This window comes from Ascaphus truei, chromosome 16 (assembly GCF_040206685.1).
Source record: "Ascaphus truei isolate aAscTru1 chromosome 16, aAscTru1.hap1, whole genome shotgun sequence".
Classification (NCBI taxonomy): Eukaryota; Metazoa; Chordata; class Amphibia; order Anura; family Ascaphidae; genus Ascaphus; species Ascaphus truei.
In genome coordinates, this window is record NC_134498.1 from 20,679,880 (window position 1) to 20,824,058 (window position 144,179).

At 44.4% G+C, this 144,179-nt stretch overlaps 1 protein-coding gene across 2 annotated transcripts; it reads left to right on the forward strand.

Moving 5' to 3' along the window:
- Positions 1-35,504: 35,504 nt before the first annotated feature.
- TNMD (tenomodulin) lies at positions 35,505-86,812 on the forward strand. Of its 2 annotated transcripts, none has more exons than XM_075572817.1 (7): positions 35,505-35,674; positions 35,765-35,902; positions 64,909-65,052; positions 70,091-70,192; positions 73,911-74,064; positions 75,786-75,955; positions 86,163-86,812. In XM_075572817.1, exons 1-7 carry the CDS (start codon positions 35,633-35,635, stop codon positions 86,370-86,372), a joined length of 960 nt encoding a protein of 319 aa, XP_075428932.1. In that variant the 5' UTR covers positions 35,505-35,632; the 3' UTR covers positions 86,373-86,812. The 2 variants fall into 2 exon arrangements, with proteins under 2 accessions (XP_075428932.1, XP_075428933.1); XM_075572818.1 differs by having other exon boundaries at positions 64,912-65,052.
- Positions 86,813-144,179: the final 57,367 nt, after the last annotated feature.

A 144,179-nucleotide genomic window follows, 5' to 3' on the forward strand; every position in this document is an offset into this window, starting at 1 on the left:
TTTGCCGCAGAGCCCACACCTTAGTTTGAATGGGCCCTTTATTAATAATCAAATGTATTTTCCTAGCCCACCCCTATCAGACAGAGTGAATGGGAGAGGGCTTTGCCTGTGCACATTCTTGCTGAGCACACAGTGACATCAGACAGAAAGCAGCAGCCAGAAGAAATGAAACGCATCCCAAGTCTCCGTAAACCAAGTTTACAAACTAAACTTAAACATTGATTTCAAAATACTTACAGGTGTCTAATTTTTGTTTAAATAAAAGGTACAGTTCAACCCCATTATAACGCGATCCGTTACAACTCGAATCCGCTTATAACACGATGCAAGAGTGGCTCCCAATTTCCATATTTATGAATACTTTAAAAACGATTCTTGGTGTCTTAAATACTTTATTGTACAATGCATACAATTGTACATTATTTCTAACGCGATCCACTTATAGCGCGATGTGATTCTTTGGACCCCTAGCACAGCGTTATAAGGGGGTTGAGCTGTATCAATTATACAGTTTTAAATCCCCTAAAGAAAGTGTCTAATTAGTATACTTTGGTCCTAGACAGGATTTCCTCTTGAAGACTTCCAGTGGATGTTCTCAATCTGTTGCTTATTTCTAGGGTGTACAACAAAAGACAGAACTTCCCCAATGCTACCTCCATTATGACAAATATGTTGTTAAATATTTTACTGTTTGTCTTCTCATGAGTAAGGGTCATTTAGTTCAAGTCTTTGGCCAAAGCGTTATAATCCCGCAGCCACATCACGGCATGACCAGTATGCAGGTCCTAACACTTAACTGCGAACATTTCTCATTTACCTCTGCAGTGGAGAGAGAAAGGTTCACAGTTAAGTGTTGGGACCTGCGTACTGCTCATGCCGTGATGTGGCTGTGGGATTATAACGCTTTGGCCAAAGACTTGAACTAAATGACCCTTACTCATGAGAAGACAGTTCAATATTTAACTATATTCTTTGTCATATTGGATGCAGCATTGGGAATTTGTCTTTTGTTGCATACATTTGTTCACACCCATTGGCACTCCTTTTGACACAAATATATATGATAGGCTGTGGTGGGTGTTGAGGTTCGCGCTTGCAGGGATTGTGTATGTTTATATCTAGGGTGCATTGCATCTGTAGCTCTCAGGGAGCTATGGACACAATTGGACACAGCACCTTTAGCTGTACAATATTTATGAAAACTGGTGAAAGGATGTACTGTGTTTCTCAAATGTTTTAGATTAAACAAAAATATGCTGGTTTACAAATGACAAAATATTATTGTATCTTCCTTTTTTGTTCTTTGCTTTGTCGCGGGCTAATGCCATATAATGCATTGGCTGTGTATGGAAATGTTTCAATGCACAGCCACCTGGGGGGAATTTCATACATAAGAAAGCTTGATTTCTCCCAGTGGTGTCATAAACACACACAGTGCAGGGGCATTCAAATCAGCACGTAGGGAGACGCTGAAGCCATAGTACTGTAGGCTCCCTTTTATAGTTACAATCTCAGCTTATAAGGGACGTTACTTTATCTCTTTGAGTGCCCCCATTGGGACCAGCACTCTGGAGGCCCCAAGGACGTAGTGACTACATCATCCTCGCAGGGTTACATAGTTACATAGTGGATGAGGTTGAAAATAGGCAGGGATTCTTTTTCTCCAAGTGATTCCTGAAAAAAGACGTACATCCATCAAGTTCAACCTATGCTAAATTCAGACGACAGATACTTTATCCTATATCCGTACTTACAGTATATTGATCCAGATAAAGGCAAACAAAAAACCCCAGTGACACATCATCTAATGATATCTCATAAGGGGGAAAAGAAATTCCTTCCTGACTCCAAGAATTGGCAATCGTATGACTAACTGGATCAACATTCTTCCCATGTTTACTTATTTGGTATATCCCTGTATAGATGCAACAGATTAAACAAATAGGTAGCGCTAAATCTACAGGTGATGTACAGTATATACTGTATATATCCACCCTCGTGGGTGAAGTGGTGTAAATGTGACCTAGTATTCAAACGTGAGAGAATATAAGGCGGCTGCCTAAAATATAACTCTGACCACCTGGTCAGAGAAAATAGTGAGGTGAAAAAGAATTAATCTCTGGCGCCTAAAACATATAAAATATATGAAGCATAAAGTGGATAAGTGATAAATATACAACCAGGACTGGCAGATGAATCAGATTTCAGGTGCACTGCATTTTTTAACTAATGGCGTACATATATAAATGGACACAATGAGACAATACCCATATACCCCTGATGTAGAAAGCGAGTCTTTCGAAAAAGTCCCGCTGACTCTGCTGCTTATACTCTCTTAAGCCCGTTTTTTGCCGCTCCACAGCGAATCTGCTGACGCCGTCTGTGATCCTGGAACCAACTCTGGTGTTCCATCTTGTCTCGCGAGAGTAGGAGTGACTCTCCGCCCAGCCAGCACTTGCCAGGAACTGAGACGCCATCTATACTGAAGGGATGAGCCTGGAACAACTGTGCCACGGATGAGAGGGGATACTTTCTGATATATCCACTGCCTGCTACCACTTTCCATCTGGTAAGTGGGCTTTTCTCCTATAGCAGTGGAGTCTATTGTGGGACTTACTCCATTGGGAGATTTTACACATATCAGTGTCATACCGATTGTGTAGTTTTAATAAATGTTTTTTATTTAATGCAGTTCCTCTGTTACACGTGTTAGCTTCCATTAGTCATACTGTTTGTTATGATTATTTGTTTGTCTATTGGCATCATCGTTGCAGTTTTGAGTATTACGCTATGTATTGTATTTATTTTTATATTTCATGTACATGATTTCATCACCGTGGAGCACATCCTGGAATCTGATTCATCTGCCAGTCCTGGTTATATATTTATCTCTTATCCACTTTATGCTTCATATATTTTATATGTTTTAGGCACCAGAGATTAATTCTTTTTCATATCCCTCTATACCTTTACTTTCTAAAAAAAGATGTCCAAGCTTTTTTTGAACATATCTATTGTATCTGCCATCACAGTCTCCATGGGTAATGAATTCCACATTGTAACTGCCCTTACTGTAAAGAACCCTTTCCTTTGTTGCTGGTGAAATTTCCTTTCCACCAACTTTAAGGGATGGCCCCGAGTCCTTTGTACTGCCCGTGGGATGAATAATTATTTTGAAAGCTCTGTGTACCGTCTCTAATATATTTGTATATACTTATCATATCCCCTCTTAGCCTCTTTTATAATGTAACAAAATCTTTATTTAGCTAACCACTCCTCATTATTCTGTTTTTCCTGCTTTGATCGGGTCCTGGGTTCCCATGGAGCACAGGGCGTGATCTGTCCAGTAGTGAAATGGATGAGCCCGCCTCTTCTGTTTCCCAGAAAATGGACGCCAAGGTCACATGACAGCACTGTGCCGAGGAGCCTCATCACGACCCCTCTGGCCCTCAAAGGGCTAAAGGAGACGATGCCTGGATTAAGAAAAGTGGCTAAGCTGGTTTTAAAATTAAAATGATTTATTTACAGTTGTGAAGGGTCTCTCTCTCTCTCTGTGTGTCTCTCTGTGTCTATTTGTGTCTCTCTGTGTTTCTCTCTGTGTCTCTCTGTGTCTCTCTGTGTCTCTCTCTGTCTCTCTCTCTGTCTCTCTCTGTCTCTCTCTCTGTCTCTCTCTGTCTCTCTCTGTCTCTCTCTGTCTCTCTCTGTCTCTCTCTGTCTTTCTCTGTCTTTCTCTGTCTCTCTCTCTCTGTCTCTCTCTCTGTCTCTCTCTCTGTCTCTCTCTCTGTGTCTCTCTCTGTCTCTCTCTGTCTCTCTCTGTCTCTCTCTCTGTCTCCTTTTAATATGTTTGGAATATTCTTATACTGTATCAGTTTTAGTGAAATCTTCCCTTTTTTTCTACTTTTATTGTGGGCAGATAACAATGTAACAACAGAAAAAGTGAGGCAACGACTGTCAAATATTCACCAAAAAAGTTTCGTTTGCAGATACCCGGCATATTTCGGCTTCAATACTCATTTGTATTTGATGCTCTCGGTATATCATATATCTAGTCCATTACTTTTAACAAGGAGATCTGTAGCCTTCTAGCAAGAAGTACATATTTGAACTTTGAGAGCGCGCTAATGACATATCACCAGGCATGTCCTGGGAAGGGCAGAGTAGGCTGACTGATGGAGGAAGCTGCCCAGCCACCTAGCAACAGCCCTGCTCTCTCTTTGGTCGGAGAAATACCCCCCCCCCCCCCTCCTGCAAGACGGTCAGGTCACTAGGTAATATCGTATACATACATGTGCAGTATTACCTCTCGTTTTTTACTGCATATAGTGTCCAAATACAGGACTGTCCGGTTCAATACTGGACACCCGACAACCCTAGTTTGTAATCCTCCAATCATTTGAAGCCTTGCAGAAATATATTTGTTTAGATTCTGAATATTCAGAAACAAACTTTGGCATTATTAAAGCATTCTTCTAAGCTTCCAGCGTTTTACAATACTTTGCTGGAGCTTTTTGGATTTCCTTAAATTTGAAAAAGAGATCTTGAATTGTGTAACAAACATTAAAAAAAACCTAAAGTAAATGCTGCTTTTCACTTTCCTATTATCCCTGTATAATACAGAATATGAAAAGGTTTCCATAGGGTATTATGTTAGGTAATGATCTTAGGTAATGTTGGTGCAGAAAATCATAATATTGTATATCCCACTAGAGGGAACAATGAAGCCTGCTACTATATATCTGTTACCAAGTGGGACTGTTTATTTGAACAATTGGAACAACCCTCTACAAATGTTAAGTGTTTTCAGCCTATTTATGTAAAAAGTAGAAAATGCTCCTAGACAACTTACATACAGTCTTATAAAAAAAAATCACTGAAAGGTCACATTTACTAAGCAATGCTAAACCGTGGCACCTTAAAAGCAGCCTCCCCGCCCCCCCAGAAGCCTGTATGAGTTTCGTTATAATATTATTTAATTAATTCATTATTTAATTAATTATTTTTCATTCTACTGGATATAGATCCAATGTTGGTCTTCCTCCCTCCTAATAGAGGTACAGTATATTAGTATTTTATCTGGTAGTGTTAGGACTTGCAAACAGGGTCTGCCTTGCCGTGGCTCGCAAGCTTACAATGCTTTGGCCAAAGGCTTAAACTAAATGACCCTTTTTCAAGAGACTATATAAGTATTTTACTGTGTATTTTTGTCATATTGGATGTAGCATTGGGCTTTTCTATCGCTTGTTGTGTACATTTGCCCCGCTCAATAGCTCTCCTTTTTGACACTTATATATATTTTGTGGGGGCTCAGGGGTTCCTAAAATGAGCTTGCTGGGGTTCTGTGTGTTGTTTATTAATATATTATAATTCATTCATAATGTAAATATCTTGCATGTCCTGCGGCCAGGCTGGGAGTGGGCGCGCTGACGCTCGAGCGCCGTGACATCATGCCCTCTGCTTGGCCGTGCTTTTCCTGGCCAGCTAGTTGCGCGCATATGGTCGCGTGTCGGGGGGCGCGGCCATGCCGTCACGGAGCTGGTTCGCCCCCATTGGACGAACCACTCACGTGATGCGCCAGCGAGCAGCATAAAAAAATTTGCTTGCTTCTGCAAGCAGCTGAGCGCCGTGCGCAGACGCTCGCACACACTGGCCACACGCATTGCCTCAATGTGTTTCATCGCGGCGAGCGCGAGAGCGCCCACTCAGCATTACCCTGGCCACAGCCTTAGTCTGTAGCATCTAAGGTTACTCTGGTCCCATGGCTCAGCGTACAAATAAAAACAGCATGGGAAAGGGAAAGAAGAGATATCTTAACGTAAGGTACAACATGCACAAATAACAGGTATTAGCTTGGGCTGCTGCTTTAAATCCCAATCAAGGGCTCTGCTTAGTTAATGCTGCATGGCCCAAATGATTCGCCTCCGGTCCCGAGCAACTGAGAAAGGAATTCTTCTTGGGTTCTCTAGTATTAAATATGTGCTCGCTATCTTTCATGGTAGGGAAGTGAAGTCATTAGACAGTAAATGGGTTAATTTGGGTACAACATAATGAATAAAGTGTTTGAGTTAACATTGCATGACATCTGATTCCTTGGGCCACATGAGCATTGATTCATTGTTACTTGGAATGCAAGCGTATGATAATATAACTCATAAATAACAATATTACATTGCAGCCGCGCTATTGACTAAACACTTGAAGACTGAACACTCTGTACCAGTGTGTTAATGTTGTATTTTATTGTCTTTTTTTTTTTTCCCGCACAGCCCATTTTATTGTGTTACAAAATGTGTGGGCTCGTAAGAAGTTGAAGGTAATAAGGAAGGCCAAGGTTTGGGACTCAGAGTGCTAGGATGGATCTCTGAACGTACATTACATTTATTTGCCTTTTTAGGCACATTAACATTGAGTGAATCCAGCAGAGTTGTGCTGTTGAAAACACAATTGAAGTGATTGGTATTTTCGCAAACTAAAACACTGCAGCAGGGGTAGCCAAGTCCAGTCCTCAAGGGCCACCAACATATCAGGTCTTCCGTATATCCCTGCTTCAGCACGGGTGGCTCAGTTGAAGACTGAGCCACTTGTGCTGAAGCAGGGAAATCCTGAAGACCTGATCTATTGGTGGCCCCTGAGGGCTGGAGTTGGCTATCCCGGCACTTCAGCAATGTATAGGGTGACCAGATTTTCAAAATGAAAAACCGGGACACTTTAAAACATTATTTATAAAACATTGTACGTCACGCCGCCCCCCCCGTTGCCATGACAACAAGACACTAACGTCAGGCGGTGACATGTTGCCATGACAATGTGGCATCACGTGATGCCTCGTCACCATAATGCATCCCGTTGTCATGTCAACTTGATGCCTCGTGACGTCATGGAGCGGCTCGTTGTTATGGCAATGTGTATTACGTGACATCGCGCGGCCATGTTGACGGAATTTGGAGGGGAGGATACAGCCAAAGGCAAGATAAATAAATATATAATAAAAAGATCTAAAAAATGTTATCTCCGGGTTAGCCTTCAATAGAAGGTGGCAACCCTGGCTGCAGTGTGTGTTTCTGTATACAGAGGTGGGGGCTGCAGTGTGTGTTTGTGTGTATAGAGGTGGGGGCTGCAGTGTGTGTTTGTGTGTATAGAGCAGTGATTCCCAACCTTTTTTGTTTGGAGGAACCCTTTAAGTATTTTATATAATTTCGGGGAACCCCTATCTGGATGACACATGTTCGACAGGGGTAAATCACAAAATAGACGTGTAAAGCAGTGGGGGTAATAAATAATAATTAACTCATACTTTTGAATAAACAATGTGTATATATTTTGTAATGATTTTGGTTTAAACCCCCCCCCTACATCTCACATCACCCCCCCCCTACATCTCACATCACCCCCCCACGGATCGATCGATCTCTCCCTCCCCCTTCTCTCTCCTCTCCCCCTCCTTCTTTCTCCCTCCTCTCCTCTCTCTCACCCCCTTTTCTCCTCTTCCTCCCCTCCCTCTCTCCTCCTCTCCCTCCTCCTCTCCCTCCCCCCTCTCTCTCTCCAACACTCCTCCTCCTCTCCTCCCCTCCTCCTCCTCTCCTCCTCTCTCCTCCCCTCCTCCTCCCCTCTCTCTCTCTCCTCCCCTCTCCCCCCCTCTCTCTCCCCCCTCTGTCTTCCCCCCTCTCTCTTCCTCCCTCTCCCTCCCCCCCATATCTCTCCCCCCTCTCCCTCACTCACTCTCTCCCACACTGTCAGTCGCACACACTGTCACACTCTCGCACATAACATCACACTCTCGCACACACCGTCACACTCTCGCACACACCGTCACACTCCCGCACACACCGTCACACTCTCGCACACACCGTCACACTCTCGCACACACCGTCACACTCTCGCACACACCATCACACACCGTCACACTGTCACACTCTTGCACAGACGTCAAACTGTCACACTCTTGCACACACCATCACACTCTCACACACACATACACTGTCACACTCTCACACACTGTCACACTCTCTCACACACTGTCACACTCACTCACACACACACAGTCACACTCACACTCACTCACACACACTCACTCACACACACACTCACACACACACTCACACACACACACACACACACTGTCACACTCTCACACACTCTCACGCAAGCAACGTTTACAGCAGAAGCAGCCTCTCCCCCCCCACTTCCATCTCTCCCCCCCGCATCTTCCATCTCTCCCCCCCACATCTTCCATCTCTCCCCCCTGCAACATCTCCCTCTCTCCCCCCCTGCAACATCTCCCTCTCTTTCCCCCCCTGCAGCATCTCCCTCTCTTCCCCACTCCCCCCGCATCTCCCTCTCTCCCCCCCCTGCAGCATCTCCCCCTCCCCACCCTGCAGCATCTCCCTCTCCCCCCCAGTCCCCCTATCCCCCCCATATGCCTACGTGCGGTGGAGGCGGGTTCGGCGGAGGCGGCAGGCTGTGAGCGGGCTCTGAGGGGGGAGAGAGAGAGCCGGGGTGCCAGGGGAGGGAGGGGGGGAGTGAGGGAGAGAGCCGGGGGAGTGAGGGAGAGAGCCGGGTTGCCGGGGGAGTGAGGGGGGGTGCCGGGGGATTGAAGGAGAGAGCCGGGTTGCCGGGGGGGGGAGCCGAGGGAGTGAGGGACAGAGCCGGGGTGCCGGGGGAGGGAGGGAGAGAGCCGGGGGAGTGAGGGAGAGAGCCGGGTTGCCGAGGAGCCAGAGGGAGGGCCAGAGTGCTGGGGAAGGGAAAGCCAGGGAGAGCCAAAGCCCCGCCCCCGGCATACTCCTACCTTGACCAATCCCCTGCGGCCCGGCATTCTAAAGCCCCGCCCCCCAGCATTCTCCATCCAATTCCCTGCGGCCCGGCACGTTTCTGCAGAAGCCCAACCCCTGGCAGTAAGAAAAAATACTTGCCGGACTGCAGCATCCTCTTCATCCCCGCCGCCGCGCACCGCCCACCCCCTGCGCAATAACGCCCCCCCCCCCCCCCCCCGCGCACCGCTGACACAAAAAAATGGGACATTCCCGGGACTGTCCGGCAACCGGTACAGCAAACGAAAACTGGGACTGTGGTCACCCTAGCAATGTAACCAATGAGATCACTCCAGGTTAGAATTTCGGGGGGGGGGGGGGGAGGGGGGTTCATCAAGCTCCATTACGGGTTAATGCACCGGAATAGGCCTCAACTCCCATTTAACCCTTTGGGAGTCGGAGAGCGGTCGTGGTGCCGACCACTCTGGCACCATGCGGGTCACATGACCGCGTTGGCCATTTTGATAGAAACAGAGGAGGGGGGATTGTCCTGGGTTTCCTTGCTGGTTAGATCCACTTCTGTGCTCCATGGAAACGCAGAACGCGATCTGAGCTAGAGACAAACACCCTCCCTGGACACGGCATGGTCACTGCGGCACGGGGGGCCCTGAGGGCCTGTCGCCATTATGTAGTGACTATGTCCAGAGGCATCCAAAGGGTTAACTCAGGCGTGTTAACCCTTAATGGGGCTTGATGAATCGGGGAGGGCTAAAATCTAAAAGTTCAATTTTATTAAAAGTACCATGTAGCAGTATGTAACACATTCCTGACATGTCGTATGTCTGTACATCATTTTAAATACATGCTCATTAGGTTTTGGAAGTTCAAAGTCTGCAAGACATCCGCGAACATCACACAGCATTCAGTACAGTGTATACTGTATGCATGCGGCTAACTAAGAGGAGGCTGCGTACATGGTCAGTGCGCCCGCACATGCGAGCGTTCGCGTGGCGTCACTCACGCATGTAGCAGGAGAAATTTGTGACCCTGGGGGTAGACGTGACAGGAAGGCGTGTCGGGGCATGTCGGAGGCGTGGCCGTGACATCACGGAGCTGGTTCGCCGCGTCGCTGTGAGTTCACCAACGTAGGCTCCTGTTTCGGCGCAGCTGTAGCCGGACTTACCTGGAATTTGTGGGTGAGCCCATTGGACTCTCTAAGTGCGTCGCGTGCTGAGCGGGGACTTTGCAGACCACCTATGTGCAGACTGCGGAAGTGGACTGAGGACATCCAGACCTGCTATCCCTGCGTGTTCCAGTTTCCTGGAGTGGTAACAGATACCAGTGTTATATTCTGTGCCTGTTTCCCACTTGCTTTATGTACGCAGAACCTTGAACCATTTTTATTATAAAATTGTACTTATTTCACGATGAGTGTTGTGCGCTGTTCTTTGTTTTGTTTTGTCTACAGTAGTATGAGGTTAAACCTCCCTTTTCCAAATAGTGGCAAGAGGAACGTAAATGTTGTAGAACAGCAGCAGGGAAAAGGAAGCACAGTCAGAAAATGGGCCCAGAATCAAACAGCAAATCGTCCGCTCATACAAATAAGAACAGGTACGCATTATACTCAAAAGCGAACGTGAATGGGGCTCACGGAGCTGGAGTGGTGAGACTGCAGCCCACCCGGCTCTCGGGACACCTACCTGCTAACGCTGCCTGTTTATATTTTAAACATTGTAAGCCTTGCATTTGGAGGTTCTTACTTTGATTTGGTAAAATACATTTTCTCGCTACACTCTTGTTGTCTCTCTCTTTCTCAGCACATCGGGACCCCCCACACCATCATCACTACTGAACCACAGAGTGTCCCATGATTGGGACGTGCTTACTGTATATACTTCTCCAGATTGTGAGTAAGGCCATGGAAGGTTTTCAACGGGCCGAATGACTTCTTATCAACTGTCCTGCTCTATGTAATTCTCTTTCGTCTTGTACAGCTCCCCTGATTTGTGGAGAAATCGCTTTGGGAAGATGTTTGAAACGGTCTTTAAAGGGTTGTGTGGAGGATTACATTCTACTTATTTTTTATCACATATTTCACTTATCTGTGTATTTTTCACTGTTCTATAATGATTCTTATAGTTGTGTCACCATTGTTTACACTTGCACCATTATATTTAGTTTGCACTTAGTATCTAAATTCACTGGGAGTGTTAGTGCGCCAACTTTTGTTTTTGTTAATATTTCATTTTTTTACAATACAGGACAGTCTGGTTCAATACTGGACATCTGGGAATCCTATGTGCTGCGTACTGCGTACTATACTGTAATTGTGAAGCGTTTTGCGTCCAATTGAGAGAAAAGCGCTATATGAAATAAAACATGTAAAAAGAAAAAACCTGGCGCCAAATGTTCAAATGGTTAGTCCTGTGATCCTCAGAGAATCTGCACAAGTGCTTGACAGGCCATGAAAAGAGAAAAGAGAAAACAAACACAGATCATAGCGTACAACTGCTGGGCAACTCAGTCTACCACTATATAACATACAACAAAAAGACTCCTAGTGAACAGACTAAAAATAAAATTTATTATAAAATGAACCCTGTCATAAAAGACAGCAATGGAGCAGTAGAGGGCAGCTAGTCATCCGGAGATGGTAAAATCAAAACCCTACTTACGACAAGCAAGGTGATAACAAGCGGTGAAATACCAGTGTCCTCTCGGCGCAGGGGATGTCCTGACAGAGTATGACCTCTGCTCCGCCGGTACTCTCGCCCGAAATCCCTTCCATGGTGCACAAGGAACGTGCCAGTGGTGGAAGCAGTCTCTCCGGGGTTCACAAGCCGACAGCACGTGTGGCTGGTTCCCCTTCCTTCCTTCTCCTCTCCCCCTGGCAGTAGACGCGCGCCCTCGCGCGAGTGTGCCCGTACTCTTAAAGGGATAGAGGCTGTTGTCTGAAAGCACTTGACTAGCTGCTCGAATAACAGGCTCAATGCGATCCTCAGGGTGACACCTGCCTTCTACCCCTTTTGAACATTTGGCGCCAGGTTTTTTCTTTTTTCATGTTGTATTCTGTACTAGACAGTAGGTACTAGGCAGCCTACCTTTATTTAAAGGATATTTTTTCACTGTCTTATCACCAAGTAGGTGTTTATACTTTAGCACTATAGTCACATTTCTTTTTTTCGGCTACATGAAATAAAGTTATTATTAAATGTCTACGTCGGTATTCTGATCTCATCATTGTATAATAATTCTCTGTATTGTGTTGTATGTCTTTATTTATATAGCGCCATTAATGGACATAGCGCTTCACAGTAGTAATACAGTGACAATCATATAAATAACAAATAATACAAATAACAGATCATGGGAATAAGTGCCTCAGACATAAAAGTAACATTTAGGAAGAGGAGTCCCTGCTCCGAAGAGCTTACAATCTAATTGGTAGGTAGGAAGAACATGCAGAGACAGTGGGAGCGCATTCTGGTAAGTGCGTCTGCAAGGGGCCAAGCTTGATGTATCATGTGGATAGTATTAGCCACGGTGCTATTCATATGCTTCTTTAAGCAAGTGTGTCTTAAGGTGGGTCTTAAAGGTGGATAGAGAGGGAGCTAGTCAGGTATTGAGGGGAACAGCATTCCAGAGGCGTGGGTCAGTCAGTGAGAAAGGTTTAAGGCGGGAGAGGGCTTTAGATACAAAGGGGTAGAGAGAAGACATCCTTGAGCAGAACGCAAGAGTCGGAATGGTGCATAGCGAGAAATTAGGGTTTGAGATGTAAGGAGGGGCAGAAAAGAGTAAAGCTTTAAAAGTAAGGAGGAGAATTGAGTGTGAGATGTGGGATTTGATAGGAAGCCAGGGGAGTGATTTCTGCAGGGGAGGCGCTGAGAAAGATTTAGGAGTTGAGTGATTCTGACAGCAGTGTTTAGGATAGATTGTAGGGTAGACAGGTGAGAGGCAGGAAGGCTGGACAGCAAGAGGTTACAGTAATCGAGATGGGCGAGAATGAGGGCCTGATTCAGAGTTTTAGCAATCGAGCAACAGAGGAAAGGGCGTATCTTTGTAATATTGCGCAGGAAAAAGCAACCGGTTTTAGATACCTTTTGAATGTGAGAGGAGTCAAGTGTGACCCCTAGGCAGCGTGCTTGGGCTACTGGGTGAATGATAGTACCTCCAACATTAATGTGGAAGGAGGTAATAGGGCCAGGTTTGGGAGGAAGTTGGGAGGAAGATTGAGGAGCTCTGTTTTTGCCATGTTAAGTTTTTAAGTCAGTGGAGGGCCATCCAGAATGATATCGCAGAGAGACATTCAGAAACGTTGGTCTGTACCGCAGGGGTTAAAAAGTAAATTTGTGTCGTCAGCATAGAGGTGATATTTAAACCCAAGCGATGTGATTAGGTCACCTAGAGAAAGTGTGTACAGAGAAAAGAGAAGAGGTCCCAGGACAGAGCCCTGGGGTACCCCCACAGAGAGATCGATAGAGTAGAAGGTGTTAGCAGAAGAGACACGGAAAGTACAATGGGAGAGGTAAGAAGAGATCCAGGATAGAGCTTTGTTACGAATACCAGGAGTAATGGAGAATGTGAAGAAGAAGAGGGTAATCCACGGTGTCAAATGCAGAGGTTGAGTAATATAAGCAGAGTGTAATGACCTCTGTCTTTAGCAGCATGGAGGTCATTAGTTATTTTAGTAAGGGCTTTTTCAGTTGAGTGAGCAGTGCGGAAGCTAGATTGTAGAGGGTCTAGGAGAGAATAGGTGTTGAGAAAGTGGAGCAAGCGAGAGAATACAAGACGTTCAAGGAGTTTAGAGGCAAAAGGCAGGAGGGAGACAGGTCGATAGTTAGAAAGACAGGTAGGGCCAAGCTTGCTGTTTCTGAGTAATGGTATAACTGTTGCATGTTTGAAGGAGGGGGGAAAGGTACCAGAGTAGAGGGAGGAGTTAAAAATGTGTGTGAGCATGGGGATTATAGTAGGAGCAAGAGGTTTTAGGAGATGGGTTTGAATGGGGTCAAGAGGGCAAGTGAGAAGAGATCAGCAGTGACACATTCTCCTCTGAGACAGTGGAAAAAGAGTCAAGGAAGGCAGGAGGAGAGTTAGGAAGCAGGGTAAGATGGGAGGAGGAAACAGAGGGAATGCTCTGATGTATGTATTCCACCTTTTCCTTAAAATAGTCAGAAAAGTCCTGAGGTGAGATGGAAGAAGAAGAGGGTGGTTTGAGTAGAGCCAAAGACAGAGAAGAGTTGACGTGGGTTAAACTTGTGCGTGTTGATTAGTGAAGAAAAGTAGGTTTGTTTAGCCTGAGAGACGGCAGTTTGAAATAGGATAGCATAAATTTGTAGTGAAGGAAGTCAGCGAGAGTGTGAGATTTCCTTCAGAGGCACAAGTGGAGGACCACAGAATGCACTTGTGGGAATTTAGCCATGGTCTGTGTTTAGAAGGTCGAGGATGGCAGAGAGAAAGCAGGGCATGAAGATCAAGAGAGAAGGATAAGACAGAGTTGTAGTTCCTGACCAGGTTGTCAGGGTCTGGAGCAGAACTGAGAGAGGAGAGGGAGGAGCATAAAGTGGAATCAAAATCTGGTAGGTTATTAGAGTGCAGGTTTCTGCAGAAACGAGGGGTAGATGGAGATGGAAAAGTGGAGAAGCGAGAGATAGAAAATTAGATGAGGTGACTGTCAGAGAGAGGAAAGGAGGAAATGGAGATTCAGAAAGAGAAAAGTTTAGTGAAAACCAGGTCTAGGTAGTTGCCATCCTTGTGGGTGCTGGCTGCAGTCCGCTGTCAAGGCCAAAAGAAGAGGTTAGAGAGAGAAAGCGGGAAGCCCAAGGGAGAGAGGGGTCATCAATGTGGCAGTTGAAGTCCAAGGAGAAGAACAGGGGAGTCTGAGGAGAGAAATAAAGAGAGCCAGGATTCAAAGGGAGAGAGAAAGGCAGAAGGGGGATGAGTAGGAGGTAGGTGGGTGATAGATGACAGGCACGTTGGACAGGAAGAGGAGAGAAGATCTGGACATTGTGGCCTCAAAGGAGGGAAAAGCAAGAGAGGGAGGAATAAGAAGGTATCAGTAACGGCAGAGAGAGGTGAGGAGTCTGCAAAGTGCTACATATAAATATTCATTAGAAGAAAAAATATTACCAATAAATTCTCAGTTTGCAACTATATAAATATGAGGCACTAGAGCACAATTTAATTTTTTGAAGCTATCTCGAAAAAGGAATGGGAAGTGAATCCATGCAAGATACCAACAAAGAATCAGAGATACAGAGGTTCTATTTTATTGGTGAGAAAATATATATAATACCGTGCTGACATTTTTATTAACTTACTTGTGTCTGGAACTAATGAAATATTAATGGATGATTTCCAGAGGTTGTAAAAAAAACTGCTACCCAACAAATTAAAACAAATACTACTAAATATAAAACAATTCACGTGGGAAATTCAGGGGCTGGTAAACTGAAACAAGTGCCAGCTCAGGATGACTATTAAATAGTAAAGTTGCATTGTACGTGTTGGGGGAAAGCTTATATCTTGCTCTGAGCATTACTTTGGTGAGTGTCACTGTAGCTCCTTAATATTAAAATCATAAAAATCTGCACATCTTCCGTTGGGTATGTTTTTATTGGTGTTTGGGAGGGATAAGGCATAGTCGGGTAGGAGCTGTAAATGTCAGCATTTAATAGGGACAGCAGTGTGTGTGGTTTGCTTATTGTTAGGGGGATGTGTGTGCTGGAAGCAGGGGGATGTGTGTGTTCTGGGGGAAGGGGCATATGTGTGCTAGGGACAAGGGGGAGAGGATCTGTGTGCTGGGAGCAGGGTGATTTGTGTGCTGACGGCAGGGGATCTGTGGGCAGGAGGTCTGTGTGCTGGGGGCAAGGGCAGGGCCGCCAACAGGGGGGTTCTGCCGGGGTTGGCATCCTGGGTCTCGTGGTTCAGGGGGCACTGCCACCCGGGGTCCCCTGCGTGGCCATCAGGGCCGCCAAGGGGGGGGGGGACAAAAGATGATGGCTGCTGGTCGCGACTAGGCCCCCACTCTGCATCAGATGCAGGCCTTCCTGTCCCAGCCTCTGTTATCAGCGCGCTGGACCCCTCTGACGTCAGCGCGCCTCAGCTTCCGGTGCGCGCTGACTGGAAACTGGACGTGGGACACAGAATGAGGAGGCCTGCATCTGATGGCCGGTCGCGGCCGGACCCCGACTCTCCGCCGGACCCCGCAGCCACTGCCAGACCCCGTCGCCACCGCAGTCCCTGCAGCCCCCGCCGGGCCCCGCAGCCACTGGTTCCGACAATCCCCAAGGTATGTCTACTTTTAAAATATGTATGGGGGGGTCTTTTTATATGTATGGGGGGAGTTGGGGTCTTTGTATATGTATTGGGGGAGTGGGGGTCTTTATATGTATTGGGGGGAGTGAGGGTCTTTATATGTATTGGGGGGAGTTGGGGTCTTTTTATATGTATTGGGGGGAGTGGGGGAATTTTTATATGTATTGGGGGGAGTGGGTGTCTTTTTATATGTATTGGGGGGGAGTGGGTGTCTTTTTATATGTATTGTGGGGTGTGACGAAGCGGCTTGTAGGCGAGGGCAGATAGATGCACAGACAGAGGGTTCCGCTTAACTATAGTGGTTTATTTGCCACCAAACAGCAACCAAACCATTGGGGCTACTGCCCCATTAAGGCAAAACAAAATAATGAAATCAAATCCTATTCCCGTTAGGGAAACTAAATGCACCAGCAGGTCCCTAGCTAACGGCGCTGGCCAACTAACCTGGTTCCCAGTCCAAACCATGCCCTGGTATACTGTATGGAACAAAGTAACACAGTCTCTGCACAGAACAATAAACGGTTTTTGCTTATCTGTCAGTCCTTGGGGGCTATGCACTAAGCTCAATGCTTTTGCGTTCTGATGTTCAAAAAAAGCACGTCCGTTAAAAAGTGAGGCCGGGGACGCGATTCATTAAGGCCTTGAGCCCATTTTTACATGTTGCTTTTTCACCCCTGCTAGCGTTCTTAAACTTCACGTACAGTACGCTAGCTGATAGAAAAAAAAGCTGCATGGAGATTTGCCATCTCCATGCAAGGCTGTTACAGGCGATCGCACACTAAATAAATACATTTGAATAATAGTGTACATGACCAGGGGGTCTCCGGAGCATGAAACACATGTATATTAAAAAAAGATTTAACAAACATCAATACACGAAACCCCCCCCCCGCCGCCCTCCGCCCTAGCACATACAGTACAATAATGTGCAAAATTACTATTATCCAGATATGGATAATAGATTATTTGCCCATTATTAAACACCGCATTAGCATACCTAAATAAAGTAAATAAAAACAGTAGCCAGCTAATCCAATGAATACAAGCAGTAACATCAACAATGAATTAATTAAACCATTAACCAATGAAACCAATTAATTCCTAAACCAACTCAAAATGAATAGTAACACTAATCAATCAAACCAATGAATTACTACAACATTAATGAATGTAAACATTAAAAGACAAAGAAATAAATTCAAACAATATCTGAAATTAACATAAAACGCATTAGCTAACATAATACAACATTAACTACAATTGAACACCAATCGCAAACATTATATTACCATTAAACAGGGAAAAAACAAACAATCACATCCACATAAGAAATTGAATTTAAAAAAACCAACAGCAATACCCAGTCACAAATGCCCCCCAAATATTGTCATCATAATGTATTCATCTGTACCCTAAAGTGGTACAGATTAATATATTATCAGTCAATGTGCCTCCCCCCAAAAATCAAAAAACACATCCAATGAAGAAACCTGTAAAAAGAGACATTTACCAACATTCAATATATTACTTACCATTAGAAGCGGTGGCCCTCCGACTCCCGGGGTAAGAGGAAGCTCACGTACCTTGAAGGCCTCCAACAGCATCCGATGCCATCCGCCATGAAGATCCGGATCAGGAACCCAAAACTTATTTTTTCTTTCTTTAATCACCTTCTATCTTCATCTGTCACCATTTCTTGATCTTCTTTATCTTCTATCTTCATCTGTCAATCCAAAAAACCCAATGGTAAATCCCAACCGATGTTGTCTCGTCGTCTTCTTGGGCTCAAATGAGACGTCACGGCCTTAAATAGAGCTTGTGATGTCACATTTAGCCTCAAAATGGTTAACAGCCACCTGATTGGCTGTTCAAACCATATTCCGACATTTTTTTTTTTTACTTGTCATCACTTAAAGGGAATGATGCCAGCCAATCAGAATGGCTGTGCTTCATTTGCCTTTAAGATGACTTCACTAAATCCAAGATGGCTGGCATCACATGGTATTTCAGCCAATCAGAGTGTGGAATTGGTTCCCACGATCTGATTGGCTGAAATACCATGTGACGCCGGCTTCGTCACGTCATCTTAAAGGCAAATGAAGCACAGCCTATTTCTTGTACATGTACCAGTCCTCAAGGGCCACCAACAAGTCAGGTTAAGGATATCCCTTCTTCACCACATGTAGTGCAGTCAAAGACTGAGACACTGATTGAGCCAACTGTGCGGAAGCAAATATATCCTAAAAATCTGACCTGTTTGAGAACTGGAAAAAGACAAGAGAAAAAGCGCACAACTCATGTGTAGTATACAAAATAATATACTAGTGAAGATAAAAGGTGAGTATAACACGTACAGGAATAAAGTTCTTTTAGTCATGTTTATGCATTAACCAGGTTTTTTGATTGCAATCCGTGCTCGTGCTGTCCACAGAAGTAGTTCTATACTTTTGCTGCCTTCTATAAGGAGTGCTCATTCATCTTCAAATATGGGTGAACTCCCAAAAGGGCTCACACAGCAAGACACAAAGAAAAACAGAGAGGGCGCACTAAGTATAGGCAATGTAAATTTATATCATAAAAATATTCCACAAATGGGGATAACAACAGGTACAATAATCAAACACTGTAAAGAAAAAAATAATTCACAATCTAGCTAAAAGGTTGCTGAGGTATAACCGGGAGACCCAGAGGTGGGATCCAAAGAAGTAGATGTAAAGTGGGTCCGGACCGATGCCCCGTTTATCGTGTTCTCCTGTCTCCACCGGTACACCTCTAAGCTCGGGGACGCTCCGCAGCAGCCCCTCGTGACTCTCGTAGCTGGGCTACGTCGTCAGCTACTTAGTCGGCCAAACAGGATGTGTCCTTAGTGGTAATATAAGGCTGGCATCCATAGAGCTGATACTGTAGCTCTTCTCTGGAGGAACCAACACGATCTACCGGGGAGTAACAGTCCAGATAATCGCCAAGATTGAGATTATCTGGATTGTAACTCCCCCGTCTCTGACATGTCTAAAACATGCGCTTCTCCCTTTGGGATAGCAATAAACGGGGATATATAGATATATATATATATATATAACACACATTCCCAAGTAGCTCAAACTCCTACACCCACCACATCATGAATATATATTTATGACAAAAAAGGGTGCTACTGGGCGTGGCAAATGTATACAACAAAAGACAGGGGTGCCCAATGCTACATCCAATTGACAAAACATATATGGTAATAAATACAAAGTTCAAATACTTCAATAATAATAATAATAATTACTTAGTTATTTAGCCCTGATCCATGCTTGCAAAATTATGCAGGACACCCTTTGCTCATGCTTGGAGAGTTGGTGATGTCACCGCTCTCAGGGAATGCGTGGACGCCGCCTAATTTTGCAAGCGCGAGCTGTTGAAATATGTAAGTATTTAGACATATTTGTATTTACATTGTATACCGTTTAATAAAGATTTTTTTTCCATGTGATTTTGATTACATCAGGCGGGGGGCCCGAGAAATTTCATGGATGAAAAGGGGGGCTCGGCATAAAAAGTTTGCTCACCCCTGTAGGTGATAATGGTGAAAGGCAAGGTTGCAGACATGTCTGACATGTGAATGTGATCACAAGTGATATTCTTTATTGGCTATATGCTAACGGTGGAGGTTTTTTCATCTACCATAACTTAAAATGCGTGTGTGTGTGTGTGTATATATATATATATCAACAACACAACATAAATAATGACTTTGTATCAAAAAAATGTCATATAGATTTCTTGTTAAAAGTGTGATGTACAGTGTGAGAGCTAAACAGGCGTCTATGCTTTGGCATGTGTGCAAATACAATCTTTGGAAAATGCAAATAGTTCTGCAACTCAAGCGTAAAAATACTTGCGCATCTGTTATTTAATTTTGTACTGCTTTTCCCAAAAACAACACTCTCAAAACATTGAGCACAGTTTGTGTTGAGACACATGGGTGACCATTTTGCTGGTCATGTTGAAGCAGGTGAAACGTGTCCTATTTTGAAATTTCCAAAATCCATTGGTAGGTCACATGACTCATAATTTAGGTCACATGACCTTTTACATAGTGCTATTTTTGTGAAAGTCAGACACAAATGGTTACAATTTGCAAAAACTTCAAACATTTTGAGCACTGCCACTTTTTCTGAAAATGTTAAGAAAATGTGACCAGAGAATTTCACATAAAAACTTTCCTGAAGCATATCTGATATGTTATTTCATATCTGAAGACATTTGCACATCTTTATTTACGAAGCGGTCATGCATTTCTATGGGGGTAATTCTATATACAGTTAGGTCTGGAAATAATTGGACACTGACACAATTTTCATAATTTTGGCTCTGTACGCCACCACAATGGATTTGAATTGAAACAACCAAGATGCAATAGAAGTGCAGGCTTTCAGCTTTAATTCAAGAGGTTGAACAAAAATATCATATGAAACGTTTAGGAATTGCAACCATTTATATACACAGTCCCCTTATTTCAGGGGCTCAAATGTAATTGGACAAATTAATACAATCATAAACAAAATGTTAATTTTTAATACTTTGTCGAGAATCCTTTGCATGCAATGACTGCTTGAAGTCTGGAACGCAAAGACATCACCAAATGCTAGGTTTACACCTTTGTGATGCTTTGCCAGGCCTTTACTGCAGCTGTCTTCAGTTGTTGTTTGTTTGTGGGTCTTTCTGCCTTAAGTTCTGTCTTCAGCAAGTGAAATGCATGCTCGATCAGGTTGAGATCAGGTGATTGACTCGGCCATTGCAGAATATTCCACTTATTTGCCTTAAAAAACTCCTGGGTTGCATTTGCAGTATGTTTTGGGTTATTATCCATCTGTAAAGTGAAGCTCCGTCCAATCAACTTCGCTGAATTTGGCTGAATCTGAGCAGACAATATATCCCTATACACTTCAGAATTCATCCGGCTGCTTCTGTCTTCTGTCACATCATCAATAAACACTAGTGATCCAGTGCCATTGTAAGCCATGCATGCCCATGCCATCACACTGCCTCCACCGTATTTACAGATGATGTGGTATGCTTCGGATCATGAGCCATTCCAAGCCTTCTCCATACTTTTTTCTTCCCATCATTCTGGTACAGGTTGATCTTAGTTTCATCTGTCCAAAGAATGCTGCTCCAGAACTGGGCTGGCTTTTTTAGTTATTGTTTGGCAAAGTTTAATCTGGCCTTTCTATTCTTGAGGCTTATGAATGGTTTGCGCCTTGTTGTGAACCCTCTGTATTTGTTCTCGTGAAGTCTTCTCTTTATGGTAGACTTGGATAATGATATGCCTACCTCCTGGAGAGTGTTCTTCACTTGGCTGGATGTTGTGAAGGGGGTTTTCTTTACCATGGAAAGGATCCTACGATCATCCACCACTGTTGTCTTCCGTGGACGTCCAGGCCTTTCTGTGTTGCAGAGCTCACCAGTGCGTTCTTTTTTTCTCAGAATGTACCAAACTGTTGATTTGGCCACTCCTAATGTTCCTGCTATCTCTCCGATGGATTTACTTTTTTTTGCAGCCTAAGGATGCTCTGTTTCACTTGCATTGAGAGCTCGTTTGACCGCATGTTGTGGGTTCCCAGCAACAGCTTCCAAATGTGAATGCCACACCTGGAATAAACTCCAGACCTTTTACCTGCTTAATTGATGATGAAATAACCAAGGAATAGCCCACACCTGTCCATGAAACAGCTTTTGAGTCAATTGTCCAATTACTTTTGGTCCCTTGAAAAAGAGGGGGCTACATATTAAAGAGAAGTAATTCCTAAACCCTTCCTCCAATTTGGATGTGAATACCCTCAAATTAAAGCTGATAGACTGCACTTGAAGCCCATATTCATTATTTAACTGTAACTTGAATTTATTTTGGTACACAGCCAAAATACCAAAACTTGTATCAGTGTCCAATTATTTCCGGACCTAACTGTATATTTTGGGCTGAAGGGGCGGCTCAGTGAGTGAAGACCCTGACTCGGAAAACAAAGACATGAAACTTGAAGCCAGGGGGGTCTGGTTCAAATCTTGGTGTCCGCTCCTTGTGACAATTGCCAAGGGACTTTATTTACCTGTGCCTCAGGCACCAAAAAATTTGTTTGCAAGCTCTTTGGTGACTCTGTTCGCATTATACAAGAAAAGCCCAATTATAATTATTAGTAAATACTGAAGCTCTATTGATTTCCTTACCTATGAACAAGTTTGGTAATTAGAATGGGATATTAGCTATATCAGCTCTGACTCTTTTCAATTCTTGCCTGTGAATCCAGAACTGTAAGAATGGAAATATTCATCCTCTTGGGTATTAAGGGCAATCCAAGCTCTTTATTTATCCCCAGGACTGAAGTAGGAGGTCTCCGGAGCTACATCCCATTAATTACAGCTCTGGGGACCCCCCCTGGAGATACTTACCTCCATAGTAGGTGTCGGTACCAGGGTTCACTTAATGGCCGCTTTTCAAAACTCCCGCGCCCTGCGGACCAATAGGAAGCCGTGATGTCATCCAGTTCAGCTTCCTACTGGTCCACGTGACATGGGAGCTTTAAACTTTAAAGCCCAGCTATCTCAGCCGGAGCAGCTACCGGAACCTACTATGGAGGTAAGTATCTCCGGAAGCAGGTGTCCCCGGAGCTGAAATTAATGCTAAGAACTGAAGAAAAAAAAAAGCTTAGATTGCGCCTTTTAACTCATTAGGGACAGACACCCAAACTGAACCCACATAGTAGACGTGGTATGTGACATACACAGGGACAGCTGTACAATACATTTTATGACAACATACAGTACAAATTCGGAGCTTGAAATAAGAGCAAATAGGGCAGGGGTGGAAACTCCAGTCCTCAAGGGCCACTAACAGGTCAGGTTTTCAGGATATCCCTGACTCAGCACAGGTGGCTCAATCAGTGTCTCAGTCATGACTAGGGTTGCCAGATGGCTTGTCCAAAAATACTGGACACACACGCCCCCCCGAACACATATAAAAAATACCCCCATGCTCCCCAAATACATTTTAAAAATACCCCCACGCCCCTCAAATACATTTTTAAAATACCCAACGCCCCCTGAATACATTTAAAAATAACCCCACCTCCCCCCAAATACATTTTTAAAATACCCAACGCCCCCTAAATACATTTAAAATATACCCCCACCTCCCCAATACATTTAAAATATACTCCCACCTCCACAATACATATAAAATACACCCCCACCTCCACAGTACATATAAAATATACCCCCACCTCCATAATACATTTAAAATATCCCCCATCATCATGATCTCATCTCCCCAGGCTGGCTCCCATCACCATCTCATCCCCCCCCCATTATCATCTTATTCCCCCATCATCATCTTCTCACCCCGAACCCCCCATCCTCTAACCCTGTCCCCCCATCCTGTCACCATCTCACCCTGGCTCCCCCCATCCTCTCACCATCTCACCCTGGCTCCCCCTTCCTCTCACCCTGCCTCCCCCCCCCCCCATCCTCTCACCATCTAACCCTGGCTCCCCTCATTCTCTCACCATCTCACCCTTGCTCCCCCCCATCCTCTCACCCTGGCCCCCCCATCCTCTCACATCTCACCCTGGCTCCCCCCCCCATCCTCTCACCCTGCCCCCCCCATCCTCTCACCATCTCAGCCTGGCTCCCCCCATCCTCTCACCCTGGCTCTCGCCCCCCATCCTGTCACCATCTCACCCTGCCCCCCCCCATCCTCTCTCCCTGACCCCCCCCCATCCTCTTACCATCTCACCCTGCCCCCCCCATCCTCTCTCCCTGACCCCCCCCCCATCCTCTCTCCCCGACCCCCCCCCCATCCTCTCTCCCTGACCCCCCCCCATCCTCTCTCCCTGACCCCCCCCATCCTCTCTCCCTGACCCCCCCCCCCATCCTCTCTCCCTGACCCCCCCCCCCCATCCTCTCTCCCTGACCCCCCCCCCATCCTCTCTCCCTGACCCCCCCCCCCCCATCCTCTCTCCCTGACCCCCCCCCCCCATCCTCTCTCCCTGACCCCCCCCCCCCCATCCTCTCTCCCTGACCCCCCCCCCCCCATCCTCTCTCCCTGACCCCTCCCCCATCCTCTCTCCCTGACCCCCCCCCCCCATCCTCTCTCCCTGACCCCCCCCATCCTCTTACCATCTCACCCTGGCTCCCCCATCCCCCAATCTGTGTCCTTACCTTATTGCCAGGAAGGACACAGACTTCTCTGGGCTGCAGGGTGTGGGCTCCACCCCCGCTGTCCTCTGATTGGAGGAGCGGAGAGCCAATCAGGGACAGGCTGCACAGACTGCCCACCCCCAGTCTTAGCACTGCCTGTCGCACCTGCCCTCGCGCTTCCCTCTCCGCAACAATGGTATTACCTCCGATTTTATACCGGACAGGCAACGGAATTACCGGCCTGTCTGGGTGAAAACCGGACACCTGGCAACCCCAGTCATGACTGATCCATCTGTGCTGAAGCAGGGATATCCTGCAAACCTGACCTGTTGGTGGCCCTTGAGGACTGGAGTTGGCCTCCCCTGATATGTAGAGGCACTCATTCTCATAATACAGCACTTACAGTTTCAGCACAAACTGCTGCTGCTCTCAGCTCATCAACACCAAAGTGGTTAAACGTGTCATTTTTACAGGAACAGTACATTTGCCACTGGAATATCACAGGTCCAAGCCTGCAGAGATGTCATAAAACGCATCACACATATTGAATCAATTTTTGTTTTTCTAAAGGAAGTGAAAGTGAATATTCTTTCACAGCGTGAGCTAGACAGACCCTTTGCTTAATCACGCTCACATTTCACTTACAAAGAATTTGCAGTGAACAATCCCACAGGCCCAGCACATTTATTTTTTTTGGTCGCAGAAGTGAGGTTGGGAAATATCAGCTTATCCTTTTTTTGTTCCAGTGCAGGGCTGGCATACGCGGGTTCTCAAGGGTCACAAACAGGTTTGGTTATCAGGATATAGTCAATTAGTGATATGCGGTCCAACATAAAAGTCCAATCCTGGTGTAAATCCTTTAGGTAATAATGTAGAAAAATAGGTACTGGGGCTAGTGAGGTATGTATTCATAATGTAGCATATACCATTAACAAGAACTCTAGCCCTGAAGGCTGAAGGCTGAAATATGAAGGAAATCAGACCTACAGCCTCATTGGGGGAGTCCAGAGGTAGGTAGAAAGAGGAATATTTACTCACAATTTGTATTGCCCCAGTCCTGTAGTTCTTGGTGGGCGTGCAGCCAGGAGAATGCAGAGAGATCCAAGGGAAAATACTCCAACGCACGGCCCTGAACAGAGCGGGTCCCACAAAACTAATAAAAATATATCAAATGCTTTATTCTTCCATAGTTTAAAAAAACAGAGGTAGGTACCCTCCTACGCGTTTCGGGCAATCCGCCCTCTATCAAGGAGTAATATGTCCCCCACAGTATTGGTATTTAAATACCCTTTAAGGCAGCCCCTATTCGCTCCAAAATCGCCACCAAATGGGCCCGCCCACAAACGCGATGACGTCACACGCAATGCGTGATGATGTCACGCGTCATGATGCGCCACAGCCACGCCCCCTGACACTACCACGGCAACCGCCCGGCGTCCTGCAGTACAGGGGAGGCGGGCCGTACCTCGGGCAGCTCGATCTCAGTCCCCTCCTACACTGCAAAGCAGTAAAACGGAGGAGGAACTGTGCGATCGATGCCTGACCGGGTGGCCCACTCCCCCCCCCACAGAAAAAAATGACGTTGGAACAGTGTACATGAGGCCAGGGTGCGCTGCGTGCGCATGTCAGGCACGGCACAGATGGAGAAAGAATGGCTAGATGGGGCCCCAATACATAGTCCCCAAAATGAAATACTAATACGAATACAAAATATAAACACAATACATATGCATATGTATACTGAAAGGAAAATATGCAGTAGGTATAATAAAGAATATACATCAAATAATATGTTAAACATCAAAAAATAATAAAAATAAAAAATAATAAAAAATAAAAAAACTTTAATAATAAACATTTTAATCCAAAAAGGAAATAATAGATGATAAACAAATAAAGAAAAACATGGGTTAAGAACATAACCCCAACTCCTAAGATACTGAACAATAAACTCTTCTGTATGGACAAAACATATATTTATTTGCCTTCCTTGAAAAAATGTAACGTATGTGTAGCAAAGATCTATTGGCAAAAACATTATTATAAGGTTGGCAGATTCATCATGCGATTAGATTATCACAATATCCATACAGATACACATGCAAAGGGTCCCATATTTAATAAATCTTACCCGGAGATATAATTTTTACATTTTATTAACATAGAGAGCATAACAGTGAACGCTATCCTAAAGTGGATGTATTATCAATAAGAGAGAGAGAGAGGGACATGTACACACCTCCATGTCCGAAGGTGTTATAAACCATCGAACATGGGTAAATATACATGGGACAATGGAAACAATCTGTTAATGAGAATATCTTCAATCGCACATTCCTATGGATACTTCATGTCTAAATAGAACAGAGAACGTCTTCAATCGCATAACCGTAGGATATATACACCAGACATAATATTTGAGAAATAGGAACGTCTTCAATCGTATAAGAGAAAATACTAATGTAATATACAAGGAGAAATCTTAATTCGCACATTTTTTTAAAAAAAACAAGGTAAAGAAAGGGGAAGTGGGGGGGGGGATTTCACAAATGGATAAGGAATACCAGTTTATCTAAGAAAATGTTCTAAGTTCCATTCGGTATTCAAACCGTCAGGAACCCTAGTGTTTAATAAAAAAATCCATTGTGATTCTTTACGGTCAAGGAAATTAACCATATCCCCTCCTCGTTGTCTTTTTACTATTTTGTCTATACCCAAAAAGCTGAAATTCTTGATACCTCCATCTACGCACTCAGAAAAGTGTTTTGAAACAGGGTGGGAAAGGTCACCTTTTTTAATTAATCTGACATGTTCCTGTATTCTTATTTTTAGATTTCTAGTAGTTCTTCATACGTATCTTTTCCCACATCCACACGTAAGCATATAGATACCAAAGATTGAATTACAATTTATGAAACTATTGATTCTATACCTTTTTTGTGGACTGTGGGAAAAGAAATACTGGGACGGTGTCATGTATTTGCATACACTACATGTCCCGCAACAAAAGGACCCCTTAGTCTCACGAAACATATTAGATTTATCTTTGGCTATATCGCTTTTGGAAACATACCCCGCAATTGTCTTGGCCCTGCGAAAGGCGCAATTAGGGCCTTGTTCTACATATTTCTTAAGGCCTGGTTCCATCATTAATAAATTCCAATGTTTTTTTAGGATTGATTTGACCTGATAACTCCTCCTAGTATATTGAGATATGAAAAGTGGTAAGTCAGGACAGTCCTCTCCAGTCATCCCCGTTCCTCTCACGTCTTTCTTCCTCATCCTTGACTCTTTTGTACCAATCAGTGAATTTCTATCAATATTGGTAACCTCATCGATAACTTTTTGTAGTAATTCTGGTGCATACCCCCTCTCTATAAATCTCAATTTCAGTTCCTCAGACCTATCTTGGAATCTCTCCAAAGTGGAGCAATTCCGTCTGAGCCTGAGGAACTGACCTTTCGGAATGCCTGATATAAGAGGTAGCGGGTGACAGCTGTCCCCCCTCAGGAAGGAGTTTCTAGCATTTTCCTTCCTGAAGGTATCTGTTTGTATACATAATTCTAGATCTACATAAAACAGAAGGTCCAAAAACTTTATTTGTTGCATATTGAAATCAAAAGTGAATTTTATATCAAAAGTATTAGTATTAACATATGTGAAAAAATTGTGTAATGTGTCCATATCACCTTCCCAAATAAAAATAAGGTCGTCAATATAACGCTTATAAAAAACAATATTATCCCTAAAGTGATTAGTGCTACTATAAATAAACTGTTCTTCCCACCACCCCATAAATAAATTGGCATATGAGGGGGCAAAACTTGCCGTGCCTTTCTGCTGTAAATAAAATTTGTGTTCAAACATAAAATAATTGTGAGTGAGTAAAAAATCAATAGCCTCCAAAATAAAGGTTGTGTTAAGTATAGAGTTATTTGGACCTTCTATAAAAAGTCGAACAGCTGTCAAACCTCGCTTGTGTTTTATAATTGTATAGAGGGAGGTAACATCCATAGAGACCCAAACATAAGATTGTTTCCATTTAATTTTTTGAATTTGATGTAATAGGTCGCCAGAGTCAAGGATGAAGGAAGGTAATTCTCTCACAAAATACTGTAAATATTTATCCACATATCGTGAGAGTCCATCTCCCTAATTTTGAATCTGATGTACGTGCAATACTCACCTGTTTTATCACAATATAATTTTATATACTAAACTATGAGGTTTTTTGCGCTGTTTCTTTTGTCGTTTTTTCTATAGCCTTGGTCTGTGGAACCATTCCACGAACTCAGCAGCACAACCTCACATTTAAAGTAACGGTTTTTTTATATATTTTTTTATATATATATATATATATTTTTTTTATATATTACTTAATATTCACCATTAAGCACTTTATTCACGATTATTAGAGCGCAGTTCACTATCTGTTTCTATCACTACTTCCTTGCCAGTCGCTTCCCCCTCCTGCCTCCGATATCCCTGTGGCTGCAGCCCGGGGCGGGAGGTGGGCTCGGGAGGTGCGGGAGGTGGGCGGCTAGTGGGAGGACGAGACTGGCGGGCTAATTCTGTGGCTGGAGATGGGGTAGCTGGGTTGGCAGATGTGCGGGGGAAGCTGGGTTGGCGGGGGTGGGGGAAGCTGGGTTGGCGGGCGCAGGTGGGAAGCTGGGTTGGTGGGCGCAGGTGGGTGGGGGGTTGGGTGACTGACTGCCTTGGTGGGTGACTGACTGCCTGGGTGGGTGGGTGACTGACTGACTGCCTGGGTGGGTGACTAAGTGATTGTGTGGGTGGATGACTGAGGGACTGGGTGAGTGACTTTACTGAATGGGTGACTGGGTTGATTGGGTGGGTGACTAAGTGACGGCCCGGTTGGGTGACTGCCTGGGTGGGTGAGTTTGGCGAGGTGGGTGGGTGGATCAGTGAGTGGGTGGGTGACTACCTGGGTGACTGACCTTGACTGGGTGGGTCCTTGCTTTCTGACTGGCACCGAGTTTGCAGCAGGGGAGCCTGGTTCAATTCCCTGTGTCAGCTCCTTGTGACCTTGGGCAAGTCACTTTATCTCCCTGGGGCAGGGACAGGGACCTGTACCTGCAAAATGGCTCTGTAAAGCACTACATAAAACTAGCAGCGCTATACAAGAACATGCTATTATTATTGTTATTATTATTATTATTAAAGACATAACACATAGTTCTAAGGCACTTATGTTTGTGTGTTTGTGTTTATAATTACTGCTTCTCAGAGGTCTCCACCTCTAGGTTCTCTCATAGCTTTTTCTTCCCCCCATCATGGGGTCCGCCAGTATTGGATGTCTTTTTCCGCCCCTCTGTCGTACAACGTTGCCTCCTCGGTAGTGGATAATATTGTTCAGACGGGCCCTTGTGGGGCATCAGTTCCGACCATCTCCTCGGTACCTGCAGGCTCAGTTTTACAAGGAAGTTTGTAAAGTCCTCTCCAGGTTTGAGGATTGTAGCTTTCCTCTGGTGCAGCACAATCAGTTTATTGGGAATTCCAACATGTGCCTAACGCCATCTATTGCAGGCATGCGGTAACCTGTTTAAAGCTGCAGTTCAGTCTTTTTTTTTTTTTTTTACTTCAATAGTTTTATGTGTGCAATCTCTAATTACCTAAAGAACTGTATAACTGCAGGTCAATTCGTTCTCCATGCATTGATAGGTCGAAATTTGGTGACATAATTAGTGAAGGGATCTGTTTATATTCTGCTTGTCTGTCAGTGGAAGATCATGAATATTCATGAGCAATCCTGCACTGACATGTGCTAGAGGGAGGGCAGGGCTGACAAAGGGGTGTGCCAGGGCTTTTGACAGGACATGAAGGGGCAGTGCCTTAGCAAATGGCTGTTAAAATAGAATACAAGAAAATTGGTCTTTAAAAGTTGTTGTTTTTAAAACAGAAAATGCTAAAAGTATTTTTTCTTACTACAGAACTGATTTATTTAAAAAAAACACACATGCAGGATATTGACTGAACTGCAGCTTTAAGCTCTCTGTGCCGCTGCAGGGCAAGTGAGGAGAGATCATCATAGAGTTGGATCTCAGCACCTTCAAATTCCACAGACTTTGTCTTTCTGGCCTTTTGCATTTTTATTCGTTATCTTTACAATGATGTAGTTTAATTACAGTGTCTCGTCGGTTCTGTATGCATCAGCCTTGTTCTCAGCGCCCTGTATGCCCTATCCATTTTCCACATCTTGTTAGGGGGGGGTCTTCCTGTAAAGTGGGAGAACATCTTCTGCAAGTAGGCCTTAAATTCCACCGTCTCAACCATCTTCAGTATCCCCTGTATTCCTAGCTTGGAGCGTTGCCCTCTGTTCCCCACGTCCTCGATCTATAGCAGGATATTCTGCAATCTTTGCTCTTGCTCCAGCACTTTTTCAGATAACCACTCCTGAACCTCGGACACTGCTTCCGTCTTTACTTCCAGACATATTGAGTCAGCAGAGAGCCATCCAGGATGGTATGCATGTGAGTGTGGAGAGGACACAGAGGGTTAATCTATTTTGATTATTTTGGTGTAGTAAACTTTTTTTTTTTACTGTCACGTCTGTGAGATATTGCAGTAAGTGTGTGTGTGATTTAATTACTTTCCTGACACAATTGATTGGTATTTTGCTGTGACAGAGGTTTGTGATGAACAATCAAGTGTGCAAGCACTGTTTAAGCCGAGCAGTTACATAGTGCATGAGGTTGAAAATTACATATGTCCATCAAGTTCAACCAATGCTAAATGTAGTTAACTAAGATACTCATCCTATATTTGTATTTCTATTACAGAGGAAGGCAAACAAAAAGCCCCAGTGATATTAGCCAATTATGCCTTTATAAGTGGAAAAATTAATTCCTTCCAGTAATGACAATTGGATTTCTCCCTAAATCACCATGCTCCCTATGTCTATAACTTATTTGATATATCCCTGTATACCTTTCCTTTCAAAAAGATGTCTAAACTTTTCTTAAAGATATCTATTGTATCTGCCATCACAGACTCCTTCGAAAGTAAATTCCACATTTTACCTGCTTTTAATGTAAAGAACCTTTTCCAATTGTCTGAGCAATGAGTATATATATATATTACTGTACATAAGTTACACTCATGTGAATGATTTTCTGTCTTCAAAATCAGTTTCATTAATATACTGCTGTTCGTCTATTACTCTGAAGCACTGGTCCTCGGAACTTTGTTCTCTTTGCTCCAGCCTTATGTAGCACTGTATCAAAAGCTTTTGCAAAATCTCAGTAGACCACATAAACTGGATTGCTCTGGTCTAAATTCCTACTTACCTCCTCGAAGAAACTAATAAGGTTAGTTTGGCATGACCTATCTCTCATAAATCCATGCTGACTGTTGCTAATATTTTTTTTTATCCATTACGTATTCCTGAATATTTTCCCATACAAAACCTTCAAGTAGCTTCCCCATGATTGGTGTCAGGCTTACAGGTCTGCAATTCCCTAGTTTATTTATTTATAAAAATGTTTTACCAGGACGTAATACATTGAGAGATACTTCTCATTGTCAAGTATGTCCTGGGCACAGAGTTATAAAAAATACATGGTTACAATAAAACAACAGGGTTATACAGTCACTTCACAGACATTTCATGGACAGATAAAGTAGGAAAATTGGGTACAGGGTATAAAGGGCTTGTGAGTTTCATATAGAAATAGAGCAGCTTTAACATCAACTAACATCAGCGACCGGCAGCAAACGGCTCACGCCCTTTGGCTGCCCTTCGGCTGCGCCAAAGGCTGTGCGCCTTTGGGGCAACGCAGATGTACACTGAAGTGGGTGAGGTTGAATCGGATGCATCTGTGAACAAAAAGATATTTTCTTTGTGTCCCCGTGGCTCATTAACATTCCAGTGGGTGGGGTTGCCGATTCAACAAAGAACAAGCACATGTTAACCCTCAGCACGCTGGTCCTCTACAGAGGGGAGCAGTTCTTGGGGGGGCCCCATCAGGCTGTGCACCCTTGGGGCGACGCAGATGTTGTGATCTAGCTCCCTTTTAAAATATACTGTAGACACCACTGCTTTTCTCCAGTCTTGTGGTACAGAGCCTGTGGAAATGGAGTCCTTGATTATTAAATATAATAGTCTGGCTTTTAAGAGAAGAACCTATGGATGCATGCCAGGTGCTTATTTTACCTGTATTTTAAGAAGCCACTTTTCTTTCTGCGTTGGTTAACATTGAGGTTGTGGCTTTCTCTTGTAATATTTGTGCAATTGACAAATCCTTGGTATAAACAGGAAAATAATGTGTATAATACCTCAGCCTTCTATATAACCCCAATAATTTGACTGCCTATCTCACACTGAAAGAGTCCTACATTTTATGTTCTAATCTTTTTGCTGTTAATGTCATTAAATACCTGTTTAAGGTTAATCTTACTTCCCATTGCAATGTTTTAAAGTACAGGTGCCTGCCCATTTATCTTCAGTATTGTTCCTGCAATAACTTCTGGAATATTCACTAAGTGGTATTCTGCTTTATGATGCCTTCTCTGTTTTGGTCATTTTCCTAATGCTCTGTCTTAATATGGTGGCATCTTAATATCCAATAGGTCATCTTGTCCACAGAAGCGGCATCCTTAAGGTCATGTGTATCTGTCAGATTTAAATTCTCTTACATAAGAATCAGTAGGAAGTAGATACACTGGCGACACGTTTAATTTGAGTAGGGCTAGTACCGCAAGCCGGGACATGTCCCGGCTTGCTAGCTCCACTCCCTCGGTGACGCGCGGTCACGCGTCATCGGGAGCCTGCGTCCCCTGCACGCGCGTCCAGGGCTCCCCGAGGGAGCCCTGGTGTCCCGCGATGTGGGGGACGGCGGCAGGGGGTTCCGGGGGACCCGGTGGACCCGGCGAGCGGAGGGAGAAAGCCCCGATCGGAGGGCGCTCCTCCACGGCTTCGGCGCGCGCCCGGCACCCTCCGGCGCGCGCCAGGTTACTGCTGCGGCCGAGACCAGGCAAATGCTCGAATAAACTCGGCCGCAGCAGTACAAAGAACATAATGCATTTAGCTGTACATTACTAGTAATGAGGGGTAGGTCTACAGCCTGCACCCCATTTCAATAACAAAAACTGTAAGTACATTTCCCTTTTTGTTCATTTAACATTTACTTACTTTGAAAAGTTTTATAATGCTAGTCTATAGAGAATTTTCGTTTTTCCCCTTTAATCCCTAATTTCTAGTATATTTTCTTTTTTTACCAATGTAGTTCTATGTTAATCAGCACTATCTATAATCTACTATATATTTCTTCTAAGTCCTTTGTCTGTTCGCTCTGCATTTGGACACCTTAAGATATCGTAACCACATTTTGCATGCTGGTTCCTGAGATGAAGGAGCAGGTTTTTGTCTGTTTGGATACAATTCAAAATGACATCACATATGATATCACAAATGACATGAACCCATCACACAACCCTCAAGCTGCTGTACCACTTAATCTTGGCCACTCAATCGAATCATCTGAGATGCCACCACATAATTGGATGCTTAAAGTTGGCTCACCTATCATGCTTCTGCAAATGTAGATGCTCAAAGACTATGTAATGGAACTCGACTAATAATAAAAATCTTTTGTCTAATGTCATCGAAGCCACTATTTTAACAGGCTGTGCTAAGGGAGAAGACATATTCATATCAAGAATCCCACTCATCCTTACTGACATTCCTTTCGGATTCAAACAACTTCAGTTTCCAGTGAAGCTTTGCAGTGAAGAATTTGTATGTTTTTGCACCTGATGGGAAAACTAAAAATATAGTATACCAAACAGCATTACAATAAAAGTACGTAAACATTTTTTTCATTAAGAAACGAAAAAATTAAATTATCCATTTCGAAATCTCAGTATTTTTGAGGTTTCTTAGAATGCCTGAGAAACGCTGGGCACTTTCAGATAGTCCAGAATAAAGCAGTATTGCACAAAAACTGTACATATTTTTCCATATCTAATCGATGAAAAGTGGCCCAGTAACTTGGTATAATAATGGTAACCGCCCATGGTAGCTGAGGTTTTTGGATTTTTTTGTCTAAACATTTTGCATAGAAATGGATCACTTTATGTTGAATTTGGCAGGTACTATTAACCGTTGCACCAAAGATCTGACATTTTAATTATTTTTATTTTTACCAAGATGCAGATGACTTGCCAAAGTTCACATTGGTTGTGCGTTTCAGTCAAAGTTCTCTCACTTCAATCATTACCACAAGGTCACCGATATACCACCAGACTGAAATTGAAGTAATGAGAAAGGCATCTTCTGGCAAGAATGAATAATAAGGTTTTACTGCAAGGGGTCAGGTCTAGTCATTTAAACTGTAAAAATTACAACTGCTACAGTACTGTACGTACCAGAAATGTACCTCCTTTTTTTCTATTTCTGTATTCGTTCTTATCCTCTGTGCCTTTGTTCTCTGGCTTCCTTTACTCCACTTTATTTATTGTTCCCTTTCTAAAATGAAAAATAGAACTTCCCATATGAGTAAAGACAACTGGTATTTGTGTAGCGGAAAATTCTAAAGTAAGCAATGACTGCACAATCTTCTGCAGAAAGCCAAGCCTGGCAAATGAGATCAGTCTTTGGAGCATGGAGGTCATTGCAGTGGGCAGGTCTTGAGAAGTATAGTAACGTTTTAACAGATGGACGGAATGTGGTCAAACAATTTAAGTAAGCATGGTTTCCTTACATTGGTGTGAGCAGATATTATATAGGCCAGGAGTGGCCAACTCCAGTTTTCAATGGCCACCAACCGGTCAGGTTTTAAGGATATCACTGCTTCAGCACAGGTGGCTCAATCAATGATGGAACCACTGAATAAGCCACCTGTGCTGAATCAAGGATATCCTTAAAACCTGACCTGCTGCTGGCCTTTAAGGACTGGAGTTGGCCACCCCTTGTTTAGGTCCTCACAATGCCTGTTTTGAGGACTTTAATGTCTAAGCATAATGGAACGTTGGATATAGTATTCAAGGGTCTCTTCCATGAAACGAAAACACCAAAATAAGACCCTCACTAATGGCAAATGAAGCCGATATTGTATCACATCATATTATATTAATATCGATATACTCGGAGAAAGAAAATCAGTTAAGAACTCGAAGATAAGAGTAAAAGCATGCAGTGGTAACTATGCCCAATTTTTCATTCCATAATTACTTTGAGCGATAAATTCTCTCGATTGTTTTCAATTTGCTATAACCTCCCATAGTAGCACAGGTTTTGACAGATCATGAAGTCACTGTAATCCAATTCCTCTTCTGTGGTACATTAGCAGACATCCAGCTCACTCTGAATTACACAACGGCAGCTACTGTAGTGCTTCTAATTCTCTCTCCACAGAAAAAAGTCACTTTCAGGAACTATGAAAAAAGGACACATGTTAGACGAACACGGGCTTCATGATGTAAGTTTTCTATTATTCATATTTTATTAAACACTATCATTCTGTTCTGCTATTGTTAGTTCTACAAACATTTAATTTTATCTTTTAAAGGCAGAAGCATCTAAGACGGAAAAGCGGAAATTGAAAAGATGTAAGATTTTGGCAATAACATTATCTGCGCTTATGACAACGTCTCTTATTCTGCTGTTATTTGCCGTGAAGCATTTCTGGCATCGAGCACCTGAAAAGGTAGGAAAACATATTACAGTATCTTTAAACTTTAGACAGGTTTCTGCTTACTCAATATGTAGTATTATTACATGTAATATTTTTTTAGCAATAAAGCCAAATATCACCAGAAGACAAATAGATTGAATGTTACTCCTTGTTTTCTGTCAATCGAAAAATTTACTCAAAAAACGTATTTGATATTTTTCAAGCTTTCATAATGGCAGAATACGAAACGAAAAGAAGAATAGGGGAAAATAGTGGGGTTTCCCAAATATTTAATTCTTACAATACCACTTAGAATTCCAGACAGAATTTGTCAGCTTTGTACAACAAAGACACATGGTAAAAAGAACTAACTAATTTAAATGGGGAAGTGGGTTTGAACTTAATCATGATACCGTCTCGTGAAACCGTACTGACATGCAGAACCAAAATTTATCGTAGTAATTTTAGTTTAATAAAATTATGTTTAGACGTTTTTTTTTACACATTACACCTAATAAGCCATTTGTTAAAAAGTATCATCTAATCCCCCAAAAAATAATGCCACAATAAAATAAATACCATAGTGTGTATCACAATACATTAATGTAACCATTGTATGACTGAAGATGATCAACAGCCAATTTGACAAGAAATTGGTTAAATCTTTATTGTCCATGAAAAAACCAACATGATCTATATTTCGGGTATGAAAATAAAATAAAAACACTACTCATTTTTTTAATTACTAGGTGTTTGTTTAATGGAAACCCCAAATCTCCGTTATTTGTTTGTTTAGAATCTTTAATATGAAGTTCTCCAACTGACTTATAAAATATAGACAAGTGCAACTTAGTTTTAACAACGCGGCAATAAGATCTCATTTAAAATGATGTGTCTGCTTAGAATGATCTGTCTCGCTCCTTCATAACCCACATTTCTGCAGCAGACAGCTCAGATTACCTATTAACAGAAAACTGTGAGAATGATCAAGTATTATCCCAGATCCTCCACTGCTCTGCCAGAAGCATGTGGAAAAAGACTTGCAGTGCCACGTAGAGACAGGATACCAAAAGGCTCATATATTTGCTCCATTTTCTTGGTTTATTTCAAACACTGAAGATCAGAATCCATTGATTAAAGTTAAACCCCTTTAACAATTTCTCTTGACATTTCAATTTTCATTGTTTTACGATTACAACTCTGTTCATCTCCCAATTTCTAGACCAGGGGAGGCCAACTCCAGTCCCCAAGGGACAGCAACTGGTCAGGTTTTAAGGATATCTCTGATTCAGCCCAGGTGGCTCAGTCAACAACTCAGCCACTTATTGAGCCACCTGGGCTGAAGCGGGGATATCCTAAAAACCTGACCTGTTGGTGGCCCATGAGGACTGGTTGGCCACCCCTGTTCTAGAGGGTTTTGGAAAGCATTGTAGAGCAACGCATGTATGGAAAAGTCCCGTGTAAACAAAAACAGTCAGTTATTTTTTATGTGCAGTAATCAGTCCTACTACTGAATTCACAGATGTGTTGAGTTAAAACGCAGGAGGTACCATATTAAATGGACCAAGGGAGACTGGTTAAATGTCAGTGTGCAGTTTGATTTATGTCAGTACTAATACTCAGTGATCCAATTGAGATATAACCGAACAAGAGACAATTTGGAAAATGTTTTGCAGATGGTTAACATTAACTTTTAAAGTTACATTTGTAGAAAATATTCCACTACTGCTTATAGTGGAACATATTCTGGACAACTTTCATCTGGCATGGATTTGTCTTCTGGCCTCCTTTGATTTCCTTAGAAATCCTAAGCATCTTTTCGGAGGAAATACTGCTACTGTAGTAACGACCGAGCTCTCGTGTCAGAGTCTCATGGAAAATAAAGGGATTTTTCCACTAGGGTCTGGCAGGTGCACATGCTTCTTTAAAAACCTGAGCCATAAAAAGGAAAAGGTTGTGCTATTGCATTTACAATTACCGTGAACTTTAAAGTACCATGCTCAGTTAGACTAAAGTGGGAGAAATAAGGAAAATTGGATTAAGTGGTAGAAAAAAAAAAGATATCCCTGGCTCAGAACAAAGACTGAGCCACTGATTGAGCCACCTGTGCTGAAGCAGGGAAATCCTTAACCTGACGGTGGCCCTTGAGGACTGGAGTTGGCCACCCAAGGTTTAGGTCCTCACAATGCCTGTTTTGAGGACATTAATGTCAAAGCATAATGGAACGCTGGATCTATACTTGAAATACTATTCAACGGTCTCCTCCATGAAGCGACAACTCCAAAATAAGACCCTCACTAATGGCAAACTAAGCCGATATTATATGATGTTATACTATATTTGATTAATATTCATGCACTCTTAAAAATGTAATTGGTTGAGAACTTCATGAACTATAAAGTGCTCACTAAAGTGGTATAAACGCTAGGGCCTATTCTAATAGCTTCGATAACCAACTCATCGAGTATTTTGAGCCGTTCTGGCAAAATTTTGCAAGGTTGCTATTTAGAAAGCCTTGATGAGTTGGCCAAATCGTACGAGGAAGTCATTTTTTCACGATTTCTCGCTCCTGCCCTTTAAGGGTGATTTTTTTTTAACAAAAGGCTGCCATCACATGGTTTATACCACGTGGTACACTCACAATCTCATTGATTCTTGTACCATGTGATGGCAGTCTTTTTTTTTTTTAAGGCGTGTGACATCACCCTTAAAGATGAAGTCACATTCTTTAAAAAAAATGGAACGTCACATGGTAGTTCAACCAATCGGATTGTCCCCAATCCGATTGGCTGTAGTACCATGTGATGGCAGCCATTTTGGTTGAAGGATGTGACGTACCTCCCTTGGAGATGACGTCACATCCTTAAAAAAAAAAAAAGCATGTCACATGGTACAGCATCCAGTCGGATTGGAGCGGTACCATCTGACCCTAAAGTGTGACATCACAAGCCTTATTTAATGCCTGTCCCATCTATATAATAGACCTGTCCCGTTATATAAGGCCTGTCAAAGCCTCTGAATTGTTAAAATGGGAAAGAAAAGAGTACAAAATGCTAAAAGAGTGCAAAAAGCTCTCAAAATGTTGGTTGCCCAAATATTTTAGTATCCAAAGGCTATGTGTTGGGGGTAGAGGAGGTGGGTTGTTGTGTTTTTTAATGTTTGTTTTGGGTAAAGAGATTGGGTGAAGGGGTAGTTGCCCCAAGGGTGGGTGGTTAGGCATACCGAGTGGGTAGAAGGAGTGGTTAACCCCTTCATTACCATAGCGGTTCCCACCGCTATGGTAGTGAAGGGGTTAACTCCTCCAGCAACCTTACAGCAGGGCTAACCACCCACCCTGGGGCAACTACCCCACTTCATCCACACCCTCTGCCCCCAATAAACATGCTAGTCAGGTTTAAACCCTTCATTGCCTTAGCAGCTAGCCACTAATGTAATGAAGCTGTTTTAATTTAAATTGTAATACTAGTGTGTGGGAGTAGGGGGTCTCCGGAGCTGAACTGCATTGATTTTAGGTCTGGGGACTCCCTGCTTCCTGAGTTACAGACCCCGTTATGGGGTGCCAGAATCCCCTTGCAATGTTTAAAACTCTCGCGTCACGTGACCGGGACATTTAAATGCATAGGAGAAACTGGCACCCCATACCGGGCATGTAACTCGGGAAGCAGGGGGTCCCTGGATCTGAAATCATTACTGTTCAGCTCAGGAGACCCCCTGCTCTCGCACACTATTATTAAAATTTAAATAAAAAGAGTGTGATTGCCTGTGAGGGCTGTGCAGGGTGAGGCGGCTCTCTCTGTGCAGCTCAGATTGCGAGAAGATCGCAGGGAGAGAACTTTGAAAGAAGCCGAGATGTCATTACTGCTGCCCCGAGCGGTATGGGCATTTTCCAACCTCTTGGTTTGACACTTGTGGTAATGCTTTCTAATTCTTTCTGAAAACCGGGATAACACAAATGTCAAACCGTGAGGTAGGAACATGCTACATCGTTCGAGATGGCAGCCATTTTATCAAAGCTATTGGAATAAGCCCCTCTGAATTGTTGAAATGGGAAAGATAAGAGTACATAGCTCTCAAAATATTGGTTGCCCAAATATTTTAGCATCCAAAGGCTAATCCCACATCTGGCAAGTCTCGTCTGACATTACTGTGCTATACGTCATCATCTCATGAAGGTCTCTGCACTTGGGAGAACAATATTTATATTGAGGTTCGACATTTCCTGAGTCTACCTACAAATGGGATGTACGCATGTATATTTTTATTTCGATGGTTCCAGCAATGTACTCAGTCATTTACAAAACATACATTAAGAGTACAATACAATAAATGAATTTAAACAGGAAAAAATACAAAAACAAAAAATAGCATCTCTGACCTGGGGAGCTTACAATCTAAGTAATATATTAGTAGATTTACAGAGAAACTAGGGAAAGGAGTAAGTGGAGTGGGTGGCCTGGCCCAAAGTATTGTAAGTGCCTCTTTGGGTGTGGTAATGGAAAATATTTGTCCAAGGAATAATGAAGTGTGATAGAAACATTTATGTCATGTGTTTGTGGTTGCTCAACTCCAAGCCCCAACAGGTCAGGTTTTCAGGATATCCCAGCTTCAGCACAGGTGGCTCAATCAGTCCTTGCTTCAGCCCGGGAGGCTCCAGGGCCACAAACAGATTTCCCGTAGCCCAGGACTAGTTTTGACTGCCCGTGCTCCCCTCTCCCCAGTGTCAGCAGTCTTGCGAACCCCTCCTCATTTCACACCACCTCGCGAGAGCCCTCCTATTTCCCCCTCCACATGTATTTCTCTCCCCCCATCTCACTTTTACCCCGCTCTCTTCTTCACTCACTCTCTCCTCCCCCTCGCCCCTATCTCTCTTCCTAACTACCACTCTTACACCCCCTCTCTCCTTTCACTCATCCCCCTCCCACCTTCTCCCTCAATGCCCCTTCCTCACACTCATTCCCTCCTCCCCTCTGGCAACACACACGCACAATCCCCCTCACAATAATTACCCTGCATAAAATACATACAACCCCCACCACAACTACATACAACCCCCCCAAATACATACAACAAAAAACTACACCCACCACCCCCCAAATACATGCAACCCCACCCCCCAAAATACATACAACCCACTCCCCCCTCCCAAACACATACAATACCCCTCACCCCCCAAATACATACAATATATACTTCCCTTGGGGGTGGCCCCGGTCTCTGGTGCCCAGGCTCTCTCCCAGCTACTGTGGGCCTCCTGCCAGGCCTCCCTCTCTCCCATGCTATGCGTGCCTCCCTCTCTCTGACGACAGTGTGCTCCGGATCTCTCTTTAATGCATGCTGGAAGCTGAGCCCAGCTTCCGGCACACAACAGTGTCAGAGGCCCGACATGGGAGAGTTAGCGATGTTTGCAGCAGGGGAAAACTGGGGCCTGATTGCAACCAGAGGACTGGAAGCTGGACAAAGAAGTTGGGCCTGACCTCTGGCCAGGCCCAACTTCCAGCACAGGTCAGCTAGGACCCCCACAGTCACCTGGCCTGGGACACTTTTCCTGGCTTTCCCTCCCTGTCGGCGGCCCTGGGTGGGTGGCTCAATCACTCCCTGCTTCAGCACAGGTCTTTGACGGAGATTCTGAACCACCTGTGCTAAAGTTTGGATATCCTGAAATGTGACCTGTTGGGAGGGGCTTGAGGACTGGAGTTGAGCATCCCTGGTCCACTATCCACTTCATTATATAGCCCTGCCAAGTCTCTGGCTGTTTGTGTGAGACTCACATTATGACTGTGCTTCAATCTCACTCAGCATGAGATCAATCTAACAGTGCTGGATACCCAGAAACAATCCTTATCCTGGCCCCTGATGTCATTGCCTGCCACCTGATGTCATTGTTTGGCCCCCTGATGTCATTGCCTGCCACCTGATGCCATTGCTTGGCCCCCATGATGTCATTGCTTGGCCCCATGATGTCATTGCTTGGCCCCCATGATGTTTGTCTGCCCCTGATTCTTTGCCTGCCCCCTGAAGTCTTTGGTCCCTCCCTAGCACACAATCCCCTCCTCAGGCGTAGATCTACTGCCCCAGAGGTGCAGATGGGTCTCGCATAGATCTCTCACCTCTGAGAAGCCCAGTCTGATACTAGAGTAGGGGACACGTGACAGCTGCCCATTATTTGAAACCACTAACAAACCTGGGAATGATGAGACTAAATCCACTAACACTCTAACTGTCCATCTGTAAGTTTGCTGGTTCTGTACTTTCATAATCTACTTTGATATACGAAAGCTTCTCACAAAGGAAATTTGCGGCTAAAGCATCACACCCAGAAATATATCTGCATTTTATACACTATACAGTGTGACGTGGAGACTGGAACATAATCTTAAATATTTTCTGCCTTTACGTTTTAAAAAAAAATACAATTTGCGCAACATTCCCTGAGTGTGCCAGTAATGTGCCGGTAACGTGCCTCGGGTGCCATTAACCCTTTTGATGCTAAAAAGCTAGCAGCACCAGAGTGGATAGACATCAGGTGGTTGAGACATGTCTCTTGGTGATGCAAAGAGAAGATGGTCCTCCTCTTCCATTCAAATAGTGTCATTGCTCCAGGAAAGTGTTAAATATTATCTCTCCCCCCACCCCGCCCCCACCCCACGTATTCTTCCTCCCCCTTTGTGATATTAAAAGAATGTCAAAGTGGCACTAAAACGGTTATGGTACATGAACTGCTCTCCACTGAGAGACCTTGTTCTCTCGTCCCAAACACTGATCTCACACTCTAGAAGAACTTTGGCCACTCCTGTATTTTTGCTACTGTTGCAAATTGGATTTTCAGAGTGACCAAGATTAAGGGGCAGCTTGAGGGTTGTGTGAAGGGATCATGCCATACTGTATGTGATGTCATGAGTGATGTAATTTGTGAATTGTATCCAAACATACACAAACATCTGCTCCTTGCTCATGGGAGCCATCATTCAAAATGTGACCACGATATTTTCAGAGGTATCCAAATGCCTAGTGAACAGACACACAATTTACCAAAATTTACTAGATGCAAGCTCTTGTATCCAAATGCACATTCAATTCTATTGGCTGAGTCCATACAGCCTTCGCCCGCGGGGAGGCGTGCGCATCCGTGATGTCACCCGCGTGAAGCAGGTGCGTTTTTCGGACATGCTAGATACGCCATCGGGGGGCATTTCTAGGGGCATGTCAGTGACGTCACGAAGCTGGTTTTCCCTCATTGGGCAACCCTCTCAAGTGACCAGCCCGTCGCGCCGAAAAATCAGTTTCAACTGTTGCTGTCGCCCGCGCAGACTATGGGCGTGATCATTGCTTTAGGGCAAATGTGATCGCGCCGCGCAGTCTGCGGCAGCGTGGACTCAGCCTCAAGATTAGAGATGTGCAAAATATTCACTGAAATTTGAGAACCAGGGAAAATTCACTGAACAATTTTTTGGGGGGTGAAAACGGTGTAGTGCACAAGGTATAAAAAGTCAATGGTCAAGATTACCCGGGATTTTATATACACTGCCATTTTCATGAAAATCTGGCGGAAAAGTGGCACAATTCTGGTAAATATGGCAACGTGTCTGTAATCTGGGGGAAATTGTTGCATCTACAGCTGTAAGTGTGTTATTCCGAGTTCGAGCAATGTGACTGCAATGAGCAAAAAGGCCAAATTTAAGAGACATGCAACAAAACATTATCAGAGCACATTTGAAGACGTGCACATCTCTGCTTAGGATCTAACACATGCAGAGTACTGTATATCTACAAGACCAGCTTCCTCTTCTGTGGAGTACAGTAGAAGTGAATACATGAATAAGGATAAAACAACAAGTAAAAATCTAATCTATAGTGATGGGAAGCCCACTAAAACAGAATAAATGTTTCTCAATCGGCAACAAATTCACACTTCCTGACAGGCTCAATGGAGCTTTTAGCATAAAATAGCAACAGAAATGCTCATGGAAATTAATTTTAGGCACTTTAAACAGGCATTTACCATCCCAATGGACCAATAGTGAAGGTTCTTTAGAATGTTTCTGTTAACAGATACTTGTCTACAAAAGTAAAGCATGATGTCATTTTTACAACTGAACAGGTGTTAGGGCTGAATGTTTAAATCTCCTTCACTGCCAAGAAGTCCAGCAATTCTTTGTTTGAAAGCACCAATCCCGGCGGCTCATTTTATAATTAAACAAAACAATTCTTGCTTGAAGCAGGGAGTGCGCCGGAGTTAATCGGCAATCCATCCCTCCACCCCAAACCCCCCCCCCCCCCCGATGTCCGGCTTAGCAGATATTGCTAATGCGTGTTTTCACACACCAAAAACTACAAACATGGGCGCCGGGGTCGCCAATGGAAAATCACAACGTTATCTCCTGGTGACGTTGCAGCTTTTTCTATTGGCCACCACCGGAAGGAGCCACTACCGCAACGGCAATATTGTTTCCATAATAAACCTGATGAACAATGGGTCCCAGTACTAGGGGGTCTCCAAGCTCTGAGGGACCCACATAGTTCACGTAATTTGGGGTGCATTATTGCTTTTAGGCTTTGTTCACAACACTGCTGGTAAAAAAGCTAAAGGGTGGTGTGACAGGGTAAATAAAAGCCACCATTTATATGCCTGGAAAACCTATGTCTAGTCTGCAGTGCGGCACTGACTAGGTTAACTTCAGCTGGGAACCTCAGGACAATTAGTTGGATCCCAGCTGCCTAATCAAGGTGTGTTAAAACCCAGGCTGTAGACACATGGAGCCTGGCTGTTGAGAAGAGAGGAGGAAGCTGCTAAAGAGATTCCTGTAACAAGGTCTGAGTAGCAAGGTAGTTGAATTGTGTACTGTCTGTCCTCTGCATAGGAAAAGGATAACTGCCTGATTTATAGACTGTCTGCTAAAGAGAAACTGTTTTGTTTGGTTTGCGGAAGAAAAAGCTATTTTTGTTTGTTGCTGATGAAAAGCTATTTTTGTTTTGTGTGCTATATATCTTTTAAGGCTAAATAAATAAGCCTTGTCAAGAAACCCACATGTGTAGTTGCATGTACCCTGCAACAGGTGGGATTTCAACGGCAAGAATTTTGCCCAATTTACAACCAAGTAATAGGGCTGAATCGAGAATAGAATTGTCGGGGTAACTGCAGGGGTTGAGGCAGGCGGAAGATGAGAAAGGTCACAGTCACAGGTAATGGTCGAGGCAGGTGTAAGAGGTGCAAGGTCGGGATCACAGGCTGGAAACAAGGCAGGATGAAGATCAACAGGAACACAGGAATAAAACAATAAAGACCGGCGCCAATTAGTCCAAGGCTGGAAATAAATGTCCAACAATGAAAGAGGAACACAGGAGCCAGACAGGAACAGACAGAAACTATACTCTGGCAACATACTGGAGGAAGTCCTGCCTCTTTATAGGCAGGACGCCAGTGCCCAAGAAGGCCCCTGCAGCCTCATTGTGGGCCTTCTTGATAAATTGAGTATGCAGAGTTGTGAAAGACGATCCGCAAACGTATAATTGAAAAAGTAAGAAATTGTAATTGTGATATGGTAAAGAAGACTAATTAAGGTCATTAAAGCTTAAAGAAGATGACATGATTGGGAAGAAGCAAATCATTGCACTCAAACAAGACAATGGATCAACAATAAATGACTGTGCACTTCTCATAAAGGGAGTTGAGGACTTCTACATGAAATTGTAAGAGAAGACCAGTGACACAGGACATAATCCAGCAGAGGTAGAGCCAGAAGAAATCACCAATAATGTACGATGTGTACTTCCCGAAGAAGTGGTAAAGGCAATTAAAATCCATGAAGAATGGGAAGATTTCAGGTGAAGATGAAATAACAGTACAATTGAAATCTTGAAAGAAGTAGAGAAAATCCTTGCAAAACTCTACTTGGTGCTCGAAGAACAGGAAAATTCCAGAACAATGGAAAAATGCCAGTTATCCTCATGCACAAGAAACAGACAAAGAGAGACCTCAAGATCTACAGACCAATCACTTACAAAGATTTTACAAAGACACTCGCTAATTGGCTGCAAGAGACCCCGGACTTCGTCGAGCCTAGAGAAGCAGCGGAATTTCGTAGGGGATATAACACAATGGACAACATCACAGTCATACACAAAGTGATTTCCAGAAGTAAGTCATACAATCTACCTCTCATTTTAGGATTTGTAGTTTATGGAAAAGCATTTGATTCTGTCTACACCTCAGTGGTTTTAAATGTATGTATGTCTTTATTTATATTGCGTCATTAATGTACATAGCACTTCACAGCAGTAATACACGTCACAATCATTTAAATAGCAAATAATATAAATAACACATTGTAACAGGGTTTTATCACTGTTTGAGAGAAACTTCCTCTAAATTCAGCAGTGTGCTGGTTAATTGCACACAGGCAATCAACCAGGCTCCACCTGGCTTATTAAGACTTTTAGAAAAGCCTGATCTGAGAAACAGGAGAGAGATTCATTAGCTCACATTTGGGATGACAGATGGAGAGCAGAGAAGCCTGCACACACACTGTCTTGAGCACAAAGGCTGTGCTGAGATCAAGACATCCAGACACCCAGAGATCTATACTTCCTGGACACAGAGGAACCAGGAACCTGCCAGAGACTGACATGGAGGGCCAGCTGCTTAATGTACCTCCTGAGACTTTGAGGTGATAGGCTGGTAATGGGAATATCCCTCCAGTCCTGCAGATAGGGTCTGGGGAAGTAAGTTAGCCCTTCCAAAGGGATAGGAGTTTGTTATTTTGTTGTTTTTCCTTGTTAAAGGAACAGGCGCAATAAAGCCAAGATATCATTTCACCCAAATCGGTCTCTATTACATGTACCTCTGCACACATCTCTTACATATGGTGTCAGATGTTGGGATGAGGTGGCCCTTGAAGTTCAAAGGGGTCCCGGAGACTGCCTGTGATTTATTTTTTTATTTTTTTGCTTTTGCCTACATTCAGTACTGTTCCTGCAAACAGCCTGGGCAACAAAACAAAGAATCACGTGCAGATGTGACCAGATTTAAAGGGCTACACATCCAGGTAGGAAAACTACCCTGCACTGGAGAAAGCTACAATGCCACAGTTGGACTGGGAGGACTTCGACAGACAGTGACCCAAACAAGGTACTGATGCTGGGACCAGAGTCTACCCCACCACTTGTGTGAATAAAAAAAAACATGGGATTTTAAAATGCCCGCCAAGCTGAAGTCAAATACAGATTCTGCAAGAATGAGGAACAAAATGTATAATGAGCCCAGAAACACAGAGCTGTGTCCCTTCAGGCCTTATTCGGATGGTGAGGATGATCCCTACATGGCCCCAGAAAAAGGGCAGCAGCAGCAAGAGGAATATTTTTTTCAATGTGCCAAGGAACTGCAGCAGCAAGCAATGCGCTGTGGTAACAAAGAAAATGCAGAAGTTTTTCTTAGCAAGTGCACATCCAGTAGGACGGATGAGAAAGAATGTGTGCACAGAACTACTGATGTCTCAGAATCTGCAAAAGTAAAGAAGATTTAAAAAAAAGTATGTAGAGAGGCCTGTGAGAGCTATGAACTCTGCAAGTAAAGTCTGCCCATCTGTAGGACTACCAGCTGGAGTTCTAGTGAATACAGAGAAAACAGCTGCAATAGCGCCTCCTGAGATCAGGAAGAAAAATACACCAGATAGTACCAAAATGGAGGACAAGATGTGGTGTTCCTGTAATGAACCCTACCCCATGGAAGAGTGTCCCTTCCGGTCCTATGAGGATATAGATAAGGATGAAGATATCTCTTATGGGGAACTCCAATCGAGTCACACCCACAAAACACACCAAGAATGGTGGAGGTGCCTAAACTCAGTACGCACCGAACAAACAGGTCTCTATGACCCCGAATATTCCTGCCAGCTAATGCAACTGCAAGAAAAGCCTGGCGGATATAGTGAAGCTGCCGAAGTTTCAAATAAAGACGGAGACCCAGTATCCTTGATGGGACGAAGTCGTCCAAAACAAAAAGGCGGAAAAAGAAAAGCGGTGCTTCACTTACCGTGGAAGGAACAGACACCTCGGCAGATCCCGCTTAGAAAAGGGGGGGCAAGATGCCCTGCAGCCTAGGGAAAATGGAGGATTCATCACGTGGATGACAGAATATCCAGAGGGCTCAAGGCAGAAGTTGGGTAACCCAAAGAAGTGTCTGTCCGGTGCCAACGGTGAGGACCCTCAACCGACCATACCAGGGAAGCGGAGCGGGAACCAGTGAGTGACGATCCCTTGACCAGCCCTGAAGATGCACTGCAATCTGCCAGGCATAACTGTGATCTGCTCTGTAATCCATTGAAACAGGAGATGGAAGCTAATGCCAGCTTACAGAGTGATCTGTTCTCAATCGCCTTTGACTGTGGGACAGTGATGAAAACGGAGCGTCGCTTACATAGTGACATAGAGAACCGGATGACTGAGCTGAAGACAGCAAACGCTACTATTACTGCTATGACTGGAAAGCAGAGTCAATCTGATAGAATGATTGCTAATCTGAAACAGAAGTATGAGGAGGCACTGAAAGAGATTAGTCTCTCTCAGCAAGAGGTTCGCAAATGCCATAGAGAGGTGGAAGTCTCTCAGAATAAGGTTCACACTCTCCGCATAGAACTGAATGCCTCACACCAAGAGATCAGCAGTTGCCACACAGAACTGGAAGTCTCTAAAAAGGAACTTCACAGTCTTGCTGAGGAGCTGTCCGTCTCTCAAAAAACTGTCTACACAATTAGCGCCGAGCAGGTAGTTGACAGCCCCTCGCGTAGTAGCCCCCTAGAACAAAGGGGAAGACAAGGTAAACCTGAGGTGGAAGAGAGATGGGCTAACCAAAAAGCCAAGAAGCAAGCAAGAGGAAATACACCAGAAGAAGGGTAAAAGGGGACGATGGACAGCACTCTGATAATGTTAAATGAATGCAATTGCAGGGTGCATGGAAACAAAGGGGACCCTTATTCCCCTGTATAGTACTAACAAATCTACATAAGTACCAGCACTCACTGTCTAATAGCTAAATGATGAAAACAGTTGTAATGCAGAATAACCATTTAATAATAAAACGAACCAGAAATAAATCAAATGTGTTTGCAGAAACCAGTATCACAAATGGGCATGTCACAAAGTGAGGGGTGGGGGGGGGGAAAGGAAAAGGGGAAAAAACATGAAACACAAACATGGACCAGGGGGAATGGGCCAGATGAAGAGGTAGTCCCTCGAAACGTCGCCCCCCTAGCACACTTGCCGTTCTCCGTTTTTTGTGTATATTCCTTGTGTTTCATGTTTTTTCCCCTTTTCCTTCCCCCCCCCACCCCTCACTTTGTGACATGCCCATTTGTGATACTGGTTTCTGCAAACACATTTGATTTATTTCTGGTTCGTTTTATTATTAAATGTTTATTCCGCATTACAACTGTTTTCATCATTTAGCTATTAGACAGTGAGTGCTGGTACTTACACCAGAAGAAGGGCCCGGAGTCGACCGACCCCCCCCATCTCCCCCCTCCGCCCCTCCCCCCCCCCCTTTTTCCTTGTCCCTTGTCCGGTTTGTCTTGTATGTGATGTCCTAGTTTTGTACCGTTGTAGCGAAAGGAGGACATATGTATGTTTGAAAACACTATTGGGGGGAAGTAACGCAATGGGAAGTGATACAATGTATGAGCTTGTAACCCCAATAAAGAAAATTTGAAGTTGAAAAAAAAAAAAATGTCGACAGTCTTAGTATGGATCTTAAATTCTCTCAGAAGGATCTTCACACCCTCAACCTAGATATAGAAGTCGCACGCCAGGAGATCGGAAGTCTCAACTCAGAAGTGCGTAAATGAAAGGAGGACTACAAGGAGGCCCTGAAAATTAGAGAGACCGTAAAAAGAGAAAATGCAAGGCTGAAAGAAGAAAATTCTGATTTGACTGACCACGTCAATGAAAAGAATGAAAAGCTGCATGAGCTACAAAAAAATAAAGAAACTATTGGAAGATGAAAAATTAGAAGCATTGGAGCAACACACATAAGCAGAGCACCTATTGCAAGGCCTGCGTACGCACTTACAGATTCCCAAAGAGAAGCAGCGATCTCTGCAGGAAGAAAATCTGCAGGCTGCTAAAGAAGTACAAGTACTGCAGAAACGTCTGATTACCCAGTGTCCCCCCGTAGAGCAGCATGAGAAACGTAAGGCTAAACTGAGCATCACCAGAGCATCGCTAGAGGCCAAGCTTAAAGGCCAGGTGACCCGGTACAAGAAGGAGCACAAGAAGGTCCAGAAACTGACACAAGCAGCTGTGACCCGAGCGAAGAAATCCGCAGATCTCCAAAATATAATGAAGAATGCGTTGATGCACACTCCGAGCAAGCTCAAGAAACAGGATTCTCTCGCTGATGAGCTAAACTTCTTAAAAAGGGAGGAAAACAGCAGAGTAATTCAGAAGTACTACAAAGCTCTTGTCCAAACGAGGTTGGAAAGAGGAAGGTATCTGTGCAAACGCTCTGCAGCGCTCACCATACAGGCTGCCTAAAGAGGAATGAAAACTCGTTGGCTAAATAGCCAGTATAATGCAGCCTGTCTTCTCCAATCCATATGGAGAATGCAACATCAAAGAAAGAATTATGAACATTTGAAGCAATGTGTAATGTTACTCCAGTCAAATGTTAGGAAGTGTCTGTGGCAAAGATACTACAAAAAAATTAAGGAAGCTGCTGGTGTGATTCAATGCAGATATAGGTTCTACATCACAACCAAGCAAGCTGTGCATTGCTATAAGCGCACCCACAATGCCATCTCAGTACTACGATCGGCTTTCCACACAAGTCAGGAAAGAAGAACCAAATTACGACTGAGAAGCACAATACCAATACAGTCATGCTACTGTGGACCCAGGGCCAAAGCCATATTCCTCACAGTGAAGATAGCTGCTAGAAAGATACAGTCTTTGGCTAGATGGATTAGAACTGTTTCGGTGTTCACACCTCTACCGGTACAACACTGGGTAATTACCAAACTGAGATGCCACGGGAATCAATCGGTATGGATAAAAACTCCACCCAGCTTGAATCACCCGTGAATATGGGTACAGAATCCGATGCAGTTGATCACCCTAAACTTAAGGAAGAAAGGATTGCCTGACGCAGGGGAAAATACGTGACCAAGCGGTCAGAAGAAAGACTGTGAAAAGTCTTCCTCAAGCGACTGAAGAGTACTGAGCTCAAACACCTTCTTGAGGAGACATTACTGACCTGGAGAAAGGGCTCTACTCTCAGCGGGATTGAGGGCTCTTTTTCTCCATCCACTCTCATTCATGCCGCAGTGATATATCTAGTGAGAGTGGAAGGATGGGCTTTGGCCGTGGTAAGACCGAGTTTCCCACAAACAGGGGAGCTATGTAACAGGAATGAAGAGAGAAGATCCGGTGCAACAGCAAACAGCCAATCTGACATCAGTTCCGAGATTTGAACAAAAGTAGCTTTATTGATGTAGACACACACTTGTAAAACAGCAGGCTGCAGCACAGCCTACTCCTCTACGCATTTCACGCTATGCTAGCGCTTCGTCTCCCAGACGAACAGCTGAGAATAGATTAACAAAAACCCAGCAACCTCTTTTTGAAAACCCCTGAGACCCCACAAAATATATATATATGTATATAAGTGTCAAAAAGGAGTGCTATTGAGCGTGGCATATGTATACAACAGACGACAGAGAAGCCCAATGCTACATCCAACATGACAAAAATACACACAGTAAAATACTCATATATTCTCTTGAAAAAGGATCATTTAGTTTAACCCTTTGGCCACACAGGCAATCAACCAGACTCTACCTTGCTGATTAGGACTTTTAGCAAAGCCTGATGTGAGAAACAGGAGAGATATTCCTTAGCTCACATTTGGGCTAACAGAAGGAGAGCAGAGAAGCCTGCACACAGACACTGTCGAGCATTAAGGTGGTGCTCAGATCAAGACATCCAGACACCCAGAAAGGTGGATAGAGATGCATTAAGAAGAATAAATATTGAAGATGTGTACACTGATATTATTAGAAATATTTACGAGAATGCCACATCAACTATTGGATTACATGAAGATACAAACAATATTAAGGGAGTGCAACAGGGAGACACTATGTCACCAAAGCTTTTCACAGCAACAGATGAAGAATTGTTCAAGACATTGAACTCGGAGAAAAAAGGAATCAAACTCAACGTTGAATACTTGAGTCATCTAGGATTTGCAGGTGACATTATTATTTTTTTCCACAAGTCCATAAGTCCTTCAGCAACAAATCACAGAACTTAGTGAAGCAAGTAAGAAAGTGCGTCTCCATGTGAATCTCAGCAAAACAAAAGTAATGTTGAACAAATGTGTCAAATAAGCAAAGATCAAAATTAATGGAATAGAAGAAGTTGAAGACAGTGTACCTTGGCTGGCAAGTACCAATGAATGGGAATCTCTTTGGAATGAAATCAGTAGGAGAATGAAGATAGGATAAGCGCATTTGGAAGAAATAAATAATTTTTAATAAGCACCTTCCACTGTACCTCATGAAGAAAGTTTGCGACCAGTATATTCTGTGTGTTTACATATGAATCTAAAATGTGGATCCTAAGTGTGAAGATTATTATCAGAAGCTTCAGACAACTCAAAGAACTATGGAGAGACGTATGCTGGGTATTACCTGAAGAGACAGGAAAAAGAATGAATGGGTTCAAAACTAAACTGGTTGACAAACAGTGTATGCTATATATTATTTTAACAATGAGGGTGGGGTGGGATTGAGTGATGTGCAAAATTAGAAGAGAAATTAACCAAAATTGCAATGTACAATTACTTTTAATACTTGGCAAAATTGCTCCCTCTGTGCCCAGTAATTAATTTGGCATGGTTGGCACACTGCAGTAAACGTGTCTCTAATCTCACCCTTCTCCTATATGGTGAGTCTTGCTATTGTCCTGTTCTCTTGTTTTGTTTTTTTTGTTATAATGACTGCTGCTTAAGTGCCCTCTATCCCTGAAACTATCTTTATTTTTTATTAGTGTTTGCTTAGCTTTGTCATTTCAGATCCATTACAAACTCATTATAAGAATACATTTAAGTAGACTGGAAAACATCTGTCCCCAATGCATTTTCATGTACTCCTATTGTCTTTGTTTAATGCCAATATAAACTGAGAAAGTCATTTATTCAGGGTAGGAACTCCTTTAAATGTGAGCTTCCAGTAGGTAGCATTAAAATATAGATGTAACAATATAGAAGATCATTTGAAGGTAAACTACAGTCAAGTAGAAGTCAAGTTGAAGTCCATAATGAAGGGGTTAAAATAACTTTTCAGAAGGTGATATGGTATTTAATTAAACTTTGCAGAGAGAGCTCTGCTGAATGATTATTCTACTTTATTCTAATAGAAGCACTGATGTATTATCCAGCCTAGGGAAGAATGTGGATAGAGAAGTCAGCTGGTTGGAGCACTGCCTACCCTGACAAAATAAACTCCAGCTACATTTCAAGCTTCTGATGAAAAATTCTAAACTTCACTGAAGAAATATTTGAAACTCCTATTTGAAACTCGCATGCTGAATGATAAATGCTGCGGGTAGCTTCTTCTTCCTATGCTAGCTGAATATGACGTTTAATCATACATGCAATCATTGGTAAAACCGTCATTTGTGCCAATTGTCATTTTTTGGGGAACGGTTTTATAAAACATTTGTTCTCGCACTTAGTATCACTCCATCAAATAGTACGTCCTTTTAATTTCAATTTCCTAGTGACTCATCTGTATGTATTGCAGAATGTTTCTAAGACCTCTAGCCATAGGAACTGCAGATATACACAAAACAGATCAAAGGATTCTTGTTGAGTTTACAATAGTGGATCATCACAATAGATTAATATTTGCTCACTTGTTCATAGTCACTGTTTGGGTTGCCAGGTGCCCAGTATTGAACCAGACTGTCCTGTATTTGGACACAGAGGTAATACTGAACATGTATGTGTATTCCAGTATTACCTCTCTGGACATGTATGTGTAACCCCTCTTTATTTGGCTGTACCTCAGTATAATAGGTGGGGGCTTGAGTTCATACAATATAATAACCCACACACATTTGTGAGGCCAGTAAGAAGGGGGAACAGGATATGTATAAGAGTTGATAGCTAAATGGAACAGGTATACACACAAATGTACAACATTCATGTGACCCTTATAATTAGGACCACCACATAACACACATAGTATACTTGTTAACCTTTAACTGACAACTAGTGCTGCACCTATAAGTATATGGTATAGTCACTTTAGCTGAGTTAACTATTCTGCTGATCAGGCAGGATTTAGTCACAGTTATACCTCTTTGGAGCTCTTTAGTTCAAAATTACCAGTTGCAGGCCTGTGCTTCTTAAAGATAGTATAAAAGAGTAATCTTTCCTTATGTGCAGGGGAAGTTCACTCCCTGAGCTCGCTGGCAGTCTCCTGATCTTTCCCTCATGGGCTGGTTGTATCCTGATCTGTTGCTCTGGGCAGGCAGTACTCACTGTGGTGTGTGACTGTGCTTTACTCCCTGTGCAGCAGCTCACCACTCTCTCCACACCCCAGGTCTCTCATGCACTTGCAGATCGCATCTGCAAGCAGCCTAAGGCCTCGGGCATGGTCAGTGCTGAGGCGCGCTGCTGCTCGGCAGTGAGCCCCTGCAGCCGCAATGAAAGCAGCTTTAGCAGGGGCTCGCGCACGCTTCCGCAAGCGTGCGGAAGCTGGGTCTTAAGAAAATTTTCGTTTCTGCGCTCGCCGGAGCGCAGGGCCGGTAACGTGATCGGTTCGCCCTATGAGGGCGAACCAGCTCCGTGACGTCACAGTCCCCCCCCCCCCCGGACGGCGCGCGGTCTAAGGCCAGGGAAAGCACCCGCTTTCCCTCAGCCTCAGCGCGCCTCCGCCCGGCTGGATTCACCCTGGACGCAGCCTTACGCTCCAAACTCCATGCAGCTCTGCTCTCAAAATGTCTGGCCCCCCAAACTCAATGTTTCACTCTCTCTCATAGTCCCTCCTCCTTCACCAGCTCTCTCACTGGCTGATCACAGTCACATGTCCTATAGAGAGCATAACAGTTGAAGAGGCAATGTCCTGTGCTGATTGCAGTCACAGGGGGGTTTCATATGTGTATACTGGTATTACCTCTCTGGACATGTATGTGTCCGGTATTACCTCTCTGAACATGTATGTGTATACCGGTATTACCTCTCTGAACATGTATGTATATACCGGTATTACCTCTCTGGATATGTATGTGTATACTGGTATTACCTCTCTGGACATGTATGTGTCCGGTATTACCTCTCTGAACATGTATGTGTATACCGGTATTACCTCTCTGGATATGTATGTGTATATCGGTATTACCTCTCTGGACATGTATGTGTATACCAGTATTACCTCTCTGGACATGTATGTGTATACCGGTATTACCTCTCTGGGTGTGTATGTGTATACCGGTATTACCTCTCTGGGTGTGTATGTGTATATCGGTATTACCTCTCTGTATGTGTACGTATATACCGGTATTACCTCTCTGTATGTGTACGTATATACCGGTATTACCTCTCTGGGTGTGTATGTGTATACCGGTATTACCTCTCTGGGTGTGTATGTGTATATCGGTATTACCTCTCTGTATGTGTACGTATATACCGGTATTACCTCTCTGGACATAGTGACCTGACGGCCTGGCCTGGGGGACTGTGGGATTTTCCCAAGCAGGGAGAGAGCAGGGCTGTTGCTAGGGGGCTGGGCAGCTTCCTCCATCCTTATTGGCTGCAGCTAGGTAATGCAGCCAATCAGGAGAAATTGTCAGGAGCCTGGGGGTTGGGCCAAGGAGAGGAGGAAACACATGGAGTGGAGAGAGGTGTGTGTGTATCGATCGTGTTGCACCTTTCACCATTGTGTCCAGTATTTTTGGAGAAACCACCTGGTAACCCTAGTCACTGTATTACATTTGTGTAACCCCAGAGATGACATACCAGTGGTTCATCAAGATCCTCCTATGCAAGGAGCCATATATACGTTCTGGACCTTCATTTAAATGGGCCATTGGGTGTATTCCAATGCCTCATGGTATCTAATGGCATATTTCCACTTACTTCATGTGGCCTAGTATGTATACAAGTTGCATAAGCCTTAAGTAATAATAAGAAAAAACACATCATTGAAGAAAATATCCAAATGAGCACTAAAAGAATAATTTTTGACACATGACATTATTGTGCAACTTAACATTGATGACCAATATTTTACCAAATAAAAATAAATTGTCAAAAATATCATATGCACATTTTCTGTCCCTCTTCTTTATTTTTTCCTTTCCTCATGACCTAATCCTCCGTTATTCCCTAACAATGTGTCCTCTTTCCTTTAACTCAAATTCTGTTTTGCAAAATCATAACGTAGCATGTGACCTGTTTAACAGAAGATACAATGTATTGTTATTATTATGTTATTATATGATTGATGTCCTGCAGTTATATATGGTTATATAAGTTTGTATTACAAGATTTTAAGAAACTATTGTCAAGAGGTTTGACTCAGAATACAAACTACAGAAGTAGTAAAACTTACTGACCCCGGTACCGAGGATGAACAAGAAAAAGTCCCCGGCACCCGGGACAGTGTCTGCCACGATGGAGCTGTGTCGGGTTCATGTTACTGAATGGAAATCCCTGCAGCGCTAATACTAAGATGTTTCGACCACACATAGCAGCGACACTGAGGACATTAAGGCTTGCTACATCTGTAGGTAAATGTATTGATAATGGTCCACTCATTCTTCTAGCATCTTTCCATTGATTACTTTTGAGTGTAGCTCTGTCCTATATCAGTTGAAGTTAAAATGAACAACACAGCCAGTCTTCCTGTAAAGGAAATAGCTACTCTACCAAATATCTATGCTAACTCGCGGATCATGGGGTCAGCTGCAGTGTCCGTTTTATTACAGCTCGACTGTTCCAGGAATATTCTTAACCAGAAGATTAAATACTAAGGGAAGACTGGAGGAGTAAAGGAAAAATGGCAAAGTGATTAAAGAAATGCAGATGTAGCTGGCGTTACTTCTCCTGTTTAGAGATGGGTGACTTTTTTGGCCGGATTTGGATCGGTTCCTTTGGTCCGTGGATCAAATCTCAAAAAGTATGATTTGCCTTTTCCAGAATCCATGAATTAGATTGGTAAAATCCACCAGCAGATTGTATCCAATTGCGTTTTTTGATTAATCCGCATGGATTGAAACCGTCACAATCCGTCGACGAATTTCACACCACGGAACGGATTGTGAATGGAAAGCTCGGGAAATTCCGCGAAATGTCCATCTCTACTCCTGTTGACGCAACGTTTCGGCTGTTGAGACATTTCCAGATGTGAGGCGTCAGATTTGACACAGCTCCATCGAAACAAATGGTAACGTGTGTTATCGAAATTACATGACCACAGAATTTAGCGCGGCATCTGTGTAATTTTGCCATGCCGGCGGGTGTTATAATGTTGGATGTACATCTGTAATCTCACGAGGAGTTTTGAGAGAAATAAGATCAAGCCATTTAGTACCCTCTCCAAAATCATATAAAAAGGTAATTATAACAAAAAGAAACTTCTTAAAGCTGACAAAAGAGGTGGCAACCATCAGGACGTACATGAAGTGTAAAGAGATGAGATATATCTTGATGTGTATGGAATGGGTGAGCAGTTAGCGGTGTAGTTGGACTGAGAATGATAAACAGACATGATAACACAGCTTTGTACAGGTTGTAATATCTTTAAATGCCAAAATTAAAATAATGCATAGATGTTTTTAGACATGAGTTTTTTTAGACTACAAAGGGTCTCTTTTTTCAGATCAGACAGTCTATCTCATAGATAGAACAAAGAGCATTACCACCGCAATGTTCGACTGCATCAAAACTTACATATAATGACTGAGAATAAGACCGTGTGAAGCAAGGGGTGCGGTGTTGTGAACTACTAACCCCAAAGTTCATAACGATGAATTTACCTCTGCTGAGTCTTGTTGCATCGATAACATTACCTTGTATTATGAAGAATATCAGAGGCAAAGATGCAACAATAATTTTTTTAAATAAGCAAAGATGGGTGGGTAGCAGTGTTTGTCCATTCTTCCCGGTAGTAACAAAGGAGGGAGAGGAAGTAGGGTGTCCATGCTTCCGGATCGGACTCGGCGATAATCCTCTGGTGCTGGGGTCAGTGACTGTTACGCCACCGGCCCCAGTCCTATGGACATACGTCTTGCTACATCTGTATGCTTATGTTTTTCTTTATCCCTTTTAGGAAATGTTGATAGGCTCATGTACAGACACTGTAGAGAAGCTGATGATGCCAATCATTAACTCATTAACCAAGGTTATTCATTGGCAGTGGACAATATGGGGACATTACTGAGTAAAATTAGACTCTTGCTGTTGATAACACATATTGATAAAGTAAGAAGAGATCCCGTCACTGCATTATGTAATTAACAATGCAAAGTATGCCTTGTAAGATTCTTCTTAACAGAGTTTGATAAACAGATCGCTATGGAGGCACATGAAAAGAAGAGGGGTTGATTTGCATCCTATGACTATCACCCAAGGCTCATAACAATCTGTTTTTATTTGTACAATTAATTCATAATCTCGTTCTAATTAAGGCATATTGCACAATCAAAACCTGCTTAGAGACTATAATTACATTAGGATATACAGGCTGTGCGTGAGAGATGTGTACGCTCCCAACCCATTCCCTGTGCACGGCAGCTATACACTACAGAGGTAGTGAAGAGTGGTAAGGGCATACAAAGAAAATAATTGCATCCAGATGTGTAAGAGCCTTGTTGACAGAGGACATGTCAATCAAATGGTTACAAAATGTGCACCTGCCACCCAGAATATGTGGTGAGCACGGCAGAAAACAATGCTAATTACTACGTCTTTAGGCTGTCAACAATATATATGAGTAGGAGATGAGCCTGGATTTAATGGTGTTTAAATTTGGGAAGAATGGCTGACTCAAAACCCCAAATGAATTATGGTTTAATTAGAACAAATATTTTTACAGCTTTAAAGTAAGCCTCAGTTTTGAGAATAAACTTGTATTTTGGTTAATTCAGTTGTTTTAAGCCCTAGAGCTAAACCGTAATCGCTGAACGCTCTGGGTCACTTGGTAGTATTTCCCATCATTCCCTGCTTTGCCATGAAGCTGCACTGTGTCACTAAGTGACAGCATGAAACATATTCTGTTGGCATTTTACCAAACTTTACTCTGGTCTCGTGCTGCAGAAATGTTTGGAAATCTGATTTTTTTACATGTATAAAGGGCCAGTTCCTCCCATATCAAAAGTGAACAAAAGACAACGACCTGTTTTAATAGGCTAATGGTGCTTTAAAGAAAACAGACAAAAAAAAACAGACAGGCATTATTAGTGTTTTTAAATAATTATTTAAACATGTAACACTTCCATGGCAAAGACATGCCTTGGGGGCCTTTTACATCCTTTATCTGATGGGTTTTTTTGATAAGCTTGTTCTTTTGTTTTTTGTCTTTGATTAATGGTATAATAATTACTTTGCAAACAGATAAAATATAAGTAGCTGATCTGCTTATAATCAGCAGAGCCAGAGTTAGCAAAACATATACATCTGTCATATGGTGCAAATAATAAAACACTTACTTTATGAATGATTCAGTCTTTCTAAGGGAAACGGTCACACTGACCTGTTGTGCGAGACCTCCCCTTTAATGGAACTATACTAAAGCTATATTAAACCTTAGTGACCTCAGTAGGCAGAGCCAAAGAGACTTCTCATAAACAGATGAATGTAAATGAAGGCCTCAACCCAGAAGTAATAGTAAACATTCGGAATCGGACATTTGGTTATGGTCGTTTTACCACTGAGGGACCCTTCACCACAGCCGCTCTGCCTCTCTGCCGCTGGACGCCAATAAGGCAAGTGTCATGATTCCCTCCCGCAGTACTCCTCGTATACCTGTAGGGGCTCACAGAGAAGTCTTGTTCAGGCCTAGAACTAGTAAGATCTAGGACAGTCCATGAGGCATGCTGCCATCTTCGTTTGGGTATAAAACACCACCCGGTATGTTAGTTCTTTGCTTGTCAACTTTTTGTTTACAGGTCTGGAGTCAGGTTATTCTTTTCCCCTAGCACTGCGACTTTCCCTGTTCCTTTTATCAGAGTCCCAGTTCTACTGATCTTCAGATACCTTGTTGTTTTTGTCTTGTATTCCCTTTGCACTATTTGCCCTCTGTTTATTATTTGTCCCCTGCTACTATTGCTCTTTGCATGCAGCGCTGCAATTCCTGCAACTAACCTTGGTTTGCCCTGTTATTTCAGTTAGCATTATTTGCCCCCCTGTCCTTGTTTGTTCCCTTAGCTGACATAGCCTTTTGCATGTAGCTCTGCACACTTTGCAGACTCCATTTTGTTTTCCCAGTTTTGTTTTTCCTTTAGTGTAACAATACTGTGTCAGTTTTTACGTATTTCTGTCTCCTGTCTTTTGTGGGTTTCCATGTTACCTCCGAAGGCTCCATACATCCTGATAATAAGTTAATTTAAGGGGTTTTAGCGGTTAGGTTAGGGGGTTAAGGATAGGGGTTTTGGGCAAAGGGTTAGGATTTTAGGGTAGAGAATTAGGATAAGGGTTTAAGTTTTTTAGGGTAGGAGGTAGCACTAATATTAGGGTTTTTTAGGGTAAGGGGTAAGGTTAGGGACTTACTTTAGCGGCGAACGAGTGTCAGAGAGACGTCCATTCAGCAAGGTGAGTGATGGCTAAACGCCGGCGGCGAGTTGGGCGCAGCAAAATGGCCAAAATAAAATGTCCTAGACTGGTGAACATTCTACTCTACCGTCACTCATAGAGGTCACTGTTTAAAAACATCCATCTGTTACCCTGAGGACAGATTTGCATTTTTAATACTTTCATTGTTTCATACACTTAGGAGGACTGCCGCTTATGGTACTTAATTTATTACTTCCATAAATGATGTCAGAAATTATTGCCTAAATGTAGTATATTTATGGACCAGAGTCCAGTAAACCGCTTGTATTGGTTTTGCAGACGACACGCACAAGATGTAAAATATTACGTTTCCAATATTGTGAGTCAAGTGCTTCAATGCGGGCACAAAGCTAATATGGATAAGATCACATGTTGACATATCTGCCCAGTAGATAAATCTTTGGCATTTCTACATTAACCCTCTTCAACGTCAGTGGTGCCTGCTCTCCCTTCCCCAGAAAAGCCATAAAAAATAGTGTGAAATCTGCAGTCATTACAGAATACAGCCATCGCTCATCGCTCTAAAACCGCAGAACGCAGCACAATCTCTACATGCCTATTCATGTTTCCACTGAAGCTGCCAAAAATCCATTATTTTGAAACATCCAGCCGCCCGCCCTCCTTTTGAAAGGAGCCGGTTTGAACTCAGGTATATTGCAAGTATTTGTAGATGAATTCTTTGCTGTCAATACAGTCTGTCCCTGGCAAGGAAACACATACTGAACATCTGCTTGGAATACCATTTTATCATCACACTTTTTTTAATAATACTTTCTGACTTTTTAATGTTTTTTGATACGCTAATTACCTTGCTCACAGTTAGCAGCCGGAGTAACAATAACGGAGGTTTTGGAGGGAACATGACACAAAGATGGGTGACGCCTATACACAATTCCCATTAACCTGTCATGTAATAAAATCATATGTAGAAAGCTGCTTGAACATTAAAGGAAATCCACATAACTACCATGCTATAACATTATATTACTATTATATTATACCACTACTGCATTTTCTTATATTTCATGTGGCATATGGTGCATAATAAGTATACAGAGAAAGCATTCAACTTGTGACTTTAATATGGTGGTGAATTTAAGAGCCATATATGTTTTCACACTACACTGCAGCACTCAACTAGTGCACAGTGTGTAAAATGATGTTTGCATTTGATAATATTCTGTGCATGAAAACTAGTCTGAGTATAAAACAGAAAACAGGAATGGATTTGGAACTTCTATTTGATACATGCCCATTTCATTTAGAATAGAATACATTTTGCATAATTTATTAGTGTATACATCAATACATAGTGAAAGGAAGATCTGTGCCATTCCTTGTCTACCTAAACAGGTATTCTTGAAGTTATAACGTAAAAGCTTTGTTATCTGACATGTGCCAGACATGAGAGATGACGGATACTAAGGCCGTGCTTATAGTGCTGGCGGCGCGACCGATAACGTCACCCGTCGGCGTCAGCGAAAGGTATAATTTGTTTTTTAGCGACTGTCGCTAGTGACGTCACTAAAGGGGGCGGGCCGCGCAATTTGATTGGTTTAGAGACAGTCACGTGTGGCGACTGTCTCTAAAAAATCAAATTTAACCGGCTTCCAAATTTTCAGTCGCACTGTCGCGCTTACTATAAGCGCTTGCGACGGAGTCAATTGATTTGTTTTGGAGCAACGTCGCATCGCAGTCGCAAGGCACTATAAGCGCAGCCTAAGACTCATACCATACTTGTAGTTAGAGATGGACGAATCCACCTGGCTTTATTTAGCCTGTCCCTTTAAACAATGCACAGCAAACAAAAATATACAAAAGAAACAAACACCTAGCCCTTGTAAGGGCTAACTTACTTCCCCAGTCCCTATCTGCAAGACTGGTAGGAAAAGCCCTTAACCAGCCTATCACCCCAAAGTATCAAGCGGCACCTTAAATCAGGTGACCTTCAGGTCAGTGGTGTCCGGGTGTCTTTATCTCAGCACAGCCTTTGTGCTCAAGACAGTATCTCCTCTGTCAGCACAGTTGTGGATGTGCTAAGGAGTCTCTAAGTTTTAATCAGTGCGGAATCGTAAAAATCTGCCACTGGATACAACCTGTGGACGGATTTGTAGAATCCAACCCGCGGATTCAGCAATACGTTGGTGGATTGCTAAGAATCCGCTAACGGATCGCTGAATCCACAGTGTGTATTGGTAATAATAATATGAAAAATCTGCAAAACATGAAATCGCCCTTTTTGACATTGATCCACTGAAATCTGCGGACCAAAGGTACCGGCCGATCCGCTGAGGATCCAAATTCGCCAAAAAAGTCAGCCATCTCTACACGTGGTGCAAATTGTCAAAGAATTACAATACGTTCTAATATATAAAGTATAAAATGGTATGCAGGTACTGTAATACTGTTGTAAACATTCGACTCCATTCGGAAATACTCTGAACGATGTGGAGGTGCCATATAGCCCTGGCATGGGTTCTGTTACTACATTGAAATTTTGTATATGGATATGTTAGAAATTCCGGTTACTAAAGCATGCTGGTTGGTAAAATGCCAGATAACACCGCTTTTACTGTATATTAGATCAGTCCGCACTTGTATCTATATTTATATCCAGTGAGGGTGACCCTCACGCAACATAACGCAACATAAATTAACTTAGCCTGGGTGCACAAAAAAATGCAATAATTGCTCAATTGAAGTGAAAACTGTTTATTTACAGTATCAACGTTTCAGTCCCTATAAGGCAGCGTTCATGCTGCCGAAGACCGCGCAGAGGCATCCGCGTGTGGCGCGATCACATTGGCTTAAGGCATTGATAGCGCCAATAGACCGCGCGGCATGCGCAACATCAGGAGGGAGCACGCGGTGCGCGAGGAATCAGTTGAAACTGATTTCTCGGTGTGACGGGCAGGTCACGTGAGCGGTTCGCCCGATGAGGCCGAACCAGCTCCGTGACGTCATAGACATGACCCGAGACACAGCCTCCAGGGCGTGTCTACCATTGTCTGAAAACGCACCCGCTTCACATGGGTGACGTCACGCACGCGCATGCCTCCGCGCGGTCGAAGGCTGTATGGACGCAGCCTAAGATGTGTGCACATGCAGTAGCGGATTTCCCATTAGGCCATTAGGCGGCAACATTTTGGGGCAGAAAACATTTCCGCCCCCATATGCATTTTCTGCGCCTAATGGGAAGGCACTTACACGTGTCCTGCCGCCTCCTTGGCGCTGCCCTCCATCTCCTTTGGAATCCCAGTGTCAAATGAAACCGTGGACACCACAATGTAACGTCACAAAGTCAAATTACATCATGACGTTGCGTTACCATGGCAACGCGATGCCGTGCGCCATCGCGTTGATGACACCTGCGGCATCATGTGATGCTGGGATTCCAAAGGAGATGGAAGGCGGCACCAAGGAGACAGCCGACACATAGAAGTGCCTAGGGGCGGCGGATTTTCAAATGCGCCACTGTGTACGTGTATTATTATTATTTTTTAATTTTTTTAAAGGAACAATCCAAGCAGCCGATTTTTTTAAAACATAGGTTTCAAGCAGGGGGATTCTGCTTCTAGAGATACTTGCCTCCAAAGGGGGTACCGGTATCTCCTGCAAGTTTAAAGCTCCCGCGTCACATGGGCCAATAGGAAGCCGCACTGGATGATGTCACAGCTTCCTATTGGTCCGCAGGGCGCGGGAGCTTTGAACAGCCACCCTTACATTACCTCTATGGAGGTAAGTATCTCCGGAAGCAGGGGGTCCGTGGAGCTGAATTGAATGGGGTCCAGTTCTGCCGACCCCCTGCTTCAAGCCTACGTAAAAAAGTAAAGCGATTTACACACACAAACTCGCCCGCTTGGAGTGTCACTTTTAGATAAAAAGAATTAAGATATTTGACATGACCCGTTACATACCGAACGGTTATGCTTCATACATACTGGTTTCCCATGGGAATTTTGAGACTAAGACCATAACAATATTAACTGCTGAACATATGTCATTACTTTAACCACTAGGCGATACTCCGTTTATACCGTACATCATTTTTCTAACGACTTGCTGAAAGCAGGCACCAAAGAACTGCAATATAAAACGTCTCCAAAGCTTTTATTGCCAAGGCTGAAATTGCATTTAAAAACTGGTGCCTTAAAATAATAGCATCTTCTGCCCGGGACACATTACTCTTCTGTTTTGTCCCCTTTTGTTCCAGCAGATCTATGACGTTGAATACAAATTCTTCGGCAACGGCGAGAAGACGACAGTATTGATGGAAATTGATCCGGTGAACCGAATTGAGACTTTTCGGACTGAGAACGGCACCGATGAAGTGGTGGAAATCCACGACTTTAAACATGTCAGTACTTCGAGACCTTGTTCAGTTTAGTTTTTTTGTAGAAAAAATGGTAGATTTTTGTCTCTCATAAGTTACTTTCAAAATGAGTGTCATAAATTGCTGCAAAGAGTGGCAAAAGCTTATATAACCCTGCATTTTCCAGAGGTCCTACGTACAGCTAAGGCAAGGGGTGGCCAACTCCAGTTCTCAAGGGCCACCAACAGGACAGATTTTAAGCATATCCCTGCTTCAGCACAGGTTGCTCAATCAAAGGCTCAGTCGTTGACGGGCACCTGTGCTGAAGCAGGGATATCCTTAAAACCTGACCTGTTGGTGGCCCTTGAGGACTGGAGTTGGCCACTCCTGAGCTATGGAGATAAGTGATTTTTAAAATCACCTTATTAAAAAAAGCTGCTAGATGTACAATGTATGAAACGTTGATATAAAACCTTTATTAGATTTAACACACATGGAGGGATTATTAAATTATTGTCAGGCCACACAGCGGTTATATAACCTCATTATGTATGATAATATAATTTAGCGTTATACCTGCACATGGTTATTTCAATCTCACTTTCTATGATACATGGATTGTTACAGAATACTGATTTTGCCCATATAATAATCCACAATCTAATAAATAGTCCTATTATTACAGTTGAATACAAAGTAAATAGCTTGAGATGAATGGGTAGTCCAAATAAACATGATACATTGCCTAGAAACGGGGTTCTCAACTCCAGACCTCAATACCCCCCCCCCCCCCCGCCCAACAGGTCAGCTTTTAAGCATATCCCTGCTTCAGCACAGTTGGCTCAATCAGAGGCTCAGTCGAAGACTGAGTCTCTGATTGAGCCACCTGTGCTGAAGCAGGGACTGATTGAGCCTCATTTGCTGAAGCAAGAACTGATTGAGCCACCTGTACTGAAGCAGGGACATCCTGTAAAGCTGACATGTTGGGGGGTCTTGAGGACTGGAGTTGAGGACCCCGGCATAGAAGACCATCAAAGTTTAAGAAGTCTCTGAAAAGTTTTGCAACTCCCCGATTAGTTCCCTCAAATTTTCTGATTTGTATTTCTCATGGCAAAAAGGAAACAGTTTGCTTTTTATACATATATCTGCAGATTATTCAAGAAACGGCAGTATATCAGGTTACCGAATTGGAGAAAGGTTATAAATGAAATTTATAGCCCACCTCAACAGCATGAATCATCCGCATTTGGGCTTATGAATAGCATGTCAGTTATAATATTGAAATTCAGTGTGATTGAAACGGTTTCAGTTATCGCAGGCCACTTGATTTGTTTTCATAAGATTGCTTTGATTCATTCCACGGGAGCTGCTGTTAACGATATTCCTTATGCTATCCATTTCTCATTCTATTCGACTTTTTGTCCACACCTTCCTGACACTTTTGCCCCGTGCATCTGCAGGTGTTTCGTCAGCCGCTCAGTGAAACACTGGATTGCAGCTCCTAAAAAGAGAGTAGTATAATCTGTTGCTTGTACATGAAGTTAGTGGTGTTGGGCAACCTGAACTAGTTTATAAAATAAGATGCTATTTAGTGTTATTTATTGTGGACCGTTATTGGATTGATTTGATCGGGATGGGTTACACGGCGTTATCTGCCTGTAACTTGGCTTGTTTCATGTGCCTCAAGTGTAATCGTTTTGTCAGGTTTTATACATTACCAGCACGTTTCTTATTCTGACATTTATGTCAGCTAACATCTGCTGGTTTTATTAGGGAGAGAAAATATGTGAAGAGCCGCTACATACATTATTATATGAAAAGTAATGCTTATTATTACTTCACATAATAACTCTCTTACCAGGCATTTTATGTTGAAATGATCATTTTAAGAATTTGATTCACAAATTCCCAAATATGGCATTACTTAATCACTTAGGCCTGGAGTTATTGCAAAGCATTGCGATATCTATCTCCATCCACCTTAATCCATCCATCACTATCCACCTTTAGGACCCATTTTAAAACCCATCTGCTTAACGGAGAATATGTGTAGCTCAGGGGCTGATACTATACACATCATACATCGACCGTGGCACCTTGCAGGCACATCTTCCTACTGTCTCTGTACGTTCTTCCTACTTACCACTTATATTAAGCTAATTAAGTTAAAACAGCAGATCCTAGAACACTCTCTCTCTAGTACGACTCTCGGCCACTCTATGATCAGTGTTCTCCATGTCTTCCGATCTCTCGCGGCTTCTTCTAATTCTGCTATGTTCAGTCCAGTATCTTTCTTGTTGGAATCTAGCCAGCGAGTTCTTGGGCGGCTTCTTCCTCTTTTGCCACCGATCATTCCAAGCTTGATGTCCTTCTCAAGCGACTTGCTTCGCATGACGTGACCAAAGAAGGAGAGCTTTTGCTTTGGTCTTTTGGCCTCCAATGAGATTATCGGTTTGGTCCGTTCCAGGACTGCTTGGTTCGTTATTCTGGCTGTCCACAAAATATGCAGCAGACGTCTCCAGCACCACAATTCAAATGCATCGATTTTTCGCCTATCTGCCTTTCCCAGAGTCCAGGTTTCGCAGCCATACATTGCTATTGGGAAAACGATTGCACTGACCAATCTGCATTTAGTTGCCAGGCTGATGTTGTTACTCTTCCAGATGTTGTTAATACTGATCATTGCATTTCTTCCAAGTGCCGACCGTCTCTTAATCTCATGGGTGCAGTTGCCATTGCGATCAAGCCAAGAAAGATGAAATCTTTTACCACTTCACATTGGTTCTATTAGAAACAATTTATTAACACACATTCCCAACTAGCTCAAACTCCTACACCCACCACATCATGAATATATATTTATGTCAAAAAAGAATGCTACTGAGCGTGTCAAATGTATAAAACATAAGACAGGGGTGCCCAATGCTACATCCAATTGACAAAACATATATGGTAATAAGTATAAAGTTAAAATACTTCAATAATAATAATAATAACTTTGTTATTTAGTTAAACCCTTTGGCCAAAGCGTTATAAGCCTGCATACCAAACGTCAAGGTATAACCAAAAATGCAGGTCCTACACTACACTGTGAACCCTTCCTGTTACCTCTGTATGAGGGGAAGCAACCATAGTAGGTCCTGTTCCTGCAGCAAAATGAAAAGACCTCCCAAGTTAAAAGGGTGAGGAGGAGTGAGCTCTGGGGGGAGGTGCCACCTACCTCCATACAACTGTTACCAGTCAGAAATTGATTAACACACATTCCCAACTAGCTCAAACTCCTACACCCACCACATCATGAATATATATTTATGTCAAAAAAGTGCTAGTGAGCATGGCAAATGTATACAACAAAAGCCAGGGTACCCAATGCTACATCCAATTGACAAAACATATATGGTAATAAGCAGTGTTCGACAAACCTATACATTTGCACGCCCCGGGCGAGTGGATTTAACATCGTGGCGAGCTCCTATTGGCCCAGGCATCACACGTTTGGTACTAGGTGGCGAGTAGATTTTTTTGTTGGGCGAGATTTTTTGGTGATTTGTCGACCACTGGTAATAAGCATAAAGTTAAAATACTTCAATAATAATAATACAGCTGAACCTAATTATAACACGGTCCCTGGGGTCCACGAGAATGAGACCGCGTTATAACTGGGGTCGCATACATTTTGGCGGGAGGACTTACCGGTATCTGCATTTCTTCCCGGCTGCTCTCTCTCCTCTCCATCTTGAGTGCAAAGGAGGGTCACATGACACACACCACGTGGAATTTTTTTTACCTTTAAACATTCAATACTTTATTGCTAACAGACACACAAACAATGTGGGAGTTGAACATGAACATGAATACATTTTATATAATACACATGCAGGAATCGAACTCAGGACCTTCTGTTTGCCAGACCAATGCTTTATAGCAGTGGGGCGCAAACTGGGGGGCGAAGATTGTCTGCGGTGGGCACGGGGTTTACAGTCGGCCTGCGCGCTTCCCAAAGGCATTTAAATGAAGTGCCAGGGAAGTGGCAAAGACCTCTGTAAACCTCACTTACCTTGGCCCTGGCGGCTTCTTAGATGTGTCGCCATGGCAACACGGCATCATGTGACTTCACGTTGCCATTGCAATGTGACGTCATGACGCTGAGGTAAGAGGGGGGGGCGTGGAGAGAGGGGAGCTGCCGGCAGGGGGGCGCAGGGAAAATGTTTGCGCTCCTATGATCTATAGGCATAATTTTTCTTGCATCTGCGAGCTATTCCATTATTTTAAATTGATAGTAAAAGCACTTTTAAATCAATCACCAATTCATTATCTAGGGGCATTGAGTGCCCAGAACTGGGGTTACTTTGTTCTATGTATAGTCCATACTCACCACTTACTGTAGATTGCAAACTTTATGAGAAATACTAATCTGGTTCCCGGGCATTGTGTACTTCATTGCACTGTACCTCTATGTTGGTCTACAGCAGGGGTGACCAACTTCAGTCCTCAAACAGATCAGGTTTTACGGATATCCCTGCTTCAGCACACTGAGCCACCTGTGCTGAAGCAGGGATATCTATAATATCTGGCCTGTTGTTGGCCCTTGAGGACTGGTGTTGGCCTCCCCTGGTCTTCAGGAACCACAAGAGATCACTCCATGGTTCCACCTCACATGTTCTACCAACCATAACGCAGAGCTAAAGTACTTCCCTGTGGCCTCCTTGCTAAGCCTTCACGCACATTAGGACCTGTTCATTTGACTAAGCCTTATTGTGTGCAAAGGTTTAACAGTTTAGTAAATCTATGCTTAAATCTGTTATTTAACCCCTTAACCTAACCACTAAAACCCCCAAAGTTAACACCCTGCCCTAAAACTTACATTAAAGTAGGAGTGGTAGGTGGCGGAAGGGCCCATTCCGAAATGTCCCCCCAAATGTCCCATTCCAGCTCAGGCTAAGTGGGCCAAAGGGTTCTCACCCGCTGCCAAATTCTATGTTTCGATCACAGCCTGTAAAGTTTGAAGCCATTCTGCTTCCCCCAGTTTGATCACTACAGAATCTACGGCTTTTTTCCAACATGATATTTCTTTTCTGCTCAGGGTATTACCGGAATCTTCTTTGTTGACCTTCAAAAGTGCTTCATCAAGACACAGATTAAAGAAATCCCTGAAATTGCTGAATCGGACTTTGAAGAACTTGAGGTATATAAAAATGTGCCTTGTGCGGATTTCCAACATTTCTACTTTATTAAAATTTAAGAAGAAATAAGCTGTGGTGGGACACACAGGACGGTGTATTTGGAATACAGATAGGCATTTGTAATGAAAAATTATTTCAATTTAGATCTTTTAATGGGTATACTGTGCACAATGTCCTTTGTTTTAATGTAATATTTGACTGACATTTTAAATAGAGAAGGATTGAAGACGCAATCCAAGCGGCACATTAAAAAAAAATGTTTTTCTTTTAATATACGCAGCCTTTTATTACCTTTATTGAAAACTAATTACCTAAGCTGCCGATCGATTAGTTCTCCTCTAATCGATCAGCAACGATCCTGCTTCCCAGGGGTTCACTGAATGGCTACATTTTAGTTTCAATCAAGTCAGTGCAACTCAGCAGCTACAGTGTATTCTTAAATTACTAAGGTTCAAACTGCAGGGAAAATTTGCAACAAATTTTCACAAACAGGAAAGTGTTACAAAGATCTCGCGCTGCTGCTAAAAGCCTGCTATAGAAATCAAAGGATGCTCAGTATATTAAAACTCATTAAAAATGGCATTAACAGTTGTATTAAAACAAATGTAATAAGTAGTATCTAATACTACAGATTGGATTTATTTTAAAAAAACCACACATGTACAGATATTGCACGGATTGCTTTAAGAAATAGTTCTGTGTATTTCTGATATTTTTCCAGAAGGCAATTATTACCCAAGTGTACCAGAGTTTCAAGAGTCTTCTTGTTAATAGCTGTTGTCATACAACGTATTTTAGAAAAGCACCTTGATGAAATTCTTCAAAATGACTCTCTTCGGCTTAAATTAAAGGCAGAATAGCTTTATTTTTTGCGCTAAATAAAAAACTGTTGAATAAATAACATTTCTCTCCTGGATGGTATCCGGCGATTGTATAAGCCAGCGGTGCGCAAACTGGGGGGCGCAGCTCAAGAACTTTTTGCACCCCTGATATAAGCCACAGGAAGGTGTAGGTACTTTAGGTAACAGCCTCTCCCTGTTAGCCAGTTATCTTCTAAAACAACTATAGTTGATAATCTAACGTCCATTTCATATGATTGTCATACACAACACGTACAAATAAGCTTATGATTGCCATCAACAAATAAGCTGAATGTGTTCTATAATGCAGAGTGAAACAGCCCTGCATCTGTTTATTAAAAATACTACCTTTAATGTCTTGGCTACTTTAACAAGATATGTTTTGCTTAGGATGATTTCTCCATTGACAAGTCAATAGAGCCTGATCTAGAAGCTGCTGTAACTGGCTATCCAGGCAGAAATGGTGCTGAAGTCTCAAAGCACGACTCACATTTCCACACCAGTTTTTTAACAATTTCCTTCTGACTCTTCAAACCTGGGCAGTATAGCAAATGTCGGCAGTTCACTAGTATACTGCTATAGTAGGGGTGGCCAACCAGTCCTCAAGGGCCACCAACAGGTCAGGTTTTAAGGATATCCCTGCTTCAGCACAGGTGGCTCAGTCAATCCGAGGATTCAACAATCCATTGGCGGATTGATAAAGAATCCGCCAATGGGTTGCTGGATCCCGGGATTAGATTCTAAAAATCCGTCCATGGGTGGTATCCAATGGCGGGTTTTTGATGAATCCGTGTGTATTGAAACGCCCAAATCCATTTGTGGATTTCACACCGCGAAACAGATTTTGGGGGTGACATCAACGAAAACAGGGAAACGGATTTGGACGATTCGCCCATCTCTATCCCTGATTGGAAGAACACCAATATTAGGCCAGTCACCTGACACATGTCTTGGTTAAGTCTAATAATATGTGGCTCATAGAGTACTATTAGACTGCTATCGAAACATGATTATACATTATTAATATTAGAAATTAACAGAAAATACAAACCCACAGTATAGTCCTGAGGAGAGAGCAAGCACAACCATATAGTAATACACATAGACAGATACCCAACAAGCTCTGAGAAACCCCAAACATTACCACATAAAAAAATTTGTGTGTGTATGTGTGTCAAGAGGAGTGCTAGTTAGCGTGACTAAATGTGTACAACAAAAAACAGACAAAGATGCCCAAAGCTACTTCCAATGTGACAGAAATGCACAGTGCAATACCTATATATTCTCTTGAGAAAGGGTCATTTAGTTTAACTTTTTGGCCAAAGCGCCTTAAGCCTTGAAGTTGGCTAGCAGGCTTAATACGCTTTGGTCAAAGGGTTGAACTAAATGACCCTTTTTCAAGAGAATATATAGGTATTGCACTGCGTGTTTTTGTCACATTGGAAGTAGCTTTGGGCATCTTTGTTTGTTTTTGTTGTATAGTCATACACATACCAAGAAGGGAATGAGATGTTTGGCCACAACCAAACCACTGCCAGCGGCCTGTGCCGCCAGGACAAGTCACCACCAGGACACCTATCCATAGGGCACTTCGCCGCTTCACATTTCATTGCCGCCACTCCGATGTTCCCACTCAGATATCACGTGCGCCTGCCGCTCCATCTTTAAATGTCCCCGCACTGGCCCAATATGACATAAATACACTGTAAAATACTTATATATTCTCTTGAAAAAGGGTCATTTAGTTTAACCCTTTGGCCAAAGATATGTGAGCCTGTGAACCACGACAAGGCAGACCCAGTTCACAGGTCCTAACACTACCAGATAAAATACTAATATACCTCTATTAGGATTACAATTCTCATTTACCTCTATTAGGAAGGAGAAATACCAACATTGGATCTACAGTATATCCAGTAGAATGTAAAAGACATGCTGACTTGGGGAGGGGTGAGCTTAAAACCCTGGGATGGAGGAGCCACTAACCTCCAACAGCTGAGACATCTTAAAATCCAAACCAACTGGACTACAAACATGTTGAAATACAATTATAATATTAAAAAACATTATGTTTTTAAAGCAGAGCCTGTGGGATTTCCATGGCAGAAAAAAAAATGCTTCCTTTTGTCAAAACTTTACTGGCATCATAATAGGTTCAAACATGTTTAATAAACAAGTCTACTTCAAAATGTGAATTACCATATAATAAATGCAAAGGTTTTCAAGCAATTATTATACTTACTGTTGTTTGTTTCCAAAGTGCCTGCCTTTGTGGAAGCACAAGAAACATGAAAATACTGTATTCATCGGTAAAGCCCCCCTACTAGCAGGGAGTAGCACTGCTATTTGTCCTTGGGATGTTCACTGCTGTTTTTGCCCGCGCAGAGAGGAATTTTCAATGCGGCAAAAGTTGTGGCTTCGGTTGGAATGTTAAGCGAGAGGTTCATTTTTTGCTACTGACATCAAGATGTGGGCCCAGACTATGTGATTACAATAGTTCATAGTATGCTTTAATTCATTAGGATAGCAATTAATATGATAGTTTTTCTCCAAAATGTAGCAGACATCCCTGGGGTTTCTTTAGTAAGAGGAAGAGTAACTGACACATACTGTGTTCTTTGGCAATATTCGTTGGGATATTGGTGAGGAAGCAAACTTCCACCACGATTCACAGCTGGATGAATGTCGTTCCATGTCAAAATGAATCTAGTGCGTTGTTCAGACATTTCTATATACAGTAACCTACACAAAGGACTTGTCCATCAAAACCCCTTAATGCTCTTAATTGGCATTAGGCTATACATAAAGTGGCATTGGATTGTACTAGCTTTTCATTAGGCCTGTGTAACGTATGTTATAGGGAGGTGAAATCACTACAACAATCTATGAGCAGTCCATGTTATGGGTTCCCGGAGAGAAACCGATTGAAGACAAAGAATTTTTGAAGAATTCCAAAATATTTGAAGTGTGTAAGAATGTCTCAGTGCACTGGATATACCCTCGTTTCCTGCCAGGTAAGGGCATGCTTTTACTACAACAAATTGTGTTTTTACATAAATAGTGCTGGAAACATTCAGTGCAAATGCTTACATTAAATATCCTTTTTAGCCCTACATGAATATATGTATATACTGTAAGTTGGCTTATAATGATTATGAATTAATTTACCATGAAAGTCTCATGAAACCATCAGTTAACATAGTTGGTGATCTGCAGAATTCTGCATACTGTATAATGGGCTGAAGAAAGCACATACTTTCATTTCATTGGTACTGTATAGAGCAGGAGTAGCCAACTCCAGTCCTAAAGGGCTACCAACAGGTCAAAGATTGAGCCACTGATTGAGCCATCTGTGCTGAAGCCAGGACTGATTGAGCCACCAGTTCTGAAGCAAGTACTGATTGAGCCACCTGTGCTGAAGCAGGAATATCCTGAACCATATCTGTCGGTAGCCCTTGAGGACTGGAGTTGGTAAAGAACATGTAGGGCTCATGGGTATCTAGAGGTTTTAATACAGATCCAGCCACGAGTATCCGAACACTTGCCTTGGAAAATCTGGGGCAATCTCCCAGTAATGCTGCAACATTTCTGTGACATTTCTGCGGACAGACTAATGGCCCATCGGATTAACACAGCGGGGTCCCTGGCAGTCCCATTCAAACTGAACAGTGTTAATCCGATTGGCCATTAGTCTGTCTGCAGAATTGTCACAAATGTTGCAGCATTATTCGGAGATTGCCCCAGATTTTCCAAAGCAAGGGTTCGGATACTCGTAGCTGCATCTGTACGTTGCCTTCTTTCAAAATCAACTTCAGGCACTTGTTAGAGGAGCAGCGACTCTGTGTCAGCCTTGCTAATCATTTCTTCTCCAATCACTATTTTTACAGGAACTGCAGTGTAAATATTCTACTTACTGTCCTAGATCAATTACATGGGAACACTTGTTCAAATGATGGTGATGTTTCATCAGAGTAACCTCTGCACATGGGCACAAGGAAGATTGTACTGGAAACTGATTAAAAAGGTTCATCTAATAAAAAAAAAAATAATAATAGCATGTTCTTGTATAGCGCTGCTAGTTTTACATAGCGCTTTACAGAGACATTTTGCAGGCACAGGTCACTGCCCCGTGGAGCTTACAATCTATGTGTTTGGTGCCTGAGGCACAGGGAGATAAAGTGACTTGCCCAAGGTCACAAGGAGCCGACACCAGGTATTGAACCTGCTTCAAACTCCATGCCAGCCAGTGTCTTTACTCACTGAACCGCTCCTATAATTTATGTTTTACATGTAGGCCCATATTTACAAAGTAGTATTATTCCATAAGATGTTCCAGTGATGTATGATGTCTTATGGAATAGCTCTGCATAGTAAATGTGAGCCATATGAGTTAATGTCATTTATGTTTCAAAAAGTACATTAAACAGTATTCAATTTCCTATTTTGATTAAGCCAATTCAACAGTTTCCTTCATTTAGACGAAGATCTGCCTCATAACATTGCCTTCTTCCCACAAGGAGAGAACTCAGTGGCTCATCCAGTCTTTAATAAATGATTTGTTAACTCGTGTCTGTCAATGTTTCAGTCGCACCTTCATCAGGGCAGATCACATCTAGCTTGTGAGCTTCGAGGACTCTATCCAGGAGCAGTGCAGGGCTGGTCATATCAATAAATGGTGATTCCTTCCACAATAGCAATTTGTGAACATAAGAAAGATACTTTCTTCTTTTCTCAGCTCCTGAATTCCAAGATTTTGAAGATGGGGAAGATGATGTTTCAATTTCGGCAAATAAAGTCGTTTGGCCCCAGGAGCAAAGAGATGAAAAAATGGGTGTCCGTGTAATGTCTGGAAACAAGCGTCAGGCTCGAGATCTGACTGAGGAAGACCTGCCTGTTAATGACTATGTAAGCAGAAAGTCTTACCTTGACATCAGTTATCAAACGTATCATACATATTGTTATGTAAAAAGGTATCAGTTATCAAAGCTTTCAATGTGAATTGTCATATGGAATATATAATTATTTCTTGCATGTGATATGAGGAACAGGCATTGCATTGAGTGAATTTAACCCCACAACAGCAAAGTGTTATAATTCCCCATGATTTATTATCATTTATATACATTGGTACAGGGGCGATTGTACTTACCTGCTGGCCCGGATGATTACTTGAAGAGCAGCGCTCCTCCTGCAGCATCGTGGCATCATGTGATGTCGCAGCATCACGGCAACGCATCATCATGTGATGTCGCGGTGTCATGGCAACACGTCGTCATGTGATGTTGCGGCGTCATTTGACATTGGGTCGCAATAACAATGCGACGCTGCTGAAGGAGGGCCACTCTTGAGAAGGTAAGACTCCCTCTCACACGCTTACCTACCTACCTAGCAATCCTACTGGTTCAGGGATTCAACAGCTCCCTCCTCCGGTCAGGCGGAAGTTGGATCCCGACAGGAGGAGGGAGAGTATTGTAGGTGGCCAGGAAACTGTGGAGTTGCTGCCTCGATCCCCTGATTCAACCATGTATTTGTACCATTTGGAATGTCCAACAAAGACGCCATTTTTTGTTTCTTATATCCTCTACGTTTTTTCTGGACTCCTCTTCCACTAACTACAGTGCTCACCTTCTTTCACTGGTGTTTTACATTGTGCCAGTTCGGTCAGAGAGCATGATGCTAATGTTATGGGATATGCTATTTATTCACTTCTGTATGTTATGTGCATTGTTTGCTTCGAATGAAGTCCATCAGCCATGTTTGATGAATGAGTCATCTTGTCTCTAGAATAGAAGATTTAATTTTTTATTATGCAAAGTATGGCTGTTTTTTATGTTTATTCTCTAGTATGCCAAGGTGGAACGGCTTTAACTCCTTGGCATTCATGGGGTGTTACACTAGATTACAGTTAGGGCTATTTGGATGTCATGTCAACTCCTTGTATGCAATAAAAGCCAGCAAGGCATAGGCTGGCTAATGAGGGATTCAATCTTTAATTAATTGTATCGCCTTAACTCTTTGGCATATAATGGGTACGTTAGATTTGCGTCAGATATGCTAGCCTGTTGGGAATTTATATACAGACTCTTAACTTCATGCTTAATGATGTAATCACCATGTAAATGGTTACAACTGTTGTCCTTAAATAGAGTATCTCATAAAATGCCAATAGATATTTGTGATGGCTGAAAAATAAAGGTAAGAATCACTATAGGAAGCAAAGACTGATGAACACAGAAACCTAAGAAGAAATGAGACATCTCCGGACGGCTATATGTATATACATATATATTCTGTATATATGAGCCAACGTTATCACAACAGCTGGTACGCTGCAGGCAGACATACACAACACACCAGTGGGGAAAGCGGCAATTGTGCTGTATCAGCCGGGCATAAGAAATGGGGCGTGCCTATCATGCTATTTCCCCTGCAGAACCCAGTCAGCTACATCATCACAGGAAGTACACAACAGGAAGTGCACAACAGGAAGTGCACAACAGGAAGTAGTACACTATTCGCTATAAATTGAGGCAAATACACACACTACCAAATGGGAAGGTGCAATCAAAGCAGATATACAAATCATAAAGCACCAAGACACATTTCGAGATATATATATATATAGTTCTTAGTTATTGTCATTTTTACAGTGCCCTTTGAGACCTTTCTCAAGACAGAGTCCCAATGGGAAGCGAAATGTCAAAAATAAATATAATGCACTTGGTAATTTCTGGCTGCCGGTTATTTTGGGGAACTATAGCCTCGTAAAAAGTAAACGTTTATAAATCCCATTCCAAATCATTTAGAATTGTGCTTCTAAGTTTCTTGCAAAATAATAGAAGTATAAGTGACATGTAAAGAATAAACCGTGCTGATTTCTCTTTACTTTTTTTATTTATACACTTGAGTGGTAAAGATGTAAACCAGAAACGAAACAATAACTTTATTTCATAGTGCCAGCTCAGCACGTCCCATATTGGAACATTGTGTTATTTTATTTCAATTTGCTGCTTTAACAGTGTGTAAAGAGAATAACATTAAAACAGTGCATATGTCTCCTTACATCTGAGGCAGCGGTGCTGTGCTACAGTAGTTTGAATAAAGAACCCCCGCGAGTTTGATACAGCTGCGGAAAACAGACGTTTTGTGTACATCCGTGTAAATAATGCATGCAAAGCTCTTAATAGTCTTATGGAAAAGATCTGACATACACCTTTTGAGTTGCAACATCTAAGAGACTGCTAACAGGACTGATTTGCAATCTGGATAATTAGGAGCCCGATACTGAGTTATAAATGGATTATAAAGGAAAAGTGAATAATGAATAAATGCAGCCAGGCTGTACATTTTAAAAGATAGATGACAAAAAGCTAAGGCTTTAATGTTAGTATAAGTAACTGTCAAAGGATTGACTTTGATAAGCCTTTATCTCTTTACATGATAAAATATGAGGTGTAAAGAAGAGAAATAAATCAAAAGTTATGTATGCATCTTCCAATTCATCCCTCAGCAGCTACTGTGTATACAGATGGGTCATCAATATTCATTATACACAGTATATGACACATTGAGATACAGCTTCAGTTTATATTATATATATATATATATATCTATACCAGAATGCAGGTTTAGTCATTCTAGCAGATGTTCCAGCTAATAGAAATATATATTAATATTGCCCCATTATTTATGAAAATCCTAAATCGGATCTATCTTTTTATCCATACCTTGTTTTCCTTTTATTGAGAAGGGGTACGAATGTTCAGATGAAGGTATTTGTATAGTGTGTATCTTACAATAATTCTGAGCAGACAAATCATTAAGTTGTTATGAGGGTGTGTGTAGCCGTTATTAGAGCAGGGGTGGGCAACTCTAGTCCTCAAGGGTCACCAACAGGTCAGGTTTCAGGATATCCCTGCTTCAACACAGGTGGCTCAATCAGTGGCTCAGTCAATGACCTGTGCTGGAGCAGGGATATCCCTTATGCCTGGCCTGTTGGTGGCCTTGAGGACTGGAGTTGCCCACCCCTATATTAGAGTGTATAGTTGGTTTACACAAGATAACAATCTAAGGCAAATGATGTAGAGAAGGAATGGCAGAGGGAATAGGAAATAAACAGACAGGGCAATAAATGGATGAAAGGGTATAGCGAGAAAGCATATATACAGATGTAGCAACTCAGCTTGTTACTAGTCACCGCAATTTGTCCATTATGGGCCTTTTTCTAAGTCTCCAAAAGTGGCTGTGAGGGATGTTTTTTGATCCAAAATCCTGAGTCTATGGGAATGTTTGTGCAAAAATTGCTCAATCAGATGCTTGGCAGATATAGAATGGCCCCCTGTGTCAGGTACCCAGTCTCCCATAGTTGTAAGTACAGTACTAAAACCTTTAGACAGGGCACAGCACAGAACAGCCACTAGGGTAGGACTGGCCTGCCAGGGAACCTGGGAAATCCTAGGTAGGCCCAAAGCCCTTGTTCTCCCCCCGGACTGAAAGTCAGAGTCCCGACTTCCTCCCCCCACCTTTTATCCCCATTTGCAGGGCTTGAGGACCACACGTTGGCAGTAATGGGAAGGTTGCTGGGAGCCCTACAATCTCATTCCCTGGCAGGCCCTAGTTGTCTCAGTCCAACACCATCACCCACTATTCACCTCCATATGTGCCCAAACAATTGTAGTATATTATGGACTTTCTCTTCATGAATAGATCTTCTCTTTTGAAGCTATTAATGTTCGAGTACATTCACTACAGTGCAATAGTCATAACGGACATAATGTTACCCCCATCAATGCATTGTAAAGAGGTTACTAAACGATAAGGGCTCTCTCTCTTTAATGAATATACTTTAGCCTCCTTGTGGAGTGAATGAAATATAGATTAGCATGACACACTTTGAAAATGCTTTTAACTAGTAAATTACCAGTGGCACTGAACAGTTTAATAATAGTCAGAATCTTGACAAGTATCTTTGCTAAAGAGAATTTTGCCCCTTTTCATTCACAGTAGAGGCAACGTTTATTCTAACATTTGCCGTAAACTAGCCGGGTTACATTCTGGGTATGTGCTGGGTATGTGCTGGGTATGTGCTGGGTATGTGCTGGGTATGTTCTGGGCTAGTTTGAGGCACGTTTAAGGCATTTCTGCATTGACTAACGACCCATAGGATTAACACACCAGGGATCCCTGGCAGTCCAATTCAGTTTGAATGGGACTGCCAGGGACCCCCGCTGTTAATCTGATAGGCCATTAATCAATGCAGAAATGCTGGGGCTAGTTTAAGGAAAGTTTAAGGCATGTATTCAGAATGTACCTGGGTGTTTCCTGGGTTTTTTGGGGAATTGCCACTGGTTTTTGTTCGAATAAGAGTTGCCTCTACTGTAAACCTCCTTTTTTGGAAAAATGCTGGTGACACAAAGTAAATAGGTAGAGGGAAAGGAAACCTCAGATCTTATCACAGGTAAACCATCGGGCATAGTAACCACAATAGTGACAAAGTACCACGGGTCACTCTGTAAGGTTTTGAGATGTAGCATTATTAGGTTTGTTTCTCTGAATATTTGGGAAACAAATAACATAAAATAACAGGCCCCAGCTGGTCTGAGACACACTGATGACTAGTCATGTCTTTAATGGTCTGTGGACAGGGTGAGGTTTAGTCAATTTTTATGAGCTACCCAAACCTTAATGGAAAGTAAGGAGCTGAGTGCTTGAGTTTCGGTCCTTCACAGTCTACGCTTCAGTTGGTAAGAGTCTCTTTGTTATTGTTTTAAAATACAGAATATACAAAAACACAGTCGTCAGTATTGAAGCACCAACATAAGTGTGATTTAAGGACTTTGGACACATAAGGGGAAAATGAAACTCTATTGAAGTCTAAGGTGCTGATTAATAGGCTTCGAAAAGAGGCTGATTGTCCCAAAATTCATATTCAAGTCAAGGAGGCGTTTCGTGTTCCACCCCTTCAGGGCTTATTGAATTAGCCCCTAAAACCATTGGTTTAAAAAGCATGTCTTTTTTGTGTGTTTATTTTGGCTCATTGCAAATGAACGAATGACAACATGACAAAAGCATCAAGTAGGTTATGTATTCATCTGTTATTAATTGAAAATATCAATAGTAAATCCCTGGTATATTGTAACAAAATGTTATTTTCTGTCACTTTATATTCTGACACCGGCAACATCTGAATGAGAAAATATAGGAGCTGGACTTCGTATTTCAATTGCTGCCTTGTGATTGTTAATGATCTACAAAATAATTTCCAATTAAAGAAGCAATCCCCTCAAAAATCAAAAATCTTTGTAAATAATAACTGAATTGTAATTTATCAGTGGTCCCCCAACCCCTCAGTTCCCAAGATATTTGTATTTTTTAATGTTGGTTTTGGCATCCAAAAAAACTACAAACATGGCTGCCAGGACTACAAACATGGCTCCCAGGACTACAAACATGGCTGCCAGGACTACAAACATGGCTCCCAGGACTACAAACATGGCTGCCAGGACTACAAACATGGCTGCCAGGACTACAAACATGGCTCCCAGGACTACAAACATGGCTGCCAGGACTACAAACATGGCCATGGAGTCACCAATAGAAAGCTGTAATGTCCTCTCCCAATGACGCTGTGGCTTTCATAAGACCCCATGGCCCTTTTGAGTCTTCTAGTTGGCGAACGGCCAGCTCGCCGCTCCTGAACTGGGGGTCACTGGATGTTTGGGGGCCATGGTTAAGGTCCAGAGACGCCCCAGTTCAAGTAGGATAGATGAAGAAATCAAAGTGAGCAGTGGTACTGTTGCTTTAAATATGAGAGTTTTAGAGAGAGGTTATTCCTACCTCCATGACTGAGATTAATCCAATTTTGCAGGTGGGAACTTGAATATGTGGAGAGAGAAAGAGAGAAAACAGTTATTTTAGCCTGCCCTGCCAGCAAACAAAACAAAAGTAATAATCCAGTACAATTGATCAAGATAAAGGAAATATTGCAAATAAGGGGAATGTTTCCTTTGCTTAATCTGGTAACATTATTCTTGCCCACGATTTGCAGCCAGGAGACTTCAGTTTTGTGTGCACCTTCATGGATAAAAGAAAAGATTGGAAAAGATTCATTAGGTAAATTTAGTTGAGGAACTTTGGGCTGTGTGACTGTAGAATGAGGGGCGGGCGGTTCCAGATAACCAAACAGGCGGAGGATTGAAGTGACCGGTTTATTAAAGCAGCAGTTCATGCTGCGTTTTTTTTTTTTTTAATTAATTAATTCCCCCCTCTCCCCCTTTAATACGTGCATCAATACAATAAACACAATGATAAGTAATTATCTAAGTAGCCGATCGATCCGTTCTCCTGTGATCAATGATCGGCAAAGATTCTGGCTCGGGGGTTCAATAAATGTCTTTTAGTGCAGCAAAAGAGGATCAAAGATGCCAAGTTCTGTGGGGAAGAACAGATCCAGGCAGTCACTAGATACAATTGGTGCACTGCTAGAGAGAGGGCAAGGCTCACAAAGGGGTGTGCCAGAGCCTGTTTCAGCAGAGGAAGGGGATGTGACTTTGTAAATGGTTGCTATAGAAACCAAAAATGCTCATTAGAATTCTAATACGTTAAAATTGTCATTTTTGAGTTGTTTAAAAAAAATGCTACAAATATTTTCTCATAGTACAGAACTGATTTTTTTTTTTTTTTTAAACACGTGGGATATTGCTTGGTCTGAAGCTTTAATGGGTTATAGGACGTACCTATCCACAATCCAGGGCTACAACGGTGTAATAATTAGGAAATCTATTCAACAGCCTTAGTGTACAAACAGATTAAAATACAAGGAATTAAGAGGACATATTAATACATTAAGAGAATAAAGGCAATTATCATAAAATGTAATACACTCTAGGAAGAAAGCTTGTAGTCTAGACCAGTGGTTCTCAACTCCAGCCCTCAAGCCCCCCAACAGGTCAGGTTTTCAGAATATCCCTGCTTCTGAACAGGTGGCTCAAACTGTCCCTGTTTCAGCACAGGTGGCTCAATCAGAGGCTCAGTCTCTGACTGAGCTTCTCATTGAGCCACCTGTGCTGAAGCTGGGATATATCCTGAAAACCTGACCTGTTTGGGGGGTCTTGAGGACTGGAGTTCGGCACCCCTGGTCGAGATAAAAATGTAAGGGGACTTTAAGAGACATTAGGTCCGTGTATTATATTCATTGTACATGACAGATAAGTGTATAAGGCCTTTGATGAGAGGGCAGTACAATATCACTTCTTCCGGGCTAATGAATTGCTTCTCTGGGTTTTCACACGATAAAGATGAAGATCGGCATTGTGGGTAGTTAACGAACACTGATTAGAAGTTTCAGAGATTTAGGACTGCAAGTGAACAGATCTTTAGGTGTAATAGAGACAAATGAGATTGGGGAAGAGAGGTACAGTACTGCAGGCAGAAAGAATAACAAGTTCATTTGAACTGACAAATCAGGCGGGGAGGATACAAGAATGTATGCAAAATGTAACAGGACGCCAATTACTTCATTTGAGCAGAATAACCTAATTAACTAGGATAGAGTTATTTGATTTGCTCATTGTTGTAAATGTTAAAAGCTGTTTCTGTAAAGACACTCTGCACATCTGTAATGTTCTGCGATTCCCGGTCTGTTCACCCCTGGATGAGTTCTGCAACACGTCCTTGTGCAAGGCATCGCCAGCATCACCAAACACTCAAACACTTCCCATATAATCCCTTTTCTATCAGTTACTGGTGAAGATCTTCACAGCGCTTGAAATTAGCAAAACATGCAAAATTATTTTTAAATAAATCAGTTCTGTAGTATTAGATAATACTGTCTGCATGTTTTCCCCCTCGTAATGCTATATTTAATCATTTTTTTTTACGTGCTGATCATCCTTTGGTTGCTACAGCAGCCATTGAGAAGGTCACATCACTTCCTCTTTTGAAACAAGCTCACACACACATTTTTTTTAAAGCTCTGCCCTTTGGCAACAAAGTATTACAAACAGATCATTTGCAGAATTCCAAACAGCAAACTGTCTATTAGGCCTTGATTATAGTAGGTCCGGCTTGTTGTGCGCGCCCTCGTGACATCAAATCGCAGGCTCGAGGCATTGGGAGGCGACAGGGAGGCATGGTGGAGGCGTGGCCATGACATCACATGAGCGGTTCGCCCTCATTGGCTGAACCGCTCACGTGACGCGGTCGTTGCGCGGCAATTTCAGGTGCCTGCTTTAAATTTGCGTGCTTGGACGAGTGGTACGACGGTCACACTACGTGCACGCACAATTGGAAACATTCATTTGTTTTTGCTGTGCGCAGCATCACGTGCACGTGTGCCGCAATTGTAATCACGGTCTTCCAGTACTCGGAAAGCTGTAACAATAATGTGTGACTCTTAGTAATGTAATGTTACATTCAGCTGTGGCATTTCAATCGATCGGCTGCATCTAGGTAGTTTTTAGGGGTTTTAATGGTTAGAGTAGGGGGTTAACGTTAGGTGTTTCAGTGGTTAGGATATGAGGGTAACTTAAGAGGTTTTTAGGGTGTGCAGTAGCGTTAGTATTAGGGGGCGTTAGGGTAAGCGCTAAGGTTAGGGACTTACCTTAGCGGTGAAATGGCCGGCAGTGGTGTCCCGGCGGCGAGATGAGTTACGGCCAAGCTCCGGTGTTCATTTGGTCGCGGTAAAACGCCCAGAGGTCTAAGACCGCGCTGCATATAGTAATAAAAAAAAAAACGTGAAACCAGGACTGCTTCTTTAGCACACTACATGGCGCTTTGGCATTTGAGGCATACTGTATGTACCGAGTCTGTCCCTGCTGTGGTATCTTCTGTGGTCTCCGCTCCTCTCTGTGCTCCTAATGAGCCATTAACGGCTGCCAATTACAGATGCAAATGAGAAATGGGTATTACTGTATCTGAAGCCAAAATATGCCACATTTAGATGTTCCAAAAATAAATCATTTTTAGTAAATAATTATCTCTCGCCCATTAACAGTGATCAGAAATTTTGGGGATTTCTTACAGGGGAAGAAAAAAAATCAGATCAAATGCGCTGTGTTTTAAAGCAATTATTCCCAAGCAATTCCTTAAAGGACTTTTAACATTACACTTACTGTACGTTAAGTTGTTTATTCTCAGTCATTTCTATGATCACAGATAATAGCTTTTTTACCATGCCAGTAGTAAGGCTAATGACCTTAAGCAATATCTGTGCTAACATTATTCCCAATATATTAAGCTGACCTGTGTGCTCAGTCATATAGCAATATAACTGTGGATATTACGGTCCATAGTGTTTATTGGTAACGCAGATATATACAGTAATATCGCACAAAACATGGCATCTTTTTTATACTTACAAATTATTTTACCAGCTATCATTAGACATACAGTATATGTACACCAAAGACTGAAATAACGTCTTACTATAATTTACAACCACCCATTAAATAAGGTACGGGGGTTAAAATAGTGCCAAATCTCTCCACCATACAGTAAATAAAAATACCACTTGTGAGCACATTCACATGTCTCCGACAGGTCTGCAGCCCTGTCTTACCCCGTTATCTCTTAGCATACAGTGCTTCCACTGCAGCCAGGGATTCTGGGTAATGACATGCATGAACACCCAGTGTCACCTTTTGCTTCTAATCCATTTTAACATGGAGCCCTATAAGCTTATACCTGCCGCATTACACAGCTTTTCAGCACATAATAATTTATGAACATAAGAGATGGTTTGAGTGGTATTTGGTGACCACTCAAGTAAAATCCTCCAGAACCAACGATGGAAGGTTGCGTTTGGTACGGTGAAATGTTGACTCTGAAAACTTCCTTATCCTATATGTCCGCCATACAACTGCATTATCTCTCAACAACAGAGGATATCGTCCAATATAAAAGTGTACCACACAAGTTATCAAGTGATGTCAGCTACCTGCCATTACTTTTTCTCAGCCAACTGGCCTTCAGCAGTGAGTCACTGTTGGAGAAGTCGCATGCACAATGCAGTGTCTAGGATTAAGTATCGGGGAAAGAGTTCCATAATATATGCTGCCGTTTAGGAGAAAAGCAGTTTCACCATTAACGTGCCTGTTTTTTTTTTGTGTCCTAGAGAGAAGTCGGACTTGAATTCAACCCCATGTGGGATCACCGAGGTTTCTGCTGCCACCATTGCCGACGTGGTCAACGATATTGTCAACGCGTTTGTGAGCCTCTGCTGGGATTTTACCCGTATCCCTATTGCTATGAATCAGGACGTGTCATCTGTAGGATTATTATGCCATGCAATTGGTGGGTGGCACGGATGTTGGGTCGTGTGTAGAACGTTGGAAGGCATTTAACATCGGGGGGAACAAAGTTATAATCTTTCGAGTCATTTGCCTCGAAACAGCAAAAGGGTTACATACAATCATTTAGCACCTTCCTAGAACACGGGTGGCCAAATCCAGTCCTGAATACCCACAAGCATGTCAGGTTTTCAGGATATTCATGCTTCAGCCCAGGGGGCTCAATCAGTAGCTCAGTCAAAGACTGAAGACTGAAAGATGTTGATGGCTCTTGAAGACTGGAGTTGGCCGCCCTTGTGCTAGAACATGTAATAATATACATTTTTAAATATTTTTTTATAATATAATATTTGTATAAATAATCCAAGTAATCAATATATAAAAAGTAAGCTAAACATCTGATATTTCCTATTAATGAATTGATGCAGTGTGTATTCAGAAAGACACCACAATATATTTTATTATACACAACAAATCATTACTGTGTCATTTTGCTTCTTCAAGAAACATTCAAGTGGCCAGAAACTTTGATCTATTGCAGTCTCCACATCAATCGGACTACTGATTCCATGCTCTTCGTCAGTAATTTAGGGCAGGAAAAATATATATAATGCAAGTACAGATGTAGTCTTGTTACATCTGTACTTGCATTATATATATATATATATATATATATATATATATATAATATATATATATATATATATATATATATTCAACCCTAAATTGTATTGTTCCATATGACACCACTTATATAACTATATCGCATATTTAGCATTATTGATGTGGCATCCATCGTATGGCAAAATGTTCTCTCTGGGAGCTGTTATAAATAGACCCCTTTGCATAGATAATAGTGCATTTAACATGAATATGTTGTTTTTTTTAATTCCTTTCCACCTTTGTATAAGGATATGTTATATTGAGCACACTTCACATTAGACTAGTCCAACTGCCCTCACAGGGGCCTATGCTAGTAGCGCCGAAGTTGCCATTGCCAAACCCGCACGCCCTGGCGTGTTCAGAAGTCGGGGAATGAAATGTGAGAAAAAATCCTATCTTCTATTGCAAATCGCATGGTTTAAACCAAGTCCATAAAACCCACCCAGTTTAACAGCCAAAAACCCCGGATTGTACGTGCTTTAGAAATGAATGACCTGAGGTGCTGCTAACTCCATCCCCAGTCTGACTTATGGGTTTTGCCGAGATATGGGTTTTGCTCTCTCTGCCAAACCTATATTTCTGGCTTTGGATGTAACTCTCAATACCAATCTCGTCACCCTTGAATTATACCTCCGGCGTTTAAAAAAAAAAAAAAAAAAAAAAGCAAGTTTTTCTAAGCGGTTTGCATAACAGAGCTATGAGAATGCCAGTTGGAGGCTTCTTGGACAAACCGATCAGATTGGCAGAGCCAGAGTGAAACTGCGTCTAAAAAAAAGCCTTTTCTTCACGGATCGGACGTGCGAGAAGGGCTTACAGAATAGCAATGCATGCCGATCACATCGGGAAGGCCTCTGTAGACACAGATTGGCACAACTCGCAGTTACGAGAATAGGCCCCTTTGGGTTGGGGCCACCATGTGCTCTAACCTTAAAACATCTCAAGTGTAGGCTGGAAAAAGAAATACAGAACATGCGCCACTATTAGGTATACATGTGCCACTATTGTGTATACATGTGCCGCTATTGGGTATACATGTGCCACTATTGTGTATACATGTGCCACTATTGGGTATACATGTGCCACCAATAATGGGGTCCTTCTAAATCAGTATGGCAAGGAAAATGATACAATGTTACTCATTATATGTGCACAAGGTCACAGATGAAGAATAACCATCACTCTTGAATAGTCTTCTAACCAAAATGTTATTCTTTTTATTTATCTTCATTAAATATTTCCTGAGTAATATTGTGTGCTTGTCTAAGTATATCAGCTGAGATTTTATTATAAATGAATACAGTTGGCGTGTTATATTGCAGTATTGGATTATTATTGTACTTTTACTGTAACGTCAACCAGTCTGTTACAAATAATGCAGCTCTTAAGTTTTTTTTCTTTTTTTACAATGCACATAATCTTCATCTTTCTTCCTATTATTGTTTTCTATGTGTATCACCTCAAAGATGTTTCTCTTTTTCTGTTGTACTTGGAAACTCCTAAAGTTGGTATATTATTAAATAAATGAAAAACAAAATGGGTATGATGGAGATACCACACTGGAGTCGAAATGTTAGACTGTGGGTAAACCTATTCTACCCATTGTGAGATAAAGCACTGCATATGTATTAGAGAACTTAATAATATGGATGGAGTTGAAAAGGCAGCGGTTTGTAAGTCTTTCTTTTTGAAGCAATACATTACAGGTGAATGCTGAGTTGGAGAACGCACGTGTCTTCTCAAAATATAAGTAGGTTGGGGGCGCATGCGCGACGGCTAGGAGTATGGCAGCCTAACCTGACAGCTCCCTGCCTCGACCCCCATAAAGTCAAATATAGCCCACAAATACCGAGACCAAACAACACAGAAATAAAGCCCCAGACAGCTTAAGCACTCAGGATGTCCCGCAAAACCCCCAAACCTGGGAAAAAACGGGTGATGCCAGAGTATTACGGAGCGGCAGAGCCGCGCGGTGCAGGCTCAGGAATGGCGCCACTTTTGAATGCCGGCTCAGAAACTGAACCTGACGGAGAAGAAGAGCAATTTAACCTCCAAGAGCAAAGACCGGCAAGGCAATGCGACATCACAAAGCTGTGCAATGATCTCAAATCGTTTGTCCAGGCCGAACTGAAGGACTTAAAGAGGGAAGTAACTGGACTGGGAGAAAGAACAGGAGTCCTAGAAACAAAAGTGGACCAGTCTATTCGCGCTATCAGACGGCAGGATAAGAAATCCTTGGATCTGCAAGCGCAGATAAATGAATTAAGAGAAAGGCAAGAGGACGCAGAAAATAGCGATAGGCGAAATAACCTGAGAATCAGAGGGGTACCGGAGAGCGTACTGGACTGTGAAGCATACATTACACTTTGGGTAGAATCGCTGCTCCCTGAGACCCCCAAAGAAGCACTGGCTATGGACAGATGTCATAGAGCCCTCCGGGCTAAGCCCCTACAAAATGATCCACCAAGGGATATAGTGATTCGCCTACACTATTATAAAACGAAGGAGAGAGTTCTCACAGTCACCAGACCCCTTCCAGTGGTGGAGTATGAAGGGGTCAGGCTATCGATCTTTCAGGACCTGTCTCCGGTCACTCTTGCCCACCGCCGAACCCTGCTTCCAATCACTAAAATCCTCAGGGAGAAGGGGGTCGGGTACCGCTGGACTTTTCCCTTTGGACTGATGGTGGCAAGAAGTGGCAGATCCTTCATGATAAAGGATGTGGATGAGGGACCTGCTTTCCTGCACAAGCTGGGACTAGGAGAGGCCCCTGAAAAGTTGACCCCAGAAAGCTCTATGCCAGACCCCACCTGGTCCCAAGCCCAAAGGTCCCCCAGGGCACATCAAGATAACGCCTAAAATATGGCATAAAAGGACTATATGTTTGTTCTACTGTTGTTTGGTTCAAGTTAAATGGGTCACGAGCAACCACCAAACCCTGTAATGTGCTCCCGGTATCGTTCCCTTAGCGCAGTCCTTCAACCACAAGACAAAGGCTGTGAAAAAAAAACAAATATAAGAATTCTACTTACCTGGACAAACTATGAGAGCAGCTGGGAAGACCCCAGAGACATCGGCAGGGAAAAGCATGATGGCTCCCCTCCAAAGAAGATGGCGGCGACACACGAGGCAGCTGGAGCCAAGGTGAGACGCAGGAGCCGGAAGGCAGCTGCAGGCGGGAAGCAGGAACGCGCTCACACTCAACCGCCGGGGACGAAAGCTCAATCCAAAATGGCGCCGGACCGGAAGGACGTCATCATACATGGGGTGGATCCGGGGAGACAGACGCCATCTTGAGTGTGGCAGCACAGCGGAAGGCCCCAAGAGGTGGCGAAAGAGCGCCTGCTGGATACAACGCCCCAATCAGGCACCAAATAGACAGCCGCAGCCAAAATTTAAATACACGCCCGCGAAACCAGAAATCGACGCAGGGGCAGCCCCAGAAAAGCCACAGAGGGAAGAGTAGGCAGCGCGAGGGGCGAAACACAGGTAGTTGAGAGTAGAGACGGAGGGACCACCACACGGGGAAGGGAAGCATAGCAGGTAAGAGGGCTAACAGTTTAAGGAGGTAATCTGCAGGCAATACAAGGCGTGTAGCGATAGAGAGAAGAGGGTACAGCAAGTGGTTAGGAAGGCCTGGGAAGTAGCAAAGGAGGCAGCAAAGATAGAAGAAAGAAAAGAAAGATAATGCAATAGTGCAAAAAGGGATGGCACACTAGGAGGGTATCCATAGCAGCGGGGGAGCAGAAAGGGGTAAGACAGCGAGGGGGAAGTAGTAAGGAGAGGAAGGAGGAGTGGAAGGAAATGAAGGAAGAGAAGAGAAGAGAAAGTTACAGGAAGGGAGGCAGGAAGGTTGTACTGTGCCCAAGATAGATAGAGAACAAGGGAATAGGCTCTAAGTGAAGATAAGGGAATAGCACCTGCGAAATGACATAGAGCAATAGCCCGGGCAGGAATATACAATAAGCAGAGCTGCGAGGGGGGAAGGGATACAAAACCCAGAAGGGAGACAGACAGGAAATACCGTAACAAACGACTAAGGACTGCAATTGCGACAAGTCCAGCGCTATAGTAATAAGGGACACAGGATCACGGGGAGTTGGTGGGCTCACCCTTAGTTCAGTGGGTGAGAAGAAGTTCTACGTTTATTAGAGGGGGAGAGGCAGGAGAGGTGGGAGGAGGCCTGCCCTGAAGTCGGCATGGGCCTGGCGTTAGTAAATAGGGGAAAATTCCCTATGCACACTAGCGCAACCCTTTGGGTTGGATGTTCGGGGACAGGAGGTAAACACCCGGCCTCGAGTCCGAACATTCGAATTCTGGACTATAAACCCAAAGGAGGAAATCTTGGCGAAAGGAGGGAGGAAAGAGAACGCCGAGAAAGTTTATATGTTTTGATTGTTTCAGAGTTTTCCTGTGATGTTGTGTACATGTTCACCCCCCTGTTTCCCCATGTGTGTCCCCCTCCCTCCATCCCTACAGATGGGGTCATCAAGCTAAAGGTGGCTGGTGCTCACGTGAAGCGCAGAAGTGGCCTTGCCAGAGGCGGCAGAGAACTACTACGACAGCCGGAACAGCACAGCTCTGCTCATGAGTAAGGATATAGTTCTAATATCCCATAATGTTAAGGGCCTGAATAGCCCGGCGAAAAGGCGAGTAGCATTTAAAGACTATAGACGTAAGGGCGCAGAAGTACTCTTCTTACAAGAGACACATTTCTCCCAAACTAACTTCCCCAAGTATTTTGATAAAAATTTCCGAACCCATTTCCTAGCATCAGATCAAGTTAAAAAAAGAGGGGTCGCCATTCTAATTCATAATCATATCCCATATAGACATGACAAAACATACCAGGACAAAGAAGGGAGATTCCTGATCATCACGGGTTTCATCCGAGAAGCTCCAATAACATTCGCTACTGTATACGCCCCAAATGATAACGCCACATCCTTTTTCAATAGCTTCTTCATTAAACTAAGTAAAGTTGCAAAAGGCAATATCATACTGGCAGGCGACTGGAACAGAGTCCTTAACCCTAGTCTAGACCGTTGCACGACCACTAACAAACCACATAGACAGGACGTATTAACTCTAACTAACGGTATAGCCAAGTGCCAACTAATTGACATATGGAGAGAACTACATCAAGGAGAACGAGAGTATACTTTCTACTCTCACCCACATAACTCATACAGTAGGATAGACTACTTCCTCGTGTCTAACGGTATGGTCCCTGGGGTCTCTCGCACAGAGATCCATGATATTTCATGGTCAGACCATGCACCAATAGAGCTGCGGTGCACACTAATTCCGCTGGATAGACCTAGAGCGAACTGGAAACTAAATGAGATCCTGTTAAAGATCCCGGATCTCGGAAGAGAAGTAGGAGCTAGAATTCAGGAATACTTTGAGGAGAATGAGGGTAGTGTAGCATCACAAGCTACATTATGGGAAGCTCATAAGGCGACTCTCAGGGGGACATTGATGAATTTGGCAGCCAAACGAAAAAGGGAAAGAGAGAAAAAAACTAAGGCCCTAGAAACACAAATAGCAGAACTCTCTACCCTGCACAAAGCTAATAAACAGGCACATATACTCAAACAACTATTAGACACTAAAATTAAACTCAACCTCCTCCTTACCTCCCAGGCTGAGAAGGAAATGGCTTGGTCTAACCGGAAATTCTATGAAAAAGCGAACAAACCTGATACACTACTTGCCAATAAGCTAAAAAAGAAGCTTCCAAATAAGGCTATTCACGCAATTCGAAACCAACAGGGAGACCTTACCTCCATACCTGGGAAAATAGTGGAGCAATTTAAAGCCTACTATGAAAAACTCTATAATGGAGACAAGGTCACCAACAGCAGGAAAACGAGGGATCTATTGTCCACTTTCCTGAAAGAGGCAAATTTACCAACCTTGGCAAGGGCAGAGCGGGAGGCACTACAGGCGGACTTTACCCTGAAAGAACTCAAAGAAGTCATCAAAGCATTAAAACCGGCCAAAGCACCGGGGCCCGATGGCTTCTCTAATCTATATTATAAGAAATATATTAAAATTCTAGCCCCACATATGCTAAAATTGTTTAATGGTATACTAGAGGGGAACTCCTTCCCAGCACAGATGCTCCAGGCGTCTATCTCGGTGATCCACAAACCTGGAAAGGACCCGGCAGACTGTAAGAGCTACCGGCCCATTTCACTGATCAATTCGGACATCAAAATCTACTCCAAACTTATAGCGAACAGGGTGGGTAATGTCCTTCCCAGGTTAATTCACACGGATCAAGTAGGGTTTATCGGAGGAAGGCAAGCGGCAGACAACACCAGAAGAATCATAGACTTGATTGATCTGGCCCAAAAGAAAAATATACATTCTATGGTGTTGAGTCTAGACGCGGAGAAAGCCTTCGACAGAATAGACTGGCCCTACTTATCAGCGACGCTTGGGGCGTTTGGCTTTGGGGGACGTCTCATGCGGGCCATCATGGCATTGTATGAGAGCCCTACGGCGAGAGTGAGGCACCAGGGTTTTCCCTCTGAGCAATTCCACATAAAAAGTGGAACGAGACAGGGATGTCCACTTTCGCCGCTGCTGTTTGCGCTATGTGTCGAGCCCCTGGCAGCCCATATACGAGATAGCCCTGACATCTCGGGAATCTCAATTGGGGAGCATGAGTTCAAGGCCGCCCTGTATGCAGATGATGTCATTCTAACATTATCTAAACCGCTCACGTCCCTTCCTAATGTTTTTGAAATCCTGAACAAATTTAATCATGTCTCCGGCTTTAAGATTAATCAGTCTAAATCAGAAGCCCTCAATATAAATCTTCCCAAAGAAGTCGAAAAACTGATTGATCTTAACTTCAATTTCAAATGGCAACCCTCCGCAATCAAATATTTAGGGGTATATCTTACACGGGACTACAAAACTCTATATAAAGCAAACTTTCCCAGGTTAATAAAGACGCTGAGAGAGGATCTCAGAATATGGGCAAAGGGGGGCATCTCTTGGATTGGAAGGATACAAAGCGTGAAGATGAATCTCCTTCCATGGATGTTATATCTTTTCCAAAGCCTACTGTGACAAACGGCTTACTCTGGGGCTCCGTCGTTTGTCCGGGACTATTTAGAACACGGTCTTTTAGGGTAGGTTAAATGATGAGGCGTCACGTACTGTTCCTTTAAACAGGCTATGCCTGGTTTATTCAGTCCCAGGCACTGAGACTGCCACAGTGCATACAACAGAAAACAGATCAAAACAAAAGCTGCTCACCTGAGCGATAACTTAACTTAGATATCCCTGACTCAGGGTTGGAAGTGGCTTTTCCACTCCCAACAACAAAACAAGGTACTTTTGCAGTCTTATACAAATGAACAGAAAGATTGAACCTGTTTGGGGAAGAGGCTTCTCCCCTCTGTAGTTCAGCAGCCTTCCAGCCTCCTGGCTCTTGTGGAGAGACCAGAGCAAACAGGAAACCAGTCTTACATACCTGATTCCTAATTAGCATGACAGGTGACAGAAATCAGGCAGCAGACAAACTCTGGTCTGGATCTCTCATCCCTCAGTTCCAGCGCTTGCCAAACTGTGGGATGGAGTGTATGTATTATAAGGCTGCACTCCCAGGCCAAACAGGATAGAAACTGTTTAGTATCCTGGGAGCCCTATATACGGAATTTATTACCATCCCCTGGTTTCTGTCACATATCCTCCCCCCCAGCTCAGACCTCGAGGGATGAGCGACCATGGATATTAGGGAGTGCATCCTTGACAACCTGTCAGCATTGCCATGTTTGTGCCCTGACCTGTGTTCCACAGAAAATTTAAAGGGTTGTAGGCTTAGGAACCACCTGGTCACTCTAGCATTCTTTTCCCTGTTTTGACACATCCAGGTAAGGGGTGCATGATCTGTGACCAACCGGAATTTTCTCCCCAACAGGTAGTATTTGAGCGTCTCTACAGCCCACTTTATTGCGAGACACTCTTTCTCTACTATGGAGTAATTTTTCTCCTGGGGATTTAGTTTCCTACTTAAATAAAGGATGGGGTGCTCCTCACCTTGAGACTCCTGGGAGAGTACCGCCCCCAGCCCTACCTCAGATGCGTCGGTTTGGACTACGAACTCTTTGGAGAAGTCAGGTGTGACCAACACTGGTTGGGCACAGAGAGCTTCTTTCAGGCTTCTAAAGGCTTGTTCGGTTTCGGGGGACCACTTTACCATTAGCGGTCCTCTTGCTTTTGTGAGGTCAGTTAGTGGGGTTGCCTTAGTTGCAAAATTGGGAATAAACCTTCTATAGTACCCAATTAACCCCAAAAAGGTCCTTACTTGTTTTTTTGTAACTGGCCTTGGCCAATTTTGTATCGCCTCCACTTTGAGTGTTTGGGGTTTGAGTAAACCTCTGCCAATAGAATATCCCAGATACTTGGCCTCCTCCAGACCAATAGTGCATTTAGCGGGGTTAGCAGTTAGTCCAGCAGACCGGACTGCGTCAAGCACAGCTTGGACCTTTGGAAGGTGGGATTGCCAATCCTCACTATGGATTACCACATCATCCAGGTAGGCGGCAGCATACCGAGCATGTGGTTTTAAAATTTTATCCATCATTCTTTGGAATGTGGCGGGAGCTCCATGTAAGCCAAAAGGCAACACCTTATACTGAAAGAGGCCGTCTGGGGTTGAGAAGGCTGTCTTTTCTTTTGCCCTTTCTGTGAGGGGAACCTGCCAGTACCCTTTTGTTAGGTCTAGGGTTGTGAGATATCGGGCTTTGCCCAGTCTCTCTACAAGTTCATCTACCCTGGGCATAGGATAAGTATCAAATTTTGACACCGCGTTTAGTTTCCGGTAGTCATTACAAAACCTTGTTGTACCATCTGGCTTTGGGACTAAGACTATAGGGCTGTTCCACCCACTTTGGGATTCCTCAATTACACCTAGTTTTAGCATTTTTTTAACCTCTAAACTTATAGCCTTTCTTTTGGCCTCCGGGATTCGGTACGGTTTAAGGTTAACTCGGACCCCCGGTTCAGAGACTAGGTGATGTTCAATTACGCTAGTTCTACCTGGCTGTATAGAGAAGATTTCTTTGTTTCTTCTCACTAAATTCTGAACCTCTCGTTTCTGATGAACAGACAGGGTTTCAGCTATGCTAACCTCTGGGTCAGTTTCTTGATTCTCTGACGGACCTGGGGGTACTAGGGTTAACAAGACTTCTCTATCTTTCCAGGGCTTGAGTAGGTTTATATGGTAAATTTGCTCAGGTTTCCTCCTACCTGGCTGTCTTACCTTATAATTTACTTCTCCCACTCTTTCCAAGACCTCATATGGCCCATGCCATTTAGCAAGGAATTTACTCTCCACGGTGGGAACCAGAACTAGTACCCTATCACCTGGAAAAAAAATTCTGGCCCTAGCACCCTTATTATACGTATTCCTCTGTGCTTCTTGAGCTTTCTCCATGTGTTCCCTCACTATGGGTAGGACTGCAGCAATGCGGTCCTGCATCTGGGCAACATGCTCTATTACACTTCTGTAAGGGGTAACCTCATGTTCCCAAGTCTCTTTGGCTATATCCAATAAGCCCCTTGGGTGTCGGCCATACAATAGTTCAAACGGGGAGAAGCCTGTGGATGATTGGGGAACTTCCCTAATGGCAAATAACAGGTACGGTAACAAACAATCCCAGTTTTTCCCATCTTTATCAACCGCCCGCCGTAACATGCTCTTTAAGGTTTTATTGAACCTTTCCACTAAACCATCTGTTTGTGGATGATAGACTGAGGTTCTGAGATGCTTGATTTTTAGGAGTTTACATAGCTCTTTTGTTACTTGGGACATAAACGGTGTTCCCTGGTCAGATAGAATCTCTTTAGGAATTCCGACTTGGGAAAACAGAACTACTAACTCTTTTGCTATGTTTTTAGCAGAGGTGCTACGTAGGGGAACTGCCTCCGGATATCGGGTGGCATAATCCAATATTACCAATATATGCTGATGTCCCCTAGCAGACTTTATTAAGGGTCCTACTAGATCCATAGCAATCCGGTCAAATGGTACCTCTATTATGGGAAGGGGTACCAATGGGCTGCGGTACGCCTTGAACGGGGCGGTGATCTGACATTCTGGGCATGAGGAACAATAATTCGTAATTTCTGCCAGAACCCCAGGCCAATAGAAGCTTCGGAGAACCTTTTCTTTTGTCTTTTCCACCCCTAGGTGTCCCCCCAATGGATGACTATGTGCGAGGTGTAATACTACGTTACGGAATGTCCGTGGTACCAACAATTGTTTAGTTGTAACTGATTTCCTTTTATCAACCCGATATACTAGGTCGTTCTCTACCTCGAAGTAGGGGTAAGCAAGTGACCTATCTGGTTGGCCAGGAGTACTATTCTGGTCCCGTATATTTCCCCTTGCTACCGCTAATGTGGGGTCCTCCCACTGGGCCTTCTTAAAACTCCCAGGACTGACCTCTAGGTCAGCGAGGGTCTTATCCGGTTCTGGGGTGGTAAGTGTCTGATCAACATCTTGATTTGGGGTATTCCCTACCAAAGTAGTGATGGGGAAGGGAATTTTACAGCACTCCTCCTTTTCCCCCTTCTTATTTGGGCCCTCGTCAGCCTCCATTTCTGAAAAAGGGAAAGGATTTGTTTCTTCTAATACTTCGTTATGGTCCGCTATTGAACTCTGGGCGCTATTCTGAGCGGGGGACCACATTTTTAGAAAATGGGGAAAGTCGGTTCCTATTAACACATCATGTGCCAGTTTGGGTACAATACCCACCTTGAAATCTAAAGAACCAAACTCTGTTTCAAAAAAAACATCAACAGTGGAATATTCATGATTATCCCCATGTATACAACAAATTGCCACTCTTTGTGAACTGTTTCCCTGTTTCTTCTTAATGGGCAAGAGGTATTCGGACACTAGTGTGACCATGCTCCCAGAGTCAAGAAGTGCCCGAACCCTCCTACCATTAATCTTTACAAATGCCCACAAATGGTTATTCAAGGGGTCCTCTGGGCTAGGGCCCATACATTGGGACAACAGTGAATAAGGTTCCACGCTGTTGCATTGCATGGGCTCCTCATTTAGTGGGCAGATTTTTGCTGTGTGGCCCCTCTCATGACAATTTACACATTTAGGTACATAGTCTGTGTCCCACTTAGAGCCTTTTCCCGGCTCCCCATGTTGGCTATTGCCCTTAGTGTGTGAACCACTGTTGCTGGTGCTGCGTGAAGGTGGTCGCCGCTCTTCAGCGCCCCTTAACCCCGGTACCCTTTTACCGTCTCTGGAAGAGTCCTGGAACCTTGGGTAGTGGGGTTGCTCCACGACTGTGGGTTGCGGGTTCTCTTCTGCTGCATTGTACCTTTCTACGAGAGCCACAAGCTCATCCGCATTGTGGGGGTCACTCCGACAGACCCAACGGCGTAAGGCAGAGGGAAGTTTTCTCAAGAACTGGTCCATGACCAACCGTTCCACGATGTGGCTGGCTGAGTTGATCTCGGGTTGTAGCCACTTCCGGGCGAGGTGGATGAGGTCATACATCTGGCTTCGGGTGGCTTTATCCATCGTGAAGGACCATGCGTGAAACCTTTGGGCGCGAACAGCCGTGGTTACGCCGAGGCGGGCGAGGATCTCGAACTTCAATTTTGCATAGACGTTAGCTTCGGCTGGCTCTAGATCAAAGTAAGCCTTCTGGGGTTCGCCGCTTAGGAAGGGTGCGATTAGACCAGCCCACTCAGCTTCTGGCCATCCCTCTCTCTGTGCCGTGCGTTCAAACGTGAGAAGATAGGCTTCCACATCATCCGAGGGTCCCATCTTCTGAAGGTAGTGGCTTGCCCTGGTCATTTTCGGGACTGGGGCTGCCTCTGCCAGTGGAAGGTTACTGATAGTCCCCCTTAGGATCTCGAGTTCCTGCTGTAAGCCCTGGGCGAACCGTTGTTGCTCCTCTCTCAGCAAGCGGTTTGTCTCTTGCTGGGTTGCATTCGCCTGTTGCTGATTTGCATTAGTCTCTTGCTGGTTTATTGACAGCCGTTGCTGGTTTGCATTAGTCTCTTGCTGGGCTATTAACAGCTGTTGCTGGGTTTCATTCGCCTGTTGCAGGGCTGCATTAATCTTTTGCTGGGCTTCATTCGCGTCTTTCTGGACAGCGACATTGCGTACCAGCGCACTCACCACGTCTTCCATCTTGTTTGGAGAGAAAACTCCCCCTCTTTTTTTTTTTTTTTAAAGTTCTTTAACCCGCAGACCTTTTAGTGTTCTGCCCGCATTCTCCACCATATGTGACAAACGGCTTACTCTGGGGCTCCGTCGTTTGTCCGGGACTATTTAGAACACGGTCTTTTAGGGTAGGTTAAATGATGAGGCGTCACGTACTGTTCCTTTAAACAGGCTATGCCTGGTTTATTCAGTCCCAGGCACTGAGACTGCCACAGTGCATACAACAGAAAACAGATCAAAACAAAAGCTGCTCACCTGAGCGATAACTTAACTTAGATATCCCTGACTCAGGGTTGGAAGTGGCTTTTCCACTCCCAACAACAAAACAAGGTACTTTTGCAGTCTTATACAAATGAACAGAAAGATTGAACCTGTTTGGGGAAGAGGCTTCTCCCCTCTGTAGTTCAGCAGCCTTCCAGCCTCCTGGCTCTTGTGGAGAGACCAGAGCAAACAGGAAACCAGTCTTACATACCTGATTCCTAATTAGCATGACAGGTGACAGAAATCAGGCAGCAGACAAACTCTGGTCTGGATCTCTCATCCCTCAGTTCCAGCGCTTGCCAAACTGTGGGATGGAGTGTATGTATTATAAGGCTGCACTCCCAGGCCAAACAGGATAGAAACTGTTTAGTATCCTGGGAGCCCTATATACGGAATTTATTACCATCCCCTGGTTTCTGTCACACTACCCATACCATTGGTGCATTCGGACATCCTCTCCCTCCAGTCAGCAATAATGAAATTCATCTGGAATAAGAAAAACCCACGAATTGCTAAGGGTATCCTGACGAGACCCACAACCAGGGGAGGCCTAGCGGTACCTTGTTTGTTCGCTTATTACAAAGCGGCTCAATTAGCCCAAATTCTCCAATGGCACACAGACCCAAGCCTTAGGAGATGGGTAGAGTTGGAGAAAAAATGTTGTGCGCCGATTGATATCCAATCGCTGATCTGGCTGCCCAAGGCGAGGGCGCGCCAGATCGGCACACCACTACAGACCATTGCCAACTCTATTCGAGTGTGGGAGGCCTCCAAATTTAGTTGTAACTTAACTACAAAGGCATCTCTTATGACGCCAATCATCGGCAACCCAGACTTCGCTCCGGGCCTAGCCAGTAAGAATATGAAATATTGGATGCAGGCGGGCATTATCCGACTGAATGATCTGAGGGACAGGATAAGTATACAATCATTTGATCAAATTAAATCCGCAAAAAATATCCCAAATACAGAATTTTTTAAGTACCTTCAGATCAGGGATTTCTATAACAAAACTGCAATTAGACCAAAACGCACTAATTTTGAGCAGCTGTGCTCCAGAGATACGGACACAAGGGGACTCACATCTAGGATGTATGGGGAAGTGGTCTGTCCAAAATTGACAAGCGAGACCCGGCCAATCTACATGCGACAGTGGGAGACAGACCTAGGGGAGACATTAGAGGACGAGGAGTGGGAGCAGATCATACAAGCAGCGGCTAAAAGCTCCATCTGTACCACACTAAAGGAGAACGCGTATAAGGTCCTGATGCGGTGGTACTACACCCCAACTAGATTGGCTAAATTTGTTAAGGGCTACTCCCCGCTCTGCCCAAAACAGTGCGGGGAGACGGCCGACCTGCAACACATGCTGTGGTCTTGCGCTAAGGTGGTCCCGATTTGGGAACAGATTAGAGATTGGTTGCAGCGGATTCTCGGTTGGGAGATCCCCCTGGACCCGTGGTTGTTCCTGCTGGGCAGACGGATCCAGGGTATGCCAAATGCGACACACAAATTAATAACGCATTTCGCAATTGCCACCAGGTGCGAGATTGCAGCATTATGGAAGCAGACAGCAATTCCAGTTATCCCAAAGATTCGGAATCGAATTTGGCTCGTTTGTCGGATGGAACAATTAACGAGTTTGGTTAATGACACCGGCACAAATTTCCTGAAAGTCTGGTCACCATGGCTAGCACAGGCGGACATCCCCGGGGTGGACACCGCCGCAATTCTGCTATAATAATCGAGAACGTGTTCTCCTTTAGAGGGCAGAAGCCAATAGACACATAGAGACGTACAGTTAGAAGACAGCCCCCTAAGTAACAAGTAACAACCCGACGACCCTACTGTGCAACAGCAAGATGATTCACTAGCACTAGAAACAGGTTTGCAAACAGCACTACCTCTACGGAAATGGCGATGAAACGCACAAGCGGACCCCTCGACGGCAGAAACTTCTGGAGCAGACCCCTCTCCGCCCCCCCCCCCCCCCCCTCTCTTTGCCCCCCCCCCTCCCCCCCCTCTTGTCCGATGTCCGGTTTGTCCTGTATGTCTTTTATGTACTGTCCCTGTCATAAAACAAAGTAGCCTTAATAAGGGACAGATGTTATTAAAGAGAATAAGAAAATAAGATGTTGGGGGATGGGAATGCAATGGGCTGTGATATATTGTCAGAATATGTATCCCCAATAAAGAAAATTGAAGTTGAAAAAAAAAAAATATAAGTAGGTTTTCTCGGAGACGCCCACAGAGGTAATGATGGGAGACTTGCGTTTGGAGAAATGATGATAGACTTTTATTTAGCCAAAGTTCAGCAAAAACAAAAACAGGGCTTTTCCGCAGCCCAAGTTCAGTTGTACAAACTATAGCTTTTTCTCAGCCAAAGTTCGGTAGTACAAAGTATATAGTAGCACAAAGTATAACAGGGCAACAGACCTTAGCCAAAGTTCAGTAGTGCAAAATACAGCAAGGCAACAGAATTGCAGACTCGATACCTCTGCAGTACAGAACGGCAGCCGTACTGAACTACAGGCCGCCTGTTTGTAAAGGTTTCAGCCCAGGTGGTATATTAGTGCTCCTGCATCCTCTAGGCAAGAGTTAACTATTAGCTGCCAAACAGTACTAGGCTATTGCTGAGAGGCTTGACCCTGCTACACTCACAAACTCATTGTGCATTGTGGTACTGTATGTGAAATCAGAACCTTCTACAACCTTACATTCCAAAACCCCTCAAATTATTTACAACCAAAACAAGACCACCTGGCCAAGTGTCTGTCTAGGTGTTTCTCGCCATATTTTTTTTAATTATTTTAATATTTTCCAGTTATTATTTAGTGTCATAGTTGTTTTTCAAATATTACACTTCTGTTAAGCCATTTTTCCTGCATTATTATTCAAAAAAATCGAAAACCCAAAACAAATCAAGTTTTGGTGAAACCAAAACACGAAAAATGTTTCGAACCGGAATCAAGTCTAAAACCAAATCACGGAAGTGTTCTAGAAACCAAAACACGAGTGAAAGAGCCCATCCTTATTCTTTATAATAGCAGATCATTTTCCAGAGGTAAAACAAAAATAAACAGGAGATAGAAAGTTATAGATAGTATTTAAGAAAGAACAGAGACTTTTTGTTTTGTAGAACGTGCTCTGGTGACCCTGATTTCGTCACACGAGTGTGGCACACGTTAAATAGGCCAGTCTGCCTTTACATTTCTCTAGTGGGCGATAGATGCCGTTCCTCCAAATGTAAGTTTGCACACACGTAAGATAAATGCACATATACTATATTTCCCTAGGGAGAGTATTGGCGAACTCTAGTTTTAAATTGTTAAAATAGCATTTATTTTTAAGAAAATGGCCAAAACTAATAACGTTATAAATTAAGTCATACTTTTCACCATTAATATTAAAAATAATAATAACTTTATATAGCGCTTTTCTTGCAATGGGACTTAAAACGCCTCACTGTTTTAAAAAGGGGAAATAAAACATTTAATGTTATAAAAGAGGGCAAACACAAGGAAAGATACAATACAGTAGCTATTAAATGTCAGACAGGTTGTGGTTCATTAATAAAATGCCTGGGTAAGCAGGTAGGTGTTGAGCCTGTGTTTATAGATTCCCAGAGAGGGGCCTCTCTAATTGTACGAGGCAGACTGTTCCAAAGAGTGGGAGCAGCGTGGCTAATAGCTCGGGCGCCAAAGGAAGTCACAGAGATTCTGGGAACTGTTAGGAGCAGTGGTGGGATTCAAAATTTTTAGCAACAGGTTCTCTCACCAGGGGAGGGAGGGGGGAAAGAGAGACGGGGGGGAAGAGAGACGGGGGAAGAGAGACGGGAAAGAGAGACTGGGGGGAAAGAGAGACTGGGGGGAAAGAGAGACAGGGGGAGGGGGGGAAAGAGATGGTGGGGGGGGAAAGAGAGACGGGGGGGAGCAGAGAAAGCAGGGTAGGGGGGAGAGCAGAGATACTAGGGTAGGAGGGGGAGAGCAGAGAAACCAGGGAAGGGGGGGGGAGCAGAGAAACCAGGGTAGGGGGGGAGAGCAGAGAAACCAGGGTAGGGGGGAGAGCAGAGAAACCCGGGGGAAAACAGAGAAACCCGGGGGAAGAGCAGAGAAACCCGGGGGAAGAGCAGAGAAACCCGGGGGGAGAGCAGAGAAACCCGGAGGGAGAGCAGAGAGACAGGGGGGGGAGCAGAGAGACAGGGCGGGGGAGAGCAGAGAGACAGGGGGGGGGAGAGCAGAGAGACAGAGGCGGGGGAGAGCAGAGAGACAGGGGGGGGAGAGCAGAGAAACGGGGGGGAGAGCAGAGAGACATGGGGGGAGAGCAGAGAGACGGGGGGGAGAGCAGAGAGACGGGGAGAACAGAGAAATCAGGGGGGAGAGCAGAGAAATCAGGGTGGGAGCAGAGAAACCAGGGGAGGGGGGGGAGCAGAGAAATAAAGGGGAGAGCAGAGAGACAGGGGGGAGAGCAGAGAGACAGGGGGGAGAGCAGAGAGACAGGGGAGAGCAGAGAGACAGGAAGGAGAGCAGAGAGACAGGGGGGAGGGCAAAGAGACAGGGGGGGCAGAGAGACAGGGGGGGCAGAGAAATGGGGGGGGCAGAGAGACAGGGGGGAGCAGAGAGACTAGGGTATGGGGAGCACAGAGACCAGTGTGACCCAGTGCAATGCATTTTTCAAAGTGCAACTTGCAAGCAGTGTAAGTACAAATTTGATACATTGTATGTTTTTCTGTCTCAGTTAAGGCCTCGTTCAGGGTGCTGGCTTCGGAGGGAGGGAGGGCGTGCTGACATGCGTGCGGCCGTGGGATACAATGTATTTAAAGTGAACTGTGGTTGTCAGGGTAGCAGCTGCCCTGTCTCCGAAGTACGGAGTTGACGCTGGCTACAGTTTCAATAAACATGCCAAGTCGTTTTTTGAAGCTGCAGCAGGGTCACTGGGACCTCGGCAGCCAATGAAATCATTCTTGAGAATGATTTCAAGACTGCAACTCGGATCCCTAACCTCAGCTCTGTAGTCCCGCCCCCTCCCCGCCTCCTCAACTCCTGAAAAAGTCTGCTGGGGAGGATGAACACACATCGCCTAGCAGACTGCCGCCCTCCCTCCCGAACGCCCTCCCTCCAATGCCTGCCTCTGGCACCCTGAACGAGGCCTAAGGCAGTGATCACATTGGATCTGTCGTAACCTGGCAAAAGGGTAGTGGCCCCTTCCCCCCAAGGTTTAAGCTTGCCCCACCCTACTTTCCAAGTTGGCAGGTCAGTTTCATTTTGCCAGGTTACGACAGATCCAATGTGATCATTCTTCCTGTAATTATACAGGTAAATAAGAATTTTAACCCAGGTGAGTGTTAGGACCTGCTTTCGGTCATGCCTTGTAAGTGGCAGCAGGCTTAAGACGCTTTGGCCAAAGGGTTAAACTAAATGACCCTTTTTACAAGAGATATATAGGTATTGCACTGTGTATTTTTGTCACAATGGAAGTAGCTTTGGGCATTTTTGTTTTTGTTATATCCATCATTTGATATAAATGTTATTACTGGTATCCCAACATTCAAAACTATAAGGAGAGGGAATTTCTTAAAATGTGTGTCTGTAATGAAGTCTTCGGTGTCAGGAACATATAATATGTGTACTTTTTGTGAAGTATAGCTGAGATTGTGCATACAACCAAACTTGGTAGCAGTCCATTTTACATAGTTACATAGTAGATGAGGATGAAAAAAGACGTACGTCCATCAAGTTCAACCTATGCTAAATTTAGACGACAGATACTTTATCCTATATCCGTACTTACAGTATATTGATCCAGACGAAGGCAAAATAAAAACCCCAGTGACACATCATCTAATGATATCTCATAAGGGGGAAAATAAATTCCTTCCTGACTCCAAATATTGGCAATCAGATTACTCCCTGGATTAGCATCCTTCCCATGTTTACTTATTTTAATGACAATACATCCAAGTGTGCGTGTTTTTCATAGAGCAGTGATGTAAAATCACACCGTTTAAGGTAAGATAATATATCAATAGTGGAATCAGCAGAGGGTATGAGATTCAGGGTAGAGGTTTTAAGAATCTCGGTGTCCATGGAGCCTTAGATGTAAGGGAAGAAATATATGTTCTATCTATCTATATCATGTGTATTACTGTGTAAAGGGCTATGTCCATGGATGGACATAAATAAAGATGTACATACATGACCATGTCTGTGTCTGAAATATGAAGGTGCAGTACCTGCATTCCCAAACATCTAGCCTGCCTAAATGAAATAAGCTGCCCCAAGCTGCTTATTGGGAAACACTGCCAAGCAATATCATGGGCCACTACTCACCATGCAAATGGTTACAGAAATCATTAATTTTTATGCAGTAAACAACATTAAATTAGGAACATGATGACACAGTACATACGAGTAATTTGTAAACCACAATAAAAAGGTACATTGGAGTCTGGGAATCAAGCCTTCATTAAAAGCACTGAGAAGATGAGAAAAGCCTAAAGGTAGGAACAGTACACAGTGCATGGTCTGGAAAATTGGGAATAAAGACATGTGATAAGATTGGAAAAGATATAATGATACGCAACAGGAATCTGGTTTAATATTATTGCACAGTGAGTTTTTTAATTAGGTGATCATGTTATCGCCATGCTGGCTGGGCTCTTGGGTCAAATACACTACAATGCAATGCAACATGTGAGGCTAGTGCAGGGGTGGGCAACTCCAGTCCTCAAGGGCCACCAACTGTCCAGGTTTTAAGGATATCCCTGCTTCAGCACAGGTAGGTCAGTCAAAGAGTGAAAAAACAAAAAGTGATCCGGCGCCAAAAATAAGTCCAAACAACAAATAAGTGATTCTCACAATACGTAATGTCCAGTCCTGTTGACCAGGTGATCCTTCAGACATATCTTGAAGGTTGTCTCACAGTATGTGGAGATAAATATAAACAAACACAAACCCGATCATAGTGTATAACTATAAAACTGTTGGTAGGACAAAACATACAATAGCATAAGAAACAAACAATAGCAACCACTCTAACCAAACTAATACTAACATGCAACTAGACAACACCTATAATGAACTACTGTAAAAAAACAACTGTTTAATAAAAATATAGAAATATAAATTATCACATACACCGGGAGTAATGACTTTAACAATCCGATCCGGGGGGGCGGGGGGATAGGAATCCTACTTACAACAAGCAGGATACAAGCAGGATAATGTCTGTCTCTGTCCAAACAGGTCTCAGAGCAGGGTGTCTGTGATGTTATAGCCATAGTGTTGGTACCAATATATATATATATCTTTGGTGCCAATAAATTGTTTTTATCTTAAGGAATTACTCTATGGAGCTTGCGCTCTCCTTCTTTGTGTGTTTTATTTATATATATATATTTACACATATATACAGTATGTGTGTGTTTGTGTCACTTGAGCACTAATTGCACTCCCAGTAACATCACTTACCGCTTGTGTTGCCTCCTGCTGGCCATTCTTATTGAGTTGGATACTTGAGAGACATACAGGCCCAAACTCAGCACCAGAAACGCCTGACTGCATAGAACTAAGGTAAGAAGTGGATGTAAAGGAACAAAATAACATATGATGAAATGCAAGGTACAACTGCAAAACAAGACAGGCGCTGTGTGGAAAAATGGAAAGGTGTTTGAAGGTCTAGTAAAAAAAATAAAAAATTTTATATATATATATATATATATATATATATATATATATATATATATATATATATACACACACACTGCTTTTATAAACTGTTTAGTATTAAGCTGTTTAAAAATTTATGTCAGTAATAAAATGCTGGTTAATATGGGGAAAACTTGTGATTTTGATGAAACCTGAGTAGCAGCAGGCTGGCAAAACTGTAATTCAAGGATGCTCAATTCCAGTCCTCAAGACTTCCCAAGATCACCCAACAGGTCAGGTTTTCCTTGTATCCCTAGTTAGCACAAGCAGCTCAATCAGTGGCTCAGTCTTTGATTGAGCCACCTGTGCTGAAGCAGGCTCTTCAACTGAGCCTCTGATTGAGCCACCTGTGCTCAAGCAGGGATATCCTTAACACTGGACCTGTTGGGGGGGTCTTGAGGACAGGGGTTTAGCACCCCTGTTGTAATTAGTAGCACCTAGATCTACCAATGCCATTATTTGCGCTTACACATTAACAGCTTGAAAGAAGTAGCACCCTTACTAAAATAATGCATCAGTCATTGGAGAGTCTGTTTAACAGCAGACTAGCTGTATTTGATCATCTAAATTCTCACCTGGATCATCGGATGTTAAATGGCAGAAGAGTAAGTCAGGTGCTGCCAGAATATGGTGGCAAAGTACTTGTTTTTTTCAGTTGCGTTAAAATGATTCAGACCCGATGTCTGCAGATATATAGCGGAATAAATTCAAAGCAGTCATGTTTTTATTGGCTATTGCCAGTAAAGCAGCGGTTTATAAGCATTCTTTGCATAGCCCTGTACTTTGTTGGAACATTTGCCCAGATGTTGAATTAAAGGAATATTTAGCCTTCATATAAGCTTTAGAGGGGATTTGCCATTAACATCCCTTATATCCAAACACTTATTTTTGCACTAATACCATAGATCAATTAAAGCAGCCGTCCAAGCGGCTGTTTTTTTTTTTATTACTTATTATTTTGTTCCTTTTAATACGGGCATCAATGCAATCCACACAATGATAAGAAATTAGCTAAATTGCCGATTGGTCCATTCTTCTGTGATTGATTGGTGAAGATTAGGCTTCGGGATTCACTAAATGGCTGTCAGTGCAGAAGAAGAGGACAAAAGATGCAAAGTTCTGTGGGGAAGGTCATGTGACCAGGCAGTCACTAGATACAATTGGTGCACTGCTAGAAGGGACATGGCTCAAAAATGGGTCTGCAGAGCCTGTTTCAGAAGAGGAAGGGGATGTGACTTTGTAAATGGTTACTATAGAAACAAGAAATGCTTGATACATTAAAACATGTAATTCAGAGTTGTTTTTAAAAAACAATGTTAGACAATGGGTGGAGGTTGAGGTGGAACCGCTGACCATGGTGCTGGCCAAACCAATAGATGAATTAGGAACGGCAGAAAGTAAGATGATCACTCATGTAATGACAGCTGCCCGCTGTGTTATTGCGGCTGCCTGGAAAAAGGTAAATGCGCCTTCTAGGCAGACTGTCTTACGGAGACTAAGGGAAATAAAGATGATGGAGCTCCTCACAGCACAGTTGAACCAGAAAACTGACAAATTTCACAAAATTTGGGAAATATGGCCAGGAAACTAGGGACCCCATATAAATAAATACAGAAATACCAGACAAATGGGCTCGTCCTACCCCCCCCCCCCTTCCACTCCTCCCACCCTTCTTTTTCTTCTTTTCTACGTTCTTCTCTTTCCTTTGTTAAGCTCATGAGAGACGCGTGTTATATCAATTATTTTATTTCAGATGACGAACTGTTAATGCTCTTTGTTGTATGGACAAGTGACACTGTTAAAACATCATATGTATTCCAAGACTATATATTTGTTATGTCTCTCTAAAACAATAAAAATAAATTGAAACCAAAAAAAAAAAAAAACAATGTTACAAGTATTTCCTCATACTGTAGTACAGAACTGATTTTTTTTTTTTTTTTTTTAAACACACGTTGGACATTGCTTGGTCTGCAGCTTTAAAGAAAAAAAGTGAAAACTTTTGTTTTCTTATTTTGATTCTCTAACACTAGTATCGGGGGGGTGGGGTAGAATGGGTTGGTGAATATTAGGATTTGTATGACATCATTAACACACACCCTTCCTAGCAGCAATGCATTGCGAAGCGAACGTGTTCAATGTGAATATTCCATTTCCGAACAACCTTTCCAAGCTCGTATAAAGTAACACTGGTGTCATCATGAACTGCGTTCCCCTATTCCTCCCTGCACATAGTGAAACTGAATATTTTGCTACTGTAGGTCTGTCTCCAGGCTCATGTGTAATTTGCAATCAGACAGAGCGCATATTGCACCGAGCATTGGTAAGAAGAGAATCTCTCGATCATCGTGCCTCTTAATGACTTTGCTAAGAGCCCATGCTATTGAGGGACTCAGCATGACAAGATTTACAACCCTGCATTTTTGCAACAAATCCTGTATGTAGCGAGAGCCTTCTTTAGCACAAGCAATTGACCTGGTTTTAAAGCAGCCTTATAGATAACTCAAAGTAGGGGTGTCAAACTCGATCCTCAACGCCTATCAACAGGCCAGGTTTTATGGATATCCTTGCTTCATTCAGCACAGGTGGCTCAATCAGTGTCTGCACCCTGTCTTAAAGGGAAGTTAGAATTCAGACCAGAATGAGTCGCTGATATTGATAACTTACCTCTGGAATCAGATGTTTGCTTGCTAACAAATAACATCCCCAAAAGTACAGTTGTAGCAGACTGTTGCCGCCATGTTGTGTCTAGCACATGCGCAGTACCATGCGCAGCGGTAGGCACTGAGGAAGTTCGCGCATGTGCAGTGAATAGCGCGCGAAGGCTGGCCAATGGAACAGAGGCTCTGAGCTGGGACTACAATTCCCATGAGCCTCAGCAGGGATATGTGATGCCAGGGAGCGAATAGGAGAGGAGCATTTGCTGGCAGACAGGAAAGGGAAGCGTGGGGGAGAGACCACGCTAGCAGTGCGCCCCGGAGAAGCAACGGGAGAGGAGGTGTGTGTTGCAGGGGGTCAGTGACCCACCTGAATAGGCCAGAGATTTCCCTTAGGCTCCAGTGTAGACCCTGAGTCACCACCAGCTTGTGGTACTGCAGGGAACAGCCATATATATAGGGACAGCATACCCTTTATTTAGGGTGACCAGATTTTCAAAATGAAAAACCGGGACACATTTATAGATAATTTTTAAAAACAAATTACATCACATGATGCACCCCGTTGCCATGACGAGACACTGACGTCAGGCAGTGACATGTTGCCATGACAATGTGGCATCACCTGATGCCTCGGCACCATAATGCGTCCCGTTGTCATGTCAACGTGATGCCGCGTGACATCACGGAGCATCTCGTTGTTATGGCAATGGGCATTACGTGACGTTGCGCAGCCATGTTGACGGAATTTGTAGGGGAAGTTACAGCCAAAGGCAAGATAAATAAATATATAATAAAAAGATCTACATTTTTTTTGTTATCTCTGGGTTAGCCTTCAATAGAAGGTGGCAACCCTGGTTGCATTGTGTGTTTCTGTATACAGATGTGGGCCCTGCAGAGTGTGTGTGTGTGTATAGAGGTGGGGGCACTTACCTGCACACACAGCCCCATCTCTTCTCATACCTCCCCCTCATATCTCCCCCTCCTCACCTCATATCTCCTAATATCTCCCCCCATCCCTCCTCATACCTCCTCCTCATACTACCCTTCCATTCCTCATATCTCCTTCTCATCTCTCCCCCTCACCGCCTCATAACTCCCCTCCTCATATCTCCTCCCCTCTTCCTATCTCCCTCTCCACATATCACCCCCATCCCTCCTCATCTCCCCCTCATACCTTCTCCTCTCCTCATATCTCCCCCTCCTCACCTCATACCTTCCCCTCCTCATCTCCTAATATCTCCCCCATTCCTCCTCATATCTTCCTCTCCTCTCCCCATGCCTTCCCCTCCCCTCCTCATGCCTTCCCCTCCTCATGCCATGCCTTCCCCTCCTCATGCCATGCCTTCCCCTCATCATGCCATGCCTTCCCCTCATCATGCCTTCCCCTCCTCATTCCATGCCTTCCCCTCCTCATGCCATGCCTTCCCCTCCTCATGCCATGCCTTCCCCTCATCATGCCATGCCTTCCCCTCCTCATGCCATGCCTTCCCCTCCTCATGCAATGCCTTCCCCTCCTCATGCCATGCCTTCCCCTCCTCATGCCATGCCTTCCCCTCATCATGCCATGCCTTACCCTCCTCGTCTCCTATGACATACAGGAGATACACAGACAGGACACACAGCTCACTGCATCCGCACCCCGGTACTAAGCCCCGCCCCCGGCATACTCTGACCTCCAACCAATCCCCTGCTTGTACTCTAAAGCCCCGCCCCTGACATTCTACTATTGGAAAAGTCATAAAAGAAAAGGGATCCTCCGGCGCGTGGTTCCACTTTTGACTCCGGGACACATGAAATAATAAACAGAAAGAGGGACCACAATTAGGGGTAGTTAAAACAATGGATCATATAAGTAGGTTTCAGTAGGAACACACTTACATTAGACAATGATTCTCCAATAGGGATAAGGGAGACTTCCTGATGGTACCTCAAATTAGGGAAGAGAAGGGAAATATAGTATAACACTGCTTTATTAACAAATAAGTAAAAAAGAGATTGGAAACTCACAAACGGCCAACAATTTATGGCAATGAGAAGAAATGCATCCAGACTCCACAGACCGTCCTCCAGAGTCCCTGGCTGTCGCTCCAGCTGGTAAGATGGTTCTCTGCAGAGATGTATCAGCAGCAAGGGGGTCTTCTGGTGCTCGTGCACAGACCAGGTTCCTCCCTTTTGCTTTTCTCCCTGCCGCAGCTCCCACTTGCGCGTCAGTCGCAGTGCTGCCTCCATGCCGGATGAAGCTCTAACTCCTCAGTACAGTGGCCTGTGATGCCCAAAGTTTGTCAGACGCGTTTCACAAAATAGCTTCTTCAGTGACAATAATCTCTATATATATATATATATATATATATATATTCCTACAGCCTTCAAAACTGCAAAGCCAGTGCAACCAACCTCACACTGATGAGAGCTTTGTATCTGATTCTTAGCTTATTAGCTTATAAGGGCTCCATGTAAAAATGTTTTTCAGGCAAAAGGTGACCTGGTGTGCTCATTTGCATGTCTTTTCCCAGAATCCCTCGCTGCAGTGGAAGCACTGTATGCTAGGTGATAATGGTAAAAGGCAGGGTTGCAGACCTGTCTAAGACATGTACAGATGAAGCGGTCGTAATTCAAAAACTTCACGCGTTGTATATCTCGGAATACCTACGTCATGGCGCGTCATTACCGCGTGGAGACTCGTTTTTATCGAGTGCAGAAAATGTAATTTTAGTTTTCTGGTTTTTAAACACCTGCAAATTGACACAGTACTGTACTGTACAAATTACAATTCATTCATTTCTGCCACGGAAATGCGAAACGCGAAGAATTGCACCCGAAGAAATCGGAATCCATGAAAATTCAAACAATTGGCCGCGTGGAGTACAGCAGAGCACATGAAAACGGCTCTGTGTTTTGTTCGAATAACGGCCGCTGCATCTGTAAATGTGCTCAAAGTGATCTTTTTTTTGATGTGTATGTGTGCCACTGTGAGACATTAACTTTTAACATCTGTGATTTATTTGTACACTTTTATCCTCCAGTACCTTGGAACTCTCTCCTCCTGCATCTCACTATGCCCTCCCTATTTCTTTTTCCGTTTACTGTTTCCTCACTCCTTTGTGAGCATTTCTGTTCTCTACAACATCTCAACTCCCCACTGCACCATTATTTATACACTTCTCTCCCAACAACTTATTTACCCCTCAGTAAAAAACACCCACACAAATCCTCTATTCACACCCACTATCTACTCCTTCCTGCTGCTGGGGATCTTCCTTAAGCCTGAAGCCAGACATACACACCTGATCTCACTCATGCCTCCCTGCCACCTCTTCCCCTGTAAATGGTGTTAACCTTTTCATTTAACATTGACCTTCCTTAAATTTTACCCCACAAATCAAGAATCCCAATAGCCTGCCCTCATGGCTAATGTCCCACACTCAGTCACTCCTACCACCCATTGTGACCAAGCACTGCCATCTACAGCACCTGCTGTCTCTGTAAGTTTCCCATTAAACCCCTTAGATTGTAAGCTCTTCGGGGCAGGGATTTCCTTTCCTATTGTCTGATTTTGCTGCACTTATTGTATAATTATAAGTCCCTGTACTGTATTCTTTGTGAAGCGCTGAGTACACTTTTGGCGCTATATAAATAAAGACATACAATACTATATACTGTATATATATATATATATATATATATATATATATATATATATATATATATATATATATATATGAATTCCCTTTGTAAATGTCCCCAACGGGCCCCTGACCTAAATCCCGCCACCCCAAGTGTTCACAAAGTTTGCGTTCCCCTTCTGTGTGTGCTGGCTGCTGAGAGAAGAGAAAGTGGTGAGAGAGTCTGGATTTGGAATCTGCTGTCACGGCACGCTATGGCTACCAGGGGCCCACCAGTGACTAGTTCGGCCCTGGTCACGGCATGCTATGGCTGCCAGGGGCCCACTAGTGACTAGTTCTGCCCCGGGTCATGGCACACTATGGCTGCCAGGGGCCCACCAGTGACTAGTTCTGCCCCGGTCACGGCACGCTATGGCAGACAGGGGCCCACCAGTGTCTAGTTCGGCCCCGGTCACGGCACGCTATGGCTGCCAGGGGCCCACCAGTGACTAGTTCGGCCCTGGTGATGGCACGCTATGGCTGCCAGGGGCCCACCAGTGACTAGTTCCGCCCCGGTCACGGCACGCTATGGCTGCCAGGGGCCCACCTGTAACTAGTTCTGCCCTGAACACAGCACGCTATGGCTGCCAGGGGCCCACCTGTAACGGATCGGGGGACTCGCGCTTCCCAGCGTGTCCCCGTCACCCTGGGTCCTCCGGCGGCTAGCCGTCCCACTCCCTTACGTCCCCAATCTCTATCCTCCTCCCTGAGGCGTTCCCCCACGGCACGGTCCGGACGCCCCGGCACACATTCTGCACACGCGCGCGGTCCCCTCACTGTGTGCGCGCGTTCCCGATCACTGGTCTCCTATCGAGGGATTCGCGCCCCTCGGCGTGCCTCCGTCATCCCAGCTCTTTCCCTACCTGGTTCCTCCGCTCCTCCTTCCTCCCTGACTCTCCAGCCGAGCACCTCCTCTGCGATGCTTCCCCCACGCTCTGGTGCTCGTGCGGTGCGCGCACGTGGCAGTGTTACAGAAGGCGCGCGCACCCGCTCTAGTTATCAACCCTCCGCAGGCACTGGCTCCGCCCCCCGTCGGTTGCTCGCTATTACCCTAGATTACCTCCCTGTCTCCTCCCCTGCTCTCACAGACCTATCCCTGTAATTACCCACTCAAACCTCTGCTCCTCCCCTCACCCCTATTGGTCCTTCTTCCCATATAACCCCACTCTTTCCTCTCAGTCCTTGCTCTGCATAGCTTTCCTGTAGCTCCTGTGTGTGCAGTATCTATGCCTAGCTCCCTTGTCTGTTTCAGTTCTGGTTCCTGTCCGTGCCCCTGTTTGGATTCCTTTGGTTGAACTTGAACTCTGCTTTGGACTTGACTATGCTGCCTTCTCCTGCACTTGAACCCTGGCTTTCGGACATCACTACGCTGCTCTCTACAAACCCGGAACTCTGGCTCTTGGAAATTACCCTCCGACCTCTGGCACCCCGGACTCAGCAAGTATAATGTTAACCCTTACTCACCAGGCCCGGCAACGCAACTACCACACTCCATGCACGCCCTCACTGCTGTGGGTGCGTGTTATACCCTTACCCACCTCAGTACTGGGGACTGGCCAGGTCTGCGGGCATACAGGCGTTACACCACCAGTGACTAGTTCCGCCATGGTCACGGCATGCTATGGCTGCCAGGGGTCCACCAGTGACTAGTTCCGCCCCAGGGCACAGCGGCACACTATGGCTGCCAGGGGCAGGGCCACAGACAGCTTTCCCGGGGCCCAGGACTAACGTTTCCACCTGCGGCCTCCACCCACGTGTCGGCGGCCTTGCAAGAACGCCCCCTCCCCTTCTCACACACCTCACTCTCATTTCACACGCCACACCTCATGGGGGTGATCCCCCATGTATTTTTTTCCCCTCTCCACACTCAATAACCTCCCTCCCTGATATACGAGCACACAGTGACATACACACACACAGTGACACACAGTAAGGTCCCCACCCCAAACACACACATACAAATAAGCCCTCCTCCCCCTGCGGTGGCAAGGTGCCTGGGAGAGTGGTATAAGGGGGGCCTGGGCTTACCTGGGGCCTTTTAGATGAGCCTGCTGGAGCAGCATGGCCAGTACAAGGCAGAGACCATTGGGCCCGCAGAGGCCTGTGGAGGGAGGGACAGATGGGCGGTGCTGAGGGAAGTGCAGGGCCCTGCAGGAGGGAATGGAGAGACACGCTATGGCTGCCAGGGACCCACCAGTAACTAGTACCGTCCCTGGTCACAGCACGCAATTGCTGCCAGGGATCCACCGGTGACTAGTTCTGTCCCTGGTAACAGAATGCTATGGCTGCCAGGGACCCACCGTTGACTAGTTGTGCCCCTGGTCAGAGCACACTATGGCTGCCAGCGACCCACCGGTAACTAGTTTTGTCCCTGGTCAGAGCACGCTATGGCTGACAGGGACCCAACGTTGACTAGTTCTGCCCCTGGTCACAGCACGCTATGGCTGACAGGGACCCACCGTTGACTAGTTCTGCTGCTGGTCAGCAACATGTTACACAACCGTCTAAACAAGTTTAGAAGAGTTTCTTCCCTGTCTACATCTTGGGCTACTTCAACGTTCAATGTTTGCCATTAAACTATCTTTTTTGAATGCTAAAACTTCAATGTGAAGCCTGGTAATCATTTTCTGCAAACCTAATTATGTTTCTAAACCATTGTAGAAAGTAATAAGAAAAAGTCCTGCTGCTGTTATATATTATTGTATCCAGCTGTGCCTGGAACAGGGCTCGTAGGAAATATAAACACAGAAGCATCAAGGTTCATAATGGCAGGAATGATATTGGCAACTATTTTGACTGCCTCTCTCTCACAGGGAGCTTATGAACATAGCTTATAAAAGTGCTGATAGACCATCACATGATAGATGTGTAACTATCCAGGCACATATAAATCAACAATATTTGTGATGTTACGAAAGAACCTTTGGCTCTGCGGCCATCATGAAGCTGGCCAAACTCCGACAATCCCGTGCTCAGAACTGCAATGCATGGCCTCTTCTAAAGGACTATATAATGTACTTTAGATACCCACTGTGGGTTGTAGGTCAGATATCCTACAATCACAGTGATCATAAGATGTCAGCAATGGAAATCATGATAGAGTTAAAACGTGCCCGATTTGTTTGCTAACTTAATTGAGGAACGTTTTTATTAAAATGAAGAGTTCAACTATTATGTAAGATAGTAACAAGTAGAGATTGGGGAAACATTCCCCTAATTTGACAAATGTAGTGAATTTTGAACCATCGCTGCCCGCAAAAATGTAACATGTACAGTAACTGTATGTTTACAGTATGTAACCCTGCCTGCCTGGCTCCTAGGGTGCTTACTTCAATGTCTCGTATCTTGGCTTTCTCAGATATGTTTACCTTTGTCACTGTGCTGGATTTGTGTGGCTGGTCGATGATATAGCAATGGTGACGCATGGAACTTTATTCATTCACCAGCTTTTTTATTGATGCATCGTTGTACACAATAATTTGGTATAGGCATTGCTACATTCGTCCTGATCCTATCTGAACCTTCTTCCCCAGCTGCCCCTATCTCAAAACCCTCTTCCGAATTGCTTTGGTAGAATTACATATTATATGGACACCTGTAGGGCCTATTGCTAATCTCCCCATGTTGGGGATAACTGTCCCTCCCTCGGGCACTGCATGGCACCTTGTGGTAGTCTGGAGGGCGGCCAGCTAGGGAACCTCCAATGGGGCTAGTCTGACTATGATGTAGGGCAGGGGTCTCCAAACTCAGTCCTCAAAGGCCACCAACAGGCCAGGTTTTATGGATATCCCTGCTTTAGCACAGGTAGCTCAATCAGTTGCTCAGTCTTTAATTGAGCCACTGATTGAGCCACCTGTGCTGAAGCAAGGATATCCTGAAAAGTTGGCCTGTTGGTGGCCCTTGAGGACTGAGTTTGGAGACCCCTGATGTAGGACTACAGCCTGTTGAGTCCTTTCAGGGCAAAGGTTACCTCTCCTTGTGAACCCTCAAGGGTGAAGGGAGCCATCTCTATGGAATGCTACCTAAGCAGGGCACTGTCCCCCTCACTAAAGCATAAAATGGGATCCTTCCCTATCCTATCATATGAACGTATATACACTATATATCTGAATCTGCATTCAAGAAGCTTCCCCTGGTCTATATATATCTTGTGATGTCTCTGTCTCCTGAGGACGGTGGGGCTAAACATCTGCTGTGTCACCCTAACACCATGTGATGGGAAAGAGGTGTTACTCTGTATGGGCCCACACAGTTAACCCTCTAGGGCCATGGTAATCCGGAAGGGGGTGTTGCAGAAGACAATGTGGGTTATCTGAGAAGGCTTGTTGATTCGCCTTTGTATAAAGCAGGAACATAAAGGAGCTTCATTCAGCGTAAACATGTCCCAAAAGAATAGATCGAACAGACCTGTTCAACAGTTCAAAATGTGGGGTTCACTTTCCTTAGGGAGGGCCATCAAGGGTCTGGGTGCTTTAGCTCAGATTCCTAGGTCTCACTGACTCAGACAGCAGTCTCCCTGTGATTCTGACAGCCCTGAAACAGTATAGAAAAAACTTGGGGAGCGCTCAATAAGTGATGTGCAAACAATGAGCAAAATAGTGAATGAGTTAAATACTCTTAAAAGTGCATATACAGGTAAACCCCGTTATAACGTGATTCGGTTATAACGCGGTTTTCCCGTAGCTCCCGTTTCCAAAAAAAAAAAAATTTTAAATTAATTTTTTTTTTATTTGCACACTGCACACACTGCACACACTGCACACACTGCACACACTGCACACACTGCACACACTGCACACACTGCACACACTGCACACACTGCACACACTCTCACTGCACACACACTGCTCACTGCTCACACTGCACACTGCACACAGCACACACTCTCACTGCTCACACTGCACACAGCACACACTCTCACTGCACACACTGCACACACACTGCTCACTGCTCACACTGCACACAACACACACTCTCACTGCTCACACTGCACACAACACACACTGCACACACTGCACACTGCACACACTCTCACTGCACACACTGCACACTGCACACACTCTCACTGCACACAGCTCTCACAGCACTCAGATGTCAGCAGCCCACCCCCCCCCCCCTCACATGTCAGCAGCCCACCCCCACCCCCACCCCCCCTCACATGTCAGCAGCCCACCCCCCCCCTCACATGTCAGCAGCCCCCCCTCACATGTCAGCAGCCCACCCCCCCTCACATGTCAGCAGCCCACCCCCCCCCTCACATGTCAGCAGCCCACCCCCCCCTCGCCATGGGAAGGCAGCATGAATATAATAGGATTATCTCACTTGTCATGTACAGCCCTGCCTGAGGCATCCCTTTAAACCCTTCTCCTGCCCAAGGGTACCTGCAGCTTACTGCCTGGCCTATTGTTGGTTAACCCTTTCGTTGCTGGATTAAACATCTTTTGTCCTTCAGTCGCCATTTTAACACCACACACACACACACACACACCACACACACACACACACATACACACACACACACACACCTTTTAGATCAGCTCAGCACATCCTCTCTCCCCGGTACTAAGCCCCGCCCCCTGCATGCTCTGACCTCTCCGGCAGCTTGCTACCGCGCACCGCAAAACCTGGGGGCTGGGAGGGAGAGGGAGGGAGGAGGGATGAATCGCCGCCATTTTTTTAAACTTTTTTTTAATTTATTTATTTCATTAACTGGCGCCCGACCAGAGTCATCGCAGGCCGCACAGAGAGGCCAGACCGGCCGCATGCGGCCCGCATGTTGTGCAGACCTCTTCCTTCCTTCCCTCCTCACTCCCTTCCGATCAGGTGCGCGGCGGCCATTTTTTTTTTTTACTTAGCGCGACCCTGTTACTAACGCGGTGGTCTCGGGGTGGACCCCGAGGACCGTGCTATAACAGGGTTTACCTGTATTATGGATAAAATTGATTTTTAAACCATATGCTGTAAACAATTATTCTCATGTGGCTGCGTGTAACTTCAGTCTTCCTCCCAGGGTCATAAGAAATAGAAGAGAATACCAATGGTGCAAGTCATAAAAGTGTATCAGGGTCAAAACAACAGAGCTTTAAAATGTACACTCACATTTAAAACTCCGGAAACATTCCTTGTGTGGGTATCTGTTGGCGTTGATGTTATTTGTCCTTCAGAGTCTCCGTTTCAGCCTCCCCTGCTCCGTGTATCCGAAGGGTGCCTAGGAGCGCCGGCTTGCTCGCTAGGCAGTTACTTCCTGGTTGCTGACGTCAAGGAGCTCGCATCTCACGATATTTGGGTCTGCCTTGCTGAGGCTGTTCCTCAGGAGGAAGCCAACAGGTAAAACATGTTGAGTTGGAGAGCTGTCATCATCTGGAGACATGGGAGAGGCGTTTTTGGAAGTCCTCAGAACAGCCATGGGAAAGGGAGGGCTACAAAAAGAAAAAAAAGAAAGGGGGGGGGGGGGAAACAACCATTTTGTAACAAAATTCTTACAGTCATCAACAGTCATATTTCAACACGCACGGCATTTTATAAACAACATATTCTATTCTCCTCACTCCCAAAGCCTCCTGTCTACTAAAATCACATCTTTATCCCACGGTTCCCAAACTCTATCAAACTTTATTGTGGTATGATTCAGAAATTAGGTGATTTCTCCATTAGTTGGACATCATTAACCCTTCTAATAATCTCTCTTCTGGAGGGCGGAAGTGTTTTCTTCCACGCTGCTGCTACAGCGCATCTAGCTGCCGTTAGGATATGCAAGATCAATTTAACTCTATAGTGGTTCACATCCTCCATAGGTTTAGCCAGAATAACGCCCTCCCGGTGAGTGCCAGTACACCATCTGTCTCAAATGAGAGGCTATATAATATTTTAAAATATTTGGTACTGCCAAACCTCCTTCCTTAGACTCCAACATAATTGATCTGGCTATTCTTGGTTGTTTATGATTCCAAATAAATTGCATAATTCGATTTTTAATTTCTTTTATATTTGTATGCAGGACAGGTATTGGTAATGTCTGGAAATAGTACAGAAGTCTGGGGAGGATATTCATCTTAATCGCAGTTATACACCCTAACCAGGAGATACAGTGGGAGTTCCAGATTTGTAAATCTTTTCTTATCTTAGAAAAAAGCTTAGGGTAGTTATACTGTATTTATATAGGAATTGGAGTCTCTGGTGAGGTGAATCCCCAGATAATTTAAATGGGTCTTTTTCTACTTGTAGTCAAAATGACCTTGAGAACCTCAACCTCCCATTCCATTAAAGTTAGATTTAACATTTCCGACTTTACTACATTGACTTTATATCCTGATAGATCACCGAATCCATGGAGGGTGGATTGTAAATTCGGAAGGGACACCAAAGAGTTAGATATGGTAAGAATGATATCATCCGCAAAGAATTATATTTATTAGCACTCATCTTTTATTTTAATCCCTTGTATATTTGGGGAGGTTCTGATTGTAGCAGCAAGAAGTTCGATTGTCAGGTCAAAAAGAAGAGGAGAGAGATGACACCCCTGTCTAGTTCCATTCTTAATTGTTATTAAGTTCCTCTCCATTCCTGGAATTTTCAGAGTGGCTTTCGGAGTCTGAAAAACGGTGCGGATCCCCTGTAAAAAAAAAAAAAAAAACAAATGCCTCTAACGTTTTATCCAGAAAATCCCATCTTATCCTATCAAATGCCTTCTCCGCATCCAGATTCAAAAACACTGCCTTCACTTTGGATTTATGAACCTGTTCACTCACATTGATAATTTCCCTTGTGTTGTCCGATGCCTTGCGTTCGCTCACAAAACCCACCTGATCATAATGGATTAATCTAGGAAGTATTTTGTTCAACCTGTTAGCCAGAATTTTATTATACATTTTCATATCTGTATTAAGCAGTGAAATTGGTCTGTTGCTACCACAACATAGAGGATCCTTACCCTCTTTAGGGATCATCACTATATTGACTTTCATCATCTGTGAGGAGGATTTGTTTTCCGCTAAGAAAATCGTTAAATAAGTCTAATAAACATGGTCCTAGGATACCTATAAAGTTTTTATAATACAAATTTGAAAAACCATCTGGGCCAGGTGCCTTTTACAACTAACCACCCTTGCTAGGTCTATCTGAGTTATTTTTGCATTCAAAATGTAATGGTCATCCTCTGTCAGTTTCAGAACGTTGCAATCTCTAAAATAATCCTCAATCTGGGACGGGTCTGGGATTTTAGAATTTGGGGCTGAGTTATCTAGATTATAGAGATCCATATAGAATTTAGCAAAATCCTCTGCTATTTTAGAGGGATTGTATGTCACTTCTCCTCCTTTCATTCTAATGGCAGTGACCAAAGTTCTTGACCTAATCCCTCTAAATGTATTTGCCAGGAAATTGTCCGCATTGTCTCCCTTATCATAATACATCTGTTTAGTCCACTTCGGGGCCTTCTCTACCTCATCTAATTGCAAGATCTTAAGTTCTACTCTTGCTTGACTAACATCTTTATAAACTTTCATCAACAGATTTTGTTGTGTGAGTATTCTAACTGTACTATTTTTTCCATTTATTTTTTTTGTTTCACTATTTTTATTCTCTTTCTATGTGATGCTATTGAAATAAGCTGTCCTCTGATCATGGCCTTGTGTGCCTCCCATAGTATTGCTGCTGATTCTACAGATCTGTTATTAATATGGAAACAGTTTTTAAGCGACTCTACAATTTGAGTACTATCCAATGGAATGATCGAGTCCATTACAAATGGGGGATCGAACAAAATCGCCACTGGGGCGTGGTCTGACCACGTAATGGGCCCTGTATCTGAAAGAACCAATATTTCCAAGATACTGTTGAATACAAATATATTATCGATTCTCGAATATGAATCATGTGGGGGCGAGTAAAAAGAATAATCCCTCTGCCCTTTATGTGAGCCACGCCCGGCATCCCACAGACCAAATGTTTTAAGTAACAGTCTAAATGTCTTTGCTACATTGTAGGTCATTGCAGAGTGTTAATGTTCCGAGTGAGTGGACTTGTCCATGTCTCCATCACCTCCTAGGATCAGTTGGTGATCTCTGCTATTCCCCATAGATTTCAATGTTTCCCTTAAAAAATCAATTTGACCGTTGTTGGGTGCATAAATATTTATTAACGTAATCTGTTGGCTTGATAGAAGCCAGTGGACCACCAGGGACCTCCCTCCTTTATCTCTCTTGGTTTCCAGTGGCTGGAATGGAATTCCCCTGTTTTATCAGTACCGCAACCCCCCTTTGTTTTATTGGTAAAAGACGAGTAGAATGCTATAGGGTAGGCCTGAACAACTCCAGTTCTCGAGGGCCGCAAACAGGCCAGGTTTTCAGGATATCCCTACTTCAGCGCAGCTGGTTCAATTAGTGGCTCAGTATGACTGAGCCACTAATTGAGCCAGCTGTGCTGAAGTAGGGATATCCTGAAATCCTGGCCTGTTTGCGGCCCTTGACGACTGGAGTTGTGCAGGCCTGCTATAGGGTATATCTCACTGAAAATATTTGGGGGTTCCTGGGTATCAAAATGTGTCTCTTGCAGAAAAACTAAATCTGCTTTCAAATTCCTAAATTCTTTTAGGGCTAATCTGCGCTTACCATTGCTATTAAGGCCTTTAGCATTCAGGGATATTAACTTCAATTGCACTTGACTAGTCATTCCCAATGTTGTGTCTCTCTCATGTGAAAGTTGTGAGCAGAAAACATTAATGGTTGTGGGAGTTAAAAATAAAAAAAAATATGGGAACTTTCCCCCTCTGGGACATGGACACCAACAACAAAAAAAGACACCAAAAACAAAAATGAATCCATAAAGAAAGATTAGTGTAACAAGCCACTCATCCAAATTTTGCAGCCAGGCCCTATCCAGCCTGGCCTGGCAGGCAAATGGCCCTGCTGAGGGCGGCCTGACGTAGGAATACAGGGCTGCCACACACCCCACACACCCCGCCTTCCTCTATTCTCAGTCCCTTGATCGCAATGCATCCGAGCCATAGCCAGGGCCCGCAAACAGCACGGTCTTGGTTTTTGTTACACCGATCAGCAGACCAGCTTCCAAGATATAGACGTCGACTCCAAATCTCGGATGAAACAGTCCCTGCAAAAGTTATAATGAATAAAAACAGGGAAGAAACAAGGGGAAGAAAAGGAGAGAGTGTAACGTTTGCGCTCACCACGAACAAGGCGGGCTCCCGGTGCTGAGGTGGGAAAGTGTGAAACTGCCTGTGTCTCGGGAAGCAGGGCGTCCCTGGACCTGAAATCAATGAGGTTCTGCTCCGGAGAGCCCCTGCTCCCGTACACAAGTATTACAATTTGTATTAAAACACTGCGATCCCCCCCCCTTCCCACCCCTTTTCGTTCCTTGATGTTTTCACCCTCTGTTGTCTAGTCTTTGGTCCGGTTAGTCGTGTTTGTCTAGTCTTGTGAGTGTATGTTGTTAGTCCCTTGTTGATTTTGAGTGATTTTACCCTTGATGGTGAGAGTGAAAAGGGTAAACCTCGGGGGGTTTCGAATTGTTTTACTATGGGATGTGGTATAATGTACTTGTTATGAAACTCAATAAAAATTTTGAAGTTAAAAAAAAAAAACACTGCGGTCACTGGCGAGATATGCGCAGGGAGGAGAGGTGGCTCTCTCTGTGCAGCTCCGCAGCCAGATCGCACAGGGAGACCTTTGAGTGAGGCTGAGATGAGTTTGCTGCTTCACCGAGCGGTTTAGGCATTTTCCTGCCGCATGGTTTGAGAGGGGTTCAGATTCTTTCTAAATACCACGATAACTCAAATTTCAAACCGTTTGGCGAGTACATGCCAAACCTTGAGATGGCTCATCAAACTCATCTAAGGCTGCGTCCGTGGTAATTTCAGCCGTGCGGAGGCTGAGGGAAAGCGGGTGTTTTCCCTGGCCATGGTATGCGCGCCATCCGTGGGCGTGTCTAGGGGCGTTCCAGTGATGTCACGGAGCTGGTTAGCCCTCATTGGGCGAACCGCTCACGTGACTGGCCTGTCACGCCAAGAAATCAGTTTCAACTGATTTCTTGCGCAACGCGCCGCACGCCGCATAGACGCAAACACTGCCTTAAGGCAGGCGTCCGCGCGGTCTGCCATACCATGGACGCAACCTAAGCTACGAGAATGAGGCCCATATATTTGTCAAAGACATCTAGTTTACAGCAACTGGGCTAACATGGCTATTTCTAGTTAAAGCAAAACCTACAAACTTGCAAGTTGCAAACATAAGTAAGATTAGATTTATTTTAACTGGGGGATGTGGTATGTTTTAAACACTTTCTTCAACACCACAAATGAATGGAAATGTGTGAACCGGTTGTTTAGCCACTTTCACACATTAATTTGAAAGATTCTGCCTTTCATTTTTTTTTTTACAAAGTTAAACATGTTGTAGTCAGTTCCAGTTGTATATGAATACTGTGTGGGAGTTTTGTACTGAGCACATGGCAAACTAACTTGGCACAATAGCAAGTCTTTCATTTACTAATCTCCATAGTAACAAATTAAATAACTTGGTAAATGTCTACACATACAGCACCCAAATATTCTTAGCGTAAATGTACTCAATATATCTCATACCAAAGACCTACATCTGATTTAAAGATTTAACCTCAATAATCCATTGTACAGCTCAGTGTTTTTCAATCCGGGTTCCTATGTACCCTTGGACATCCCTAAAAGCATTGCTGCAATTCTCAGGTCATTTGAAAATTGTACCAAATACAGAAGAATTTACAATGAATCTGATATCAGACGCGCTATTAGAGAGGATTGGTGTCCATACCCAACATCTGATTTCAGACATGCTATTAGAGAGGGTTGGGGTTCCATACAATGCATCTGATCTCAGACACGCTATTAGAGAGGGTTGGGGTTCCATACAATGCATCTGATCTCAGACGCGCTATTAGAGAAGGTTGGGGTTCCTTACAGTGCATCTGATCTCAGACACGCTATTAGAGAAGGTTGGGGTTCCTTACAATGCATCTGATCTAAGACGCGCTATTAGAGAGGGTTGGGGTTCCTTACAATGCATCTAGTCTCAGATGCACTATTAGAGAGGCTTGGGGTTCCTTACAATTGGCAAGCAAGTGCCGGTTGCGCATGCGCGACCAAACGCATTACAAAAATGTTGCCCGTGGGTCCCCGCATGCATTGCTACACCACTGGGGTTACCACAGAAATTCTCAATACTGTATAATTATAGGGTTCCTTAACCAAAAACCAGTTGGAAACCACTGGTATAGCTGAAAGATCACTAAGCAGTTGTTACTCCTACTGACTAGTAATCTTTCAGACTAGTCCAACATGAAGATGACTAAAATTGTATTATGTGTATGTATTTGAGTGTAAAAAAAAAGTATCCCTTTGACTATCTTTACATCATGATTGACAGAAAGAGCCCATTTAAATGGAAGAAATGGCTGCTATTGTGCCATGTGTTACATGCAAGCACAGAGCATCAGCCCATCTGTCATATTACAACTTTAGGTAAAAAGTGAATGTACATTTCCAGCATATTTCATAGTGCAGCTTAGCTTGGGAAAATACACTATTTTACTAATATGCCTGTGACGGTAATGAAAACTATTTAAACTGACTTTTATTTCTGATATGTGGTTGATTGTGTGCTAAGGGAATGGGAAACAAAAGCTCCCAGAGGCCCCACCAGTTTATAAAGCAGAACTTGGGAATTTGCATATTTACTGTTATTTGAAATCACTGACCTATCTCTTCTCCACTGCATAAAAAAGCACATTGATATGCATAGCTCAGTTGATTTGAAAATTACCATTTAGAAGTCGGCATCAGAAGTCTACCACTGTGCGATGATTGGCTTAGGAATTTCCATATATACCAGCTATAGATATTCACATGCGTTGATTGCACGTTTATTTGCATAATTTCATACTATTTGGTATCCTGCAGTTGTTCCTCTATACCAGGTGTGGCCAACTCCAGTCCTCAAGGGACACCAACAGGTCAGAATTAAGGATATCCCTGCTTCAGCACAGGTCACTCAATCAGTGTGCTGAAGCAGGGATATTATGATAACCTAACATGTTGGGGGGTCTTGAGGACAGCAGTTGAGCACCACTGCTCGCTAGTAATACATGTAAAAGTCTAGACAATTCCAAATTACAGTGGTTGGATAATCAAAGTGCACTGCAGGGGTCACACTCGACTCCTCTCTCACATTCGCCCCTCACATTCAAAACATTTCTAAAACTTGTTGCTTTTTCCTCCGCAATATAACAAAGATACGCCCTTTCCTCTGTTGCTCGACTGCTAAAACTCTGACTCAGGCCCTCATTCTCTCCCATCTTGATTACTGTAACCTCCTGCTGTCCGGCCTTCCTGCCTCTCACCTGTCTCCCCTACAATCTATCCTAAATGCTGCTGCCAGAATCACTCTACTCTTTCCTAGATCTGTCTCAGCATCTCCCCTCATGAAATCCCTCTCCTGGCTTCCGATCAAATCCCGCATCTCACACTCCATTCTTCTCCTCACTTTTAAAGCTTTACACTCTTCTGCCCCTCCTTACATCTCAGCCCTAATTTCTCGTTATGCACCATCCAGACTCTTGCGTTCTTCTCAAGGATGTCTTCTTTCTACCCCCTTTGTATCTAAAGCCCTCTCCCGCCTTAAACCTTTTTCACTGACTGCCCCACACCTCTGGAATGCCCTTCCCCTCAGTACCCAGCACCCTCTCTATCCACCTTTAAGACCAACCTTAAGACACACTTGCTTAAAGAAGCATATGAATAGCACTGTGGATATTCTGAACTCATGATACATAAAGCTTGGCCCCCTGCAGACGCACTTACCAGAACTCCCTCCTACTATCTCTGTATGTTCTACCTACCTACCAATTAGACTGTAAGCTCCTCGGGGCAGGGACTCCTCTTCCTTAATGTTACTTTTATGTCTAAAGCACTTATTCCCATCATGTGTTATTTATATTATCTGTTATTTATTTGATTACCACATGTATTACTACTGTGAAGCGCTATGTACATTAATGGCGCTATATAAATAAAGACATACAATACAATACTGCATGGTTTACTGAAGCCAAAAGGAAAGCTGTTTGCGCATAAAATTACAGAATAATTTGGACAAAAGTAGAACTGTTTCAGAAAATAGAAATTTAAAAGTCTCAACGCTAAATAAAAAGTTAACATTGGTTTGTACGAATATGAAAAGTCTCCACCATTGTGCAGTTTTCTGATTTTACAAGCAGCTGACGCGCAGTATATTCTATTTCTAACCAAATCTTAAGTGACTTTAAATTGAATCAGTAGCATGGTAAGTTATGGCAGGACAGTGGTATTTGTCCTGGGAAGCATACATCAATCATCATTTGTCTTTCTATTTATTTCCAATGCATTGTTTAGCAATGTAAGAAATACTGATTATGGTTGCACATTTTGAACACATAAATATATTTAACTTAAAGAGCAAATATCAGGGGGGGGGGGGAACATTATCTCCAAAATATTCTAACAGATGAATCTCACAGGTCGGTGGTCTGCCTCCTTCCACCCACCCCACTGCACACACCAGTGGAGACTTTTTTATTCAGCTGTTGGGTGTACATGGGGTTGAGAGGACACTGCGTGTAGGTTACACACACAATCACAACCCCATTAATCCATTTCCTGTCTCTTTGGGTAATATCCAGCAAACATCTCTCCATATGTATTTGAGACGTCTGAAGCTTCTGAATTATCTCCCCATATCGAGTCCAAGTTTCACATCCATACATGAGCAGGGGCACAATACACTGGTTAAACACTTTCCTTTTGAGGCATAATGGATGGTTTCCTTTAAAGATTTCCATATATATACATATATATATATTCTGAAGCTAAAAGTTTGCAACTGCATATTAGCAGAATGTAATGTTTTTATGAAAGGATGGTGACCACTGTTCCACCCCTGGATCATACAGTGACTTTGACTCAGTTGTGGCCATTTTTTTTTAGCATTTTTAGTAGTGAAAAAACAGTGCATTCAGCACTTCATTGTATTATCTCTTGGAGAAACAATGGCTGATTCAGTCAGGCAGTGGGGAGTTATCCTAGCTCCAAATAATAAAAATATCAAAAAGATTATTGTCGCTGTAAATGCTGTGTAAACATCATGTGCAACTTATAAGTCTGATGATTTGTGAAGGCAAAGAAACCCTGAGACCAGCAGCTTCAGATGCTAACATTGGTATATTGCTCCATCTCCTGAGGCTAAAATCTACAGAAACAGCAAAAATACAGAATGCCTGAAGGCCGTAGCTAATCAATACATTTATTTATCAGACCTTTGTTTGCTACAATAAATAAAATGTATTGATTAACTATAGCTCAGGGTGTATACGTTTTGTGAAGGACATTAAATCAGCATTTCATGTCCAGGCATCTCTAGTGAAAATTAATGTGTTACAATATAAAGTAATACTGATAAACTTCTTCACTGCCATTGCAAAATAGGCTAAACGTGTAATTTTCTAAAAATGTCTCCCATACAAAATACAACAATAATATATATATATATATTTTTGAGAATGTCATAGTTAAAGCTGTTGAATCCCACTGCCACCTAAAGTGACCTCTAGCTCTCCCCAAATATATGTAAAGTAAACTCTTCGTTTGAGAGAGACATGTCTGTTGGTAATTCCTGTGAGTTGCAGTCCTGAAGGCAGTTAAAAAATGCCATACACCTAACAAGAACCTATGCATTGGCCCTATACAGAACAGAAATATTGCATTCCTTCAATAAATCATTGCTATATATTCACCTTAACACAGTTACCTCACTCACTGTAATATCAACATAACATGTACATATGGGATGCTATTATTAGGGATTAATGTAAATAAGAATACTGGTGTGGACCAAACAAAATCATAGGTCTATTTGTTGGGAGTTGGTCTGGGGCTTGAAAGTGTACAGGCATACCCCACATTAACGCACGCAATGGGACCGAAGCATGTATGTAAAGCGAAAATGTACTTAAAGTTAAGCACTACCTTTTTCCCACTTATCGATGCATGTTCTGTGCTGCAATCGTCATATACGTGCATAACTGATGTAAATAAGGCATTTGTAACAGGCTCTATAGTCTCCCCGCTTGCGCACAGCTCCGGTACAGGTAGGGAGCCGGTATTGCTGTTCAGGATGTGCCGACAGGCAAAAATGTAGATGCCCCATGACGTCATGCTATAAAAGAGAGCCCCTAACTGATTTAGTGGAGGAGAGCGATGACTACATGCCTAGAGTCACCTCTTAAAGGTTGTTAGGGGTTAACAAGGGTTGGGAAGTTAAGCAGGATGTGAGGTGTTAGGCATGGCTTGGGTGGGGTGGCAATTAAATATTGTTATGCTTTGTTTCTGCCTCTTTTCAGCAAAACACGTGGAGAAGAATGTCTGCAAGGAGATCTGCATCTGCGAGGAGAAAGGCTGCAGGCCTGGCAGAGTCTTGCCAGTGGGAGGAAGAACTAGTGAAGTCAAAGGGCCCTGCCTGGTTGTTCGAGCATATCCTAGGGGCGAAGAGGCGTCTAGAGCGGTAGAGGCAAGGGATCCGAGAGCTGGTGAACAGGTAGGCCAAGGTGCGCAGGTCGGCACAGAGTGGGGGACATACAGAGGGTGGATCTGCGGAACGTTGGCAGGAGGGGAGGTGCAGAGGCCGCCGGTCGCGGCTGGTCCATGGTGCAGTGGGGCATAGCAGGAAGATGTATGGTGTTTGTTGGTCGGGACGGAACTTTCAAGGAAGGAGGCAGGCCTGGAGTGAGTGTGGCAGTGGCCGCCTCACAGAGCGGGACAGCTGTAGCAGAGCCCAGCAGAAGGGAGTCTTATAGCAGTGGGAGAGTGGCCGCTCATAGTGTCCAGGAAACCGTGTGGCCCTTGGAGGGTTTGGGAAGAAAGTCATGACCCCCACCAAGGCAGAGACCATCAGGTGAGTGGTGAAACCAAGGAAACGCTGAACGGCTTTTAGGGAATTCGGCAGCCGCCAATCCAGAACAGACTTCAATTTCTCAGGATCCATGGTAAAACCCTTATCGGAGATTATATAGCCAAGGAAGGCTGTGGAAGATTGGTGGAAGAGACATTTCTCCATCTTCGCGTAGAGGCAGTTAGCACGCAGCCGAGAGAGGACCACCCTGGTGTGACGAATGTGTTCTTCCAGGTTCTTGGAGAAAATGAGTTTATCGTCTAAATATACGATGACGAAGATTCCCATAATGTCCCGGAAGATATCATTCATAAATTCTTGGAAGACGGCAGGGGCATTGCAGAGGCCGAACGGCATCACTAGGTATTCATAATGACCCGAACGCATGTTAAATGCAGTTTTCCATTCGTCACCGTCTTGTATTCGGATGAGATTGTAGGCTCCTCTCAGGTCGAGTTTGGAAAATATAGAGGCTCCCTGAAGCCGGTCAAAGAGTTCCAAGATTAGAGGAAGAGGGTACCAGGTTTTGACTGTAATCTTGTTAAGCCCACGAAAGTCGATACAGGGTCTTAAAGAGCCATCCTTCTTTTTCACGAAGAAACCAGCCCCGGCGGGGGAGGTGGAATTTCGAATAACCCTTTCTTAAGATTCTCCTGGATGTAGGTCGCCATAGCCTCGGTCTCGGGCACAGATAAGGGATATGATTTAGACTTGGGGAGTGTAGTTTCAGGAATTAATTAGATAGGACAGTCGTACGAACAATGAGGTGGAAGAACTTCAGCCTGAGTCTTGTTAAAGACATCCGAAAAGTCGTGGTATACCTATGGCAGGGAAGAGAAAGGAGTAGAGACGTTGAGACCAGCGAGCACGGTAACGGGTGGTGTCACCGTCTTCTCCAAGGTAGAGCCCACTGGATCGGTAGTTCGTTGGTCCAATCAACACGCGGGTTGTGAAGCTGGAGCCACGGCAGTCCCAAAATGACCTGGACAGTAGGGGAGAGGAAGACATCGAAGATGATGACTTCAGTATGACCATCCGCGGTGGTCATGGTGAAGGAAATAGATTCCCAAATAATGAAGGCTGGTTTGAGTGGTCGGCCGTCGATGGCCTCCAGGCCAATGGGCGACTTCTTCTTGACTAACGGGATTTGATTATTGCAAGCATAGTCGTGATCCAAAAAGTTGCCACCAGACCCGGAGTCGATGAAGGCTTCAACCTCTACCTTGACATTAAGACACGCAAGAGTTATGGGGAGAAGGATTCTCTTTGGTAGCTCTTTGGGGGAAGAGGGGCAAGGAGAAATGGTACCCAGTAGAAGCACCTCTACCTTTACTGGGCGTTCCCGTCTCCCGGTTTCAGGCGACAGTGACGTAGTTGGTGTTCCGGGGAGCTGCAGTAGTAGCAGAGACCCTCATCTCGGCGGCGTGTTCTCTCAGCGGCCCAAAGCTGTTGGCTACCGATTTGCATCGGTTCGGGGGTGTCCAACGCAGGAAGAACCAAGGAAGGAGACCTATGACAAACAGGCAAGGGAGACAGTAAACGTGGGCGCTGGCGCTCGTGGTGTCGCTCTTAAATGCGCTGTTCCATCCGGATGCTGAGGGCAATGAGATCCTCTAGAGATGAGGGACGAACATGAGCTGCGAGGTCATCCTTGAGGGATTCGGACAAACCCTGCCAGTATGCCGCGGCGAGAGCCTCATCGTTCCACTGGGTTTCTGCAGCGATGGTGCGGAACTCCACCGCGTATCTTGCAGCCGGCCTGCGACCCTGGGAAAGATGGAACAAGGAAGAAGCGGCAGTCTCCCTACGTGCTGGTGTGTCAAAGACCAGCTGAAATTCTCGCCGGAACTTGGGGTAATCTTGGGTTAGGTCTGATCGGTGTCCCAGAGGGGAGAAGCCCAAGCGAGCGCGTCGCCAGTGAGCAGAGCATAGACGTAGGCCACCTTAGAACGACCTGAGGGAAACCGAGATGGGGACATCTCGAACTGGACGTCACACTGGTTCAAGAATCCCCGGCAAGTAAGGGGGTCTCCGGCATACCGGTTTAAAAGGTGGAATACGTGGTTCCAAATTACCCATAGGTAGAGGAGCAGGAGGGGACGGTGCAGCTGGAGATTCCCGCAGGGAGAGTGTAGAAAGTTTTTGCGCCACAGCGGTAACTTGGTCGCTTAAAAATTGCCAGTGATCCATAGTGACACCTTGGCCCACCTCAGGGGGGTCTGTGTTTGTTGGGCTCAGCATAATGTAAAGCCTGTATGCCCGCAGACCTGGCCAGTCCCCAATACTGAGGTGGGTAAGGGTATAATACGCACCCACAGCAGTGAGGGCGTGCCCGGAGTGTGGTAAGATGCGTTGCTGGGCCTGGTGAGAAAGGGTTACGATATACTTGCTGAGTCCGGGGTGCCAGAAGTCGGAGTGTTAATGTCCAAGAGCCTAGGGTCAAGGGCAGGAGAAATCAGCATAGTGAGGTCCAAAGCAGAGTCCAGGAGTAGAGAGGTACACGTAATCAAGCCGAGCCGAGATCAATCCAAGGGTATCCAAACAGGGGCAGGAACAAGAGCTGCAACAGAGAGCAGAGCTTGGCATAGACACTGGACACAGGAGCCACAGAGAAGCTATGCTGAGCGACGACGGAGAGGGCAGACTGGGGTTATAAGGAAAGGAGAGACAATGGTAGCAAGGGGTGGAGCGGAGGCCTGTCTGGATGCTCGCAGGGATAGGTCCAGGTGAGCAGGGAGGGAGACAGGGGTGTGATTCCTGGTAATGGCCTGCAGCCAAAGGGGGGCGGCGCCAGCAGCGCGGGAGGGCTGGTAATAGGATCGGGTGTGCGCGCCCTCTGTAAGGCTGCCGTGCACGCGCCCCGGTCGCGTGCGTGCGGATGCGGCGTGCGCTGCGGAGGAACGGCTTGGCGTGGGATAGGTAAGAGGCTGAGGGAGCGGGGAACCAGGGCAGAGAGCCGCTGTGGGGCCAGAGGTGACGGGGACCCGCTGAGAGGCGCGTGTCCCCTGATTCGTTACAAGCTGTTTCTGGACTTACACTGCAGTCTGCTTGATGCTGCTTTCTGTGCAGCTCTATCCCTATTGGCTGTCTATGCTTTTAAGGGTCAGCCCTTCCACCAGGAAGGGGCTGAGCATAACATTTTATTTCTGTATAACCTATGCCCGTCACAAGCACCTCTGCTTTGCCTGTCTGCAGGATATCCAGCTTACTGAGTCCATACCCTGCTTTATGAAGCCTTTCCCGTGCTGAAGCCCCTGCACTGAAGCTTCTCTGTTACGGAGGCCTTTCCTGTGCTGAAGCCCGTGCACTGAAGCTTCTCTGTTCCTGAGGCCTTTCCTGTGCTGAAGCCCCTGCACTGGAGCTTCTGTTCCTGAGGCCTTTCCTGTGCTGAAGCGCCTGCGCTGGATCTCTTGTGCTGTAGCTTCTCTGCTCCGGAGACCTTTCCTGTGCTGAAGCCCCTGCGCTGGAGCTTATGTTCCTGAGGCCTTTCCTGTGCTGAAGCGCCTGCGCTGGATCTCTTGTGCTGTAGCTTCTCTGTTCCTGATGCCTTTGCTATGCTGAAGCGCCTGTGCTAGATCTCAAGCTCTGTAGCTTCTCTGTTTCGGAGGTTGTTCCTGTACTGACCACCTGCGCTGGATCTCCTGCGCTGAAGATTCTCTCTTCTCAAGGTCTTCACTATGCTTAAGTCTTCCCTGATGCCGACCCCAGCCTGTGACCCCGACCATCGCTCCTGTAATGCCTGCCTTGACCCAAGCCTGGATATGGACTGCTCTCTCCAATCCTGATCCGGCTACCCACGACTTCGGAATCCGCAATCCGGACCCGGCTTCGGGGCTTCAGGTCAGTGCTTTCATTTCCCCACCTCAGTCCTTTGGTCCGGTCCTGGTTTGCGGCGAGCTTGTCTGTTACAATTTTCTAGTTATGTTGTATTAAGAAATGGCGGTACAAATTATATCCACTAGTTCTTTTGTCATTGTGTTTGTTCGAGGTTGGGAAGAGGGGACAATATTTGCGCCTGGGTAAAGTCATGCCCGTTTTCTAGGGGGAAATCGAGCTCTGGAGCAATCTACGACAGCGTAATTGCTACACCGAGCGAACACAGGGCTGAGTGTCGGATGACTGGTGGCACTCAAAGGGTGAAGGAAATAATTTGAATAAATAGACAATATGTTCCCTGCAAGGTATGAATAGTAAATCAATGAACATTAAAACTAGTTCCATTTAAAAAAATGATTTAATTAAAGGTTATGGCTCAATGTGGTATACAAATGTAATTTGTTTAATTTTGACTATTGTGCTGCATGTAGTTGGTTTATTCTGTATGTTTGGTAGTTGACATGGCTTTTTGGGGGTGTAAAGGTGAGAGCGTTAATGATAAGTAATATATTCAAAATATAGCCTTGCTGGTTCCAATGAAATTATTTGGTATAAATCTGTGAGATATTTTTTTTTCTTTATATGTATTGTCTGAATCAACAATGACATCTAGTGGTGATGAAGTATTAAGAGAGCTCAGTCTAAAAAATGGACGTGCACTTTTTTCCCCCTACCACCGAAACATTTGTGTACGAGTTTGAATGTCTGCACGTTTGCATTCGGCTACAATGTTTCTTTCGACATTCGCTTTGGGAGTAGAATAAATAGGGGTGCTGCTTCAGGTCTAAGCCATTTTGTGCTTGGGTGTGGGTTACTGGGTGGCTGCTGCTGCAATGGTTGGCTCAAATAATGTATTATATAATATTTACTTAATAAAACTAGTAGCATTTAATGTGACTGGACTGACCTCTCTCTGTCCTTGTCCACTTCCTGTGCTGGGGTCTGGGCTCCACTACTGTGCATTCCCAAACAAGGCAGCACCCAAACTGCTGTGCTATGCCAGGCAGTGGCACAACATACATAAGTAGGTTGGCATTAGCAGAGTGCTAGGCTTGTTGTGTTTATTATATGTATCATACATATATAGCATGGGTCCCTCTGGACCCCTTTTCACCTCACTGGGTCCCCGTTTCATTCCCCTTACCTCCGGTAGGTGTGGGGTGGCCGGCGGAAGGATGTGCGTGCTTGCGGTGAATGCACAGAGTGCAGGCAGGCGAACGCATCGCTGGAGACTAACGGCGGCTCCCTTAGCAGGGCGCCGCCATCTTGGGCAGAGTTGCGCATGCGCAGTGTATGCGCGCGAGTGGCAGCCTATACGATAAGTCCTCCAGCAGGGACTACATGTCCCATGAGCCTCAGGGACAAGGTCACATGACACGCGAGAGCCAATAAGCTACAGCTTCCCCTGCAAGGGGAGATTGATACTTTTCGCTCACTGGGACCGCGAGTTAGTCAGAGCTGGGAAGCCATCAGGGTAGGGGGTATGTGTGCAGGTGGCCCAGCTAGGCCCCGACACCCATCAGCTTGTGGTTGCTGCAGGGACACGCCCATAGATAGGGACACTGCCCCTGTAGTACAATAGTGAGGGACACAGCCAGGATGCAGCTGCATTCTGGCCTCAGGTGATCTGGGACCAGACACCCATCTACTGCAGAGACTATCAACGGTGGTACAATCCCTGCAGGACCCACCCACCGTAGAGGTGGAGGCTTCGCGGCTTACTGCAATGGATCCCATCATAAGTACAGCATCTGCGCGCCCAGGTGTGGACACACCTGGCAGGTACCCAACTAAGTACGCTAACTCACCTTCATATTAGAGGGCTAGCGCTCTCTCACATACTTGGGTGGGTGGTTGATTCTGGGGGCAATGGGGATGATCTGGTGCCCGGAGCACCTAAGCACATTGGGTTAAACCCCACAGGGATATGGACACGGTGTTGGGAAAGGCACGCTGAGGATGTCATGGAACACGAACTACATTTCTGACTCACCCCCCTCTCTCCTTTGCAGTTTCTGCCTGTCAGATCTTATTCTCGGCTGCATGGAGTTTGCACACACACACTGTGCCTGTGTACATGCAACAATGTTGCATTTCTTGCCTCTGAGCACGTAATCAGTGAACTGCTACTGCAGCTTCTCCAGTCCTCCCAGTTAATGGACTTTCCCATGTTCTCCCCTGTCTTTTGCTGACAGTTAGTGCAGTCTCACTCAACCTTTAGTGTGACCCCTGCCCCTCACTTCATTTTCCACCCTAGATCCCAGTGAGTACAGACCTGTCTGCATCCACCCCTGGTAAGGCCTTTCTCTCTTACCATAGTCTAACCCCATAGAAGCATCCCACATAGAGAAGCACTCTCTGCCTACACTACACCCACAAGTTCCTGTGTTTTCTAATCCAGCAATAAAATTAAGAAAGACATTAAGGACTTGTCATGCTTTGGAAGAGGAAGGACATGAGTTGAGCTTACTGGAATTATTCATACATCATTCGTGACCCTGGTTCCAGGACAGTAAGAGAGAGACCGTGTATTAGAGCAGTGGTGCGCAAACTGGGGGGCGCGCCCCCTTGGGGGGGCGCAAGATCTTTTAAGGGGGTCGCAGGGCCGCTGCAGCCTGGGGGCGGCGAAACATGCTGTGTGCAGGCGGCGGCAGAACATGATGGAGGGGGGGGGGGGGCGGAGGTACAGCAGCTGCAAAATAACCCTGTCAGAGCTGCTAGAGGATCGGAAGAAGAGGGCCAGAATGCAGGAGGACTGCAGGGGAGGAGCAGGCCCCAGCGGTCTGACGTGGAATGTCCCTGCTTCCTGTGTCTGCCCTGTAGCAGCGCTGTGCAGACAGAGCAGGAAGAGGACAGATCAGGGGCTGGTCACGTGTGTGTAGCAGGGCTGTGTGTACTGAGCTTGCTGCATAAGGTAGGTCAGCATTCTGTGTACATTGTGTGGAATTGGAAGAGTTGTTTAGTCAGTGATAGAGCACAGACTGCTAATAAATAAACTCAAACTCCATCACCCCCCCCTCGCCCTTACGACATCCAGTTAAAGGTGCAGTCACACTCCAGAGATCCACTACAATAAAGTGAAATCACTCAACAGGCACAAAGTGCACCGATTGTTTCATGATTAAAGAAACATCTACTAACTTTTCATATATCAGGGAATGTACCCTCTCTATATGTATGTAGCTGTATGTTCTGGCTCACAGTGTTTTGCAGTCCTGGTCTATAAGGGGGATATATTAGTCTGGTTATGAGGGCATGACAGCCAGCTGCAAAAGAACCCTGTTAGAGTAGCTGGTGGATCGGAAGAAGAGGGCAAGAATGCAGGAGGACTGCAGGGGAGGAGCAGGCATGTCTGACGTGGAATGTCCCTGCTTCCTGTGTCTGCCCTGTAGCACTAATGCTCCTGACCTGGCACCCTGCTTTGCAATTCTCTTCAGCAACACAGGACAGGAGGCACAGCTGAAATTGCAAGAAAGGGTAGGCTATCTGAATTTTACCCAATGTACTCTAATATTACTGAAACACAAGGAAAAACACCCCATAACAGTAAAAAAAGGTATACAAAATAATACTGCTAAGTAGGAGGGTGGATGACAAAAAGGGGGGGAAGAGGGAAGGGAGGTAGATATGGGTTGGAATGAATGCCCCCCCCCCCCCCAAATAATTGCCTGTGTGATATTGACAGTGCACCAAAAGAAACAAATATTACCAGATACCAGCCAAATAAACAGATAGTGATCCATCTCATAAACATGTTACAGCTCCAAATGTTATGATAAGTGCAATGAATTTGAGAATAAGATTGTAGTGCATTCATGGTTCTCTCATCCCTGTCCTACTGTCTTCTGGTCGCTATAACCCTGCAGTTCTACAGACACTTTACAGTCCATGGGGGATAATAATTAATGTCCCTAACTAAGCATTGAAAATGTAAACAATATTAAAGAATGCATTTGCAGCAGGCGTCTATAGACGTCAATAGAAAGACTGCGGCCCCGCTGGCGCTGACCGCGCTCATGCTTGAAAGCGGTGATGTCACCAGCTCTCTAAGCATGAGCGCTGGGTGTCCTGGCTATTTCGCAAGCGCGCGTGGAGGTGGGGATGTTGTTGCAGGCAAGTTGAGCACGCTTGAAAGTTAATTTTTTGTTTACTCAAGCACCTAACTTGAGTGAGCGTGCGTGCCCGCACAGCACATGAGCAGGGACTTACACATATAGATTTATGTAAGTAAAAGCGGCAATTACTGCGCGCTCAGCACCAGCGGGGCCGCAGTCATAGGGGGTTGAGGAGAGGAGATGATGAGAATCTATTTGAGATTGTCACACATGATATCGTACATATCGATATAATGTTGAAATATGTAAGTATTTATATGTATTTGTAGTCACATTTGTATTGTATACCGTTTAAACTTGGTTTTTTTTTTCATGTGATTTTTGTTCACATCAGGAAGGGGGGGCCCGACAAATATCATTGATGAAAAGGGGGGCTCGGCATAAAAAGTTTGCTCACCCCTGTATTAGAGGTCTACGCAGAAGCTATCACTCACAGCCTTCATGCTACAAAAGTGCAGCTCTACACAGCTATACAGTACAGCAAACTGCTACAGCTTTCTGCAAAACAAGCAGCAGTTTAAACAGAACAGTGAAAAGATACCTGTGCCTTAAAGACACTTACAGGAGCTGCTACTCCAGACTCCATGACTACACAGAGCAGCCTCTGCAACTGCACACAGTCTGCAGCTTTCACAGACAACCAGTAGCTCAAACTGCACGGCAGCCTTGCAACAAACAGTGCTTCTCTCACAATTACTAACTGCCTTTTTCCCTGTCTGAGTCCAACCGCTGCTCAGCCCCACAGTGACGAGCCTACGGACACCTGTAAGTACAGCTACCCCAACGCTGCACGCTGCAGGACACCGCTCGGCACCATCTGAGACAGACGCCCTTCGCTGACAAGGTAAAAGACCGCGCGCCACACGCACTGGCAAAAGGCCTACACACACCTACAGCATGGCAGAACTCAGAGCCTCACCAGACATCACGCAGGAAAGCGATCTCTCAGACACAGAGACCGCTGTGCATCTGCAACAGGCGCAGGCAGGCGCAAGGCCCAAACGGACAGTCACACTGACACAAAAGGGCTGCGAAAAATATGAAACCGACATTGAAGCGCACCGCGCCAAATTAGAGTTGGCCTGGGAAACAACCGCATTGGAGTTACGCAATGTCGTTAGTATTGGCGATAATGCACAACAGCTCGCGTAGGCAATTATTCAAATAAAGTCTGATCACTCGTGCTACCAAGGGCTGTCAGAAACATACATCACCTACTTGACCAGAACCAACACCGGCGAAAGCCTGCAAGAAAGAGACTTACAAAATAACATTGATCTTGCACGTGACAGCCGCGTGCGGGCCGCTATCACAGACGCTCAAAGCGTGAGAAAAGAGCTCCTCCTGGAGACCGCATCGCAGCGCTCAAGCATATCCAGGCACTCATCTAGATCAGCAAGATCAGCGCAGTCTAACGCGTCCAGCGCAAGCACAAACGCTACCAAGGCGCGAGCTGCCGCAGAGGCCGCACGTGCCAGGGCTGAATATAGTCGCAGAGAGGCAGCCGTAAGGACAGAAAGAGCGCGCATAGAAGAGGAGGAGCAGAATGCCGCTGCCAATGCCGCCGCTGCCGCGGCGCGTAAAAAGGCCGAATTGGACGCGGATCTAGAGGCACTTAATCAAGAGAAGGAAGCCGCCGCCGCCATAGCCCAAGCTGAAGTCCTAGAAGCAGCCGCGCGACAGGATGGCGGGGAGCAACCCTACAGACGGATTGCCTCAGAGGATCCAGTCCGACGCACTGAAGACTACGTAAGGAGCCTCTTCAGTGTAAACACCAGCGCACCATCTCAACATGGATGGAGCGACTCCACAGATACCGAAGACCTGCTAGGCCCACGAGGAGAAGATGCCGTTCCTGCAATGGCACATGCTGCCTTGGATAGCCACAGCCACAAGAGTGATCCACACGCCAGCGCGCACACAGATGCACCACAACAGGCTCGCAATCCAGGTACACCCACGCGGGAGAAAACAGCCCCTCACACTGGCCAGCAGCCATCACGCGTCCACGCCAAGGAAGAGGCGACCGCACAGACCGTCCCGGCAACTACCTCGGAACGGGACAAACGCGCCGATGTCTCAGGTCTGACAGACATAGCCAAGTACATGATCCGGCGCGACTTGGTGCACGCAGGACTCATCAGCTTCGACGACCGCCCTGAGAACTACCGGACGTGGAAGTTCACGTTCAAAGACGCAATCGACAGCTTGGACTTCTCAGCAAGGGAAGAGCTCAACCTGTTAGTCAAGTTCCTGGGGAACGTATCCAGGGAGCAAGCGCAGAGACTTCGGGCGGCAAACGCGCACCAACCCCAAGTAGGTCTTGACCTAGTGTGGGAAAGGCTAGAAGAGTCCTATGGCAGCCCCGAAGCAGTCGAAGATTCACTCTTCAAAAGAATCGAGAGCTTCCCCAAGATCACAACTAAAGACTACTCGAAGTTACGAGATCTTGGAGACCTGCTGCAAGAACTGGAGTTCGCAAGGAAAGACCATTCCTTAATAGGTCTCAACGCCCTAGATTCAGCTCGTGGAGTGAGACCCATCCTGGAGAAGCTACCCTTCAACCTCCAAGAAAGGTGGCTTTCACAAGGTTCCAAATACAAAAGGGAGAAGCAGGTTGTCTACCCCCCATTCTCAGTTTTCTTGAGCTTCATTCGCGAAGCAGCAAAGACAAGGAACGACCCCAGCTTCATCTTAGGGGCGCAAACCACATCCAGCACCAGCCACCCGAGGAACGAAAGGTCAACAGCAAGGTACAAGGACTCCAGAACACCCATCTCGGTCCACAGGACGGACGTGCCCCCTACGACCCATGCGAGTCCCAGCCAGACGGCCGACAGGGACAAAAAACCAAGGGACCTTAACAAAGAATGCCCTATCCACAAAAGGCCGCATCCACTTAACAAGTGCTTTGGATTCAGGATGAAACCCATAGAGGAGCGAAAGAACCTACTCAGGGAATGGGGAGCCTGTTTCAAATGTTGTGCTTCCACAACTCATTTATTCAAGGATTGCAAAGAAGCTATGAAATGCACAGAGTGCGATAGCGACAGGCACATAGCCGCTCTACACCCGGAAGCTATGAAGCCCAAAGCAAGCAAAGCTCCTAACCCTCCCACAAAGCAGGGCGGGGAGGAAGAAGTGGGAGACACACCCCCCCCGACGTCAGTAGCATCCAAATGCACAGAAGTATGCGGAGAAGGAAACGATGGTAGATCTTGCTCTAAAATATGTCTGGTAGCAGTGCACCCAGAGGGACAACCCCAAAGAGCCAAACGGATGTATGCGATCATCGACGACCAGAGCAACCGATCGCTGGTCAGGTCAGAATTCTTCGATATGTTCAACATACAAGACAGTACTTCTCCTTACACTCTCAGAACGTGCGCAGGGCGAATGGAGACTACAGGGAGAAGAGTGAATGGCTACACCATATGCTCAATAGACGGCAAAGTGAGCATGCCCCTTCCCACACTCATCGAGTGCAATCACATGGCAGAAGATAGGACTGAGATCCCCACGCCAGACGTGGCGCGACACCATCCCCATCTAAAAACCATTGCCGATCATATCCCACCACTAGACGAAGATGCCCAGATCCTGCTGCTACTTGGCAGAGACATCATGAGAGCACACAAGATCCGCGAACAGCGAAATGGGGACCACAACGGCCCAAGCGCTCAAAGGCTCGATCTAGGATGGGTGGTAGTGGGAGAAGTATGCATAGACAGGATACGAGGACCCGACAACGTAGGCGCCCTACGGACGAACTTGTTGGAGAACCTTCGTATGTCCCACTTCAAACCTTGTCCGAACCACTTTCAGGTCCACGAGAAGCTCGAGACAAAAAGGAACTATGGAGACGCGCCAGTGGCAGGAAAATACTCCAACGACCTAGGGAGTACAGTGTTCCAGACAACAAAGGACGACGACAAACAGGCGCCATCAATGGAAGACAAAGAATTCTTGAGGTTAATGGATAAGGAGCTCTTCAAGGACGAATTAAGCAGTTGGGTGGCCCCACTACCTTTCCGCTCGCCAAGAAGACGCCTCCCAAACAACAGAGACCACGCCATGTCTAGGCTCGCTTCACTCCGCCGTAACTTACAAAGGAAACCGGAGACCAAGGAACACTTCGTGGCCTTCATGCAAAAAATCTTCCACAGTGGCCATGCAGAGTCGGCGCCCCCGCTGAAAGAAGGCGAAGAATGCTGGTACCTCCCGTCGTTTGGCGTCTACCACCCCCAAAAACCTGGCCAAATTCGAGTGGTATTCGACTCCAGTGCTCAGCATCAGGGAGTCTCCCTAAACGATGTTCTCCTCACCGGGCCGGATCTGACGAACAGTCTTTTGGGAGTGCTGATCCGCTTCCGCAAGGAACCTATCGCCGTAACCGCAGACATCCAACAGATGTTCCACTGCTTCCTTGTGCGAGAAGACAACCGTAACTACCTAAGATTCCTGTGGTACCAAGATGACGACATAGAAAAAGAAATCACGGAGTACCGCATGAAAGTACATGTCTTCGGGAACAGCCCATCACCTGCAGTGGCAGCCTACGGCCTCAGAAGAACGGCCCAAGACGGAGAAGCAGAGTTCGGGAAAGACGCCAGGAGCTTCGTCGAAAGAGACTTCTATGGGGACGACGGATTGAAATCAGTTCCCACCGAAGAGGAAGCCGTAGATCTACTCAAGAGGACACAAAAGATGTTAGCGAAGGCCAACCTAAGGTTGCACAAAATAGCTTCCAACAGTGCCACAGTGATGAAGGCGTTCCACGCAGATGATCAAGCACCAGATCTCAAGAATTTGGATCTGGGGACCGACACGCCTCCCATACAGCGGAGCCTGTGGATAAGCTGGAATCTTAAGACACCTTTAAGTTCCAGGTAGCCATCGAAGAAAAACCCTTCACACGTCGCGGAGTCCTGTCCACCGTTAACAGTCTCTACGACCCGCTAGGATTCGTGGCTCCTGTCACTATACAAGGGAAGTCTCTCCTCAGAGAAATGTCCTTCGAAAAACAGGAATGGGACACCCCACTACCTCCAGAAAAACGGAAAGAGTGGGAAACGTGGAAACACTCCTTGAAGGCCCTCGAGCAACTTCAAATCCCACGCCCCTATTCACCTATATCTCTCACCGCCGCACACAGCAAAGAGCTTTGCGTGTTCTCAGATGCCTCCACCAAAGCTATAGCAGCGGTGGCCTACCTAAAAACCACGGACGTGGATGGAGGTTGCCACATCAGGTTCATCCTCGGCAAAGCTAAGCTGGCGCCACAACCCGACCATACTATACCCAGGCTCGAGCTGTGTGGTGCAGTGTTAGCAGTAGAACTGGCGGAGCTTATCGAGAATGAGATGGACAGTAAACCAGATGCCGTCAAACTCTACACAGATAGCAAGGTGGTACTGGGATACATATACAACAAGAAAAGGAGATTCTACGTATACGTAGCTAACCGTGTAGAAAGAATCAGGAAGTCAACCCAACCAGAACAATGGCACCACGTGCCCACAGAACAAAATCCCGCAGATCACGCCACCAGATCAGTGCCCGCATCTCAACTGCAGAATACGTCGTGGCTCACAGGACCAACGTTTCTCGCGCAGCCCACGGAAACGCCACCAACCCAAGTTGGCGACTTTGAACTCGTGGATCCCGAGAAGGATACGGAGATAAGGCCCCCACAAGTATCCGTGGTTCTCACCA

Bases quoted from the DNA above. Each gene is read 5' to 3' on its own strand.
- TNMD (XM_075572817.1), top strand. From the start codon at position 35,633: ATGAAAAAAGGACACATGTTAGACGAACACGGGCTTCATGAT. The intron at 35,903-64,908 runs GTAGGAAAACAT...CTTTTGTTCCAG, and splicing joins GGCATCGAGCACCTGAAAAG to CAGATCTATGACGTTGAATA. The intron at 75,956-86,162 runs GTAAGCAGAAAG...TTTGTGTCCTAG, and splicing joins ACCTGCCTGTTAATGACTAT to AGAGAAGTCGGACTTGAATT.